General features: G+C 40.2%; 1 protein-coding gene and 1 pseudogene across 3 annotated transcripts; both read left to right on the top strand.

Annotated features, from left to right (window-relative positions):
- Nucleotides 1–28,301: 28,301 nt before the first annotated feature.
- Nucleotides 28,302–38,383, top strand: LOC133759327 (CLIP-associating protein 2-like; annotated as a pseudogene).
- A 12,132-nt stretch (nucleotides 38,384–50,515) lies between these two features.
- On the top strand, nucleotides 50,516–86,739 carry LOC133760472 (zinc finger protein 665-like). 3 transcript variants are annotated; one of them, XM_062193021.1, is made up of 5 exons: nucleotides 50,516–50,788; nucleotides 74,241–74,344; nucleotides 80,609–80,735; nucleotides 80,984–81,073; nucleotides 83,448–86,739. In XM_062193021.1, exons 2-5 carry the CDS (start codon nucleotides 74,342–74,344, stop codon nucleotides 85,943–85,945), a joined length of 2,718 nt encoding a protein of 905 aa, XP_062049005.1. In that variant the 5' UTR covers nucleotides 50,516–50,788; nucleotides 74,241–74,341; the 3' UTR covers nucleotides 85,946–86,739. The 3 variants fall into 3 exon arrangements, with proteins under 3 accessions (XP_062049005.1, XP_062049006.1, XP_062049007.1); XM_062193022.1 differs by lacking the exon at nucleotides 74,241–74,344 and having other exon boundaries at nucleotides 50,516–50,784; XM_062193023.1 differs by lacking the exon at nucleotides 74,241–74,344.
- Nucleotides 86,740–123,292: the final 36,553 nt, after the last annotated feature.

Here is a 123,292-nt window from a genome sequence, read left to right as displayed (position 1 = left end):
TTTTCTAGATCCTTGAGACAACTTGAAAGCTCATCTATTTGGTGCCTCTCCAATTTCTTGATGTAGGCACCTATTGATATAAACTTTCCTCTTAACACTGCTTTTGTTGTATCCCATAGGTTTTGGTATGTTGTGCTTTTATCCTCATTTACTTCCAGATAATTTTTAATTTCTCTTTTAATTTCTTCTATGACCCATTGTTCATTCAGGAGCATGTTGTTCAATCTCCATGTGTTTGCACGTGCTCTAGGGATTCCCGAGTTGCTAATTTCCAATTTCATTCCTTTGTGGTCTGAGAAGCTGCATGGTATGATTCTAATTCTTTTGAATTTGCTGAGACTTGCTTTATGGCCTAGTATGTGGTCAATCCTAGAGAAGGTTCCATGTACTGCTGAGAAGAATGTAAAGTCTTTAGATGTAGGATGAAATGTTCTGTAGATATCTGTTAGATCCATTTGGGCTATAGTGTCATTTAAATCTACTGTCTCCTTGTTGATCTTCTGTCCTGTTGATCTGTCTATCTCTGCGAGTGGAGTATTGAAGTCCCCCAGAACTATTGTATTGGTGTCTAAGTCTCCCTTTAAGTCCCTTAACAAGTCTGTTAAATAAACTGGTGCCCTGTAATTAGGTGCATATACATTGATAATCGTTATATCTTCCTGTTGAATGGATCCCTTAATCATTAAATAGTGCCCCTCTTTGTCTCTCCTAACAGTTTTTGTGGTAAAGTTTATGTTGTCCGATATTAAGATGGCTACGCCTGCTCTTTTTTCATTTCTGTTGGCATGGTATATATTTTTCCAGCCTTTCACTTTCAGTCTGTATGCATCATTGTTGGAAAGATGAGTTTCTTGTAAGCAGCAAAAAGATGGGTTTTATTCCTAAATCCAATCAGGCATTCGGTGTCTTTTAACTGGACAGTTCAGGCCATTAACATTCAATGTGACTATTGAGATGGAGTAACTTTGCCCTGTCATTTGCCAAATATATTTTCTAATATATGGTTTGAGATTCCTGTGATCTTTTGCTGTGAGGTTTCCTTCCTTTACCTTCTTTCATATTGGTGACCGTGTTTCTGTATGTAACACATCTTTAAGCATCTTTTGCAGGGCTGGACAAATGGCGACAAATTCTTTCAATTTCTGTTTGCTGTGAAAGGTCTTTATTTCACCTTCATTCACAAATGAGAGCTTTGCAGGATATAATATTCTGGGCTGGCAGTTTTTCTCTCTTAGTACCTGGGCTATGTCTCGCCATTCTCTCCTAGCTTGTAGGGTTTCTGATGAGAAGTCAGCTGTGAGTCTAATTGGAGATCCTCTGAGAGTAATCTGGCGTTTCTCTCTTGCACATTTTAGGATCTTTTCTTTATGTTTCACTGTGGTGAGTTTGATTACGACGTGTCGTGGTGAGGATCTCTTTTGGTCATGTCTATTAGGGGTTCTATGAGCTTCCTGTATTAGGATGTCTCTGTGCTTCTCCAAACCTGGGAAATTTTCTGCTAGTATCTCACTAAAAAGGCCTTCTAATCCTTTCTCCCTCTCCATGCCTTCAGGAACTCCTAGAACCTGAATGTTGGGTTTTTTAAGAGTATCCTGTAGATTCCTGACAGTATTTTTTAGATTTCTGATTTCTTCTTCTTTTCTTTGATTTGACTGTTTCCTTTCCTGTTCTCTGTCTTCTAATTCCGATATTCTCTCTTCTGCTTCACCCATTCTGTTTTTAAGGCTGTCTAATGTGTTTGTCATTTGATCTATTGAGTTCTTCATTTCATTATGGTTTCTTGTCACTATCAGAGTTTCATGTTCTACTAGTTGTTTCATTTCATTTTGATTCCTCCTTAATATTTCATTTTCACGAGAGAGATTTTCTATCTTGTCCATTAAGGATTTCTGTAGTTCAAGAATTTGTTTTTGAGAACTTCTTAATGTTCTTATCAATTTTTTGAGATCCGCTTCTTGCATTTCCTCTATCTCTTCATCTTCATAATCTTGCATTGGGGTGTCTTGTTCATTTGGGGGCATCATAGTGTCTTCCTTGCTCTTGTTACCTCGGCTTCTACGTTTGTTGTTTGGCATGTTGGAGATAATTTATGTTTTTTTTTTTTTGCTGTGGTGTTTTTTTTCTCATTATACTATGCCTCTAAATGGGCTGTCTGCTTTGATGGATCCTTAGAGGCTGTGATGGGTGTGGCCAGAGAGCTATGCTTGATTCTTCAGGTTTAAGGCTGTGCAAAAAGTGACTCACCCAGATTGTTCTCTCCCTTGCTCTTTGCTGGTTCTCTCTCTCTCTCTCTCTCTCTCTCTTTTTTGACTCAGTCGGGAAGTAATTCCTCACAGCCGATTGGAATTGAGGGTAGTTGAAATCTGGCCTCTGTGAGTATTTGTTTGATTTACCCCTGGGACCACACAAAGAGTTTATGCGCCCTCAATGTGTTCTCAAGTTTCACCAAAGTTACTGAGTTTGTGCACTCCTTGGTGCTTTACATATGTAAAATTGCACCTGCTCTTTGTTTTGCTCAGTTTTGTTAGGTGAGTGGAGAGATAGGCCTATGCCTTTCCCTACCAATGTCTCGGGTTTCTGAGGTTTTTGTCTTACCTCCAGTTCCCGCGCTGGTGAGATTCTGTGGCTCGGCTCCCGCGGCTGGGCTTCCATATAGTGGGTTCCCTGTAGGTCCTCTATGTCACATCCACTAGATCTGGAAGCGTTTCCTCTGCAGTTTTTTTCTTGAATCTTTCCCTGAGGCTACAGTAATTCCACTTTTATGAAACTTTATTTTCCCAGACTATCGGTGCACGTCCTCACTATCTGCCATCTTGGCTCCGCCCCTCAATTCTGCCAAACTTTTTATAAAGCCAGCATCACTTCAATATCAAAATTGAACAGACATGACACAAAGAGAAAAATATTAAAATGATCTAGAGAGAGGGTTCATAGAGTTAAAGATAGATGTATGTGTATATGCAGGTGCACATACCACACACATACACACAGGCATAATTTTAGATAGGCTTTGGGAAACCTGGCTGATGCCTTTAGGAGGGGATGAGCTTCCTCTAGGCATCAGTTCCGGAGACTCCCCCTCTGAGTGTTTTCATTCAAGATTTTAAGTTGCCAGGGGTGGCGTTCTTTTTTTTTTAAGATTTATTTATTTGAAAGTCAGAGTTACACAGAGAGAGAGGAGAGGCAGAGAGAGAGAGCTCTTCCATCCGATGGTTCACTCCCCCATTGACTGCAATGGCCAGAGCTGTGCTGTTCTGAAGCCAGGAGCCAGGAGCCTCCTCTGTGTCTCCCATGTGGGTGTAGGGACCCAAGGACTTGGGCCTGCTTTCCCAGGCCATAGCAGAGAGCTGGATAGGAAGTGCAGCAGCTAGGACTAGAACCGGTGCCCAAATGGGATGCCAGCACTTCATGCCAGGGCATTAACCCACTGTACCACCCCAGGGGTGACATTCTGATTGGCCCACTGAGCCTTGGAGCCATCACACATAGCCAGGGCACATAGAAAACAAGGCATGTGTCAGATCAGAGGTTGGCCCAACCTCCTGGTCATATGGCTGTTTGCATAAATGGTTATCAGCTGACTCCATGGTGTCAGCCTTGGGTGGAGTCCCAATATGGGTGCTGGTTCTAGTCCTGGATGCTCTTCTTCCAATCCACCTTTCTGCTATGGCCTTGAAAAGTGGTGGAAGATGGCCCAAATGCTTGGGCCCCTGCATCCACATGGGAGACCCAGAAGAAACTCCTGGATCCTGGCTTTGGAGAGGCACAATTCTAGCTGTTGCAGCCATCTGGGAGGTGAACCAGCAGTTGGAAGACCTCTCATCTCTCTGTCTCCCCCCTCATGGTCTGTAACTATACCTTCAAATAAATAAATAAAATCTTTAAAGAAATTAATGGAGTAACTGGATGGTTGTTTTATATTAGCACAGCGGGAAAACACTAGCTAAGGACATGACTTTTAGGAGCCATTTCTGCAAACTGACTGAAATGTTGCCATTTATGCAGAATGGTAGAAATGTAAGCTATATAGTGCCCAAAAGCGCTGAACATGGGGAAGTTCTTCCTACCGCCTAGTCCTTTTACAGTGTAAGTTCGATTGTAATGTACTGCTCAAATGTTGAGTCCCATTTCTGGCCATCATTTGTTGTCCTTTGATGAACCTTGCAGCCAGGCTATGCTACAGAGAAAGATCATCTTCTAGGTCAATGGGAAGTATCCAAAGGCCTTCAAATGCTGGGAGATGCAGCCCAGTATACTCTTCCAGCAAGAGGTTAGCCCTTCCCATTCTAGACTTCTTTATCAGAGATACTTCTTAATATCTCAAGGGTGACATCTTAAAAGATTTACTTTTTTATTTGATAGGCAGAGTGAGAGGGAGAAAGAGAGAAAGGAGAGAAATCTTCTATCTGCTGATAGACTCCCTAAGTGGCCACAGCCTCAGTGGCTGGGTCATGTAGAAGCCAGAAACCTGGAACTTCATCTGATTCTAACATATGCATGGCAGAAACAAAATCATCTGAGGTATTTCCCACTGCTTCCTGGGCACATTGACTGGGACTTGTATTGTAGCCAGGACTTGATTGACACTGTAATATGAAATGCATGTGTCTCAAGTAGCACTTTAATCTGCTGCATCATGATGATTGTCCTCTGGGGCAACTTTTTTTAAAGATTTATTTATTTGAGAGGCAGAGTTATGGGGGAGGGAGAGTCTTCCATCCACTAATTCACTCCCCAGATGGCCACAATGGCTTGAGCTGTGCCAATCTGAAGCCAGGAGCCAGGAGTTTCTTCTGGGTCTCCCAACAGGTGCAGAGACACAAGTACTTGGAGTCACCTACTTTCCCAGGCCATAGCAGAGAGATGGTTCAGAAGTGGAGCAGAGGGGTCTCAAACCAGTGCCCATAAGGGATGCTGGCACTGTAGGTGATGGCTTTATCCACTACAACACAGCACTGGCCCCTGGGGTAACTTTTAATAGGTACCCAAATATGGGAAAATTTTTCCTAAATAAAACTATAGGCCAGCACTCCCAGGCATATTAGAAGTGAGCTGGAGGCCGGTGCCATGGCTCAATAGGCTAATCCTCCGCCTTGTAACACTGGCACACTGGGTTCTAGTCCCAGTCGGGGCACTGGATTCTGTCCCAGTTGCCCCTCTTCCAGGCCAGCTCTCTGCTATGGCCCAGGAGTGCAGTGGAGGATGACCCAAGTACTTGGGCCCTGCACCCCATGGGAAACCAAGAGAAGCACCTGGCTCCTGCCTTCGGATCAGCGCGGTGCACCGGCCGCAGTGCGCTGGTGGTGGCGGCCATTGGAGGGTGAACCAACGGCAAAGGAAGACCTTTCTTTCTGTCTCTCTCTCTCACTGTCCACTCTGCCTGTCAAGAAGAAGAAGAAGAAGAAGAAGAAGAAGAAGAAGAAGAAGAAGAAGAAGAAGAAGAAGAAGAAGAAGAAGAAGAAGAAGAAGAAGAAGAAGAAGAAGTGAGCTGGAGGGGCTGGCGCTGTGGCTCAGTAGGTTAATCCTCTGCCTGCGGCACTGGCATCCCATATGGGCACTGGGTTCTAGTCCTGGTTGCTCCTCTTCCAGTCCAGCTCTCTGCTGTGGCCCGGGAGAGCAGTGGAGGACTGCCCAAGTGCTTAGGTCCCTGTACCCGCATGGGAGACCAGGAAGAAGCACCTGGCACCTGGCTTCGGATCGGCGCATTGCAGGCCATCACTGCCATTTGGGGAGTGAACCAACAGAAGGAAAACCTTTCTCTCTGTCTCTCTCTCTCTCTCACTGTCTATAGCTCTATCTGTCAAATAAAAAAATAAAACTATAATCCTTGCTGTCTTGATACCAGGTCCACCTGAATATGGATACTGATCTGACCTTTCATACAGAACTGGTCATTCCAGGTACTGAAATTTAAAAATAAGGGGCCTCTTGACCCAAATGTCAGCAATCAGCTCTGGTATGGAACAACTCAGGTCAACAGTTTCCTTTTGATTTTGCCTTAATGAAGAGAGGAGGCAGAACATTGCTAATTCCTCATGGGGTTTAGGAGAAAGGTGTCCCTCTGAGAACTTTTCTTCTGAATCCACATTTCAGAAAAACAACAAACCAGGTACACAAAATGCAATCACAAAATTGGGCAAGTTAATTAAAGACACAGAAAAATGGTGGAGGGCAAAGGTTTAGAGCCAGATTATGAGAAAGTGAAAGTTTATCATGGCCCATTAGGTTGTACTGGGAAAGAAATACAGGCAAAGTATTTGTACAGGCAAAGTATTTGACCTTGCCTTAGTGCCGGCCTGATCAAATGAAAAAAGAGAAGAAAAAAGTACCAGGCATCCCTGACAATTTCCTAAATCACAGATGGTAGCAAGGATTTTAGTGCCTTTGGAGAGATTCAAGCCCTTGCTTTGTTATGGGCATAACCTACCAAGAGGACTCTAACCTGTTTGTGTAGCCCACATCAGATTGAGTAGTCAAACCTTAAGCTAGAGCATTGCTTTATCTATTGGTGGGGTTCTTCAGAAGCTAGCATTGCATGGACATCTCTAGACCACTGTGAGACATAACTAATAGCCATACCATAAGGGTCCGTGGCACTTACCTCTGCTGAGACTTCTTGGAAGCAAAACTTATCGATGTAGCCCCTGGGTAGCTTGAGGGACGGGGATGGTTGACCAGTGGCAACAGCACCAAGGCAGGAGCACATCAGTGAGGCCTGAACTCCAACTCTCACTAGAATGAACGAGATAAGCTAGGCTCTCTGCCATTGTCCTCTGTCCTGATCATGAGAAACTGGGGAGTTAGAAGACAAGGACCTCTGAGGGGTGAGTTCCATTTGGCCCACCAAATATTACGCAGTGAAAATTTTCGTCCCAATTTGCAATGTATTGTAAGGACTGCACCAAAAGTTGTGATGCAAAATAATGTGTTGTGGGGTGTTTCAAATGAAGAGATGAAACACGGGAACCTCCATTAGAAAGGGCATGCCACCAGATGTCTCTTGGCCAGCACTTTTTGTTAGCATATACAGGAAATTCCACAAGCTAGCAAGCATGTAGGCACAGCAATACATTAACCAAAGCCCACCACATGAACAGGAAAAACCAAACCCTATGCTCCAGGATGAAGGACAGCAAACTGATCCCTATCACACAGTATAAGGATCCAGAATCTTATTCACAATCTTGAACTCCCAAAACCAGTATTCACCATCAGTTATCAATTACCCACCCTGCTGCCTTCCGCTGCCACATTCTGTTGGGAGGGTGTGCTCTCACCCAGACTGCATAGGCAGAGACAGAATTGCAGCCCCGTCCTACTACAGGAGAGTGTGCTCCCATGAGAACATTTAATAAAACATCCATGGTAAATAATTTCTGAAGCCATTATTCAAACAGCAGGATATACTGAAATCTTTTAGGGTGAAATGAATATGTAAGAATGGACATTTTCATCACAGTTACGAGTGTGTGTAAGTGCAGTTCAGCAACATGCCCCAGCACAGACAGCATGTTAGAACAAGAAGGCAGAAACTCTTCCTGGAATGCAGATCTGTTTTAACATGAAATAAAAGGAGTTTTGAATACTTTTTGACCCATCTGCTCAGAATTTTCTTTTTCAGTAGGATATGAACCATTCCAGGGTAGATGCTGATTTCATGTCTTCCTGAAATACGACTGAAAAGCTGAAGACAAGTTTGGCGATCAGGTGCCTGTAAGATCTAAATATTGAAAGGAGTCAGAATAAAAACTTTTGATCTTCCCAGAGCAGTATCCAGTGAAAGTGCCCTGATGCCATCTGCCCTCCTTCTATATTTCAAGCTTACAGGGGAATCTGAAATCTCAGAATTAGTGAAAAGTATATTGGATAGAACTTGACCCAAGGTATTGCAAGGTAAAATCTCAAATTCTATTTGATGTTCAGTAGATGGATTCTTAGGCTGGTGAAAATAAACATAAATAAGCAAATGGCTAATTAAGAATGTTGTACTTTTGGCTGGACCTGATCAAATGGTCAGGCTCTAGAGGTTTCTGGAAGAAGGAGGAAGCAGGAAATGGTATCTCTGGAATATTTTTGCCCTGCTGGCTGCCAGTTAAGCCATCAACTGCAATGCCCAAACCCCATACTGGCACTGGTTCACATCATTTCGGATTCACCTGCCTGCTAATGTGCCAGAGAAAGCAGAAGTTGACATAAACACTTAGGCCTCTGCACTCATGTGGGACTTACAAAGAAGCTACTGGATCCTGGCTTCAGCCTGACCCAGTCCCAGCTGTTGCAGCCATTTGTGGAGTGAACAAGCAGATGGAAGATATTTGTTTTACTTTCTTTTTTTCCCCTCTCTCTCTGTAACTCTTCCTTTCAAATACATAAAAGTAAATATTTTTAAAATAGGGAGTGGGACACACACACAGAGAGAAAGACATACACACATGGAGAGAGAGAGAGAGAGAGAGAGAGAGAGAGAGAGAGAGAGAGAGAAATATCCTCCATCAATTGTTTCACTCCCCAAATGGCTGCAATGGTTGGAGTTTGGTCAGGCCAAACTCAGGAGCCAGGAGCTTTCACTGGGTCTGCCATATGGGTCCAGGGGCCCAAGCACTTGTGCCATCCTCTGCTGCTTTTCCAGGTGCATTAGCAGTGAGCTGGATTAGACGTGGACCAGCCTATGAATAGCAATGACACGATGAGCTGACACTTCCTTGGACTCTGCTTGTACAGAGCAGCATCCTTTGGGTCTGGCCCAGAGGGGAGACAATTGCAAGGGAGATGGCCTGGCTGCTCCTGGCTCCTTCCTCCAGGAATGTGGGGAAAATGGCCAAGTTCACCTAGCTACTTCTCAGGGGAACAGATGTGAATGCACTCACTCAGGGCAGGGTGCTGCTGGTTCTTGGAGATGAGGTGGGAAGAGTGGTGGGAGGAGACAGAGACAAGGATGCTTGTGCCTCTAGCCCCTGCTCCTGGGGCCTCCTGAGGGGGATAACCCCCAGTGCCCTGCCACAGCCTGCCTTGTATAAACATCTATATTTTTTCATAACATTTTGAACAGGTTTATATTGACTCAAGTTTAAAAACAAATAGTGTGATTGAAAAATTTTTACAGCGTCTAGTGCACCAGTGCTGATGTGAGAGGCTGCATGTGTGAGTGAAAATGTGTATCCTTGTGGTCTGAAGCTTTACTGGACAAGGGTGTGTCAAAGTGCAGAGATTTATTTAGTGAGGCAGTGTAGAGAAGCAAAAGAAGTAAAAATTCCAAATGTACATTTTTGTATTTTTTTTCCTTACCCCAGAAATGGTCATATCCTATTACTCTATGAAATCTTGTTTTTAGGAACTCTAAGCCATGCCAGAGCACTGCCCTGGCCTCAACCATGCCATGCAGCCCACCTAACAGTGTTTGGTGTCCTCACCTCCACCTTTCCTCTCGTGGGGCTCACACTCATCCTTCAACAGATGCCTCCTGCTCATTTGGCTTCACAGTGGTTTTAGGGTTTCTGGCCTCTAGACACAAAGACCACAGAGAAGTAATTGAGCTGGTTGATCTCATGCTGAGCAGTTTGGATGATTTCACCAGAGGCCCAGATGCATGTGGTCAACACCTTTGTCTTCCCCAGCCCTTGAGACAGGGTATATGGATGTACGCATGTGGATATTTATATATGCACCTGCACTTGTGAATGTATGAATTGGAGGAAGTTCCTGCAGTGGAGGGGTTCTCAGTAATAAGGTCTACCTAGCATGGAGTAGTTAACATCCACCCTTGAAAGTATACATTTTTATGAAATGAGAAGCATAATAAATGTTTTGAATATTTAAAAGATTCATTTTTAGTTATCTTTATATACAGAAGATCAACTCTATACTGAGTAGAGATTTCAACAGTTTGCACCCACACAGACAATAATTGTTATCTCAGTGATTTTATCTTCTTTTTTCTACTTTTGTGTATGTCATTTTAAGATGAACATGCTATTTTTAAACCATAAAACTCTTAAAATAAATATCTCTTTATGGTATATTTTAAGTGATAAAAAAAAGAATGAACCTACAGAGGAAAAGTAATGGAGAAAGCTATTCACCTTGTACTTTCCTCCCAATTGCTGCTGGTTGTACCCATCTATAGTTCAGCTCTTGCCATGGGACACTCATTAATTAAGTTTTGTTTTTCTTTCTCCTCCACCCCCAGAAACAAGCCTGTTGAGTCCCTCCCTTCTCTAGTGACTGTGCGGTGAATCCTTTCTCATGTGATCAGATTGGGATAGACATGTGAGAGTGTTTACTTCATATGGTGTAAGCATTGTGACTGCCAATAAGCTTCAATGGTTTCTACTGGAAAAAAAGAAGAAGTGGACCAGCCAGGACTCGATCCAGCATCCATATGGAATGCTGGCATTGCAAGCAGATGCTTAAGCCATTATACTATCATGATGACCCCAATAAAAATTTATAATAAAAGAACAAGAGCCTCCAGCAATGTCTTTCATGAATGAATGAATGTGTGAATTACAGACTTTGTGAGTTTCTTCAGGCAATGCTTACATTGTATATTTATTGTGTGAGTGTACATGGATTTAATATAGTCGCATATCTTCATAAATTGTGAAAAATCATGTGTATGTGTAATGTAGAGTCTTGTACCTATAGAAGTAAAATTCCTGATTCTGAGGTGATTCACCATAGAGAATAAAGAAAGAGCATGTATACAGATTTGTATTTAGACCTACATAATTTAGATTTACATAAACATATATTCCTTTGAAATAAATTATATGCACATAAAGAAGTTAATGTATCCTCTAAATGTAAGAAGAGAAAGAAAATATACAGTGAAGTCTACAAAATGTGCAACTACTATACAATAAAGAATACAACAAAAACCTAGCATAAATAAACAAAATATGAAACATGTTTGGTCATTTTGGAGAGGGGCCAGTGAGCCCCTTTTGTCTTCTACTCCTGGCTCTTTTGCCAGAGAACATCCAGGGAGCCTTTGCTGCCTATTGAAGCTGACTTCTGACTAACAGAAACAACTAGGGCTTGGCCTTTTAACAAGGCCTACTAAAGATACAACATTTCCAGTGAGATATTGGCTTCCTCTGTATAGGGATGCACCAGGATAAGTGCCTATTTTTAGAATAAGTAATAAGATGTTGAATGTGACCTGGCAATGCTGAGCCCCCCCACTCAGGCTCTACCCAGAGGTGAAATGTAATTCATTGTGAGTTCTCAGGCATCCCTGGACACAGTGGAAAAATATAGGAGGGAAGAGAGCTTTAGGATGAGGGGAAATCTTGCCAGGGTTTAAAGCACCTATGGAGGCCAGTGCTGTGGCATAGCAGGTAAAACTACTGTTTGCAGTGCCAGCATCCCATATGGGCACTTGTTCAAGTCCTGGCTGTTCCTCTTCCCATCCAGATCTCTGCTATGGCCTGGGAAAGCAGTAGAAGATGGCCCAAGTGCTTGGGCTCCTTCACCCATGTGGGAAGACCTGGAGGAAGCTCCTAGCTTCTGATTTCGGATCTCTCTCTGCCTCTCCTTGCCTCTGTGTGTAACTCTGATTTTCAAATAAATAAATAAATCTTTAAAAAAAAAAAGCACCTATGGCCTTTTGGAAATATCCTAGAGCCAGACTAAGTGATCCTACCTCTGGAGACTTCATATTCTTGGTCTGATAATTTCTATCCATGTCCATAAGGATGTAGATATTTCTCTCTGGATGGTAATTGGCTTGCTTATTATCTGGACTCCACAAAGCTGGGAGTCAAAGGGCCTTAAGGGCTCCTTTTTTTCAGGTGCCCTGCAGTTGGAGGATAGATCATATTTGTTTGTGTTTATCAAGACTGTGATGGAGCAACATCAGTGGGTCAAAATCAGAGTGTTACCACCCCCATTCCAAGGTAGATGGATGAAGAGTATATTTAATGAGGCTCCCACATTTCTGGCCATGAGTTTCATTCCCTTGTTTGAGGTGTGGTGTGGGGATGTTGCTGTGTATACTAAAGCAAAGGACATGCTGCTGGGTATGCTTAAGGCAGAGAGCTCAAGCCCATCAGAGGGCCTTGGGCTCTTAGCCCTAGGAGAGTTTCAGACAACATTCAGGACCTCAGTGGTAGTCAGCAATATTTATGTGGTCTTCTTAGGTAAATAAACCCACACATAATAAATTGTAAATAAAGAAGTAACAAAGACACAAATATGTGCTTATTTGTTAATATGTATGAATGGAGATAACAAATACACATGTTACAATGAAAATATCTAGAGAATCAATGAAATACTTGTTTATTCAAACACATATTTCTCAGTGGATGATTCATCATACCATGTAAGACACTCAGAAGTTCACTTCATTATACATAGTTACATTTACACATATAATTTATCTTACTTTCAAATGAATTATATGGATATACCTAACTTTTAAATTTCCCAAAGAAGAGAATACAAATAAATGTATATACAGCTATACAGTATACATATGTAAGCATTACTGATAGAGATGCAACACCTGGCACAAACTTGGTGGTTCAAACAGGGTCCACTGAGTTCTAATGGAAACCTGGCCCTCTTCTGAAAACTGTCAGTGGGAAAATAACCAGATAGTTTCACTGCTGTCTGTTTCTGTCTTTAGGAACTAACAGGAGGCTCAGGTCCTAGCACATGTACCAGGCACAAAGTAACACCTTTCCAAAGTTGGCCCCCAGAATCAAAAACAAATAGTTTTATGCTTAAACTGTTTTATGTTTATTTATTTTTCATCTACTTGAAAAGGAGAGAGAGAGAGAGAGAGAGAGAGAGAATCTTCCATCAGCTAGTTCACTCTAGAAAACTTGCAACATCTGGGATAGACAAGGCAAAAATCAGAAGCCAGAGACTCATTTGGGTCTCCCAGGTGGGCAGCAGGGACCCAACCAGTCACTTGGTCCATTTTCTGGTGTCCTCCCAGGCGTATTAGTAGGAAGTTGGATCAGAAGCAGGGTGGCTGGGACTCAAACTGGCACTCAAATATGGGATGCTGGCATCCCAACTTCTGCTCGTTTTGTTTTGTTTGTTTGTTAAGCTGGCAGAGCATGATGAAGCAGTGTCCAGCATTCTGCAGGTTAAATTGTCTAAATACAACAGGAGTATCAGTGGGTGCAGCTTCCCTCATCTCTACACTAGCCATGTGTTCACTGTAAAAGACAAGGTACAATTCAGAAGATAGGTCTGGATCCCTAAGACTACTGTGGAAAATGATGGTTCTAAACCGACTTTCTGTGTTCTCTCCAGGTAAGGCCTCCTATTCTCTGCTCTCAGGCCTCGAAATATCAGTTATCATTATTTCTTTTGTATTTTAATGTATCTACCTGCTAAGTGGATAGAAGAAAGCTCAATTTAATGTGACTTCACTAGTCATTCAAAAATTGTCAAATTACCCCAACTTTTATTTTGCTATGCACTTACTAACTGCATGGCCAAAAGTAAAGAAATGATATTTTCCATATACTTCATGTATTTAAAAAAATTTGATAAAAAGCATCCATTTAGCTTAGCAGTTATGATACTTCAGTCCCAATCAGAGTGTCTGGGCTTGATATCTGCCTCCAGCTCCTGATTTCAGTTTCCTGTTAATACAGACCCTGGGAGGCAGTCATTATGGATTAAGTATTTTGATTCTGGGCACCAATTTGAGTTCCTGGCTCTCAGTTTTGGTATTGGCTCAGTCTTAGTGATTGCAGACCTTTGGGGATTGACCTAGCAAATGAGAGCTCTCTTCCTCTCTGTGTCACTTTCTCTCTCTGTCTCTCAAATAAGTTAAAACTATATTATAATTGCAAATAACACCAATTAACAAGAGGGAAACTGGTTTGTTGGAAACAAAGAAGGAACTCTGAATGAATACTTTTAAGAATTTATGAGAATGTTCCATAAAATTCCAAGTAAAATTTTTATACACTTAAAACTTTTGAACACAAACACATGATTCCTTCTTGTTGCCTACATTAACCCTATGTTTCCTCCTCCATCAATACTATATGGGCCTCTTCCAGCACCTTTTACTGCTGTGTTAATTGAACTCACTGAAGAAGACACTGACTCATCAGAGCACTGTGAATTTCTTTCACTCAGCTATGTTTCCTGTGCTCCCCACACACTTAAGCCCACTGCAGTCACTGCCATGGTTAATGAGGCGATGATCTCCTCACCAAGGCCATGGGATAGAGAAGAAGAATGCCAGTCTCTCTTGTTCCTTCTCTGAAACAGCATCCTTAATGGAACATGAAGGCCAGTGAAAATGTGGGGAAGGCTTTACATTCTTGGTTATTTTCTGCATGCTATAAACATCTGCCAGAGACATAATGAAGTAAAATTGGAACTAATTTTCCTGGGTACACGTAGAAATCCTGGGCCAGGAAAAGGAAGCTGCCCATTTACTGACAAATGGAGGTACCATTCATAAGACAGAGCAAATTCCTATTGCACTGCAGTTGCATTGTCATGAACTCAGCAGAGACCTCTGGGGCTTCCTGTATTCTCATGTGAAGCCATTCTGATAACTACACAGACAAGATTGGGGGAAGAGAAAAGAAACATATATTTGCAATGTTTCTCAATATTTCTGGACACACAAGTCATGGACTGCCAAACATCCACCTGGAAGTGACCTGATAACAGCTATGCTCACATGCAATCTCAGTGTGACTTAAAACCACAGGCAGAGACATTTTTAGGGTAAGGTAGAAGAGGATTTAGATACAGCATCTCACAAGCAAAATAACCCCCCCAATTTATAATTATGACAAAAGCACATACTAACTTTACCATCTTTAACATCCACATGTACAGTTCAGTAGTGATACACACACAAACACATTGTTGTGTAATGGATCGCCAGTACTTCTTCATCTCATTAAAGAGTAAACCCTTCTTGCCATCCAGAACCATATTTCTACTTTCTAGCATTTTGAGTGCTTTAAAGACTTTTTTTTGACAGGCAGAGTGGATAGTGAGAGAGAGAGACAGACAGACAGAAAGGTCTTCCTTTTGCCATTGGTTCACCCTCCAATGGCCGCTGTGGCCGGCGCGCTGCGGCCGGCGCACTGCGCTGATCCAAAGACAGGAGCCAGGTGCTTCTCCTGGTCTCCCATGGGGTGCAGGTCCCAAGCACTTGGGCCATCCTCCACTGCACTCCCGGGCCATAGCAGAGAGCTGGCCCGGAAAAGGGGCAACCGGGACAGAATCCGGTGCCCCGACCGGGACTAGAACCCCGTGTGCCAGTGCCGCAAGGTGGAGGATTAGCCTATTGAGCCGCGGTGTCGGTCCACTTTAAAGACTTTAATTAGGTGGAATCTTATAGTATTTTTCTTTGCTTGGCTTGTTTTCTTATCATAATATCCTCAAATTTCATCCATGTCAAGGAATTTCTTCTTTCCAATGGCTGCATTAAATCCCACTGTGTGCATGGACTACAATTTCTTCACAAATTCATCTTTAGAGTGACATTTCTTCCAAATTTTGGCTGTAGTGAATTATGCTATGATGAATAATACTCAATGAAAATATTGACACATTAGAAGGAGAATCAGACAGCAACGGAATAAGTAGAAGGAAATGTCAAAACCTGATATCCAAGAAAAGATAGAACTACCAGAAATAAAATCAGTATGAAACAGCAGATGTGAACATCAATGCAGATCAACTTTTCTAACAATTATATGAGAAGCGTTCTACTTGGCAGCATCAGAACACAAGATTTTTAAAAATTTTTTTTATTTATCTAGTTATTTGAAAGGCAGAATTACAGAGAGAGAGGAAGAGACAGAGAGAGATTTTTCATCTTCTGGTTCACTCCCCCAAAAGACCACAACAGTTAGGGCTAGGCCAGGCCAAATCCAGAAGACTGGAGCTTCTTCTGAGTCTCTAATATGGGTTTAGGGGCTAAGCACGTGGCCATATTCTGCTGATTTCCCAAGTACATTAGCAGGAAGCTGGATCAGAATTGGCAGTGGCTTAACCCCTTACACCACAACACCAGTCGCAGAACACATATTCTTAACTATTCTTCAGCTGAGATCACCTGTTAGTTCAGAAAATGTTTCAACATTTCTCAAGTGAAATGTAATAAAAATATAAATCAACACCAGAAATAAAAAGTTGAAAAAAATCTCACATGTTATTTTCAGGGCTTTTTAAATTGTATATATTTTTTCTTTGAGAATCAGGGAGGTTGTCCATCTGCTGATTTCCTCCCCAGATATGCACAATATGGGCTGGCGCCATGGCTCACTTGGTTAATCCTCCACCTGTGGTGTCAGCATACCACATGGGCACTGGGTTCTAGTCCCAGTTGCTCCTCTTCCAGTCCAGCTCTCTGCTGTGGCCCGGGAAGGCAGTGGAGAATGGCCCAAGTGCTTGGGCCCTGCACCTGTATGGGAGACCAGGAGGAAGCACCTGGCTCCTGGCTTCAGATCACCACAGAGCCAGCTGTGGCAGCCATTTGGGGGGTGAACCAACGGGAGGAAGATCTTTCTCTCTGTCTCTCTCACTGTCTAACTCTTACCTGTCAAATAAAAAAAAATAAAAATATGCACAATAGCTGGGGCTAGGCCAGGCAAAATCTGGGAACAAGAAACTCAGAGAGAGAGAGAGAGAGAGAGAGAGAGAGATTGAGAGATAGCTCCCATCTTGCCCACTGATTCACTCTCTGACTGCCTGTAATGGGAAGAAGCCAGGGCCAGAAACTTAATCTTGGGCTCCCATATGTGTAGAAGAAATCTAATTAATTGTGTTATCATCAATGCTTTTCAGGGCTTGATTTTGGGTGAAATTGGTATCCAGAGGCATAGCCAGGTATCAAATCCTGGGTCTCCATTGTGGGGAGCAGATGTCTTAGTCATTTGGCAAAAAAATTAAAGCTACGAGATGCTTTAAAAATTCCAAATATAGGGACCAGCATTGTGGTATATAGGATAAAGCTGCCTGGAATGCCAGCATCCCAATATAGGCAATGGTTTGAGTCCCAGCTCCTCCACTTCTGATCCAGCTTTCTGCTAACACACCTGGAAAAGCAGCAGATAATGACCAAAATACTTGGGCCACTGCACTCACATGGGAGACCTGGAAAAACTCCTGGCTTTGAAGTCTCTGAATACTTTTTTATAATATATATTTTTCATAAACTTTTTGTAGAATTTTATTATGATATGCTTTTCCAAAGTGAATATATCAACCTTGTGAATTTTAAAATATGGTTATATCCCATGGGAAGTGGGATACACAGCAGACTCATAGGATGGCAGATGTCCTAGACAGCACTCCGGCCTCAGAATCAGCCCTCAAGGCATTCAGATCTGGCTGAAGAGCCCATGAGAGTATAGCAGGCATGGAAAGCCAAGATATCATGGAAAAAAAAAAAAGACCTAAATGAATGATCTCTGTGAGTGAGATCCCAGTGGAAAGAACGGGGCCTTCAAAGAAGGAGGTACCCTTCTCCGAAGGGAGGAGAGAACCTCCACTTTGACTATGACCCTATCGGAACAATATCAAAGTCAGTGAACTCTAAAGGCTTCCATAGCCCTGGCAACTCATGACTAGAGCCCAGGGAGATTACTGACGCCATGAACAGGAGTGTCAAATTGTTAAGTCAGCAACAGGAGTCACTGTGTACTTACACCCCATGCGGGATCTGTCCCTAATGTGTCGTCTAAAGCCAAATGATGCTATGACTGGTACTGAAACAGTATTTTTATACTTTGCGTTTCTGTGTGGGCGCAGACTGATGAGGTCTTTGCTAATTATATACTGAAGTGATCTTCTGTATATAAAGAGAATTGGAAATGAAAAAAAAAACCAACAAAACAACCTGGTGTTAAAATGGAAATGGCATAGAAAATTAATTATTTTGAAAAAAAAATTATGTAGGATCTCTGTCTTTAATGTGCTGTACATTGCTATTTAATGCTATAATTAGTAATCCAATGGTAGTTTTTTCACTTGATGTTGCTATATGGGCAAAATGTTGAAATCTTTACCTAGTATATACTAAACTGATCTTCTGTATACAAAGAGAATTGAAAATGAATCTTTACATGAATGGAAGGGGAGAGGGAGCGGGAGGGGGGAGGGTTGCGGGCGGGAGGGAAGTTATGGGAGGGGGGAAACCATTGTAACCCATAAGCTATACTTTGGAAATTTATATTCATTAAATAAAAGTTTAATAAAAAATAAAATAAAATATGGTTATATCCATAACTTTATATCATGGTAGTATTTTAAATGTTTTATTAATCTATAATGACATAGGCATTTTTAGTTTACATCTTAAAAAATTAAAGATTAACATTTAAATAGTTATTCCATTACATCTTGGATTGTTACTTTAATATTAAATGTTTTCATTAAAATGAAAAATGTACATCGTCATTAGCCCAGAAATAAATATTTGTACTGAAATGGAAGTATATTTTGTGGGGCTGGGGCTGTGGTACAGTGGGTTAAAGCCTGGTCTGAAACACCGGCATCTGATATGGGTGCCTGTTCTAGTCCCAGCTGCTCCTCTTCCAATCCAGCTCTCTGCTGTGGCCTGGGAAAGCAGTGGAAGATGGCCCAAGTGCTTGGGTCCCTGCACCATGTGGGAGACCTGAAAGAGACTCCTGGCTCCTGGCTATAGAACAGTTTAGCTCCAGCCATTGTGGCCCTCTGGGAAGTGAACCAACGGGTGGGAGATCTCTCTCTCTGTCTCTACCTCTCTCTGTAACTCTTTCAAATAAATAAAATAAATCTTAAAAAAAAGAAAATATATTTTGTGCCCTTAAAACAAATTTTTATATATGTAATTTCAAAATTGAAAGATATTTTTAATACATATGCATTTCCTGAGTGCATCTACTCATTATCCAAATCTATATTCTAGATGTGTCTTTGAATGTTCTGGTACATCACATCCTGAACACATGATCCTGTATCTTTATATTGTTGCTAAAATGGCCTTTTTAAAAATGATTCATTTTATTTATTTGAATGGCAGAGTTACAGAGAGAGAGGGGGGGAAAGAGAAGTAGAGGGAGGGGGGAGAGGGAGCGAGAGAGGTCTTTCATCTGCTATTTCACTCCCTAAATGTCTGCAATGGCCAATGGCCAATGGCCAAGGCTGGTCCAGGCAAAAGCCAGGTGCCAGGAGCTTCACCTGGGTCACCCATATGGGTATAGGGGCTCAAGTAGTTGGGCTGTCCTCCACTGATTTCCCAGACACATCAGGACACTGGATCACAAGTGGAGCAGCTGGGACTTGAACCAGCACCCAGATGAGATGCCAGCACAAAGAGCAAAGATATAATCTGCTACACCATAGCCTTTAATGTGGCCACTATAAAGTATACTTTTCATTTCATAACAACTGCTTATTGAGTTGATTGCAATTTAATGAAAGCAAAGGTTCACATCCTAGTATAACCCATGCCATTTGTGGATTGGCTCTGACTTTGCCATTTATCACTCTGCCTCTTTCCCATTAAATATGTTCTTATTTTATCAGATGATTTTGATACCCATCATTTGTCATACTGTCTTTTTTTAAGATTTTATTTATTTATTTGACAGGTAGAGTTACAGAAAGTGAGAGGGAGAGACAGAGAGAAAGGTCTTCCTTCTGTTGGTTCACTCCTCAAATGGCTGCCATAGCCAGAGCTGCGCCAATCTGAAGCCAGGAACCAGGCACTTCTTGCAGGTTTTCCACGTGGGTGCAGGGGCCCAAGGACTTGGGCCATCTTTTACTGCTTTCCCAGGCCATAGCAGAGAGCTGGATGGGAAGAGGAGCAGCCAGGACTAGAACCGGCACCCATATGGGATTCCGGCGCGGCAGGCGGAGGATTAATTTACTGCGCCACAGCACCAGCCCACCATGTTGTTTCATAGTTCATATTTTGCTCATGCTTCCCTGTCTAGAATAAGCTTCTCACAATTTCTTTGTGCTTGGTCCATTTGTCAAAATATGACATTACTTTTGTAGCATTTTCTGAGCATCCCAGACTTATATACAATTTCCTCCTCTATGCTCTTACTTTAAGTTATTCACTTCATTTGTAGAATTGGCAAATTATACTTTTCTGTTCTTACTTGTTAATATATATTATAATTATATATAAACTTAACTATAGGGCAGAATCCATCCTCTATTTATATCTTTGGCATTTCTTAAGATTGTGCCTATGGTATGGTAGACACAGTATCTGCCTTTACTGAGTGAGGGGCATACAAATAAAGCTTTTCTTTTTTTTTTCAAATTTGTTTATTTGAAAGGAAAAGTTAGAGAAACCAAAAGGTCTTCTTTTTTCTGGTTCACAGCTCAGTCTGGGCCAGGTTGAAGTCAGTAGTCTGGAACTCTATCTATCTCTCCCAATGGGTGGCCAGGGACCAAGTATTTGAGTCATTAATTGCCGATTTATCTGGTGTATTAGCAAGAAGTGAGTGTAATACTGGTGTATTATCAAGAAGCTGGATCAGAAGCAGAGCAGCTTAGATTTGATCACCACTTCTGTATGGAATGCTAGCTAGCATCAGAAGCTGCATGGTAAACACTGGACCACAACGCTGGCCCCTTCTGCCTCCATGTAAATTCATTGTTTGTCTTTACTAAAATGAAAAGGAAGTTATCATAATACTACTTGGAATATTTGCACCCCACAGGATAAATTTAACCTAGAAAATCCATCAATCACTAAAATAGTTTTCAATCTTTTTTTCAATAGGAAAATTTTGCCACATATTTGTGTCTCTAACTGTTGTAGACAGACATATAGGACAAGATTGATCAGGTTTGTGAGCTGGAAGACCACATCTTCACCATGTCCCCTCTGTGATCTCATGCCCCTACCTGGCTACAACTGTGTACCCATCTGCCAGACTAGTTAACCACTCCACTTTGGAAGTGGATTAAAGGCCTGAAATATGGTGGGCCCAGTCCTTTTGATATTTTGCCTTTTTCCCTTTTTCTTCTTCCTTACTGCCCTGAATCCCCTTGCTGCCCTGTGCCCCTGGGGTGCATGGCCTTTGGGCCACCTGATCCATAATTTCCCAGATGCATGCTCCTTCATGTGGCTGGCTTCTGGTGCTCGGTATGAATCCAGATTTCCCTTTCTCTTTTAGATAGGGTCCTTACTCTCCTATGCATTTCTCTCACTAAATAAAAAGCTTAAAACTTAACATACTGCCTGGCTCTTTTTGTGCTAGTATTCAGAATTCTCTGAATTCATGGCAAGAACCCACACATCAGAAAGAAGGGACCATCAAAGGAGGAGGCACCTTTCTTTGAAGGGAGGAGAGAACTTCCACTTTGATTATGGCTCTGTCTAAATGACGGAGTTTGTGGATTCAAAAGGCTTCCATAGCCTTGGCAACTTATGACAAGAGCCTTGGGTGATCATTGATGTCATAAGTAAGAGTGTCAATTGTTAAATCAACAACAGGAGTCACTGTGCACTTGCTCCCTATGTAGGACCTCTGTCCTTAATGAGTTGTACTATGAGAATTAATAGTAAAACTAGTCTACAAACAGTACTTTATACTTCGTGTGTCTGTGTGAGTGCAAACTGTTGAAATCTTTACTGAGTATAGAGCTGATCTTCTATATATAAATATAATTAAAAATGAATCTTTAGAATGGGATGGGAGAGGGAGTAGGAGGTGGGGTGGAAATGGGGGTATGTGGGGTAGAATCACTGTATTTCTATTTTTTTGACAGGCAGAGTGGATAGTGAGAGAGAGAGACAGAGAGAAAGGTCTTCCTTTGCCATTGGTTCACTGGCGCGCTGCGGCCAGTGCACTGCGCTGCTCCGATGGCAGGAGCCAGGTGCTTATCCTGGACTCCCATGGGGTGCAGGGCCCAAGCACTTGGGCCATTCTCTACTGCACTCCCGGGCCACAGCAGAGGGCTGGCCTGGAAGAGGGGCAACCGGGACAGAATCCGGTGCCCCGACCGGGACTAGAACCCAGTTGCCAGCGCTGCAAGGCAGAGGTAATCACTGTATTTCAAAAGCTGTACCTATGTAATTTATGTTTATTAAATAAAAGCTTTCTATAAAAAGAAAAAAAGAACCCACTTGGCTTATTAATCTTGAATTATTAATAAGTAAACCGGTGACATAATGATTTTTCTTCCTCTTCTGAACTTTTCCAGTTTCTACACTTCCTTTGCTGACCAGAGCTAACCAATGCACAGCCTCTAATGAAAATCTGACTGATAATGACTTCACAGAAGGGATGTCACCCTATCTGCGACTCACTTCTCCAATTCATCTTTTAAGCTTTCTCTGAATGCTATTATGGCCTCACTATCTGCAAACTCGAAAGACTGAAAAATGAGGTGAATCAAAGCTGCCACTGTCAGGTCTCAAACTATCCATCTCTTTCCTGAGATGATCTAATGAGAGTCAAACAGATTACTGACCTCAAAGTCATGTTCTCACCTTAGTTCAGAGCATTGTGGAGGCTTATTGAGGTCAAGATGCATTTCATTTTCACTGGTCCTAAATGTACTCAAACCCATCACTGTTACAGTAAGAAATTAAGTGGATCTGACAGAATTTCATCTTCCTTATGAATATGTGTAAGTTATTACTCAGTACTGCAGACTATTTGCTCATTGATTATCTGACAATCAGGCAAAAATCTTCTATGTAAGGCTGGCATTGTGGTACAGCAGGTAAAGCCACTGTCTGCAATGCTAGCATCCCATATGGTAGTGCCACTTTGAATCCTGTCCTGCTTTCAATATAGCTGAGTGTGAATGCATGTGGGAAAGCGTCACAATTTGGCCCAAGTACTAGGAACCCTGACACCCAAGTGGGAAACCCAAATCGAGTTCCTGCCTCATGGGTTTGGCCTGGTTCACTGGTTAACTCCCCACATGGCTACAATGGTCAGGGCTGGGCCAGGCAAAAGCCAGGAGCCAGGAGTGTCTTCATACTTGATGGCAGAGGTCCAAATACTTGGGCCTTCTTTAGCTGCCTTCACAGGTACATTTGCAGGGAACTGGATAGGAAGTAGAACAGCCAGTTCTCAAACTGGCACCCATATAGGATGCCAGTTTCACAGACAGTGGCTAAAACTTCTATGCCACAACACTAGCCTCTGAAGATAATCTTGAATCAGGCATAAATCATGGCTGGAATTGTGGTGTAGTGGGTGAAGCCAACACCTGAAGTGCTGGCATTCCATATGGGCACTGGTTCAATTCCTGGATGTTCCACTTTTGATCCATTTCTCTGCTATGGCCTGAGAAAGCAGTAGAAGATGGCCTGAATGCTTGGTCCCCTGCACCCGCATGGATCTAGAAGAAGCTCCTGGCTCCTGGCTTCAGATTGGCCCTGCTACAGCCATTGAGGTCATTCAGTAAACGAACCAGTGGATGGAAGATCTTCTCTCCCCCCCCTGTCTCTGCCTCTATGTAACTTTTCCTTTCAAATAAATAAATAAATAGGGAAAAAATCAGGTGCACCCTGGTAAACTGCATGAACTAACTTGGCCTAGGTCTGGAAGGCCTTGGTGCCTAAATCTAGAAAGGAAATTGGTGATACAGGTCTTTAAAATATGGACTACATTATGTCATAAGCATTTAAATAAATAAGCAAATAAATATTCTTGAGAGAAAGATGTAAAATGGCCATGGTGGACCAAGATGAGGCACAGATAAGACTTTATCTTCAGCAACATGAATGGGACCCTCTTCAAGAAAAGAGAACAAAGCTCCATAATTATCTGAGTTTATAATCCACTTCAAGCCTACATACACACATATATAAGGAGGTGCTGTGAAGCAGATGACAGTAAATTTCATAATGGAAGTACCAAGTGATTATGAGATTTCAAGTGGGCATGCAATAAATATGTGTGTAATTGTAGTCTCATTTCCTACTAAAGTTTACTTGGTCACTGTAAGAGAAATAATACGGTGTTTAAGAGAAATAATATGGTGTTTGAAAAAGTAGAGATGACTCTATAGCACAGGAAGGAGGAAGAAGCAGAAAAAATATGGCATGGGCAACTCCCAAATGGTATTCCCTTTCACCCATAGTTTCCTCCTTCGGGACTTCTCCTTGTACATAGCGTGTCTTCTGAGGCCTCAGGAGCCCTGATTCCAGTGCCCAAATGGCAAACCATTTCTTCAATGGAGAATAGGAAAGAGAAGAAGGGAAAAGTAAAGTGTTTGTGGTGTCTGCTAAAGGTAAAATATGCCACTTTTACTTTTTTTGTGTCCATTGATGTGGAACTGATCCTTTTATGTCAACTGAACTCTCTCTGGTATATATTTTCTGTTAACTATTTTGTTTTCATTTAAAAACATTTAGACATAGGGAGAGAGAGAGAGCACGCGCATCTTCCATCCACTGGTTCACTTCCTAGATGGCTGCAATGGCCAGAGCTTGGCTGGACTGAAGCCAGGAGCCTCTTCTTGGTCTCTTACAGGATTTCAGGGTCCCAAGTGCTTGGGCTACCCCAGGAACATAAGCAGAGAGCTGGACGGGAAGTGGAGCAGAAAGATCATGAACTGGGTCCCATATGGGATGTTGATTCCACATGTGGTGGCTTTACCTGCTATACCACAGAGCTATCTGACAATATTCTACATTTCTAAAGAAAGAACCTAGAAAAATCAACCAAAAGAAATGAGCCCAGTGTCTGACATTGAGCCTCTAGGTTGAGACACAGCCCACAGTGCCAGCATTTCATATGGGTACTAGTTCATATCCTGATTACTCTACTTCTGATCTAGCTCCCTGATAATGTACTTAGGAAGGCAGTGGAGAATGGTCCAAATTTTTGAGGTCCTGCCATCCAGTGGGAGACCTGGATGGAGTGACTGGATCCTCACTTTGACATGGCCCAATTCCAGCTATTGTGGCCTTTTGGGGAGTTAACCAGTGGATGAAAGATATCTCTCTCTCTCACTCTCACTCTCTCTCCCTTCCTCTCTCTCCCTCCCTTCCTCCTGCTCTCTTTATAACTGTCTTTTCAACAAATAAATAGAAATAAAAAAAGAAAGCTTTAAAAAATACGAACCCCTTTTTCTTTGAAAGGGTCCTATTCCTCCTGTCTCCCAAGTGCCCAATGTTGAGGTTCTCTTCTTCCCCTCCTGCTTACCATAGAAGCAGCTCCCACAGCAACAGGTTTATGCAGCCCAATGGTGTAGGCCTGCAAGACAGTCATAGTCCTAAAGCCAGGAACATCCAAGGCATCCAATATGGTAACTGCTGAAGCTGCCCTCAAAGTACACACCAGGCACTTCAGGATCATAATGTACGTGCCTCCCTGCTGCCACTGAAGGCGTCTAGAACAACTGAATGAGGTTAAAAAAAAGCCTTTGAGCACTGTTAGTTAAAAAAGAAAATAAGCAAGCCAAGAAATTTTCTTTTCCAACAATCAAAATGTACTTATATAGGCTATCTAATGTTGCTCTCAAGAAATTATCCCAACTCTGGCTTTAAAAATCATTAGATCATTAATCATTATTATTCACAGATCCTGTGAGTTGAGAATGTGGAAAGTGTGATGCAGCTATGTGATGCAGGGTCTTTGCTGGAGCTGAAGTCAGACATCCACTGGAGCTGCTGTCATCTGAGTGCTTCACTGAGGCTGATGGACTCACTTAAAGCTCGTTCACATGATTGACAAGCCATCACTGAATTTTGGCTATATCCCAACTTCTACATACCTGTGCCTGTACACAGGGTTTCCTGGGTGTCCTTGCAGCATGAGAATTTCCCTCAGAGGAAATGATCCAAGGCAGATTGGAATGGTCTTTGCAACAGCCTCAAAAGTCACATGTCATCATTCCATGACATACTACCATTTCTACAGGGCTTTCTCAGATTCAGTGAGTGTGCAAAGGGTGTGAATGCTGGTAAGGATCATTGGGGATCATCTTGGAGATTGGCTGCAACAGCACTTAAAAGAACAAGAAACTTATCAGAAAGTAGATGGAGGGAAAGAGAGAGAGGGTGGAAGAGAAGGATATGTTTCAATTCATAAGAGCTGAAAGCAGAGAGAAAAAATGCACCCAGTTATTCTTTGAGACCTCTGAGGCCCACTGTGATGTCTATTCACCCTAGCATGCCTGAAGCAGGTCCAGCTTCTAAAGTAGACTTCATGTAGGTCAGAAAAAGCCAGGATGCTATGAGAAAGCTCCTCTGGGTCTCAGGAATCACAACCATCCCCAGCCCCCTTTCCTACCTCAACTTTATAGAAGCTATGATGTGACAGCTACCTGAGGATGAATTTGTGGCTTGACACACATGGTCTCAAAATCTAAAAAGTGGTGATGCCTCTGAGGAGCTAATGATGCTATTGTCACCATGGATGCATCAATGCAATGGCCATCAACATTATAGTGAATATGGAGCACAAATTTTGAACAGAACAGGGAGAAAATAAATGGGAACTTATCCTCTTCATTGCTCTTGAAAGTACATACAAGGAAAGGGAGTTGCTATATTCTGAAAAGATGGTGGAATTTAAAACAGAGATGCATCTAAAACTTCGGGGAGGAAAGTAAATTATGAGGAAGCCTAGCTACTCCTCCAGTACTGTGTCCACTGTGGCCCTGTCCTAACTAGTCTTCAGTTGTGCCCTTGCAACACTTCCGTCTCCCATGTCTCTGCCTCCCTCTTCTAAGTCACAGTACTTATTACTGGAAACTCAAAACCTTCATTCCAATACCTGATGTATTATTACAGCTCTGAGTCTCCCAAATCATTTTCAAAACAGCATGCAACACTGGCTTTCAGCTGTAGATGGAGTGCTGAAGCTCAAAAGAGAGAAGGTTGAAAAGTCTGTGAACACTGAGTGGCCATCGTTCACATTAAAGCTCAGGGGAACAGACCAAGGCTCTCTGCTCAGCCTCATTACTGATCACTCGCCCCTGGCTTTCCTGTCTCAGTTTGGACATCTCTGCACAGCCTCTTCCCTTCTCCCAGTGTGAAAACAATGTCCACCACAGGGGAGTTTGCTCAGGACATTCTGGCAATTTCCCATCCCCCTACACTAGGATCTGGCACGCTGGGGGATTGAAAAAGGCCTGGAGAGCACAGGTGACTACAGCCTTAGGCTTTTCCATTTGCTGCATTCAGTCAGACTCACTCTCCCCAGAGGCCCTGAATAACTACAGGACTATTTAAATATAGAAAAAAAGAAAACACAAATTCAGTAGTAACGGGAGCATTGCTGAAATTCTCAATTTTTCTAAATATGTGAAAAAATTATTTTCTCTTGACACTTTTTCTTTGAAATTTGCAAGATGCCTAACCCTCAGAAGCCTAATTAAATATAAAAATCAGGGGCCAGTGCTGTGATACAGTGGGTTAAAGCCCTGGCCTGTAGTGCCAGCATCCCATGTGGGCACTGGTTCTAGTCTCAGCTGCTCCTCTTCAGATCCAGCTCTCTGCTATGGCCTGGGATAGCAGTAGAAGATGGTTCAAGGACCCCTGCAACTGTCTGGGAGACATGGAAGAAGCTTGTGGCTCCTGGCTTCAAATTGGAGCATCTCAGGCCATTGTGGCCATCTGGGGAGTAAACCAGAGGATGGAAGACCTCTCTCTCTGTCTCTACCTCTCTCTGTAACTCTGTCTTTAAGGCTTGGGCTGGAGCCATGGCACAGTAGGTTAATCCTCCACCTGCGGCATCAGCATTTCATATAGGTATTGGTTCTAGTCTCGGCTGCCCCTCTTCCCTTCCAGCTATCTGCTATTGCGTGGGAAAGCAGATGACCCAAGTACTTGGGCTCCTGTGACCACATGGGAAACCAGGAAGAAGTACCTGGCTCCTGGGTTCAGATCAGCACAGCTCCAGCCATTGTGGCCATTTGGAGAGTGAACCAATGGGAGGAAGACCTTTCCCTCTGTCTCTCCCTCTCACTGTCTATAATTCTACCTCTCAAATAAATAAATAAATAAATAAAATCTTTTAAAATCTTTTTAAAAAATCAAGGCTTAAAATTTACTTATAAATAACTTGAGTTTCAAAAAATAGAAACAATAAAGGCAGCAATTTTGTGCCTTTCCTCTTTTTAAACCAAACACCTACAGTTCTCACTATCTCAATCTTCAAACAATAAATTTCACTTCCTAGCACAGAAATGGCCATGGAAGCAGGCTGGAGCCCAGGGGGTGCCAATTTTGACTAGTTTGGGGGCCACTGGACACCTGGCACTGCTCTCACTGCCAGCCTAGCCCTGGGAGCCGCACCTCTGGTGGGCAAGGCACTTCCTGTGGGTTCCTGGCACCAACCTGCACTGGAGGCTGGGTGAAAGTTGGCCCCTCACTGGCTGCAGCCATGGAATCCTGCAGCATGGAGTACTTCAGTGCCCAGGTGTTGTAGTAGGTCATCGGCGGCAGGCTGCAGGTCGTCCAGGAGCTCCTTCTGTATCTCAGTACCACCAGTGCCATCTCAGACCTGGAAGAGGACCAGAGCCACCAAGCCAAAATCGTTGATGTGCTCACTGGCTGGATGAGGTCGAGCAACTATCAGGTATCATTAATGGGATTGGCAATTTTAAGTGCCTTTTTCATAAATTTTCAACATAATTTAAATCTTAGGTAGCAATGATTATTGAAACTTTAATGGAATGGAAAATGCCAAAAATAAGGTTTGAGATGAATCTTAGTGATATTGAAGTTAAGTGAAGTACCACCACCTATGTATGTATAAGGGACTGTTGGCTTCAAGAATTTTTAATTATAAGAAAGTATGTAGGCCGGCACCGTGGCTTAACAGGCTAATCCTCCGCCTTGCGGCGCCAGCACACCGGGTTCTAGTCCCGGTTGGGGTGCCGGATTCTATCCCAGTTGCCCCTCTTCCAGGCCAGCTCTCTGCTATGGCCTGGGAAGGCAGTGGAGGATGGCCCAAGTCCTTGGGCCCTGCACCCGCATGGGAGACCAGGAAAAAGCACCTGGCTCCTGGCTTCGGATCAGCGGGATGCGCCGGCCGCAGCGGCCATTGGAGGGTGAACCAGCGGCAAAAAGGAAGACCTTTCTCTTTGTCTCTCTCTCTCTCACTATCCACTCCTCCTGTCAAAAACAAAACAAAACAAAACAAAACAAAAAAACCAAAGTCTGTGTCTTATTGAAACATTAAACACCTTTGGGACTTAGCCATTAGTCCTCAGCAAGTTGGTACCACATTTGTGTGTCCTATTTGGGGATTCTAATAGTCAAGTGAGAGAAGCTGCAATATTGGCTATAGTGCAGATTTTATAGACATGTGGGAGAGAAAGTGTGAGTAGATCTTTAACAAGAGGAATTCGGCTGGTGCCGTGGCTTAACAGGCTAATCCCCCACCTTGCGGCGCCGGCACACCGGGTTCTAGTCCCGGTTGGGGTGCCAGATTCTATCCCGGTTGTCCCTCTTCCAGGCCAGCTCTCTGCTATGGCCCGGGAAGGCAGTGGAGGATGGCCCAAGTCTTTGGGCCCTGCACCTGCATGGGAGACCAGGAGAAGTACCTGGCTCCTGGCTTCGGATCAGCGGGATGCGCCGGCCGCAGCGGCCATTGGAGGGTGAACCAACGGCAAAAAGGAAGACCTTTCTCTCTGTCTCTCTCTTTCTCACTATCCACTCTGCCTGTCAAAAAAAAAAGAGGAATTCCTTCTGCTACATTAAAAATGATTGTTGCCAAATTTAATGAAGTGCAAAATTCAGATGGTATGATTTTGAATGTCTGCAATGATAAAAGCTTTGGTGATGAAAAAATCTTGAATGGGCGAGGCGGCAAGATGGCGGAATAGGCAGGAAGCACACTTAGTCCGGGGGGAGAGAAAGTTTAATATAAGTGGAGATACTGCAGGGTCAAGGAAGAGTAGCGGATGAAACAGCAGAGGAAACTCTTCCGGAACTAGTGATTCACAGTGGACCTGCGTGGAGAGCGTGGGAGCCCAAGTTCGGGACACCAGCGGCAGACTCAACGCACCAGCGCTGGAACGCGAGGTGAGCCAAACCTCCATAGCCCGAGATACCAGCAGGCAAGCGGAAAGAGGAGGCTAGAGGGAACGAGGCTTGAAACTCCGTGGGGAAAAGTTCACCAGGCTAACTAGAAGAGAGAGAAAAAAAATAAAAAAAGTGACTGATACGGACACAAGTTTCTCTCTCTCCGCTCACCTCTCACAGGCGAGCAAGACAGAGCAGGCGCCATTTTGGACATACGTCATAAGCAGGGCGACCTCAGGTCTGCACCAGCCCTGAGCCTAGCAGAAAAACCTGACTCTGTGGGGAGGGGTGAAATAACAGGAGATTAGCATCTAACTTGGCAACCCAGTGGGAGACTGCAGGAGAATTGGAGCCCACACTGAGGGCAAAAGAGATTCCCTGTGTGGCCCTTGGGAAAGAGCTTCCGATCTCTGGCTCCTGTGGGTATATCATTTGCCTGCTAACTACCTCCAATTACATTCAGCTGTGCGGAATTACTTCCCTTTTAAATCAAAAAAAAAAGAAAGAGAGATTTACCACACCTAACCTGGGAGTGTCATCCTTGACACACCCTCAACCCTGAGGAACCAAACACAGCTCTCAGTCCACACTCATCTCAAGCCTCTAAGGCTCCACTGAAAGCAGACAGTCCACTTAATATAGAGCCAAAGTGTAACAAGAAAAAACACCACAGTGAAGAAACCAAATATCTCCAACATGCCAAACAACAAACGCAAAAACCAAGCTAACAAGAACAAGGAAGAAACTATGACGCCCCCAAATGAAAAAGACACCCCAATTCAAGATTATGAAGATGATGAGATTGAAGAAATGCAAGAAGCGGATCTCAAAAAATTGATAAGAACATTAAGAAGTTCTCAAAAACAAATTCTTGAACTACAGAAATCCTTAATGGACAAGATAGAAAATCTCTCTCGTGAAAGTGAAATATTAAGGAGAAATCAAAATGAAATGAAACAACTACTGGAACAAGAAACTCTGATAGTGACTAGAAATCATAATGAAATGAAGAGTTCAATAGATCAAATGACAAACACATTAGAGAGCCTTAAAAACAGAATGGGCGAAGCAGAAGAGAGAATATCAGACTTAGAAGACAGAGAACAGGAAAGGAAACAGGCAAACCAAAGAAAAGAAGAAGAAATTAGAAATCTAAAAAATATTGTTGGGAATCTACAGGATACTATTAAAAAACCCAACATTCGGGTTCTAGGAGTTCCTGAAGGCATGGAGAGGGAGAAAGGATTAGAAGGCATTTTCAGTGAGATACTAGCAGAAAATTTCCCAGGTTTGGAGAAGGACAGAGGCATCTTAGTACAGGAAGCTTATAGAACCCCTAATAAACATGACCAAAAGAGATCATCACCACGACATGTTGTAATCAAACTCACCACAGTGAAACATAAAGAAAAGATCCTAAAAGGTGCAAGAGAGAAACGTCAGATCACTCTTAGAGGATCTCCAATTAGACTCACAGCAGACTTCTCATCAGAAACCCTACAAGCTAGAAGGGAATGGCGAGACATAGCCCAGGTACTAAGAGAGAAAAACTGCCAGCCCAGAATACTATATCCTGCAAAGCTCTCATTTGTGAATGAAGGTGAAATTAAAACTTTTCATAGCAAACAGAAACTGAAAGAATTTGTTGCCACTCATCCTGCCCTGCAAAAGATGCTTAAAGATGTCTTACACACAGAAACACAGAAACATGGTCACCAATATGAAAGAAGGTAAAGGAAGGAAACCTCACAGCAAAAGATCACAGGAAGCTCAATTTCTCTTTGACATAGAATTAAACTCTGATGCTCTGTTAAAGCAATGTATTAAAGTAATCTATTATGTTCTCTTGATGTCTGTTAAATTCTAATTGTTCAAAAACAGCTGAATTTTTATTAAGAGCTATGGGTTAATTAAATATGTGCTTTTTTCAAAAATTTGAATAATCACCTTGTAACAATGACCAAATTTGGTCTGTGTTATGTCATGATTTTAAGAAATCTTATTTCAACCAGATATTTTGGATTTTGAGCCTTCTTGGCATTCTTGACAGGCATTCAAAAAATCAAAGTTTCAAACAATCTGGTCTCTAAAATTTCCAGTAAATCCTGGACTTTGGTTTTTCCAGTTTGGGCCCAACTGAAAAAATCGAAGGACCTATGTCTCTCATCTTATAGAGACACCAACTAATCAGTCTATTTGGAGTATATTAGAAGTACTGTCAAGATGTGATGTGGTACCAGACTTTAAGTTTCTATAATGGAAAATGCTATTAATACAAATGTTTGAGAATTAAAAAGTCTAATGATCTTGTGTTACTAGACATGATAGTTATCTTAATGAGAAAGCCCCAGAGGCTTAAAGCGTTAAATACTTGTAAAATCCTACAGGTGCTTTCAAAAATACTGTGAAGTAAGCAAGTGCCTCTTGTTGGTTGATGAGTTTATAATTTTAAACATGGCGACTTAAAGTCTTTTGTCATCCACAGTTATATATGATCTGCTGCTCATAAAACTAAAGCGTTGTTGGTTCTGTGTTTAGCTGTCCTCCTATAGGTTCCTATGGACTTTTTCCAGCCACTTTTATTGTATTCAGTACTTTGGGATGGCTCTATAAACAGATGAAGCCAATAATGTATTAATAGTACCAACTGAGAGAAAGTATGGTTAACTGAGGTTACTAAAAACAAAAAGCAATTCAAATCAATTGGCAATCTACAAAAAGAGTTAAAGATTTTAATAGCTATTATTAAAATTGATATATTGGTCTATTATGCTATATTATATGTGTGTACATATTGTATATCCACATGGGAAAATTTTATTAAGAGTTTTATTTTAAATGGCTTATAGATAAGATTGTCCATAAATTTAAGCTGCTAAAATCAATCAAAGATACATTTTAATTTGTGGGACCTGAATCTGTGTATCATATGTTTTAGACTTGTTGGTAGAAAGAAACTAAAAACATTTTAGATGGTTGTGCTTAAGTTTACTGGCTAAACAAACTACACCATGTTAGATATTTAAGAGGTGTTTTCAAATACATGATTCTTAAAATTTATAGAAGGCATTGGACCTTCTGGTAAATGTTTTCTTAAGTTGTTATCTAATGGTTGAAACGGTTTGCTAAGTATTCATGTGATATTGCTATTGTCAGCAAGCGATCTAGGACTTGCTCCCTCATTTCTCTATTCTAAGCCCAACTTGTTCTTTCATTTCTCTATTCTCTTCAAGGTAGGAAACTAATTCTATTATGAAGGAATCTGTAGGATGCACAATTTAATCTTTAGACCTTATAAAAGAGATGGCTAACATTTTTCTGTAATAGCATAGCCAAAATAAGAACTCAAATAATAATCTCATAGCTAGATTCACTTCGCCATCAGCGAAGTATACAGTAAGTAGAAAAAACCTCCCTTTCAGACCAAAGGGAAAGAAAGTTTTTAAGTGAGAATATAATTTTCCTCATGGACATTGTCTACCTTAGAAAAACTACTACAGAACATGCCTGTGACTATACACTTGTAGTTCAGGCCACCGAAGATTAGAGATGGGAAACGGGCACTCCCTTGACTTGCATCCTCTGGTCTGCTTTAACACAAACCAGGAGGAAAGGAAAGCTAGGCATCAGAAGCAATGGGTGGCAGGCCTATTAATGGCTGATCTGTACAGTGATCTGCCCTCAAGGAGACCCAACAGGCCAGTCCACTGCAGTGGCTTTCAATGTGGTAAGCCTGGGCTTCAGCAGAAGTCAGCTTGTGAAGAGCCCTGGCAGCTCTGCCAAGAGTTGGATCACTGGAAATGGACCTGCCCTGGAGTCGAAGGATGCCCAGGTCAGAGCCACAGATCTTATTGGCTCTAAGCTGAAAAGCCCTTCACTCAGCCCAACTTCCAAAGGGACCACTGCAGCTGAGGGTATGGTCAAGTAGGGTCAGCAACATTGCATGCAGAACTGTAAATTTCTTGTTAGAGATGCCACCTGCCTTTACCTGGCCAGCTCTCCTCCCAGGCCAGCCAAGTAATGAAAGTCAACAGAGTGCCTTCCCCTAGGAGGTTCACACCTCCCTTAGGATATACCCCATGTGAAGAGATAGATAGGTCTGGGCCTCTGAATTTACAAGGCCTAAAGCCCACCAGATTATTATCAAGCCCCTTCTGTCAGGTTCTATTTGCCTCTCAATCAGAAAACTTAATTGTAGCTTAGACAGCACCTTTCTTAGCTCCTCTAATAATGACTCTGTCCTTTGTTCTAGGCCCTGTCTAGTGCACTTGGGCCTCATTCCTTTGTAATCATAACCTCTACTCTACCACCAATGGCTCTACTCCCAACCTGTGTGTACTGATGGTCCTCTTCCCCACTTAATGCTGTATAATTGTTCAAACCTGGTAAATGCCACTCTTAGGATCATTGGTTATTATCCTCACTCTGTCTTTTATGACCTTGTCTAAATATGATCAGAGTCGGCAAACTTGGAAGGCTTCCATAGCCTTGGCAACTCATGACGACAGCCTAGGGTGGTTACTGGCGCCATAAACTAGAGTGTCAATTTGTTGGGTCAACAACAGGAGCCACTGTGCACTTGCTCCTCATGTGGGATCTCTGTCCTTAATGTGCTGTACATTTTGATTTAATGCTATAACTAGTACTCAAACAGTATGTTTCACTTTGTGTTTCTATGTGGGTGCAAACTGTTGAAATCTTTATACTAAATTGATCTTCTGTATATAAAGAGAATTGAAAATGAATCTTGATGCAAATGGAAGGGGAGAGGGAGCGGGAGAGGGGAGGGTTGCGGGTGGGAGGGAAGTTATGGGGGGGGGAAGCCATTGTAATCCATAAGCTGTACACTGGAAATTTATATTCATTAAATAAAAGTTAAAAAAAATATTATTAATCAAAAAAAAATAAAAAATAAAAAAAAAAGAAAAAATCTTGAATGGAAATAGGCCATCATCAGCTGCTTCAGCCTTCAAGGTTCCTGAACCTAAAACATCCAGAAATCCTGTCAACAGTGCAAGGAAACCTGGTTCAGCAGGTGACCCTAAGGTTGGAGGTGCTTCTAAAGGAGGTTCTGGAGCAGCTGACGAAGAAGATTTTATAAAAGCTTTTACAGATGTCCCTTCTCCTCAGATCTATTCTAGTCAAGAACTTGAAGAAACTTTAAATAAAATCAGGGAAATTTTGTCAGATGACAAACATGACTGGGATCAGCATGCCTGTCACTGCTGGTTGCTGGAGCTGCACAATATGATTGCTTTTTCCAACATTTACACTTGTTGGATGGGTCACTTAAACTTTTAGCTAAGGATTTTACATCTCAAGTGGTTCAGGAAGCTTGCATTCCATAGCTGGAACAGTCATGGCAACTTCTGGATGTGCAACAATCATGTTCATCATTCAGAATACTCATGTGTCCAGACTTATACCTTTAATAACAAGCAATTGCACATCAAAATCAGTCTGTGAGGAGGCGTTCATTTGAAATTTTAGATTTGCTGTTGCAAGAGTGGCAGACTCATTCTTTATAAAGACATGTCCTGGTCAAAACTATTAAGAAGGCAATTCATATTGCTGATGCTGATGCTGAGGCAAGAGTAGAAACAAGAAACACATATATGGGTCTTGGAATCTATTTCCTGGTGAAGCTGAGACACTGTATAATCCCCTTGAACCATCTTATCAAAAGTCTTCAAGCCTACTTAAAGAGTTCCAGCAGTGCAGCATGTCTTCTACAATCAGACAGGTCCTCATCTAGCTCACAAGAAAGTCTCAATTGCCCTTTTTCTTCCAAATGGTCTACAGTAAATCTGTCAGCTGTGGCTGGAAGAGTATCAGCAGGTAGCAGCAAAGCCAGTTCCCTTCCAGGAAGTCTGCAGTGTTCACAAAGTGACATTGATGTGAATGCTGCTGCTGGTGCCAAGGCACATCACGCTTCTGGACAGTCTGTGCAAAGTAGGCAGTTGGGTGCAGGTGGGTGCAGGTGCCCTAAATCCAGGCTCCTATGCTTCCCTAGGCCAGGTGATAGCAGAGCTTTCAGCACCACATACTGGCATGGAAAATGCCAAGATGGGTTCTAGAGGATAAATCTGAATGAAAATGTTCTCCCAGTCACAACCTGGTAGCCAGTCAGGGTATCCTGAGCTCTGGTGTTCAAAGAGTCCTGGTCAATTTGTTCCCAGTGCAGAAAAGAAGCAAGATACCAAGCAGCCAAGGATATAGCAGAGAGGCTAGTCCATCAAGGCTCTCAGTTGCCCAGAGTAGTCATATTCTTCGACCAAGTGTGAGTCAGGTGTGTAGCCAGGAAGCAAGTCAGGAGAGCAGCTGGAATGCAAGTCTTGTTGGTTGTTTTCAGCCCCTGCATCTAGGGTATGAGATCAGCCAATCAAGCTGACTGCCATCTTCTGTCAGTGCTGTGCATGTCCTGAACACAGGTTCCAATGTGGAAGAGGCAGTAGCAGATGTCCTGAAAAACCTGCTCAAAGATATGAATCATATGGAATGTATTCAGATGATGATGCTGACAGCAATGTGTCTGATGCTTGTTTAGAAGGCTCATATAGTTCTTGAAATGGTAGTATTCCTACATAATCTGAGGCAGATGGAAGATGTTGCAAAAGTCCTTAATAGATGTGCTACTTCAAATTGGTCAGAAAGGAAGGAAGGACTCCTGGGTCTGCAGAACTTACTAAAAAAATCAGAGAACCTTAAGTTGAACTGAAAAGATTACGTGATGTATTCACAAGAATATTTGCTGAGCCTCACGGCAGGGTGTTCAACATGTTTTTGGAGAGTTTAGTGGATTTGATACAGGTCCACAAGGATTATCCTCAAGATTTGTCATTTGTGCTGCTGACATAGCTACTTATAAAATGGGTGCTGACTTGCTTGGATCTGTTCAGGCAAAAGTTCAGAAAACCCCTGATATCACAAGAGAATCTTTTCCAATTGATCTTCAGTTTAATATTCTAGTGAGATTTACAGTTGATCAGACCCAAGCACCAAGCTTGAAGGTGAAGGTTTCTATCCTTAATTACATAGAAACTAGCCAACCAGACGGATCCAGGAGATTTTATAAATTCCAGTGATGATGATGCCAGCCAGTTTCCTGATTATCTTTCTCTAGACCATTATGACCTAGTTGCAGAATTATTGAAGGAGCTGCCTAATCACAATGAACATGTGGAAGAAAAGTCACCCTCTATGAACTCATGAAACTGGCATAGGAAAAATCTTTCAGTGTTTGGGATGAACATTTCCAAACAATATTGCTTTTATTGCTTGAAATCCTTGGGGATAAAGAGCCAACAATCAGGACTTTGGAATTAAAGGTTTTTAAAGAAATCCTAAGGCATCAACCAGCAAGACTTAAAAACTATGCAGAGGGGCTGGCACCATGGCTCACTTGGTTAATCCTCTACCTGCAGCGCCAGTGTCTCATATGGGCACCGGGTTCTAGTCCTGGTTGCTCCTCTTCCAGTCCAGCTCTCTGCTATGGCCTGGGGGGACAGTGGAGGATTGTCAAAGTGTTTGAGCCCCTGCACCTGCATGGGAGACCAGAAAGAAGTACCTGGCTCCTGGTTTCGGATCAGCACAGCACCGGCCATGATAGCCATTTGGGGAGTGAACCAACAGTAGGAAGACCTTTCTCTGTGTCTCTCTTTCTCACAGTCTGTAACTCTACCTGTCAAATAAATAAATAAATAAATAAAAACTATGCAGAATGAAAATATTGAAAGCACATAAAGATCCTCATAAGGAGGTGATGAGATCTACTGAGGATGCTGCAGCAGTATTAGCTACTTCCATTAGTCCAGAGCAATGTATCAAAGTGCTTGGTGCTATCATCCAAACTACAGATTACCCAACTAACCTGGCTGCAATCAAAATGCAAACAAAAGTGATAGCAAGAAAGTCCAAGGTAGGCCAGCACCGTGGCTCAATAGGCTAATCCTCTGCCTTGTGGCGCCGGCACACCGGGTTCTAGTCTCGGTCAGGGCGCCTCTTCCAGGCCTGCTTTCTGCTGTGGCCAGGGAGTGCAGTGGAGGATGGCTCCTGGATTTGGATCAGCGCAGTGCGCCAGCCACAGTGCGCCAGCCACGGCGGCCATTGGAGGGTGAACCAATGGCAAAGGAAGACCTTTCTGTCTCTCTCTCTCACTGTCCATTCTGTCAAAAAAAAAAAGTCCAAGGAAACCCTTAACCTACTTTTGCCAGAAATTATGCTAGGCCTAATACAGGATTATGATAACTCAGAGAGCAGTGTTCAGGAAGCTGGTGTCTTCTGTCTGGTGGCTATTCATGCAGTGATTGGGAATGAACTAAAACCACATCTCAGTCAACTCACCAGCAATAAAATGTTTGTCATCTTTACATCAAAAGTGCACAGACAGGTTCTGGAGGAATTGATCCCACTACTGATGTTCCTGGACAAAGTTAATGAAGGTTATCAAAGTGAACCAGGTCTCTACCAAAAAAGGAAACACTACCCTCATTAGTGAAAAGGAATCTCAAAAATATCTTCTGGAGTTCAACCATTGTTTCCTAGTTTTAGATTTTTGTTTTGTTTCATTTTCTACTTTCTGTAACAGGACTGCCCTCAATCTGCATGTAACTTTTATGATAGTTATTGAAGATTCATGAAGAAGCAGTATTTTTTTAAGATTTGTTTTATTATTTGAAAGACAGAGTTATAGAGAGAGGCAGAGACAGAGAGAGAGGTCTTCCATCTGCTGGTTCACTCCCCAGAGCTGCACCAATCTGAAGCCATGAGCCAGGAGCTTCTTCCAGGTCTCCCACGTGGATGTATGGGCCCAAGCACTTGGGCCATCCTCTGCTTTCTCAGGCCATAGGAGGATTAACCTACTACACCACAGCACCAACCCCAAGAAGCAGTATAAACATCAGTCAGTACAAAGTAACTTTTAACCTAATTCATCGTTTCACATATTTGTACTTCTTTGTCTTCCCATTAACTTTTGCCGGTTTTATGATTATATAATTTTTTTAAATGCTGGTTAAACAGGAATGCTTAAAGCTTTAAAAGTTAACACTCTTAAACATTTTTTGCCTTTATTCCACTGCAGAATAATATTTTTATTCCTACTTTGAGTTTTGTTCTGTATCATGTCCTATGCTAGAAATACTTAAATGATGTGAAACAATGCAGGACTAAGTTGAACTTCAGCTGGCCTTTGTTTGTGATGGTGATACATGTCATTAGTTGCCACTTCTTCAGGGTGATCTATAGTTTGAAAACTAAGAACCCAAAGAGAAATGTTACAGAATCATCTAGTTCTGTAAAACTGATATTGTTTGTTGGTTATTGACCTAGCCTTTTTTGTTTAAAACAATGCCCTTTCTATAATCCCTTAAGAAAGCTGCACCAAGTCATTTCCCTGTTGTTTGCTTGATACCTATGAAAATAGAAGGTTTTATTGCAGGGGTTTTGGCTTGTATCTTTGTTATGAATGATGCCTTTTTATATTTATTAATATAAAATTCACTTATGAATAAACTTGATAATGGAAACAGACAAAAATAAATCAAGTGCCTGTGTGTCCTTGACCATGTTCTGTTTCTTATGTAATAGGCTAATTATTGAGACATGGGAGTTGACCAGTACCTTTTTGTTCAGTTATGGAACCTGGTTTCCTACTACCATGAAATTGTCTTACTTGAAAATGTTGATCCTGATGAGAGAGAAGATGGTGCCAAAACTGTCTTCAGATGATATGCTCAAATTTTCTACCTCTTCAGAACTGATATTTCTAACTGGACTGTTGGCTATAGTGTCTTTTGGAAAGCTCCTTCAAGGATGATTTTCTGTTAATTTTTTAACAAATTTTTAAATCATGTTCTGCTATACCTCTTCTTTTCATGTGCAGCAAAACTTCAAAAATTACCAGTTTTGGTGAAAGGACAAATTGGATAATTTGGAACCAGAATGATAATGTTTTTTCATCTTGACCTTTATTATTTTTTTAAATCCTAATAAAGTGAATTTCACTGGCAAGGCAAGTAGCTATTAGGGAAGCAACTTGATATATTTTTTTTTGACAGGCAGAGTGGATAGTGAGAGAGAGAGAGAGACATAGAGAAAGGTCTTCCTTTGCCTTTGGTTCACCCTCCAATGGCTGCCGCGGCTGGAGTGCTCTGGCCAGTGCACCGCACCGATCTGAAGGCAGGAGCCAGGTGCTTATCCTGGTCTCCCATGGGGCAACTTGATATTTTTAAAGAATTATCTGTACTTTGTTTATTTGAAAAAATGTAGAAATATATGTAAAAAAATTAAGACAAGCATACTGAATGGATAACATCCTAGGCTTTTCCCTCCCTTTGTTTCTCTTTTAGCAGCAGGAAAATAGTTTCTCTATGCCCTTTCCCCATTACCTGTAACAGTTTTATTCTCTAATGTTAATTACATTATATATTTATAGTTCTAAGCTTACTGTTGAGCATATATTGGGAATAAAACTGTACATAACATTACTTGAAAAATTAATAATGTGTATCAGCTGTTTTTTCTGTCTTACTGTGTAATATTTTTAGAAGAAGGTCTTGTAGCAATGGTGCTCCCATGAATTTTGTATGTGCATCTGGGGAGAAAAGATTCACCAGGAGCACAACTGCGATCCAGTGTATAAGAGATGCCTATATACACATGCACATATTACACCTTATCTTTAAGAAGAAAAGGCATTTTAAACATTGAAACATTATAAACATGTAAACTCAAAATTGCTTTATGCACCATGATCTCTGGTGTATTTTACATTCATTTTAAATCAAAATATTGGTTTAATGTTAACCTCTGCTTTAGAATTCTTCTTTAAATACTGTTGATAGTTCAGTAGAGTGACTCAAGCTGGATGATAATTCTGCCACTGGATCAAGCACCTGGCATTGAATAGTAGACAATCAAGAAGTGGGTGAACTATGTAATAGAAAAGTATGGTTTAAAGTGTCTAAGTGAAAGCTAATTTATATAAGCATTAAAAAAATAATCCTAGGCTAATCCTCCGCCTGCAGCGCCGCACACCAGGTTCTAGTCCCAGTCAGGGCGCCAGATTCTGTCCCGGTTGCCCCTCTTCCAGGCCAGCTCTCTGATGTGGCCAAGGAGTGCCATGAAGGATGGCCCAAGTGCTTGGGCTCTGCACCCCATGGGAGACCAGGGTAAGCACCTGGCTCCTGCCTTCGGTTCAGTGCAGTGTGCCGGCCACGGCGGCCGTTGGAGGGTGAACCAACGGCAAAGGAAGACCTTTCTCTCTGTCTCTCTCTTCACTGTTCACTTGACCTGCCAAAAAAACAAAAAAACAAACAAACAATGTTTGAAGTTCTCTATTTTCAGTTGATAAGGCTATGATAGAGTTATTGCTTATTCAGTTCACCATGTGCAGTGTACCCTTACCTTGTTCATTCTAGAAACATACTTCCATGTCAGCTATCAAAGAATTACTGCAAAAAAACTGCTGTTTAAATTTTTTCTTCTTTTTCTCAGCCAACCTAATTCAATGTCATTCATTTACTGCACTGCTCAAAACTAATTAAAAGCATGTCATTCCAGGCTGCTTTGTGTTTCACTATGGGATCTCCAGGAGAGGCAAAAGTCCAACATCCCTTTGAAAGGCATAATGAAAAATAACTATTCATCACCCACTCCTGAAAGTTGGCTGATATGGGAGACACCAGGATTCTTAGATTTCTCATTCAAGGTGGGAGAAAAGTCCCTTGGGCCTCAAATTCTTCTCTAGCTCTATCGAGTTCAGTCATGTATGACTTTTGAAAGTCTTAACCTTCTCCACTGTGCAGAGACTATGCAGAGTATGTACAGTCAGCCAGACTCTGACACGTCCAACTAAAATTAAACATCATCATTAAGGAATCCTTCCAGGTTTGAATGTTGATTTTTCCACTTCTTACCAATAGCATCTTGGGCAATCTCTGTTCTTCTTCACCTGTAAAATTATGATAATAATAATACCTACCATTTAAGCAAGAATGAAATAGGGCAACACATTTAAAATGCTAAGAACCATATCTGGCATGTAGTTACTCAGTACTAGCTTGCCTTTATTACTACTATTGTCCCATCAGGCTAAGTCCAATGGGCCACACTTGAGTTTCCATACTCTGAGCCTATAAGTACAATCAACACATGATGCAGTCTCAGACATAATAATGTCCCCTTGTCCCATCCTGTGGGATGTCAACTAGGGCCAAGTACCTAGAATGGGGAATGAAAGGGACAGGAGACACAAAGACGGCAGCAAGACAAGTTCTGATTAAGCTGCGATTTTTATTTTTCAACCACACACTTATATATCATAAAGGCAGGGTGTCGGGTGGGAGAAGGAGGGGCATTTAGGAGGGCAGGTCGTCGGGCAAGGGAAGGAGGGGGAGCTTATCTTGTAGCTGCAATGCTTGTGAAAGTAAGGGAAAGGTTACAAGGTCTTAAGGCACAAGGTCACACAATGTTGCGTTATCAGTACTCTCGGCCTGGGCTGTTTAGCCCTGCCTAGTAGTTTTCCACTAAGAGGCCACATGCTGTGTGGTCCCTGACATCCCCTGTATCCCCAGAGTGCTCTAGACCTCACATAGTGCAAACTATACCCAAAAGGATTGTAAAAAGTTCACAGGAGAAATGGAGTTAAAAGGTAAGTTAATGTTGGTATAATTTTTAAAAATCAGTATCTAGTTTTTCCCTTATACACATTTTTTAATGGAATTCTTGCAGACTCCTCATGCACCCTAGTCTCTATTATGGACAATATGTTGATGCCCAGAGTCCTCTTGCTTGCACATTACCCTTTCTAATCTGATTTCACTCACATAAAAAAGCTGTATGAAATCATGGGGTAGCCATTAGGAGGTCAGGCCTCCCAACAGTCCCTGGGTTCCACACTCCCTTTTCTTAACACAACTACTAAGTAAAGGAAAAAAGCATAGCTCTTTGTCTTCTCTTCCTGAAAACTTCACTTTCAAAACATTAAGTGAAGTCCTCTTTAGAAATTTCAGGTTGAATAAAGAACACAGCCAAGGTCTATGACCTAGATAGCTGATTATTTTCAGCATCTTTGGGTAGGAATTGTTAATGATATTTTAATCTGAAGAGCTTAAATACCAAAGTGTTAAAAGCTTTAGCGAAGCATCACAGAATTCATCAAGGAAATCTCATCAATCTCTTCCCAGCAACTCCCTTCCTGACACCCACCTCCCAATAAAAGTAGCCAAGAGGGTTTCTTAGATCACAGAAACACATTAGTAGAGTTACACTCCAAGTCCTTGTTTACAAATTTGCTTTTAAATTGTAGGAGATTGAGGTAGTATACTTAAATCTCCAAACACAAGCCCACAAAACAAGACATGCTGTGAGTTAGGAAAGAGGAGAAAGCATGAAGCCACAGTCAGACAAGTTTTATTTGGAAGAATAAAACCTGGGACAGGCTCCCTCTCAGGTGAATTAATGAAAGAGAGTTGCCAATGAACACATAGCAAAAAAAGACCCTCCCTTACAGACTAGTGGTTTATATAATACAAAGGGGCTGGAAGAGACTTGGAGGTTTGAGCTAAAGCTGGACTGCTGAGACAGAGGAAGAGTTTGGGCTAGTTTTAAAGGTCCTTTGAGATAACAGTGTGAGATGGGAGGAGTTTAGACTGAGGCTCAACTGTGAGGCTGTTATGACAAGGGGGAGACAGCTTGGGAGGAGATGGAGAGCTCTTAGACTTCTATGAAGAGTCTTCAAATAGTGTTGTGTCCAATAGGCCAGGAAGGGCAGGAATAATCAATGCAGGATGGGGTTGTATTAGCAAGGCAGAGGAACAAGGGACTGCTTGTTATGTAAGTGAGAGGTTAACATGGATTTAAGGCTTTTTGTCCTTGCTCCATCACTGTGCATGAAAAAGTCAGAATAAAGCAGACTTTGATGAAGGCAAGTTCTGGTAGAAACTTTGTAATGAAAACTTGGCCAATTACAATCTATTGCAGTTCAGATAGATTTTAATCTTTAGCTACAGAGATCCATGTTTGGTGCCTTTGAGCTGGGGACCTTTTACTAACAAAAGTAAATGCAATAGGAGTGGCCAGAGACTCTAATAGAGACAGTTTTGTGCTCCACCAGAGGCAAAATCCAGCCCTAATGATGAAACTCCAAACCCCAGTGAGTAGCCACACATATAACATGTTTCAAGTCTGCAAGGAGTACTTACATTTTGCAAAGAACTCTCAGTAAAGCCTCACACATGCCTATTTTTGTTGTAAGGAAATATTATTTGCAGAGCCTTTTTCAGGAAAGACAGGCAGAACGTTAGCCACATTAGTCCCTTCTTCACAACTTCAAACATCACTACTACCACCAATTCAGATTTAAGAAGAGGTCAACTGCTAACCTTGAGGAGGGGGCAAATGGGATGCACTATCTGCTATCTCTTTACTCTGTTTCTAGCCTGCAAACCTCTCCTCCCCTTCTCTAGTAGTCTCAGGAAAGAAGTCAGCCTGTTCACTTGCTCACCAGACTGTCTTGCAAACCCTATGCCCTACTCGCCCTGTGTCAGATCTTCATTCAGATCATGCATGTGGGTTACTACATTGACCAACACCCAATGTTGCACATACTCTTTGCACTGTGACTCACAACCTGCATACATTAACCAGAATCTCCTCTGGTGGCCTCTCAGCATCATCCACCCAGGTTGTTGGGCTCAACCCAGGCTCAGCTAAGCTTAGAGGTGAAGAAAGACATAGGATCAGGAGACCAGCCCACCTTCCCAGGGCCCCTGTCACATCACCCCTGAAGATATTGTTGCTATGGCAACTCTCCAACCTTGCAGCACTGCTTTCTCCTTCCTCTGACTGTAGGTCTCCATGTATCTGTTGGCTTCAGCAGGCACTCCAGATGCAGGCTCTGTCCATGCATGCTACGGTGCTGGCCAGACAGAGGCAGGGATAGTTTAGACTGCTGCCTACCACTCAATCTTAGTGTATCAGTAGCTGCAGTCAGTATCACAAGGCCACAACTCACAATACATCTTCATGCCCTCTGTGTCTTGCCTCCCCTGTGGGCAAATGTGTGACGAGGCCAGCCTCTGAGGCTTCTGCTGGATCCTTTGAAAAATGGGTTCTAGTGGGGTCGGGTTTTGTCTCTCCATATGCTTTCTGGGGTGTCAAGATGGTGCCTGCCCCTACTTCTAGTTTTAGGGGATATATCATTTTCCAGGAGCATATACTCAGCTGGGCATTTCTGAGCTATGCAAGATATTTTTTCTTTCTTTTCTTTTTCTTTTTTTTTTTCTTTTTTTTTTTTTTTTTGCTTTTTAAGGAGGACTCTAAACTTGAGCATGACCAAAATCCCCTGCCTCAGTCTTCTCACCTTGCAGTACACCCATAAGGTGTTTTGACTCTTAAGATGAGTCTTCTATTTAGATGCACCTCAATATTCTGTGCACTCAACAAGTCATTATCATCTGCCCTCTGATGTGGGCCTGTGGGAGATCTGGTGGCAAGACAGGTTCATGCTAAGAATAAAATGCTAGAAAAGAGCCTTCTCATGAAAGAGAAAACCTCTGGGTAAAAAGATTCGGGCCTCAAATGTGGGGAGTTCCCACAGTCCCTCTAGTCAGCCGAAGACAGAGATGAGTTTCTCTTTCTTGGTAATGCCTTTCTGCAAAGATCTGGGCACCAGGATAGAGGTTGGGAGAGCTCAGACTTGTCCAGGTTAATGATGGGCTTGACAGCCTCCCAGTTAGGACCCATGGTCTGGCCCCAGCCTAAGTTACCATGTTAGGTAGGAAGTCAGATATGAGCTTATGTGTGTGTGACAAAGTCCTAAAGAGAAGACATCTATGTCCAGCATCTGCATCTCAAAGTCATCCAGATAACGTTTCAGGGGCAGCCCAGTGTTTGCATCCTGCCCTGCTCCCTTCTACCTGATAACCTGCCAGGTGGGGGTCCCCGCCCCTTTTGCCTGATAATCTTCCAGATGCAGCCCAGTATCTACATTTCAAATATCCTGCTCAGATCCTGATCCTCCAGGGGGTCTTGCTTGCCCTTCCTCTAACCAGGGTGGCACCAGCCAGGCTTCCTCCTGTCTGATAACTTCAGGGAGAAAACTCAGATAGGAGTTTTTCTATTTACATCCAAAAAGTCCTTTGTTCCAAGAGGAGCAGAGGTGGGGAGGCAAGACCCATCCCCTTAAAAACCCCAGGCCTAAAAAAAAAAAAAGGCTTGCACCACAGCTCACTTGGCTAATCCTCCATGTGCGACGCTGGCACCCAGGGTTCTAGACCCAGTTGGGGCGCTGGATTCTGTCCCGGTTGCTCCTCTTCCAGTCCATTTCTCTGCTGTGGCCCAGGAAGGCAGTGGAGGATGGCCCAAGTGCTTGGGTCCTGCACCCACATGGGAGACCAGGAGGAGGCACCTGGCTCCTGGCTTCAGATCCGTGCAGCACACCAGCCATAGCAGCCATTTGGGGAGTGAACCAATGGAAGGAAGACCTTTCTCTCTGTCTCCCTCTCTCACTGTCCAACTCTGCCTGTCAAAAAACAAAAAAACAAAAAACCCAGCCTCAATTGGACTGTGAGCTCAGCCCTCTGCCTCACTGCAGAGCCACCCGCCTGGCCTGCCCAGGTGTACTCTCCACTCAGCCATGTAACCCCACTCTCCTCAGTCTGAGTGACTGGGCACTCTCTCAGGTCCTGTCTGGAGAGGTGCCCATCCATTCTTACGGATGTCCCTTCCCTAATAAACCTTGCTATTTTACTTTCCACCTCTCTCTGTCTCACACCTAAATTCTTTCTTGTGGGAAGACAAGAACCCTGCCATTCACCAGTAACAACCATACCTCTATCTATCATCTGTCTATCTTCATTTCAGACAAAAGCATCATTTCTGGACTCTGCCACCTCTGAAATCTGACCTTAACCCAATGTTTCCTGCCTGTCATGGGGATAGTATCCACAAATGATGTAGGTGATTCTACTGTGCATCTACAGCATTTTTCACATTCTTTTGTAATTGTTTATATCTTTGTTATCTGTCCCCCAGGAATGTAAGTGCCTTTATGGTAAGCATTCTATACACATCATTCATGTTGTACCAATTATACCCAGGGAAGTACCAGGCATAATGCAGAAAAGTCACCCCTGTCTTCCTCCCTCCTCAGCTCCTCATTCCCACAGTGCTATGGGCTCTTGCTCATCTCTTCCTCTGCCACTCCTCCTTCTGCACAGCTATCACCACCATGAGACACCCACACACAATGCTCCTGGCACCTCGTGCTCTCCTGCTCCAATGGCTCCAAACAGGATGATAGAATAATACAGCAAGTGAGTGAGGCTTGCTGGTATCCATGAAGCTAAGCTACTGTGCTCCATTCTCACTAAGTGAATTATGGATGCTGGCCCTGAATGCTCTGATTGTGCTCAGTTCTTTTGGTTCCATGGCAAGTGAGAGCATGGCAGCCTCCTAGAAATAAAAAAAAAAGCCTGCCTGAATATTACATTAGTTAGGGCCCACAGAGCTCTGCAGCACTGTTGTTGCAGCCCTTTTCATTTCCTGTTCACATTTATTGCTTTATTCTGCTCTTTTTGCCCATCCACTCCCACTAGAGTAGCCAAAACACAGTGAGTTTATTTAAGAGCCATGATACTGACCCAATGTCATGACACCTCACTTGGACTTTATAATGCATATTGTGTCTATTCTGGAAAAATTCTTACTTATTTTCTGCTTCATTGCACATTGAGTACTTGAGGTTGGTGGGTACATGAACTATATGCCAAATTCAGCTTTGAATGACATAATTTTACTGGTTTTTAATTTAACTTTTTTTATTTAGGTTGTTCTTATAGAAACTGATTATGTCTTCTAGTTTCTAAGTAACTGCATCATAATAAGGACTATTGTATATGGTAGCAGTTAAAAATGTTTGGTTTGATGATTGACATATGGCTTATAGATAGCATCAATCTATGAGATTGTGTCCTGGTTTTATGGGAAATCTATAAGTTGATTGGAGGTAGACATTTATTATTGATGCACATTATGCACTGAGAACACCTTGTACTTTAAATAATTAAATCCAATTTAAGATTTACACAGGAGTTTCCTTCTGCCTTCATCTACCATATTCAAGCATTGAAATACTGTCGATTCTACCTTTTAGATCTCACTGTAATGTGTTGCCTCTTCTTCATTCACACTTGGTGCAGGTCCTACTAAATTAGCTGTAAAAGACTCTTTTTTTTTTTTTGACAGGCAGAGTGGATAGTGAGAGAGAGAGAGACAGAGAGAAAGGTCTTCCTTTTTGCTGTTGGTTCACCCTCCAATGGCCACTGTGGCTGGCGCATCGCGCTGATCCGAAGCCAGGAGCCAGGTGCTTCTCCTGGTCTCCCATGCGGGTGCAGGGCCCAAGCACTTGGGCCATCCTCCACTGCCTTCCCGGGCCATAGCAGAGAGCTGGCCTGGAAGAGGGGCAACCGGGATAGAATCCGGCGCCCCAACCGGGACTAGAACCCGGTGTGCCGGCGCCGCAAGGTGGAGGATTAACCTGTTAAGCCACGGCGCCGGCCCTGTAAAAGACTCTTTAACTGACTTCCCTGCTTTTTGCCTTTTTACTTTTGTGTCCAAAACCTTTCATGATTCAGCCCACTCTCTGCCTATATCTGGTTGCTCAGTATATCTTACTCCAATTGCTAAGGAAATCAAGTGGCTGGTAGTTCTATCAACACACCACAGAAAAGATTGCTCAATAAATGCTTATTAAATAAATAAATGGAATGTCTTACATAGCTAGGGTGAACATTTAACCTGTGTGGCCCTGGATGATCTCTGTTTATACATTTCAACCCTGGGTAGTGATTTATATGCCCCTTTTATGATCAAATTTGTATCAGAACAACAAATTATATATCCATCTAATTGTGGCAGTCATCAAATAGACTTGAATCCTCTACTAGACAGTTTTTGGAAGTCAGAAATCTTATTTTTTATTTTTTTATATTTTCAATTATTCATTCAATTTAGAGACTGACTGTCAAGATGCTGAGTTACAATATCAATGCAAACACATTTCTTGTCCTCATGAAATTTTCAATTTGGTAAGAAAGAGGAATTTACTGAAAGAATATTGCCTAACATAGTAAATACTAGTGTGAAGTAAATGGATAAAAATTTAAACATTCCTAATCCAGCAACAGCCTAACCCCATAGACTATAATGGACAGAAGTAATCATAAACATAGAACCCCATGTCATCCAGTTATCCAGTTACATTTTTACTTAAAAACTTAAAAAAAACCCACACATATTCTCAAGAATACTTATATATGCTTTCTTGATATTAAACCTAAGAAAAAATGACCATGGAATAATAGCAACTTTGAATCTCCTTCCTTTTTTAGACAAGTTATAAGTTATAATTGTTGGTGGTTCTCTATAGTGTAGATTACAGATTCTCACTGTTTTTCCAGATGAGAAATCTGAGGTTTTAGAAACAGAGCCCCAAGACAAAAGAAAGATTTCATAAACCAGTATTAGATTTTGGTTGACCTTGAACCCAGATCTTTTAGTGACATCACCATGGGTAAATGCTAAACTCTTTGCACCTCAATTTCTTCTTTGTAAACTCCTGATGATATTGTCTCCAGAATTAATCTAAGGTATAAATGATATGATGTAAGGCATTTAGTCCCTTAACCTGGCTCCTATAAGACACACAACAATGTTAGTTCTGTATCCAGTTCCCTTGTTTGTTTCTGTGCTTGGTGAATTAAAAGATGGTGAAAAATAATTTGAAAAGAACTATAGGGGCTGGCACTGTGGTGTAGCATGTAAAGCCACTGTCTGCAGTGCTGGCATACCATATGGATACTGGTTCGAGTCCAGGCTGCTCCACTTCCTATCAATTTCTCTGCTATGGCCTGGCAAAGCAGAGGAAGATGGTCCAAATACTTGGGCCCCTGCATCCACATGGGAGACCTGGAAGATACTCCTGGCTTCAGATAGGCTGAGCTCCAGCCATTGCAGTCATTTGAATGAGTGAATCAGTGCATGGAAGACCTCTCTCTCTCTCTCTCTCTCTCTCTCTCCCTCTCTCTCTCTCTGCCTCTGCCTCTCTGTAACTCTGCCTTTCAAGTACATAAAATTCTGTACAAACTAATTATAAACATCAATAAAACACAAGTAAAAATTGTATTCTCTAATTTGGATGTTAAACTATGCTTTCTACACCTCTGCTAAAAGTTATATTGTATTTGTAGTCATTTATTATTTAAGAGAAATTTCCAGGGCCAAAGCAGCAAATACGACTTTTCCAGAAGAATGCATTTTATGAAGGCACAAATGGGTGTCGCTCTTTAAGATTTTTGTTTAGGAAAGAATCCCAACTGATCCTTGAGATTTTCAGGTGAGAAAGAAGAGAAGAGGGATGTAAACAAAAGCAAATGCCCTCTGAAGCCCTTGGGGAGAGCCAGATGCCGCAGCCTGGACTCCATTTCCCAGAGCCCTCAGGTGTCCCGACGCATTCCGTGTTAGGACAGAATCTGCGCGTGCGCATTCCTGCCCGTGAGCCTCTGCGTTCGGAACGGAGGAAGCTCGCGCAGTACCGAGGGACTGCTCGGACTGCTCTGGCTGCTCGGACCCTTCCCACACTTTCACTGCCTCTCGCCCCGCACTGCGATTCCAGGCAGTTTGCGAGCACACACCCAGGGCCCGCCTCCCGCTGCGGCTGCGCCTCTTCGTTTGCTGCCTGTGGGTCCCACGCGCTGGGGCCTTCTCTGCCCAGCACTCTGCTTTGCTCCTCGTGTGCCCTGAAGAAGGAGGACGTGCTGCCCGGACTTTCCACGGCAAGTATGGAGAACAGGAGGGTGCCGGGATGCGTGTGTGGGGGAGGGGTGGGTGCTAGGGCGGCTGGCGGCTCCCAGGTGTGGCTCACTTGCTTCTCCGTGATCCTGGCAGCTGTTCCGTGCAAAGTCAGGGCTGGAATCCGGGCTGTCCTGCCTCCCACCGCTGCTTGCAGCCTCCCAGTGCACGAACAGTGGTGGCATGCTGCCTCGCCCAAACTTTCCTTAACGTGCTTTATTTAGTGGTTACAAGGGGAAGGTTATCGGATGGGGGAGCTGCACAAGCAGGACAGGTAAGAAAGCACAGCGAAGATCAGCGAGACTCCTGTTCTCTAAATATTTAAATATATTGATGTAAATATTAATAAGGCCGGTTCTCAGCTTTGAGTGGGTCAGAGAATGCCATCTGGTCGGGCCTCCTGCATCCAGAGGCCATTCCTACGGGGCGGGTCTTGATGGCCTTCAGCGGGGAGCCCGAGGGGGCAGGGGGTTGGAGAAGGAGAATCAGACTAGAATCTGCTCCACGGCCTCCATCCTGCACCTCGCTGGCCCGGTGGGGTCCCTGTGGATACAGCTGGCAGCTGGTACCCTAAGTGTTCAATTGATTTTTCCAAGTGGGAGCAGCATGAAGGATGTGGTGTAACTTTGGATTTATTTCTCTTCCATGTTTAGTGGACAGATTTTTTTTTTTTTTTCAGTCTTGAATTTGAGGCCATGGAATTATGGCTGTTATTTCGCTGCTTTTTGATGTCTGTCTTCAGCCCTTCCTTCTTCTGTTAGTAAGGATGTCAACAGTTATTACTGTTAGGAAAAGAGTTGCCAGTTAGTGCCTCCTCACACAGGGCACCACAATGTTAGGAAAAGAGGTGCAGAATAGAGAGCAGGCAGTGTGTGGATTTACAGCCAGACCGAATTTATTCAGAGAAAATAAATTCGTAGAGGTGTGTGACCAACTGCATAAAAGTGCATTGATGGAATGTGTGGCAGGATGCCTGGACCCCCAGGGGCTGTAACTTTTATATTCTAGGAGGGATAGGGATGGGAGTGGGGATAGGGAGCCTGCAGGTAGAGGGAAATTCCTGAAACTGGGTGGGGCTTTGGGAACCTGGAAAAGAATGCAGGGTGGGGTATGAAGGGTGTGAGACTCAATTGAGATCCAAGGGCAAGGAATACATTTCAATGTTTATCCAACTTTTTTTTTTTTTTAAGATTTATTTATTTGAAAGAGTTATACAGAGAGAGGAGAGGCAGAGAGAGAGAGAGAGAGAGAGAGAGAGAGAGAGAGATTTTTCTTCTGATGGTTCACTCCCCAATTGGCTGAAATGGCTGGAGCTGTGTCGATCCGAAGCCAGGAGCCCAGAGCTTCCTCTGGGTCTCCCACATGGGTGCAGGGGCCCAGGAACTTGGGCCATCTTCTACTGCTTTCCCAGGCCATAGCAGAGAGCTGGATTGGAAGTAGAGCAGCTGGGTCTCAAACCGGTGCCCACTTGGGATGCTGGTTGCTTCAGGCCAGGGTGTTAACCCACTGCGCCACAGTGCCGGCCCCGTGTTTATCTATCTTTTGGGCAATGAGCAAGAATGGCTAAAGCTTATATCCTTGTTCCATCAATTACCTGCCACTGATCCCTTTGCAAAGTGAGCTGAAATTAACACAATCTATCTACTGTGTGGGTCAACTGGAGCTATTTTAATCTGGATCTGCATAAAGTGGAGGACCATAGAAGCATAAATAGAGAAAAGTAACACTTTTTCTCTGCCCAGTTCTTTACAGTCACCCAATGATCCACCAAGCTGATTATCTTAATAGTCCATATGGTTTTAATTAAGAGGGCCCATTGTTTGTCATATTTTGGGTTCTGTGTTTAAACCTATGACATTTTTGACATGGGAGGATATTAGTTCTGTATTTTCATAATTTTTCCAGTCTGTGGAAGCATCTATACAAATTGTTAATGAGAGGAAGGGTAAGAAAGATGAGACAAGACAAAAAAGTGCCTCGCTCCCTACACAGAGATGCCCACTTAGTGCTGTAGAAGATGTGGACTTGAAAACTATTTCTGTCAGTATAACGAAGCTTTCACATGCATAACTGTCTTTCAGTGATTCATGTGTTGTGGTGTTATCACAGATTATTAATTGTTGGGCATAATGAGGCCATCTAGGAAGTAAAAATAGAAAGTGAGTCCTGGATAGTGTCCTTAGCTCAGTTGGAAAGTGAATCCTGGATAGAGCCTGGAACACCTTTTGGGATCCTATGTGGGTGGCAGGGACCCAAGTTGTTAGGTTTGGAATAGTTCTGACCTTTCATACCCCCAGAAGGAGAGATAGGAAAAGGAGACAGAGACTGGCCTCAACAGAGACAGTTTGCTTTATTGGAAGCAAAGGGGGGCTGCAGCCCATTCTCAGGAGAGGGCTGTCAGCAGATGAGTCAGGACAACAGGCTTTATCTGGTTAAGAGGGAATTTTTCACTGAGGTGTGGGGAGGTGTAGAAAGCAATTGGGGAAAAATGGATGTCTAGCTTTTCTGTTTCACAAGATGTTCTGTGCCACTTACCAGCTTTGCTATTTGCATTGCAAGGAGACATGAAGGGTTGGTTTGGCACCTAGGGTCTCACAAAATTGAGGAAGTGGGATAGGGAGTGAAGGAGGAAGAAAAAGGGGAGGAAAGGAAAGATGGGACAAGTCCTTTACAACTTTTGGGACATCTGCTGCCTTTCCCAGGCCTGTTCATAGAGAACTGAATTGGAAGTGGAGCAGCTGAGACTTGAACTGGTGCTCATATAGAAAATTTGCATTACAGGAGGTAGCTTAAACCAGTGTGCCACAAAACTAGGCCATCAATAGACAATTTGAAGTGGGAGCGGTGGCTATGAAAATGCACTCTAAAGTTACAAGGGAAATGGAAGAAAGTTTCTTCTAACTCCAGTAGGTTCTAGGGGACTTTAGTGGACATTCGCTCTGACTTGGCCAATAAGCAAAGTAAAAGAAGTCAGAACTTTTGCTAACATTTTACTCTAAATCAGAGGTGGGAAACAGTCCATGAAATCATCTGTTCTGGCCCTGCCAAGGCAACTGCATGTGGCACTGGATACTCAATCTACAGCATATAAATTTTTAATTTGGTAATCTTGTGTGATACATGAAAGATGTCATAAATATAGAAATGATCTTGGCAAAAAAAAATCCCCACCCCTGTCAAATGTTAATGGCAAATCCAAGGCAGTTCACAAATCTGGTTAAGAGTTAATGAATGGCTACAATTAACAATTCTGTGGAAGAGAGACACTTTTAGACAATACATTCCAAAGACATCAATTATGTTTTTACATACTGTCAAATATGTCAATCATGTGGTTGGAATGGCTTTATTACTTCTCAGAAAGAGAAATGGGAATCCTGTGTGATGAGAGGTGTGTGCATCAAAAATAATGTTGCTACTGTTGGCTCAGAGAACTTGTTTCTGTGAACAGTCTTAAATGGCATGTAGAGATGCATGTTTATGGCCAGTGTGCATGAGGTATCCATGTGCACAGTTTGTACAACTCATGTGTACAGATGTTCTTTTCTAGATGTGTATGATGTGGAGATTCTTCAGTGTGTGGTCTTTCTTGGGGGAGATGAAGAGAGGATGCATATATGAGGGAATTGTAAAACTAAAAACTGGTCTCTGAATATCAGGCCTATCATGAATGGCACATCTTTAAAATATAGATTCCCCCATCTACTCTGTTGGGTGACTTGGCTTTGCAAAATTCATTTCCCATGGAATACTGTATTTGAAAGTTTTTGTAAGTCTTTTTCTTAACTTGATTCAGGTGCATTTCACTTGGATTGTGTACAGACCAAAATCAGCTATGTATAGACAACAGGAAGCTGTCTGTTTACTTTTCTGAGTGATCATGATGTGCTGCTGCCTCCCAGTGGCTCCTAAAGCCTGTGGTGGCTCTTGTCTGAGCATCTGTAAGCCAGAAAGATGGAGTCTGCACAAATTGAGGTTTCCATTATTTTCTTCCCTAACATTCTTCTCCACTTTTTCTTTTTGCTGTTTCTGCTGGTCTGCAATGGGGATGATGGCCCTGCAATAGTCACTGCCTTGATCCAAATTGCTACTTGGCCTCTCCCTGGGAAGACTGCTTCTTGGGTGACGCTGGCCATTGAAAAAGACTGATGGATTCACATTGGGCACCTTCAAGTAGACAACTTGTCTTACCTTCCAATGTTTTGGCAGTGGAGTGAATGCCACTATGTTAACAAGTGTAGGTTCCTAGGGAATTTGATGGAGGAAAAGGGCAGAGGAAACTTATCCATCCCTCATTTCATTGCTTTTCTCATTATGTTTCTCTGGTCTTGACGTTATTTTCTAGCTTTTCCATTGATTCACATCTGGTAGACTACCTGTAATTCTATTTTCATAACTGTCAGCCCTTGTTTTTCAGAGAAGGACAAAGGTGTTATTAGTTACCATAAAGCATTCCAAGTAGCTGTGTTTTCCTTGTGACTGCAAGGCTAAAAAGCTGACTTCTCTTGGGACCCAACAAGTTTGCTGGGTGATAATTCTGGGGCTCACATTGAGCACTAGACATAGATGTCTTGTTGTGACTGATTCATAATTCATGTTTTGTCGGAGGCCACCTGACAAACCACATGGAGACACGTAGCACTCAGTCAATTTATCACCATGTTTATTGCCTCATCGCGTTCCAAGCCAAAGTAGGGGGCCCGGCGATGAGGGACTGGAGGCAGTCTCCCTAAGGAAACCCTTCAGTCTCCAGCCCCGAGCACACAGAAAGACAAGGATATATACCCCAGACCCCATACAGATAACATTTATTGTGTGCAATTATGCATAGCACAGGAATAGAGCAAGTTTACAAAGTAGCAATGATCAGGGTACAAGCTCTGCAGATAGAGCAAAGAACATCATAAACCTTCATCAGAAGTCACATCCTGCCTGCAGGAATATGGGACGAAAAGTCTTGGAAACAGGATTAGATAAGGGACAGCCTCAGCCTGCTGTATCTTATGTCGGGCCAGGGCCACTGGCCCCGACATCTCCCCCTTCTTGTTTGTACAAGAATGGCCTGGTGTTTATGGTAAACGGTGTCTACACTGTCCAGAGGGCCACAAGTCCCTCGCGTTAAACGCTGAATGGCGTGGACTCGTGCCTGTCTTAGGTGCCCCGCAGCACTTACTCTGCTTACCCGTCATCAAGGATATAGGAAGCATGTCCTGCCCTCTGTCTTAGGTTGCTAGAGAAGCCTGCGAGTGTTTACCCGTAATTATTACAGGCATGTTTAAAATTTGGCTTGACTGTGTGTTCCCCTGGGATGAAGCAGCAGTAGAGGCTTGTTCTGGCTCCCTCTCAAAGCCCCCAAGGACACGGGTGGCTCATTGCCAAGATTTTATTCAAGCAGTGTGTCCTGTCCCGGATCTTGGCCAGAGAGCCAAGACACGAAGCATGCCCACCTGTTTATTAGAAACATTTTTTTATTCTCCTCCCCGGGAACTGGCCAGGCTCCCAAGGAGCAGGAGAAGGTCATTTGGCAACAAAGTTACTTGTCCACCAGAGCTGAACCTAGATACAAGCCTTTTTATTTTAAAAATTTGTCCTTACATTTGGCCCTAGGGCTGCATTGAGAGGTAGACGTAATTAACACATTATAAGAATACAATACAAATTTTTTATACAAGCATACATTTAGTAATCAAACACAATAATACTCAATGTGTTTTAAGGTTAAATTGAAACATAACTGAGGGAGAATTAGCTTCTTGGGCACCCATGTCAGGGACATAAAAAACAGTACCATTTCAATACAACAACTCAAGCTGTTGCAGACAGCCTGAGAACTGGCTAGACAATCCCATGGCATGGAGATCTGAGGCATTGATACTTGTTAAACAGACATGTTGAGGTGTACATCCAATTAACAAATGTGCTAACATTTTGTATTACTCTGAAATTAGTGATTTGGGTTTTATGAAATATTTTTAACATCTCCTTTTGATAAAACAACAAATTTTTTAGCGGATGGAACACAGTGGGTAACCATTTAGCCATAATGATAGTAGCCTCTTACTATCTGTAATTGTTACATTTTTGTAGGTTTGTGTAATCTTAACTATTTGTGGCATATTTTGATTTACATTTTTTTTAAAGCCAACCACGCATAATCTGCCCAAGCATTCCTATCAATAATAAGGGTAGAGTTAGTACATAATACAAAAATAGAATGGGTAGTCCAGACACTTTGACACAGCTTGCTTTGTTTCTTTAAATGCGCATTTTCCATAGTTATGGCTTAGAGGGGCTCCTGCGAAATTTTTTGTCTTTTAAGTCCTACATGTGCCAATTGCTCCCTCCTTTCTCCTGCAACCGGCGTCCCAGGCGCTTTTTAACAAGGCCTTTATATCCTTGTCACATTTAGATGTGACTGTATATTCCCCATGGGCAATAGGAGAGGCTCCCCGAGCAAGCCCTAGTCTGCCATGCCCTACTCGTGCTTATGTGCCTCCCTTGTAATCCCTACGGCCTGCTACCGCCGCAGCCTTCCCTCTTACAGAGGCTTACCTGTGGATGAGATGAATCCGAGTCACGGCACCAGCTGTCGGAGGCCACCCGACAAACCACATGGAGACACGCAGCACTCAGTCAATTTATCACCACGTTTATTGCCTCATCGCATTCCAAGCCAAAGTAGGGGGCCCGGCGATGAGGGACTGGAGGCAGTCTCCCTAAGGAAACCCTTCAGTCTCCAGCCCCAAGCACACAGAAAGACAAGGATATATACCCCAGACCCCATACAGATAACATTTATTGTGTGCAATTATGCATAGCACAGGAATAGAGCAAGTTTACAAAGTAGCAATGATCAGGGTACAAGCTCTGCAGATAGAGCAAAGAACATCATAAACCTTCATCAGAAGTCACATCCTGCCTGCAGGAATATGGGACGAAAAGTCTTAAAAACAGGATTAGATAAGGGACAGCCTCAGCCTGCTGCATCTTATGTCGGGCCAGGGCCACTGGCCCCGACAATGTTTCATCTTGGAAAAGCCTATTGGTCTGTTCACTCAGTCTAAATTGGAGTTGGCTAGTTTATGCACCCATTCCAGCATTAAGGGGGCCCAGAATTGCCCATGACTGGCTCCTCCTTCTTGCTCACTCAGGAGATGGACTCTGCTCACAGGTCCCAAGTGGCTTTGCTTGGCCCTCTTTCCTTGGTTTCCCTAGTGAGCAGGCTGATTCTCAGGTAGGCAGGAAACCTGTTGGCTCACAGCAGCCTTTGGGTTAATGTTTTGCTCTCATCTGTGATGCAGTTAAAGTTTTCTCTTAGATCCCAAGCTTCAGTTGGAGGTGTTATTTTATACTGAGATGTGTCTTTATAAAGGCAGATATCACTGAGAACTCTGTCCTTGGGATCAGCTCACCCAGGTCTGAATGGAGTTCCAGGATTCTGGCTTCAGGCTGGCACATTCTCAGCTGTTGTGGGCATTTGGGGAGCAAATGGAAGAAATCTCTGTCCTCCCTCTTCCCCTGCCTTTCAAAAGAAATGAAAAATAGTTTAAAAATTGAAAAAAAAATATTTTGCCTTATGTCCTATGGGGAAAAAAATTACTGTTGTTGTATGTAGAACTCATTGTACACTTTGCAAATACTCATAAATCTCAACTTAAAGGCTTGTTGATCACTTCTGGCTGGGCTGCCTGCATTAGCTCTCATTCTGTGATCCATCCCTTTCCATCATCTGCAGTTCACTGTGAATGCTCATGAATCACCAAACTGCCTCCCAACTTTATATCCTTGTGTTCTTTATATACAGCTTGGCCATAATCTCACTTGATTCAGCAGCATGCTTATTTCCAAGATGCTTCATAGGCAAAGAGATTGTGAGGTCATTGATTTTCTCTGAGCTTTCTCCTAAGTGGTTTATTTTATGAAGCTGATTCTGGCTGATTGGTCATAAGTCAGGGTGCAGAGGTTGCTGTTAGAGGAATAAGGCTGTCACTGCCCTTTCCACTCTGTCCCAACCCTTCAACCCATGCTTGCCTTTGAATTCTGCTTTTAGAGCACTGGAGTGAGGCACTGGAGTGATTCAATAAAAGAAGAAAAAGGTTTTAATATTTAAACATTTATATCTATTAATATAAAGAGAACAGATTCCATGTATTTAATGGATACAATTTTCAGAACATAACCATACTTCTTTGCCTATTTCCTCCTCCTTTATTCATTTCTGTTTTTAACAATTTAAGAAGTTGGCTTTATTTCTTAACCTTTTTTTATTCCCTCTTCTCCAGTCTTCCTGTCCAATCTGGTACTTTTAGGTTTTTATTTTTTCCTTTTCTTTCTCATCCACTTTTTTGTCTATTCCCATCCCAGTTCCAAAGAAGGAATAATGAATAAAAATCATGAGCTATTGATTCAAAGACAGGAATTCTATGTAGCATGGAATATTAAAAAAAAACAAAGATTCCATTGTTTTTAAAGTTACCTATATATTTTTTTTCTTTTTATAATGTTTATTTATTTACTTGAAAGGCAGAGTTACAGAGAGGGAGAAACAAAGGCAGAGAGAGAGAGAGAGATCTTCTGTATGATGGTTCATTCCCCAAATGACAATGGCCAAGGTGGGGCTGGACTGAAGCCAGGAGGTAGGAGCTTCATTCAGGTCTCCCACATGGGAGCAGGGGCCCTAGCACCTGGGTCATCATCTGCTGCTTTCTTAGGCTCATTAGCATGGAGCTGGATCAGAAATGGAGTAGCCAGGAATCAAACTGGCACCCTTATGGGATGCCCGCCCTACAAGCGGGAATTTTTACTATGGCTATGCCACAGCACCAGCCCCATTTTTCTAGATGGCTTTTCCCTGTGGCTACACCATTAGGAATTTATTTCTTCTTATAATGTGACCCAGACTAATTATTTCCGTGTTTCCTGATTAACATTCTCTGTTGGTTCAGGAGGCTAGCAGGTTCAAAGGCCAGGGAAAGAGAACCTGATTTCTGTTCAGTTGTGCTGAGCTCCATGGAAGCTATACAGGAAAAGTGAGCTTGGATGCATGAGAGAAGGTAATGAAGAAAGTGAGTATAGAGGAAATAAGTGCAGAACTATATTCACAGAGAAGTTTTGTAAGAAAATTAAGTGTAATCAGAGAGTGAGAAAGGAGAAAAGAAAGCTTGAAGATAGAGATCAAAAGAGATGGTAAACTGGAAGCATCTGAGGGAATTCTGACTCTGATCACACATACACTTATTGAAGGTGTGAGGAAACAGGTTCTTGCACTCATTGGTGTGAGTGTAATGCAGTAGAGTCTCTTTGGAGGAAAAATTTGACAGATCTCTCTGTGAAATACTTTAAATGCAAATGTTCTTTGGTATGGTTCAACTACAGGAATTTATCTTACATATATTTGGTCAAATACATAAAGCCATGTAAATTCTTTGTAATATTGTTCATTATGGAAATAAAACAGAAACAAATGTATATTGATAGAGAATTAATAAAATACATTATGGTATTATGGCATATCTGTACAATGAAATAATAAATATATAATGATCTGAAAAATGATTTAAGGGCAGAGTGCTTTTAAGTAAAACAAGGTACAGAAAAAATGTCACTTTGCAAAGAAAAAAAGGACATGTGTATATATTTTTTAAAAATTTTATTTACTTATTTTCATTTTATTCATAAGCTAGAGAGACAGGAAAGGAGGAATTTTTCATCTGCTGATTCATTCCCCAAATGGCTGCAATGGCTGTGACTAGGCCAGGCTAAAGGCAGGAGCTCCAATTGGGTCTCCCACATGGGTGCCAAAGCCAAGGACTTTGACCATCTTTTGCTGCTTTCCCAGGCACATTCACAGAGAGTTTGATCAAAAGTGGAGCAGCCAGGACACACACGAGTGCCCATAAGGGATGCCAGCATCAAAGACAGTGGCTTCACCATTACACCACAATGCTGGCCCCATGCACATATATCTTTATGAAGGCCCTTCAAAAGCTTCATGGAAAATGGAGTTAAAAGCTGGCATTACTCTGCAAAAATTGAAATTCATTAATTTTTTTTCATAATATACCCAAATGGTTTTGAAACTTTGTATGCATGGGCTTAAAAACTTATTATAGTAAAACAGACAATAATTTAATTCCATTTTTATGATGTTTTAAAGTACCCTTCTATACATGCATGTGGAAGTCTCAGAATGGAATGTAAGAATCTTTCAAGAGTAGTTTGTTCTGGGAAGTATGACTAGTACTCCCTAGAAAGAAAGGAATAATGCTTATATTTTTACGTTCTTCTGCAATGTTTAATAGCTAATATTTACATTATTGCTAAAGATGTATTTTTTAAAGATAGAGACTGAGAAAGTGAGAGGGAGAGAGAGAGATATCTTCCACTACTGGTTCACTCCCCAAATGGGTATAATAAGTAGGGTAGGCCAGGCTGAAGCCAAGGACCAGGAACCCCCTCTGGATCTCCCACATAGTTGATAGGGATTCAAGCACTTGGACCATCTTCCTCTGCCTTCCTAAGTGCATTACCAGGAAGCTGGGTTACCAGAAAGCTGAAACAGCAGCCAGGACTCATTTCAGGCTATTATGGGATGCTGGCATTCCAAGCAACAACAGCTTAACCTGCAGAATCACAATACTGCTCCATGTATTATTTTTATAATTAAAAGATCTAGATTCTGATTTTCAAATAATAATTTGGAGTTATTGGAACAGAAAAAGTATATTATGTAATATGAAAGGAAATGAAAATATAGACTTTAGTTAATGGTATGTCAATATCAGGTCAGTGTTGTGGCACAGTGGGTTAAACCATCAACTACATTGCAAGCAATCGCACCTCAGTGTTCATTGAAGTCTCAGCTGTTCCACTTCCAATGCATCTCAATGCTAATGCACCTGGGAAAGTAACAGAATATGGCCCAAGTGCCTGGGACCACTACCGCACATGTGGGAATGCAGATGGAGTTCTGGGATCTTTTTGGCTTTGGCCAATGATGGGAAAAGGACATAAGCCTCAGGACTGGCCCTGTGGTGTAGCAGGTAAAGCTGTGCCTGCAGTGCCAGCATTCCATATGGGTGCCGATTCGAGACCCCGCTGCTCTACTTCCAATCTAGCTCTCTACTAAGGCCTGGGAAAGCAGTGGAAGATGGCCCAAGTTCTTGGACCGCTGCACCCACATGGGAGACCCAGAAGAAGCTCTTGGCTGCTGGCTTTGGACTGATGCAGCTCCGGCTGTTGTGGCCATCTGGGGAGTGAACCATCAGATGGAAGACCTCTCTCTCTGCTTCTCTCTCTCTCTCTCTCTGTATCTCCTCTCTCTGTGTAACTGTGACTTTCAAGTAAAATAAATAATTTTTTTTTTTTTTTACAAAAAAAAGGACATAAGCTTCAGTCATTTTAGGTTCTTTTTACCCCTGCCTTCTTTAAAGAGGCAGTCTCACATCCTGTATCATTTCTCATCCCAACCTTACATTCTTCTTCAGGTTTGAAAGCTCATAGAAAACTTAAAAAACCTGTATGGAGAAGCTCATATCTACCTACTGCCCCCTACCCCCACCCCAGACCACTTAAGATATAAAAAATTCCCAGACAGCTGGGATCTGGGCCCTCTGCCACATGTTCAGTCTGTGTGCACATTGGCAGCTGGTCAATCTGAATAAAGAAAGCAGAAATGTTTGGAGATAGTCTTAATCTCTATTTTGAAATATTACAGCACCCCTTTTTAATATTTCTTTGCTTAATTTGTGACTGTCAATTTTCTAAACAGCTTCAATAAGTGCTCTTCAATAAGCTTCTCTTCTCTTTCCTATTTCTGACTCTTAAAATTATTTCAAGTTATGAGATAATTCCATGTGCTAATGATGACAGACCAAAGGGACATTAATTTTGTATTCTATTATGGTAATCTTTGTATTCTCTGTCTCTTTAAGTTCTGATTGTTTAAAAACAACTGAATTTTTTTTATTAAAAGACTTATGGCATGTTTTAATATATACTCATTCTAAAGCATTTGAGTGATCACTTGGCAGCAATGATCAAGTCTTGTCTATATTAAATATATCATGATATTGAGGGCTCCTATTTTTACCAGATATCTTAAGCCTTCTTGGCATCTTTGACAGGCATTCAAAATCAAAGTTCCAAATTCTTTGGACTTTGATATTTCCAGTTGGGCTCCTGGAAATGTCAAAGGATATATCTCTCATCTTGTAAAGACATCAACTAATTATGTTATTTGGATTATATTAAAGGTGCTGTTGTGAAATGTTGCTAAAGTAATGATACTATAAAATGCTACCAATACAAATGTCCAAAAGTTACAAAAGTTTAATGATCTTCTGTTGTTATCATTCATGATGGTTATCTTAATGAAAAAAGCTCAAAGGCCTAAGAGGGATAAATGTTTTACAAAATCTTACAGGTGCTTACTTTTTTTATTTTTTATTTTTTATTTTGACAAGTATTGTTATTGACAGTAAGAGAGACAGAGAAAAGTCTTCCTTTCATTGGTTCACTCCCCAAATGGCCACCACGGCCAGTGCTGCACTCAGGTGCTTTCTAAAGTATTGTATAGAGTGTGCAAGTGCCTGTTCTTCTTGGTTATAGTTTTAACTAAGGCTATTTAAAGTCTTTTGTTATCCACAGTTTTGTATTCTCTTCCAAGAACTAGAATTCAGATTTACAGCTTATGGGAATTAAAACATTGTGGGTTTTGTGTTTAAAATATGTCCTCTTCAAGGTATGGCAATACTTTCCCCCTGAGTTTTATTGTGTTCAATTCTTTGAGACAGTTATGTAAGTAGATAAAGCCAGTAATGGACTATAGGTTCCACCTAGAAAAGTCTAGTTAATTCAGGTTACTAAGAGTAGGAAGTAATTCTAATCAACTGGTGGTAATTTTTAAAAAGGCAGTTAAAGATTTTAAAAAGCTATTACTGGGGGCCGGTGCTGAGGTGCAGCGGGTTAAAGACCTGGCCTAAAGCACTGACATCCCATATGGGTACCGGTTCTAATTCTGGCTCCTCTTCCAATCCAGCTCTCTGCTATGGCCTGGGAATGCAGTAGAAGATGGTCCAATTGCTTGGGCCCCTGCACCCAAGTTGGAGACCAGGAAGAAACTCCTGGCTCCTGGCTCTGGATCGGCATAGCTCCAGCCATTGGGGCCAATTAGGGTGTGAATCAGTGGATGGAAGACCTCTCTCTCTCTACCTCTCTCTGTAACTCTTTCAAATAAATAAAATAAATCTTAAAAAAAAAAAAAGCTATTACTGAAATTCTTTTGTTGTTCTCTTTTGTAGTGTATGTTATGTATTATACTTGTGTACATATTGTATGTCTACATGGAAAATTTTTGAAGAGCTCTGTTCTAATTGGCTTACACTTGTGTTAGATATTCAAGAAATATTTCCAACTACATGTACTTTTTTTTTTTTTAATTTGAAAAACAAAGTTACAGAGAGAGAGGAGGGGCAGAGAGAGGTCTTCCATCTGATGATTCACTCCCCAGTTGGTCGCAATGGTTGGAGCTGTGCAGATCCAAAGCTGGGAGCCAGGAGATTCTTCCAGGTCTCCCACATAGGTTCAGGAGCCCAAGTACTTGGGCCATCTTCTACTGCTTTCTCAGGCCATAGCAGAGAGCTGGATCAAAAGAGGAGCAGCTGGGACTAGAATCAGTGCCCATATGAGATGCCAGTGCTTCAGGCCTGGATTAGAAGAGTAGCAGCTGGGACTAGAACCGGCACCCATATGGGATGTCAGCACCGCAGGTGGAGGATTAACCTACTGCACCACAGTGCCAGCCCCAATGAATAAGTTATTTAAAAAATTAAATGATGGTTACTTAAACCTCATAATCCAGAAATCACAGACTCATTGCAAGCTACATGGTGAAAAGAGTTTAAAAATGAAAGCCTTAGGGTTGGTATTATGTTGCAGTGAATTAAGCTTCCACTTGGGATATCTTCATTCTATGATGGAGTACATGGAATCTTGTCTTGTCACCACTCCAGTCTAGCTTCTTGTTAATGCTGAAGAATGAGAAACAACATATGATGGTCCAAGTCCTTAGATTCTATTCTGTCCAGCATTATGAGAGAACCTGGCTCCTGAGTCAGCATGGCCCAGTTTCATTTGGGAAGAAAACCAACAGATGGAAGATTGTCTTTCTTTTTGTGCATTTCCCCTCTTTTGTTCACTCTTTCAAGTGAATCAATGAGTGAATAATTTTTTTTTTTTAATGAGGAGACTTGATCAAATGCTTGCTGTTTTCTTTAAGTAAACAAAATGGAATGGACAGAAAGCAGATGTGATTTGTCAATATAAATTCCATTTAGCCAGCTCTGGGAGTGGTGATTTCTATGAGGACTTTTTTCTTCAAGATGGCATGATAGGAGCCAGGTCATGACATCTCATTCCTAGTCATCTTCCAAATTAGATCCCTTTGCTCTTCATGCAACATCATAGGTGATTGTAGCCATTGTCTGAGTTCTTTGCAGGATTAGGATTGAAGTACAGAGGCTTACCGTTGACTCAATATGATATGTGCTCATCTCTCTTCTCGCCTTTGGTTCAGACCAAATATAAGAATTGCCCCCTTTGAATCAATTTGTATTCTCACCAGAGAAAGGTTTCTTGGTATTACCTTTCTATGTAGTAGAGGAAGAATCTCTGGACCCTGTTACCAGTTGTTGGCACCTAGTTTAAGAATCGGTACCCTTGGTAGTATAGCATACAGACACTCTGGTATATTTTAATGCCATTGTCTAGTTCTTCAGGATTCAAACACAGGTACTACTATACGTGATGAGTAACCTGTTACCCACTCTTCCAATTACACATATCTCATTTTGATAGGATTTCATTTTGTCTTCTCTATTATGCTATATCGAGGATCAGCTTTTGCTAAAATTTTCTTTTGATGATTTTCTTAGAAATTATAATATACATTTATAACTGAAACTCACTTGCAATTAGCAGTTCACTATTTATTGGGCACTCAAATCACATTTCTATAAATTTTTTAAAAGATTTATTTATTTTACTTGAAAATCAAGGTTACACAGAGAGAGAAGGAGAGGCAGAGAGAGAGAGATCTTCCATCTACTGGTTCACAATGGTCGCAATGGCCGGAGCTGTGCCAATCTGAAGCCAGGATCCATGAGATTCTTCTGGGCCTCCCATGAGGGTACAAGAGCCTAAGGGCTTGGACCATCTTCCGCTGCTTTCCCAAGTCACAGCAGAGAGCTGGATAGGAAATGGAGCAGCCGGGACATGAACTGGTGCCTTTATGGGATGCCAGTTCTGCAGGTGGTGGCTTTACCCACTATGCCACAGTGCCTGCCCCTTCTATAATTTTTTTTTTTACTTTTTATTTGAAAGAGTTACAGAGATAGGTATCTTCTATCTGCTGGTTCACTCCCTATTTGGCTACAAAAGTTGAGGATGCAATAGGCTGAAGTCAGATTTATGTGGGTCTCCCATGGGAGTGACAGGGGCCCAATCAGGCCACTTTTGTTGCTTTTCTCAGGTTATTAGGGACCTGGATTGGAAGTGAAACAGTTGGGGCACAAATCAGCACCCGTATGGGATACTGCCATTGCATAAGGTGACACCATGATGCCCACTCTTCTATAACTTCTTTTAACTATGAGAAGCTACAACTACCCAGTTCATTTTTAATATTATCATTTTGAATAAACGTTTACCTATTAGATCAGATGGAAATAAATATTTCATTATACTTTCATTTAACACTTATCACAGTCCTTTTTGTGACCTGGAATCTAAATCTATCTCTTTTTCTTTGATGGATTACTTTCTTATTTAATTTAAAAGACTTTGAGACAGAGGATTCCTGTTTGCTAATTTATTAAATAAATGTACACAAATGCCATGGTAATGATCATGGCAAAAGCTGGTTGCTAAGAACTGAACACTGGTTTTCCATGTAAGTTTCATGAACCCAATCATTTGAGTCATCAGCACTGCTTCTCAGGGTCTGCACTAAGAAGATGTTGGAGTCAGGAGCTATATCCATATCTAGGAATTGAACTCAGGTACTCCAATAAAGGACAGGAGCTATTTAACTATTGGGCTAAATATCTACCCATGGTCTATATTTTGAGTGTGAAACAAATAAAAGTTTAATGACCCTCTGTATTTTGATAGCAATATTTGAATAGATCAGTATAAGAATTCTCCCATTTGAGTTCAAGTTTAGTTTCCCAATACTAACATTTTCAGAATACCAGTTTATCTGGTTGCAAATTATATAAGGCTGATCAGAAAGTTATAGTGAAAAGGCCATCTTGATCTGCTGATTTTGGAGCAATAATCAGTGACAGGGATGGAGTGTATTGTCTCCTAACTGTATTTTATGCTGTTATACATGGAAATGTTTTCTTAATTTCATTTTCAAATAGTTCATTGTTAGTATATACAAATACCTTTGATTTTTAAAATTTAATTGAAACAGTTTTGATTAATGTGTGCTATTCATTATTATAGGGGATAGTGCAATATTTAAACACATATATACCATAGAAACTGATCAAGCTAGACAACTAGTGTTTCCATTTCCTCTTCATGTTTTGAGCCTACCAGCTCCTGTCCTTGAGTTCTTTATACAGTATTTTATATGTACACTATTGTCATCTAGCTATACTATGGAACAGCAGAAGTTACTCCTGCCTCACTGTACTTTGCTACCTGTTATCCATTCCCCCTCTCTCCCTAGCCTCCACACTTCTCAGTCTTTAATAATCACAATTCTGTGTTCACATCCACTTTTTTCACTTCCATATATGACAAGGAAACTGAGAATTTATGTTTCTGTGTCTGGTTCATTTCAATTAATTTAATTATCTCTTTTTATACATTTTGCGAGATGTAACAATGTATTTTTTTGTGTCTAAATGATGTTCCCTTGTCCACTTTTTCATTGATAGACAGCTAGATTGGTTATAGTTCATGGGTGCTGTGAACTGTGTTATAGTCACTATAGTAGAATTGCTGTCTCTTTGATATGAAAGTTTCATTTCCTTCTGACATATAGCTAGGAGTATGATAAGTATGTCATAAAATAGATCAATTTTTATCTTTTTTGAAGAATGGCCATACTGTTCTCCATAACACCTGAACTAATTTGCAATTTCACCCACAGTGTCTGAGAGTTATCTTTTCCCACATCATCACAAGCAGTTATTCTTTTTTATCTTTTTGGGATAAAATGACATAATATTGTGGCTTTTTTGCTTCTTATCAGTTTATTAACTTATTTATTAAAAAATATATTTGTTTATTTGAATGGCAGAGAGAAGAAAATACAGAGATGTTTCATCTACTGGCTCACACCCTGAAGAGTCACAACAGCTGGGGCATGGCCAGACTGAAGTCAGGGGCTTCATCTAGGTCATGCACATGACAGGCAGGGGTCCAAGATCTTGGGCCATCTTCTGCTGCTTTCTCAAGGGCATTAGCAGGGAGATCAGTTAGAAGTGGAGTAGCCTAGACACAAACTGATACTCACATAGGATGCTGGCATGTGGCAGCTTAACTCACCGTACCACAATTCCAGCCCTTCTCTTTATCAATTAAAATTTCTCAAAAAAGTCATTAATATTGGCATCTAAGTCATTTTCTTTTCAATGTTATTCAATTTAATGAAGTCTTGTTTGTATTTCAATTATTCCTCTCAAATTGCTCTTCCCAAGGTCATTAGGGATTACTATATTGGTTAAATGCAGTTTATCTTTATTTCTCATTTACTGAGTGTATAGACCAATGAATGGAGGACCTCTGTCTGTCTCCCTGCCTGTCTCTGTCTCTGCCTCCCTGTCAATCTACCTTTCAAATAAATGAGTGGATCCTTAAAATAAAGCAAAATACAATTTTAAAAAATTAAATACTGCTTTTGGTAGCACAGACATTTTGGTGATATTAATTCTTTCAATTTATTAATAGGGAATATTTTTCCTTTTGTGCACTTTCTTCTATTTAAGTCATGAGATTTTTGTGTGTTGATTTTATATCTTGCAACTTTACTAAACTTTCTTATGAGTTCCAATAGTCTTTTGGTTTCCTTATATATAAGATTATGTAATCTGCAGGAAGGGATAATTGGACTTTCTCCTTTCTAATTTGTATCCCTTTCAATTATTTTTCTTGGATTATTGCTCTGTTTAAAACTTTTAGAACTGTTTTGAATAGCATAGCAAGAATGAGTAACTTTGGTTCCACATGTTATTGAAAATGCTTCCAATGTCTTTTCATTCAGTATGATGCTCATTGAAGATTTATCATATATTGCCTTGAATGTGTTAAGAAATGTTCTTTCTATACCCAATTTGTTTAAGGCTTTTTTTTTTTACTTTTATTTAATGAATATAAATTTCCAAAGTACAGCTTATGGATTACAATGGATCCCCCCCCCCATAACTTCCCTCCCCTCTCCCGCACCCTCTCCCCTTCCATTCACATCAAGATTCATTTTCAATTCTCTTTATATACAGAAGATCAGTTTAGTATATATTAAGTAAAGATTTCAACAGTTTGCACCCACACAGAAACACAAAGTGAAAAATACTATGAGTACTAGTTATAGCATTAAATCACAATGTACAGCACATTAAGGAGAGAGATCCTACATGAGGAGTAAGTGCACAGTGACTTCTGTTATTGACTTAACAAATTAACACTCTTGTTTATGGCGTCAGTAATCACCCTAGGCTCTTGTCATGAGTTGCCAAGGCTATGGAAGCCTTTTGAGTTCACCGTCTCTGATTATCTTTAGACAAGGTCATAGTCAAAGTGGAAGTTCTTTCCTCCCTCTCTTATTCCCACTCTTATATTTAACAAGGATCACTTTTCAGTTATGTTTCGATACTTAAGAATAACTGTGTATTAATTACAGAATTCAACCAATAGTATTAAGTAGAATAACCAAAAAAAAAAAATACTAAGGGATAAAGTATTAAGTTGTTCATCAACAGTCAGGGCAAGGGCTGATCAAGTCACCGTTTCTCATAGATTCCATTTCACTTTAACACGTTTCCTTTTTGGTGCTTGGTTAGTTGTCACCAATCAGGGAAAACATATGATATTTGTCCCTTTGGGACTGGATCATTTCACTCAGCATGATGTTTTCCAGATTCCTCCATTTTGTTGCAAAGGACGGGATTTCATTGTTTTTTACTGCTCTATAGTATTCTATAGAGTACATATCTCATAATTTCTTTATCCAGTCTACTGTTGATGGGCATTTAGGTTGATTCCATGTCTTAGCTATTGAAATCCATTTCTTGCATTTCTTCTATCTCATCATCTTCATAATCTTGTATTGGGGTGTCTTGTTCATTTGGGGGCATCATAGTATCTTCCTTGTTCTTATTTCCTTGGTTTCTGTGTTTGTTGTTTGGCATTGTGGAGATATTCTTTGGTTTCTTCACTGTAGTGTTTTTTCTTGTTATACTATGACTCTAGGTTAAGTGGACTGTCTGCTTTTGACTTTGATGGGTGTGGCCAGAGAGCTCTGTTTGGTTCTTCAGGGTTAAGGGTGTGCCATAGGTGACTCACCCAGGTTGTTCTCTCTCTTGCTAGCTCGTTGGTTTTTTTTTTTTTTTTTTTTTTTTTTTTTGACTCAGAAGGGAAGTAATTCCTCACAGCTGAGTGGAATTGAGGGTAGTCGATGTATGAAATCTAGCCCTTGTGGGTATTCATCTGCTCTACCCCAAGGACCACACAAAGGGTCTATGCAGCCCTCAGTGTGGTCTCAAATTTCTCTACAGTCTTCCACTGGGTTGCCAAGGTTACTGAGTTTGTGTACTCTGTGAGTTTTCTCACCCACCCTCAGATTTTCACAGCCTCAGTTCATTAGCTGCACACCTTCACTAGGTCCTAACCTGCTGTTATTTCTCCACACCAGTCAGGTTTTTCTGCTTGGCTGATGGCGGGTGCCACTTTACATATGTCCAAAATGGCACCTGCTCTTTGTCTTGCTTGGTTTTGTAAGGTGAGTGGAGGGAGAGGCTCGTGTCCATGCTGGTTCCCCTTATTTATTCATTTTTTTCTCTCCTCCAGTCAGCCTGGTGAACTTTCCCAGTGTTGCTTCAAGCCTCGTTCCCTCTAGACTCTTTCTGCTGTTCCCCCACCAATGTCTCGAGCTACTGAGGTTTTTGTCTCACCTCCACTTCCAGCGCTGGTGCACAGACTCCGCAGCTGGGCTTCCGAGCCATGGGTGTCTTTGCTCTCCCCTTAGGTCCTCCATGTCACATCCACTATATCTGGAAGAGTTTCCTCTGCAATTTTTTTCCCAAGCCTTTCCCTGAGATACAGTAACTCCACTTTTATTAAACTACCTTTCCCCAGACTATCAGTGTGTGCCCTCACTATTCTGCCATTTTGGCTCTGCCCCCTGCTTAAGGTTTTTATAATAAAAGCATATTGTATTTTATCAAGTACTTTTCTGCATCAATTGAGATCATCATGTGGTTTTTATTCAGTTTAAAATGTGACATATCACATTTATTGATTTGCTTATGTTGAATCATTTTTGCATACCAGGGATACATCACTCTTGGTCCATGTGAACAATTTTTCTAATGTATTGTTAAATTCCATTAACTAGTCTTTTGATGAGAATTTTTGCACATATATTCATCAGTGGTATTCTATAATTCTCTTTCTTTGTATATATTTTTTCTGGTTTATGAATTAAAGTGATGCTGGCCTAATAGAAAGTTTGAGAAGATTCCCTCCCTTTCAACAATTTTGAATAGCTGAAGAAGAATTGGAATTAGTTCTTTAAAAGTCTGGTAGAATTCAACAGTGAAGCTGTCAGGTCCTGGGCTTTTCATTGTTGGGGAGGTATTTATTACTGATTCAGTCTCTGTTTTGTATTTTAGTTTGTTTAGGTTTTCTATGTGTCTTCATAATTCAAACTGATATGTATCCAGGGATCTTGATTTATTTTAAGTTTTCCATTTTGTTAGCCATCTCATCAGATGCTTAGTCTATATTGCAATGGTAATCTGAGTTTTGGGTACTCCACTTCCAAACCAGTTTCATGCTAATATCCCTGGGAAACAGTGGATGATGTCTCACATTTCTTAGTCCCTGTCACCTAATTGTTCTGTCGTCTAAGTGGAGGACTTGAGAGCCTGGACCAGCCACAGCTGTTGTAGACATTCAGAGAGTGAACCAGCAGTTGGAAGATCTCTCTGCCTCTCTCTCTCTCTCCCTTTCTTTTTCTCTTTGTGTGTGTGTGTTGCTACCTTTTTTAAAAATCATTTTAAAAATATTTACTTATTTATTTGGAAGTGAAGAGTTACAGAGAGAAGGAGAGACCAAGCAAGATCTTCCATCAACTGATTCTCTCCTGAGATGGCTTCAATGGCCAATGTGTGGCCAGGTTGAAGCCAGGAGATTGTTCTGGGTCTCCCATGTGGGTAGCAGGAACCCCAGTACTTAGGCCATCTTCTTTCTCAGCCCATTGGCAAGGAACTGGTTCAAAAGTGGAGTAGCTGGGACTTGAACTGGCACCTGTACAGGTTGCTAACATAATGAGTGGCAGCCTTGCCCATTGTGCCACCACACCAGTTCCCTTCTGCCTTTCAAATAAGTAAATCTTTAAAAAAGAATTTAAAAATACCTAAAGTAGTAAAAGTCTTCATGATTGAGCATCAGGGAATCTATTGAAATGATCTACTTTTTTTTTTTTAACTTTTATTTAATAAATATAAATTTCCAAAGTACAGCTTTTGGATTACAGTGGCTTTTTCCTCCCCATAACTTCCCTCCCACCCACAACCCTCCCATCTCCCACTCCCTCTCCCATTCCATTCACATCAAGATTCATTTTCAATTCTCTTTATATACAGAAGATCAATTTAGTGTATATTATGTAAAGATTTCATCAGTTTGCACCCACACAGAAACACAAAGTGAAAAATACTATTTGAGTACTAGTTATAGCATTAAATCACAATGTACAGCATATTAAGGAGAGAGATCCTACATGAGGAGTAAGTGCACAATGACTTCTGTTAACAAATTGACACTCTTGTTTATGGCGTCAGTAATCACCCTAGGCTCTTGTCATGAGATGCCAAGGCTATGGAAGCCTTTTGAGTTTTCCAACTCTGATCTTATTTAGACAAGGTCATAGTCAAAGTGGAAGTTCTCTCCTCCCTTCAGAGAAAGGTACCTCCTTCTTTGATGGCCCCATTCTTTCCACTGGGATCTCACTCACAGAGATCTTTCATTTAGGTCTTTTTTTTTTTTTTTTCTCCTAGAGTGTCTTGGTTTTCCATGCCTAAAATACTCTCATGGGCTCTTCAGTCAGATCTGAATGCCTTAAGTTAAGGGCTGATTCTGAGGCCAGAGTGTTGTTTAGGACATCTGCCATTCTATGAGTCTGCTGTGTATCCTGCTTCCCATGTTGGATCGTTCTCGCCTTTTTAATTCTATATATAGTATTAGCAGACACTAGTCTTGTTTATGTGATTTCCTTTGACTTTTAATGTTTTCGTTATGATCAATTGTGGACTGAAACTAATCACTTTGACTAGTGAGATGGCTTTGGTACATGCCACCTTGATGGGATTGAATTGGAATTCCCTGGCACGTTTCTAACTCTACCATTTGGGGCAAGTCTGATTGAGTATGTGCCAAACTGTACATCTTTTCCCTCTCTTATTCCCAGTCTTATATTTAACAGGGATCACTTTTCAGTTAAGTTTAAACACCTAAGAATAATTGTGTGTTAATTAAAGAGTTCAACCAATAGTATTAAGTAGAACAAAAAAATACTAAAAGGGATAAAGTATTAAATTGTTCATTGACAGTTATGATAAGGGCTGAGAAATGATCTACTTTTTAAAAGATTAATTTATGCATTTGAAAGTGTCATAGAGTGGGAGAGGGAGAGATTGATCTTTCTTCTGATTTGTTCATTCCACAAATGGCTGCAATGATTGTGGCTAGACTAGGCTGATATCAAAAGCCTGGAGCTTATTCCACATCTCTCACATGAGTGCAGGGGCCCAAGCATTTGAAACATCCTATGTTGCTTTCACAGACACATTAGCAGAGAACTGGATCAGTTTGGAGCATTAATTTCTGTGATACTCTCCTTGCAGTTCAAGTATGCAAAACCCACCTGCCACAATGTCCCATTTATGGGTAGGCTGAGTATAACAGTTTCCAACTCTCCAAGGTTTGGGCTAGAGGAGTTCTGAGCAATTGTGTTAAAATAGACATTATGCCAGAACTCTTGGTTCATGCTTTGTTAGCATAGCTTCATGTTTGCCAGTGATAATGTCTCTGACAACTTTAGGTCTCTGTATTGCAACCAATGAACGCATACAGACCAACAGTAACTATATCAACAGTCAGAAGAATGGTGTCCAGCTGAACTTAAATAGCTTTTCTTGTTTGTTAGAGAGGTGATTTCCTGCTGTAACCTGACATCTGGACATAGACAGTAGACATTGGAGGCCATCCCCTCTGCCACATGGAGTATGCCAAGTTTGGATCCATTCTATGGTAAAGAGGTCTCAGTAGACATGCTAGGTTTTATTGTTCTATATCCATGGCCAGGGTCCTAGTAGACAATATCCATTACACAAAAACCCAAGGACTATAAGATATTAGCCTTGTTTGTTCTTCACAATGTGTCAAATAGTGTCATTCAAGGAGGATGTTATCAATGTGATTTATTCCCATTGAAAAAACTGTGTTTGCTGGTAAAATCAATGAGGTGCCCATGTATATCCTAGAAGTGTCCTTTCAAAGTGAAGGCAGAGATTGAGGAGCTTTTGGAAAAGCTCTGAATAAAATAGTCTCCATACTTGTAATAGTTGAGACACATCATTTATCTGATGAAAGATATCAGATATTAGATATAAGGTACAGTGGACATATGGGTGGCACATAGCATTAAGATTTTAGTAATCTAACATGAGGTGCTATTTATTTTTTCCAGATTTAATAGATAAAATTGGGCTGCCAAATAGGGAATAGTTGAAATAATTGCCTTTTTGATAATTAAGTCTAAGGTAATAAATTTCAATACTTGAAGACTTTGAACTTTTTTTATAGGGCCACCTTAATTATTTTAGTTTGTGATCTATGAATTCTTACTTTCTCTAGCCAAATAACTTACAAACTTTATTACTCAAAATGCTAGACCATTTCTGCCACCTGCTGGATTTTTTGAGTACTTCTATTGAAAATTTAGGCAATACTATAGTTATAGTGAGATGCACTAAGTAAATTATTTATTTTTCTTCTGATACATGTTTATAAACTTTGAAAAAATTTCCGTTGGATACCCTGCTTAAATTTAGTGGGATCTCTGGATAGGACTGTTATTTGAGCCTCACTACTGATTGCACCTATGAAACTTCATGAATAAGTGCACAATGAAACCTGTGAAAGTTGATGTATATCTTATGGTGTAGGGATACAAGAATCAATTTTTTTTTTTTTTTTTTTGGACAGGCAGAGTGGACAGTCAGAGAGAGAGACAAAGAGAAAGGTCTTCCTTTGCCATTGGTTCACCTTCCAATGGCCGCCGCGGCTGGCGCGCGGCGGCTGGCGCACCACGCTGATCTAATGGCAGGAGCTAGGTGCTTATCCTGGTCTCCCATGGGGTCCAGGGCCCAACCACCTGGGCCATCCTCCACTGCACTCCCTGGCCACAGCAGAGAGCTGGCCTGGAAGAGGGGCAACCGGGACAGAATCCGGCGCCCCGACTGGGACTAGAACCCGGTGTGCCGGTGCCGCAAGGCAGAGGATTAGCCTAGTGAGCCACCGCGCCAGCTGAATCAATATCTTTTAAAAATAAATTTTAAATTTTAATTTGGATCAAGTTATGTACTTTTCAGAATGTATTCATATAAACAACCATAATTTATACATCTTACATTTTCCTTTAAATTTTAAAGAAATATTTATTTAGGCTTGTGCTGTGGTCTAGCAAATAAAGACTCCACCTGCAGTGCCAGAATCCCATATGGGCACTGGTTCATATCCCAGTTGCTCCACTTACAATCCAGCTCCCTGTTAATGTGCTTGGGGAAACACCAAATGATGGCCCAAGTCTTTGGGCACCTGCATCCATGTGGGAGACCCAGAAGAAGCTTTTGGATTCTGTCTTCTGATTGACATACCTTTGCCATTGCTACTATTTGGGGAGTGGAGTAGCAGATGGATGATCTCTATGTGTTCTTCTCTGAAACTCTGCCTTTCAAATAAATAAATAAATCTTTAAAATTATTTATTAATTTGGCAGGCATAGTTACACAGAGATCTTCCATTCATTGGTTCATTGATCAAAATGACTGATATGGCCAAGAGTGGTCCAGGCTGAAGCCAGGAGGTTCATCTGGGTCTCCCATGTGGGTGGCAGAGGCCCACACACTTGGGTCATCTTGTGCTGCTTTCCCAGGTCCAATATCAGGTAACTGGATCACAAGTAGAGTAACTAGGACACAAACTGGCACATGTACGATATCCCAGAATTGTAGATAGAGCTTAATCCACTGTGCTACAGTGCTAGCCTCATCTACATTTTTCTTTTATGTTTCCTTTAATCTTTTGCTTTTTTTTTTTCTCTTTCTCTGGTTTAGGTCTTTAGATACTAAAGCCATGGTTTACTTCTTTTTTTTTTTTAAAGATTTATTTTTTGAAAGGCAGAGTTACACAGAGAGAGGGAGAGGCAGAGAAAGACAAAAATGTCTTCCATCTGCTGGTTCACTTCCCAGAGGGCTATAAATGCCAGAACTGGGCCAGTATGAAGCCAGGAATCAGGACCTTCATTTGGATATTCTTGTAGATTCAGGACCTCAAGTACTTGGGCTATCCTCTACTGCTTCCCTTTGTGCACCAGCAGGAACCTGGATGAAAAATGGAGCAGTCAGGACTTGAACTAGTACCCATATGGATGCCAGCCTCACAGACAGTAGCTTAACTGGCTACACCGCAATGCTAGCCCCATCAATTTGTAATTTTTGTATTTCTCTGAAAACTTGTGTGGATCATGTAGGTGGCAGCAGATAATACAGGCAGAGGTAGACTTTGTTTAGTTTGCCAAAGTCACCATAACAAATTACTGAACATTGGATTGTTTAAATAAAGACATTTATTTTCACATAGTTCTGTAAGTTGGAAGTCCAAGATCAAAGTTTTGGTATGTTTGCTTTCTCCTGACTACTCCCTGGCTTCCAGTCAGATATCATCTTGCTGTGTCATCTCATATTTCCTTTGTTCATGTCCATCTCTTATTTCTCTTATAAGGTCATCAGCTGGGTTAGGGTCTCACACATTTGATTTTTACTTTAATTGTGCCATTAAAGGCACCATCTCCACATAAAGTCACACTGCAGGTTAGAGATTGAAGATAGAAACTTTGGAGAGACACAATTTAGTGCATCACAATGGGAAGCACCCAGATGTCTGCCTCACGGGCAGCCAATTCTAAGTAGGACTTACTGTGTAAAGTGAGTCTTAGGATTCCTTTTGTTATTATTTTAATACTATCTTACCAACCTGGGTGCATTCATGTACCCAACAAATTATCTGTGTGCACCTACACAGACTAGAATATAGATTATTGATTGTAGTGTACATGTAAAATCAATACAGCTGTCCATAAGATAGAATATTTTGAAACTAAAACTGATGAGTAGAAAAATAACAAAGTCTGAGCTCCATTACAATATATATGATATCCACTATTCATATTTTTTAAAATAAATCACTATGAGGAATATAACAAAAACATTCACACCTTACAGATCCATCTACACGCAGGTTGCAGGTTAATCAGATAGTATTGAAATTATGACAAAAGGAATCTTAAGACTAACTTTACACAGTAAGTGTAATAATCCAAATTAATTTCCACATACAATGTGACTTTTCTGCATGATACATTCTATACTTATTTGTACATATGGCTATTAATTTATAAGAAAATGTGTGAGTGTGTCTACTGACCTAATATAGTTAATTCAGGAAACAGACCTTTTGTGCATGTGGGGAAAGATGCCATTCAATCTGTTTTTACAAAATATGTTAATGAATCAAATTATTATAAAATAAAACATGATGAGACAATGCAGGTTGGCACATTACTGTGTATTTCCATTAGTGATGAGTAGCTCAAGATTGACCTCAAATTTTAGTCCTTGAGGGATCCTTAATTAGTTTCTCTGTGGTCACCACTCTGTATCACAGGGACTATCTTTTTCATTCTTCAGTAAGTACTAATCAAGTATTAGAGCTCTTCTGACTCAGTGCTTGAAATTATAAATGCCAGTCACTACCCAGAAGATAGAACTAAGACCCAGGGAGAGGAAGTGAGTTGTAAAAGACCAATCAACAACAACTTTGAGTAGCCTTCCCACTTTTCTCTCTTCTCAGAAATTCCCACAGTATCTTTATCTCCAATTCCAAAAATGAGCAACTCCTGCCGGCAGAGGCATGTGGCTACCACTATAGAGAGCAAAAACTTCTGGAAAGGACAAGGGAATCTACTATACCACTGTAGTTCTTTTATGCCTGCAACTTGATTTTCTGTTTAAATTGTATGATGCTGGGAACTAAGAAATAATTTGCTTCTATGTCTGAGGTGAAATTACTTAAGATGGAAGCTCAAGACTGAGGTCCTGGCACTGGCACTGTGACATAATAGATTAAGAATCTGCTTGCAGTGCCAGCATTCCACATGGGCACTGGTTCATGTCCCAGTGCTCCTCTTCTGATCCAGCTCTCTAGTATGGCCTGGGAAAGTGGTAGAAGATGGCCCAAGTGCTTGAGCCCATTCACCAGTATGGGAGACCCAGAGGAAACTCCTGGTTCCTGGCTTCAGATCAGCCCAGCTCTGGCCATTGTGGCCATTTGGAGAGTGAAGCAGTAGTTGGAAAACCTCTCTGTCTCCGCCTCTCTCTTTCTGTAACTCTGCCTCTTAAGTAAATAAATAAATCTTTAAATAAATCTTTAAAAAAATATTTTAAAAAAAGACTGACCTCCTTCAATTTGTAGAATAAAATCACTGAAAGGCAATTACCAGATTAAAGATGATACAGGAATTTGAACAGCACAATTAATACATTATACATAGAAAACTGATCAACCACAAATTAACTGAAACCACAAATTAAGTGCAGTTCTTAAAAAATAAAGTTTTGTTACAGATGACTGGATGAAGTGATGAATAGATCAATTTCAGTAACTTTTCATTTTAGAAGAATTATAATATTAATTAAAATGGGAAAATAAACATAAAATTTATTCTCAGAGAATTGTACACAAACAAGATGAATAATGAATTTGCCATGATTATGAAATATTACAATCATCTAAGATATGACTACTTGGCCTCTAGTCTTTCTGTTGCCTTAGCAAAATATACATTTGTTACATGTTTTAAGTTGAAACTTTGCATACAATATGCTAATTTTTTGGGGTCATGATGTCTGAAACAACAAAGATGATGTAGTGAGCAGTATTTTTGTGCTACCCTGGAAATAAACACTTAGCATTCTGCAAGGGTAAGAGTTACCTAGTACTAAAAAACACAAATCAGTTAAGCTTGTTTTTGAATTGTTAAAGTAATGCAGTCCTTAATAGTTTTGAGAAGCTGAATTTGATTCAGGGATAGGATCAGGAATGTGTGGGGAAAAGAATCTACTGCAGGTTCTTTTATTTTTTAAGATTTACTTATTTATTTGAAAGAGCTACAGAGATTGAGAGAGATGGGCAGAGAGAAAGAGACACCTTCAATCTACTGGTTCATTCCTCAAATGACCACAATGGCTGGGATTAAGTCAGACCAAAGACAAGTGCCTGGAATTCCATCTAAGTCTCCGGATTTGCTGAAGGGGCCCAAATACTTAAGCAATCTTTCACTGCTCTTTCAGGAAATTTAGCAGAGAGGTAGATTGGAATGGAGTACCCTGGACTCAAATAATCTTCACATGAAATGCCAGCATTGCAGTTGGAAGCTTAACTGGCTGTACCGCAATGCTGGCATCTACTGTGAGTTTTTAAACAAACCCCTATGCATTTCTCTCAGTCACAAATGCAGATTGTACTGTAGACTTTCCCAAGTTCTGTTTTTGGGCAATTAATTCCATTGTTTTCAGTTTAATTTGGTATATATATTTTTAAATTTATTTGACAAGTACAAGACAGTGAAAAGAGACAGAGAGAAAGGTCTTCCCTTCATTGGTTCACTCCCCAAATGGCTGCTATGGCTGGTGGCACTGTGCCGATCTGAAGCCAGGAGCCAGGTGCTTTTTCCTGGTCTCCCATGCAGGTGCAGGGGCCCAAGCCCCTGGGCCATCCTCCACTGCCCCCTGGGCCACAGCAGAGAGCCGGTCTAGAATAGGATCTGTCAGGACTAGAACCCAGTGCCCATATGGGGTGCTGGCACCACAGGCAGAGGATTAACCAAGTGAGCCATGGTGCCGGCCCCTATTTTGTATAATGATATCTCAGTTCTTCAAATGTATGTTACTAGAAAAGAATAGTCAAAGTCAAAAGCTATTTTCTATTCTTTGTCTTACTTGAATCTTCTCTCTTATTTAAAAATATTTATGAGCTTGATTGAGAAAGAAGTTGATGGATCAAGAGAGAAATAAAAAGAGAGCTCCTATTCACTTATTCACTCCATAAATAACCATACCAAGCAAAGGTTGGGCAAAACTGAAGCCAGAAGTCAGGAATAGAGTCTAAGATAAACACTGTCAGTGTTTGTTTTGTAACAGTGTTAATATGTTGACCAGAAGTGTTCTATTACAGGTGATGCTAACATTTGAAGACCTGGCTATTTACTTTACCTGGGAGGAATGGCAGAACATGAACAAAGCTCAGAAAATTCTGTACAGGGATGTGATGTTGGAGACCTACAGCAGCCTGGTCTTCTTGGGTGAGTGACACCCATCACATATCCAATGATAGCATTTTCTTGCTATTTGAAAAATAAGTGAACACTTTATAAAGTTTAATGATGGGCAGGTATAGGATTTGAGTCCATGAATAATCTGAATGTCTACCATCTGGGAAAGGATTCAAATTGGAACATTTGTTGCATAGTTCCTAGAATAAGCTGTAGTCCTTTATTTAAATAACCCAAGATAATGATTTCACAAAATCTTATATTGTTTCTATTAATAGGGCACTGCATTACCAAACCTGATTTGATCTTTAAGTTGGAGCAAGGAGCAGAGCCATGGATGAATGAATGCCTAAATCAGAGCCTTCCAGGTCAGTATGTACATAATGAGGGAGGCCAAGGCAGAAACAGTGCAGCAGATCTTGACTGAAGGTCTTTCGATGAATTTTTCCCAAGTGTCATTCCTGATGACAGCTGGGGTTTTTTTGCATTAGACAAGAGATTCTAGAGTTTCTAGGGATGCCATTATATCTCTAACTTTTGTTCTTGATGAAGATGTTCTTTGAATTAAAAAAAAAATATTCCAATCCTTTTTCTGATATAACTAAGGCTTTTTTTCTAGATTAGATACATTCCCCAAATTCTCAATTGTCCTTCTCTATAATTAATACATTTTCCTTCATGCATTTATTCTTTTCTTCAGTTCTTGTTAATTGGGGAAGTAATAGAAACTTGTTTCAGATTGAGTCCCCACTCATGGCTTTGGCCAGGCACAGAACTTACTATTTTAAGGATTTCATGATTGAACCAATAAATGTGAACTCTCTTTCTCTCCCTTTTCTCTTTCTCAGTGCCTTTCAAATAAAATAAGAAAAAATGGGTGGCTAGAAACATTGGAGGAGAAAGCCTGTGGCTGGCAATCTTCTGTTTCATTCTCCCTTCTATCGAATTCTGTCTGACTCTCAAGCATATAAATAAATAAATAAATGCTAAGAGATGGTCATAAGTCAGTCTCTGTGCAGTGACATCAGAAATCCTGAAGCTAAGCATGAACTTGTATAGAAACATGAAAATAAGTGATCCTAAACTCACCAAGAAAGTCTTGAGATTCTGAATCCCAAGGTCAGATAAGCTCATGGTTTCATGTTGAATGTTGAAGATTTGTTTGGGAGTGGAGTTTGAAGTATGAATTCTGACTCAAACAAAAAAGATAAGAAAGGCATAGGAAATGAAGATTTCCTTGAAAATAAGAGACAGCTGATCAAAAGCCTCCAGAAACTCAAATTATCACATATGAGTGTTTATAGAAAAAACTGAGGGGAGATACCCAGGCTGGTGATTTCAGAATGAGCTAGAAAACACTTTTCTTTTCTGTTTTTTGTTTTGTTTTTTTTTTTGTTTTTGTTTTTGACAGGCAGAGTTAGACAGTGAGAGAAGAGAGAGAAAGGTCTTCCTTCTGTTGGTTCACCCCCAAATGGCCGCTATGGCTGGCGTGCTGCACTGATCTGAAGCCAGGAGCCAGGTACTTCTCCTGGTCTCCCATATGGGTGCAGGACCCAAGGACTTGGGCCATCCTCCACTGCCTTCCTGGGCCACAGCAGAGAGCTAGACTGGAAGAGAAGCAACTGGGATAGAATCCAGGGTACTGGCATTACAGGCAGAGGATTAACATAGTGAGCCATGGCACCAGACTATAAAACACTTTTCAAAGAAGGTAGACACACACTGGGTTGCTGAAACAAATTCTTTAAACTCTTAGGGAGTGTATTCCCAAGGTGGTATATTGCAATGTTTCTATACCTGTTGTAGTTCTGAGAAGCTGAAGATGTTAAATTTCCTTAGGAATATGGGGAAGCTGTCATAGAGTGCAGATAAATGCAGAGTTTCTCATTTGAATATTCCTGCAAGTGCTGTTTACCTGGGAAGGCTAAGCATGAGACAACCATAGATTCAAATCTTGTCCCTTAAATGTGATCCTGTTTGGAGTACAGACACATTTCACTGTGCTTCATGTGCAAGTAATTGATCCAGAAAAACATTTCCCATATTTATGGTTGAAATACCAGAGAGGCACAAAACAAAATTTTAATAAAAATTAACTAAAGAAGAAGGACAGGGAAAAAACTGGTTGCTAGGCAATGGGGGAATATATTGACTAAATATTTGTCCATTCTTTAAAATATTATAATAGTGTCATCATTGTTAAAGACAGAGTGACAATGAGAGAAGAAAGGGAGAGAAAGAGATCATTTATTAGCTCACGCCCCCAATGCCTACAACAGTTAGGTCTGACTAGTCTGAAGCCAAAAGGCTGGAATTTCATCTAGTCTTCCCTGATGTATCACAGGCTCCCATGGGCATGAACCATTATTTGCTGCCTTCTGATTTACATACACTAGAGCTTGGTTGGAATCACTGTAACCAGAGCTCAAACTGGCCCTATTTTGGGATGCAGGCACCTGAAGCAGTGAATTAACATATATAACCAGGAAAGCGATTCTGCCATACTTGAATAAAATTCAAGTAGTAAACAGGATCATGACTGAACATTGGGAAATCTATTGGTACAACCTAATATATCAATGTGTTAAGAAAAAAAAAATATACTGGGTATAAATAAGTGTCCTTTACTGATTATGTTAAAATCTTATGCCACTTAATTAACAAGCAACTTCATTCCCTTTATATCAGTATTCCAGGAGAAATCATTTATATGTGATTCAGTAATTTTTTTTCTCATTTCAGTTGCCATGAAAAGTGATGACATAATTAGGACCAACCAAAAAAGTCAAGAAAAAAAATTTAATCAGGATGTTATGACAAATAATAAGACATCAACTCCCAAGAGAGTTGAATTAATAAAAAGACTTAAATTAAGTTCAAGTCATATTTCAGAACTGATTATCAAAAAGGGGAATTATTCAGCAATGAAACTTGAGGAATGCAATGTATGTCATAATGTGGATCCCCATGGTGGGCCTGATGAGCTGCAAGCTGGAGAGAAACTTGATTCTGCTAACATACCTGGGAACTCTGTCCAGTGCTGTGAGCCTCTAAGTGAGTATCACAAGATTCAGACTGTGAAGCCTTCATTTGAACATAGTGGACAGGGGAAAGACTTCAAAAGGAAGAAGATATTCTTTAGATTTGGCACCGTCCATATGGGAGACACCTGTAATGAGCCAACTTTCACTGTTGGAAGGACAACTCAAATAGAAAAAACTCTTCATAAAAATACTAACTTCAGTAAGCATCAACAAATCAACACAGGAGAGAAACTTTATGAAGATATGGGGTATGTGGAACCTCTCATTTACAATTCAGATCTTGCAATAGATAAGAGACAACATATGGGGAAAAAATCCTATGCATGTAAGCTATGTGGGAACTCACATGTGTGTAATGAATGTGGAGAAACCACATACCAGAAGTTAGATCTCATTAAACATCAGAAAATTCACACAAAGCAGATAACTCATGAATGTAATGAGTGCAGAAATCCCGTTTTCCAGAAATCATACCTAATAACACATCAGAAAATTAACAAAGAAGACAAATCTTATGAATGTAAAGACTGTGGAAAAGCTTTTGTCAAGAAATCACATCTCATAATGCATCAGAGAATTCACACAGGAGAGAAACCTTATGAATGTAATGACTGTGGAAAAGCCTTTGGCAATAAGACACATCTTGTAAGGCATCAAAGAATTCACACAGGAGAGAAACCTTATGAATGTAATGACTGTGGAAAATCCTTTGGCAAGAAGTCACATCTTGTAGTGCATCAGAGAATTCACACGGGAGAGAAACCTTATGAATGTAATGACTGTGGGAAAGCTTTTGTCTATAAGTCACAACTCATACTGCATCAGGAAATTCACACAGGAGAGAAGCCTTATGAATGTAATGACTGTGGAAAAGCTTTTGTCTGTAAGTCACAACTCATAAATCATCAGAAAATTCACACAGGGGAGAAACCTTATGAATGTAATGACTGTGGAAAAGCTTTTGTCTGTAAGTCAAATCTTGTAATACATCAGAGAATTCACACAGGAGAGAAACCTTATGAATGTAATGACTGTGGAAAATCCTTTGGCCATAAAACACAGCTTGTAATACATCAGAGAATTCACACAGGAGAGAAACCTTATGAATGTAATGACTGTGGAAAAGCTTTTGGCAATAAGACGCATCTTGTAATACATCAGAGAATTCACACAGGAGAGAAACCTTATGAATGTAATGACTGTGGAAAATCCTTTGGCCATAAGACACATCTTGTAATACATCAAAGAATTCACACAGGGGAGAAACCTTATGAATGTAATGACTGTGGAAAATCCTTTGGCAAGAAGTCAAATCTTGTAATACATCAAAGAATTCAAACAGGAGAGAAACCTTATGAATGTAATGACTGTGGAAAAGCCTTTGGCAAGAAGTCAAATCTTGTAATACATCAGAGAATTCACACAGGAGAGAAACCTTATGAATGTAACGACTGTGGAAAAGCTTTTGGCAATAAGACACATCTTGTAATACATCAAAGGATTCACACAGGGGAGAAACCTTATGAATGCAACGACTGTGGAAAAGCTTTTGGCAATAAGACACATCTTGTAATACATCAGAGAATTCACACAGGAGAGAAACCTTATGAATGTAATGACTGTGGAAAATCCTTTGGCTGTAAGTCAAATCTTGTAATACATGAAAGAATTCACACAGGAGAGAAACCTTATGAATGTAATGACTGTGGAAAATCCTTTGGCTATAAGTCAAATCTTGTAATACATCAAAGGATTCACACAGGGGAGAAGCCTTATGAATGTAATGACTGTGGAAAAGCTTTTGGCAGTAAGACACATCTTGTAAGGCATCAAAGAATCCACACAGGGGAGAAACCTTATAAATGTAATGACTGTGGAAAATGCTTTGGCAAGAAGTCAAAGCTTGTAATACATCAGAGAATTCACACAGGAGAGAAACCTTATGAATGTAACAACTGTGGAAAAGCTTTTGGCAATAAGACACATCTTGTAATACATCAGAGGATTCACACAGGAGAGAAACCTTATGAATGTAATGACTGTGGAAAAGCCTTTGGCAATAAGTCAAATCTTGTAATACATCAGAGAATTCACACGGGAGAGAAACCTTATGAATGTAATGACTGTGGGAAAGCTTTTGTCTATAAGTCACAACTCATAAAACATCAGAGAATTCACCCAGGAGAAAACTTATGAATAACTGGAAAAGTCTTTGGCAAGAAATCTCATCTTGTAAGGCATCAAAGCATTCGCACAAGGGAGAAACGTTATGAATGTAATGACTGTGGAAAAGCTTTGGCAGGTGCAGAGCCAAGATGGCAGATAGTGAGGACATGCACCGATAGTCTGGGAAAATTTAGTTTCATAAAAGTGGGATTATTGTAGCCTCAGGAAAAGACGCAAGAAAAAAAACTGCAGAGGAAATGCTTCCGGATCTAGTGGATGTGACACAGAGGACCTACAGGGAGCCCACCGTGTGGAAGCCCAGCCACGGGAGCTGAGCTGCAGAATCTCGCCAGCGTGGGAACTGGAGGTAAGACAAAAACCTCAGAAACCCGAGACATTGGTGGGGAAAGGCAGAGGCCTCTCTTTCCACTCACCTAAAAAAGTCGAGCAAAACAAAGAGCAGGAACCATTTTACATATGTAAAGTGCCAACAAGTACACAAACTCAGTAACACCTTCTCAGTAGTCACATTGAATGTTAATGGCCTGAACTGTCCAGTTAAAAGACACCGATTGGCTGATTGGGTTAAGGAACAAAACCCATCTTTTTGCTGCTTACAAGAAACTCATCTTTCCAACAATGATGCATACAGACTAAAAGTGAAAGGCTGGAAAAATATATACCATGTCAACAGAAATGAAAAAAGAGCAGGCGTAGCCATCTTAATATCGGACAACATACACTTTACCACAAAAACTGTTAGGAGAGACAAAGAGGGGCACTATATAATGATTAAGGGATCCATTCAACAGGAAGATATAATGATTATCAATGTATATGCACCTAATTACAGGGCACCAGTTTATTTAAAAGACTTGTTAAGGGACTTAAAGGGAGACTTAGACACCAATACAATAGTTCTGGGGGACTTCAATACTCCACTCTCAGAGATAGACAGATCAACAGGACAGAAGATCAATAAGGAGACAGTAGATTTAAATGACACTATAGCCCAAATGGATCTAACAGATATCTACAGAACATTTCATCCTACATCTAAGGACTTTACATTCTTCTCAGTAGTACATGGAACCTATTCTAGGATTGACCACATACTAGGCCTTAAAGCAAGTCTCAGCAAATTCAAAAGAATTAGAATCATACCATGCAGCTTCTCAGACCACAAAGGAATGAAATTGGAAATTAGCAACTCGGGAATCCCTAGAGCACGTGCAAACACATGGAGATTGAACAACATGCTCCTGAATGAACAATGGCTCATGGAAGAAATTAAAAGAGAAATCAAAAATTTTCTGGAAGTAAATGAGGATAAAAGCACAACATACCAAAACCTATGGGATACAACAAAAGCAGTGTTAAGAGGAAAGTTTATATCAATAGGTGCCTACATCAAGAAATTGGAAAGGCACCAAATAGATGAGCTTTCAATTCATCTCAAGGATCTAGAAAATCAGCAGCAAACCAAACCCAAACCCAGTAGGAGAAGAGAAATAATTAAAATCACAGAAGAAATCAACAGGATTGAATCCAAAAAAACATTACAAAAAAGCAGCCAAACGAGGAGCTGGTTTTTTGAAAAAATAAACAAAATTGACACCCCATTGGCCCAACTAACTAAAAAAAGAAAAGACCCAAATCAATAGGATCAGAGATGAAAAGGGAAACGTAACAACAGACACCACAGAAATAAAAAGAATCATCAGAAATTACTACAAGGACTTGTATGCCAGCAAACAGGGAAATCTATCAGAAATGGACAGATTCTTGGACACATACAACCTACCTAAATTGAGCCAGGAAGACATAGAAAACCTAAACAGACCCAAAACTGAGACAGAAATTGAAACAGTAATAAAGGCCCTCCCAACAAAGAAAAGCGCAGGACCAGATGGATTCACTGCTGAGTTCTACCAGACATTTAGAGAAAAACTAACTCCAATTCTTCTCAAACTATTCAAAACAATCGAAAAAGAGGGAATCCTCCCAAATTCTTTCTATGAAGCCAGAATCACCTTAATTCCTCAGCCGGAAAAAAGATGCAGTATTGAAAGAGAATTACAGACCAATATCCTTGATGAACATAGATGCAAAAATCCTCAATAAAATTCTGGCCAATAGCATGTAACAACACATCAGAAAGATCATCCACCCAGACCAAGTGGGATTTATCCCTGGCATGCAGGGATGGTTCAGTGTTCCCAAAACAATCAATGTAATACACCACATTAACAGACTGCAGAAGAAAAACCATATGATTCTCTCAATAGACGCAGAGAAAACATTTGACAAAATACAACACCCTTTCATGATGAAAACTCTAAGCAAACTGGGTATGGAAGGAACATTCCTCAATACAATCAAAGCAATATATGAAAAACCCACGGCCAACATCCTACTGAATGGGGAAAAGTTGGAAGCATTTCCGCTGAGATCTGGTACCAGACAGGGATGCCCACTCTCACCACTGCTATTCAATATAGTTCTGGAAGTTTTAGCCAGAGCTATTAGGCAAGAAAAAGAAATTAAAGGGATACAAATTGGGAGGGAAGAAGTCAAACTATCCCTCTTTGCAGATGATATGATTCTTTATTTAGGGGACCCAAAGAACTCTACTAAGAGACAATTGGAACTCACCGAAGAGTTTGGCAAAGTAGCAGGATATCAAATCAATGCACAAAAATCAACAGCCTTTATATACACAGGCAATGCCACGGCTGAGGAAGAACTTCTAAGATCAGTCCCATTCACAATAGCTACAAAAACAATCACATACCTTGGAATAAACTTAACCAAGGATGTTAAAGATCTCTACGATGAAAACTACAAAACCTTAAAGAAAGAAATAGAAGAGGATACCAAAAAAATGGAGAAATCTTCCATGCTCATGGATTGGAAAATCAATATCATCAAAATGTCTATTCTCCCAAAAGCAATTTATACATTCAATGCAATACCAATCAAGATACCAAAGACCTTCTTCTCAGATCTGGGAAAAATGATGCTGAAATTCATATGGAGACACAGGAGACCTCGAATAGCAAAAACAATCTTGTACAACAAAAACAAAGCCGGAGGCATCACAATACCAGATTTCAGGTCATACTACAGGGCAGTTGTTATCAAAACAGCATGGTACTGGTACAGAAACAGAAGGATAGACCAATGGAACAGAATAGAAACACCAGAAAAAATCGAAACATCTATAGCCAACTTATATTTGATCAAAGATCCAAAACTAATCCCTGGAATAAGGACAGTCTATTCAATAAATGGTGTTGGGAACATTGGATTTCCACGTGCAGAAGCTTGAAGCAAGACCCATACCTTTCACCTTACACAAAAATTCACTCAACATGGATTAAAGACTTAAATCTATGACCCGAAACCATCAAATTATTCGAGAGCATTGGAGAAACCCTGCAAGATATAGGTACAGGCAAAGACTTCTTGGAAAAGACCCCAGGAGCACAGGCAGTCGAAACCAAAATTAACATTTGGGATTGCATCAAATTGAGAAGTTTCTGTACTTCAAAAGAAACAGTCAGGAAAGTGAAGAGGCAACCGACAGAATGGGAAAAAATATTTGCAAACTATACTACAGATAAAGGGTTGATAACCAGAATCTACAAAGAAATCAAGAAAATCCACAACAACAGAACAAACAACCCACTTAAGAGATGGGCCAAGGACCTCAATAGACATTTTTCGAAAGAGGAAATCCAAAGGGCCAACAGACACATGAAAAAATGTTCAGGATCACTAGCAACCACAGAAATGCAAATCAAAACCACAATGAGGTTTCACCTCACCCCGGTGAGAATGGCTCACATTCAGAAATCTACCAACAACAGATGCTGGAGAGGATGTGGGGAAAAAGGGACACTAACCCACTGTTGGTGGGAATGCAAACTGGTTCAGCCACTATGGAAGTCAGTCTGGAGATTCCTCAGAAACCTGAACATAACCCTACCATACAACCCAGCCATCCCACTCCTTGGAATTTACCCAAAGGAAATTAATTTGGCAAATAAAAAAGCAACTCAATTCGCAATAGCTAAGACCTGGAACCAACCCAAAGGCCCATCAACAGTAGACTGGATAAAGAAATTATGGGACATGTACTCCATAGAATACTATACAGCAGTAAGAAACAATGAAACCTGGTCATTTGCAACAAGATGGAGGAATCTGGAAAACATCATGCTGAGTGAATTAAGTCAGTCCCAAAGAGACAAATTTCATTTGTTTTCCCTGATCGGTGACAACTGAGCGCCAAAGGGGAAACCTGTTGAAGTGGAATGGGCACTCTAAGAAACAATGACCTGATCAGCTCTTGTCCTGACTCTAGATGCACAATGTAACACTTTATCCTTTTTAGTATTTGTTGTTGTTGTTGTTCTAGTACTAGTGGTTGAACTCTGTAATTAACACACAATTATTCCTAGGTGTTTAAATTTTAACTGAAAAGTGATCCCTGTTAAATATGAGCGGGAATAAGAGAGGGAGGAGATGTACAATTTGGGACATGCTCAATCGGACTTGCTGCAAATGGTGGAGTTAGAAATGTGCCACTGGATTCCAATACAATCCCATCAAGGTGGCATGTACCAATGCCATCTCAAGTGATCAATTTCAGCTCACAATTGATGGCTCTGATAGGTCTAAGAATCAAAGCGATCACACAAACAAGATTAGTGTCTGCTAATACTAACTGATAGAATCAAAAAGGGAGAGAAGGATCCAACATGGGAAGCAGGATAAACAGCAGATTCATAGAATGGCAGATGTCCTAAACAACACTCTGGCCTCAGAATCAGCCCCTAAGGCATTCGGGTCTGGCTGAAGAGCCCATGAGAGTATTGTAGGCATGGAAAGCCAAGGCACCATGGAAAAAAAAAGAAGACGACCTAAATGAAAGATCTCTGTGAGTGAGATCCCAGTGGAAAGAATGGGGCCATCAAAGAAGGAGGTACCTTTCTCTGAAGGGAGGAGAGAACTTCCACTTTGACTATGACCCTAGCAGAATAAGACCAAAGTCAGCGAACTCTAAAGGCTTCCATAGCCCTGGCTACTCATGACTAGAACCTAGGGAGATTACTGACGGCATGAACAGGAGTGTCAAATTGTTAAGTCAGCAACAGGAGTCACTGTGTACTTACATCCCATGTGGGATCTGTCCTTAATGTGTTGTCTAATGTGCAGTGATGCTGTAACTAGTACTGAAACAGTATTTTTACACTTTGTGTTTCTGTGTGGGTACAAACTGATCAGATCTTTACTAATTATATACTGAATCAATCTTCTGCATATAAAGATAATTGGAAATGAAAAAAACTGGTGTTAAATTGGAAATGGCATAGAAAATTAATTTTTAAAAAAATATTATGTAGTATCTCTGTCTTTAATGTGCTGTACACTGTTATTTAGTGCTATGACTTGTACTCCAACAGTATTTTTTTCACTTTGTGTTGCTATATGGGGGCAAACTGTTGAAATCTTTACCTAATATATACTAAACTAATCTGTATATAAAGAGAATTGAAAATGAATCTTGAAGTGAATGGAAGGGGAGAGGGAGCAGGAAAGGGGAGGGTTGCGGGTGAGAGGGAAGTTATGGGAGGGGGGAAGCCATTGTAACCTATAAGCTGTACTTTGGAAATTTATATTCATTAAATAAAAGTTTAATAAATGAAAAAAAAAAATAAAAACCTCTGTAGCCTGAGACACTGGCAGGGAAGTGGCAGGAAGAGCCTAGAGGGAATGACGCTTGAATCCCCGTGGGGGAAAGTTCACCAGGCTAACTAGAGGATAGAAAAAAAGAAATAAAAGGACTGGTACGGACATGATTATCTCACCCACTCACTTTACAAAGGCGATCAAGACAAAGAGCAGGCACCCTTTTGGAAATATGTAACTGCTGCGCCACTCAGGGCTGTGCCTGCCCTCAGCCAAGCAGAAAAACTGGACTTTGGTGGGGAGAAATAACAGTAAGTTAAGACCTAATGAATGTGTGGAGTTTATGAACTGAGACTGCAAAAAAAAAAACCTGAGAGTGTGTGAGAGAAATGGAGTGCCTGAGACTTGAGTACACTCAGGAGGCACCACAAACTTAGTAACCTTGGCAACCCAGTGCGAGATTGCAGGGGAATCTGAGCTTATGTTGAGGACTGCACAGATCCTTTGTGTGGTCCTTGTGACAGAGCAGATGAATATTATACCCACAGGGGCCAGAGCTCAGACACTGACCGCCTTCAATTCCACTCAGCTGTGAGGAATTACTTCTTTTCTGAATAAAGAGAGAAAGAGAGAGAGATTTACCATGCCTAACCTAGGTGTGTCACCTTTGGCACACCCTTTACCCTGAAGAACCAAATGGAGATCTCTGGCCACACCCATCTGAAGCCTCTAAGGATCCATCAAAAGCAGACAGTCCATTTAACCTAGAGTCATAGTATAATGAGAAAAGCCACCACAGTGAGGAAAAACAAAAGAAGAAGAAACCAAAGAATATCTCCAAAATGCCAAGCAGAACACAAAAACCAAGGAAACAAGAACAAGGAAGACATTATGATGCCCCTAAATGAACAAAATACTGTAATTAAAGATTATGAAGATGTTGAGATAGAAGAAATGCAAGATACCGATTTCAAAAAATTTATTATAAGAACATTTAGAAGTTCTCAAAAACAAATTCTTGACCACAGAAATCCTTACAAGGGTGTTGAAACAACGGAAGGAAGACATTTCTCTCTCACTAACTCTGTCAAAAAAAAAAAAAAAAAAAGAAAGAAAGAAAGAAAAACCCTTACTGAACAGGGTAGAAAATCTCATGAAAATGAAATCTTAAGGAGGAATCAAAATGAAATGAAGAAACTAGTAGAACATGAAATTGTGATATTGAAGAGAAATGAAAATGAAATTCAGAATTCAATAGATCAAATGACAAATGAATTTGGGAGCCTAAAAAACAATCAATGAAGCAAAAGATAGAATATCAGACTTAGAAAACAGAGCACAGGAAAGTATACAATCCAACCAAAAGAAGAGGAAATTAGAAATCTAAAAAATATTGTCAGGAATCTACAGGGTACTATTAAAAAACCCAACATTCAGATTCTAGGAGTTCCTGAAGTCATGGAGAGGGAGAAAGGATTAGAAGGCCTTTTTAGTGAGATACTTGCAGAGAACTTCCCAGATTTGGAGAAGGACAGAGACAACCTAGTACAGAAAGCTCATAGAACCCCTAATAAACATAACCAAAAGAGATCCTCACCACGACACATTGTAATTAAAGTCACCACAGTGAAACATAAAAAAAGATCCTAAAATATGCAAGATAGAAACATCAGATTACTCTCAGAGGATCTCCAATTAGATTCACAGAAGACTTCTCATCACAAACCCTATAGGCTAGAAGAGAATGGTGAAATATAGCCCAAGTACTAAGAGAGAAAAACTGCCAGCCCAGAATATTGTATCCGGCAAAGCTCTCATTTGTGAATGAAGGTGAAATAAAGACCTTTCATAGCAAACAGAAATTGAAAGAATTTGTTGCCACTAATCCAGCCCTGCAAAAGATGCTTAAAGATATGTTACACACAGAAACACAGAAACATGGTTATCAATATGAAAGAAGGTAAAAAAAGAAAACGTACCAGTAAAAGATCATAGGAAGTTCCAAGCATATATTAGAAATATCTTTGGCAAATGGCAGGGCAAAGTTATTACTTATCAATAGTCACATTGAACGTTAATGGCCTCAACTGTCCTGTTAAAAGGAACAGACTGGCTGATTGGGTTAAGGAACAAAACCCATCTATTTGCTGCTTACAAGAAACACATCTTTCCAACAAAGATGCATACAGACTGAAAGTGAAAGGCTGGAAAAAGATATTCCATGACAACAGAAATGAAAAAAGAACAGGTGTAGCCATCTTAATATCAGAGAAAATAAACTTCAACGCAAAAACTGTTAAGAGAGACAAAGAAGGGAACTATATAATGATTAAGGGATCAATTCAACAGGAAGATATAATGATTATCAATGTATATGCACCTAATTACAGGGCACTGGTTTATTTAAAAGACTTGTTAAGGGACTTAAAGGGAGACTTAGACACCAATACAATAGTACTTAGAGATTTCAATACTCCACTCTCAGAAATAGATCAACAGGACAGAAGAACAACAAGGATACAGTAGATTTAAATGACACTATAGCCCAAATGCATGTAAAAGATCTACAAAACTTTTCATCCTACACGTAAAGAATTTACGTTCTTCTCAGCAGTACATGGAACCTACTCTAGGATTGACCACATACTAGGCCATAAACCAAGTCTCAGCAAATTCAAAAGAATTAGAATCACACAATGCAGCTTCTCAGACCATAGGGGAAAGAAGTTGGAAATTAGCAACTCAGGAATCCCTAGAGCATATGCAAACACATGCAGATTAAACAACATGCTACTGAATTAACAATGGGTCATAGAAGAAATCAGAAGAGAATTAGAAAACTTTCTGGAAGTAAATGAGGATAACAGCACAACATACAAAAACTTATGGGATACTGCAAAAGCAATGTTAAGAGGAAAATTTATACCAATAGGTGCCTACATCAAGAAATTGGAAAGGCACCAAATAAATGAGGTTTCAATGCATCTCAAGGATCTAGAAAAAATGCAGCAAACCAAACCCAAACCCAGTAGGAGAAGAGAAATAATTAAAATCAGAGAAGAAATCAATAGGATTGAAGCAAAAAAAAAAAAAAAAAAAACATTACAAAAAATCAGCCAAACAAGGACCTTTTTTTTTTCAAAAAATAAACAAAATTGACACCCCATTGGCCCAACTAAAAAAAGAAAAGACCCAAATCAATAAAATCAGAAAAAAAAAAGAAATGTAACAACAGACACCACAGAAATAAAAAGAATCATCAGAAATTACTACAAGGACTTGTATGCCAGCAAACAAGGAAATTATCAGAAATGGATAGATTCTTGGACACATACAACCTACCTAAATTGAGCCAGGAAGACATAGAAAACCTAAACAGACCAATAACTGACACAGAAATTGAAACAGTAATAAAGGCCCTCCCAACTACATGGATTCACTGCTGAATATTACTAGACATTTAAAGAGGAAATTGGAAGCATTTCCACTGAGATCTGGTACCAGACAGGGATGCCCACTCTCACCACTGCTATTCAATATAGTTCTGGAAGTTTTAGCCAGAGCTATTAGGCAAGAAAAAGAAATTAAAGGGATACAAATTGGGAGGGAAGAAGTCAAACTATCCCTCTTTGCAGATGATATGATTCTTTATTTAGGGGACCCAAAGAACTCTACTAAGAGACAATTGGAACTCACCGAAGAGTTTGGCAAAGTAGCAGGATATCAAATCAATGCACAAAAATCAACAGCCTTTATATACACAGGCAATGCCACGGCTGAGGAAGAACTTCTAAGATCAGTCCCATTCACAATAGCTACAAAAACAATCACATACCTTGGAATAAACTTAACCAAGGATGTTAAAGATCTCTACGATGAAAACTACAAAACCTTAAAGAAAGAAATAGAAGAGGATACCAAAAAAATGGAGAAATCTTCCATGCTCATGGATTGGAAAATCAATATCATCAAAATGTCTATTCTCCCAAAAGCAATTTATACATTCAATGCAATACCAATCAAGATACCAAAGACCTTCTTCTCAGATCTGGGAAAAATGATGCTGAAATTCATATGGAGACACAGGAGACCTCGAATAGCAAAAACAATCTTGTACAACAAAAACAAAGCCGGAGGCATCACAATACCAGATTTCAGGTCATACTACAGGGCAGTTGTTATCAAAACAGCATGGTACTGGTACAGAAACAGAAGGATAGACCAATGGAACAGAATAGAAACACCAGAAAAAATCGAAACATCTATAGCCAACTTATATTTGATCAAAGATCCAAAACTAATCCCTGGAATAAGGACAGTCTATTCAATAAATGGTGTTGGGAACATTGGATTTCCACGTGCAGAAGCTTGAAGCAAGACCCATACCTTTCACCTTACACAAAAATTCACTCAACATGGATTAAAGACTTAAATCTATGACCCGAAACCATCAAATTATTCGAGAGCATTGGAGAAACCCTGCAAGATATAGGTACAGGCAAAGACTTCTTGGAAAAGACCCCAGGAGCACAGGCAGTCGAAACCAAAATTAACATTTGGGATTGCATCAAATTGAGAAGTTTCTGTACTTCAAAAGAAACAGTCAGGAAAGTGAAGAGGCAACCGACAGAATGGGAAAAAATATTTGCAAACTATACTACAGATAAAGGGTTGATAACCAGAATCTACAAAGAAATCAAGAAAATCCACAACAACAGAACAAACAACCCACTTAAGAGATGGGCCAAGGACCTCAATAGACATTTTTCGAAAGAGGAAATCCAAAGGGCCAACAGACACATGAAAAAATGTTCAGGATCACTAGCAACCACAGAAATGCAAATCAAAACCACAATGAGGTTTCACCTCACCCCGGTGAGAATGGCTCACATTCAGAAATCTACCAACAACAGATGCTGGAGAGGATGTGGGGAAAAAGGGACACTAACCCACTGTTGGTGGGAATGCAAACTGGTTCAGCCACTATGGAAGTCAGTCTGGAGATTCCTCAGAAACCTGAACATAACCCTACCATACAACCCAGCCATCCCACTCCTTGGAATTTACCCAAAGGAAATTAATTTGGCAAATAAAAAAGCAACTCAATTCGCAATAGCTAAGACCTGGAACCAACCCAAAGGCCCATCAACAGTAGACTGGATAAAGAAATTATGGGACATGTACTCCATAGAATACTATACAGCAGTAAGAAACAATGAAACCTGGTCATTTGCAACAAGATGGAGGAATCTGGAAAACATCATGCTGAGTGAATTAAGTCAGTCCCAAAGAGACAAATTTCATTTGTTTTCCCTGATCGGTGACAACTGAGCGCCAAAGGGGAAACCTGTTGAAGTGGAATGGGCACTCTAAGAAACAATGACCTGATCAGCTCTTGTCCTGACTCTAGATGCACAATGTAACACTTTATCCTTTTTAGTATTTGTTGTTGTTGTTGTTCTAGTACTAGTGGTTGAACTCTGTAATTAACACACAATTATTCCTAGGTGTTTAAATTTTAACTGAAAAGTGATCCCTGTTAAATATGAGCGGGAATAAGAGAGGGAGGAGATGTACAATTTGGGACATGCTCAATCGGACTTGCTGCAAATGGTGGAGTTAGAAATGTGCCACTGGATTCCAATACAATCCCATCAAGGTGGCATGTACCAATGCCATCTCAAGTGATCAATTTCAGCTCACAATTGATGGCTCTGATAGGTCTAAGAATCAAAGCGATCACACAAACAAGATTAGTGTCTGCTAATACTAACTGATAGAATCAAAAAGGGAGAGAAGGATCCAACATGGGAAGCAGGATAAACAGCAGATTCATAGAATGGCAGATGTCCTAAACAACACTCTGGCCTCAGAATCAGCCCCTAAGGCATTCGGGTCTGGCTGAAGAGCCCATGAGAGTATTGTAGGCATGGAAAGCCAAGGCACCATGGAAAAAAAAAGAAGACGACCTAAATGAAAGATCTCTGTGAGTGAGATCCCAGTGGAAAGAATGGGGCCATCAAAGAAGGAGGTACCTTTCTCTGAAGGGAGGAGAGAACTTCCACTTTGACTATGACCCTAGCAGAATAAGACCAAAGTCAGCGAACTCTAAAGGCTTCCATAGCCCTGGCTACTCATGACTAGAACCTAGGGAGATTACTGACGGCATGAACAGGAGTGTCAAATTGTTAAGTCAGCAACAGGAGTCACTGTGTACTTACATCCCATGTGGGATCTGTCCTTAATGTGTTGTCTAATGTGCAGTGATGCTGTAACTAGTACTGAAACAGTATTTTTACACTTTGTGTTTCTGTGTGGGTACAAACTGATCAGATCTTTACTAATTATATACTGAATCAATCTTCTGCATATAAAGATAATTGGAAATGAAAAAAACTGGTGTTAAATTGGAAATGGCATAGAAAATTAATTTTTAAAAAAATATTATGTAGTATCTCTGTCTTTAATGTGCTGTACACTGTTATTTAGTGCTATGACTTGTACTCCAACAGTATTTTTTTCACTTTGTGTTGCTATATGGGGGCAAACTGTTGAAATCTTTACCTAATATATACTAAACTAATCTGTATATAAAGAGAATTGAAAATGAATCTTGAAGTGAATGGAAGGGGAGAGGGAGCAGGAAAGGGGAGGGTTGCGGGTGAGAGGGAAGTTATGGGAGGGGGGAAGCCATTGTAACCTATAAGCTGTACTTTGGAAATTTATATTCATTAAATAAAAGTTTAATAAATAAAAAAAAAAATAAAAACCTCTGTAGCCTGAGACACTGGCAGGGAAGTGGCAGGAAGAGCCTAGAGGGAATGACGCTTGAATCCCCGTGGGGGAAAGTTCACCAGGCTAACTAGAGGATAGAAAAAAAGAAATAAAAGGACTGGTACGGACATGATTATCTCACCCACTCACTTTACAAAGGCGATCAAGACAAAGAGCAGGCACCCTTTTGGAAATATGTAACTGCTGCGCCACTCAGGGCTGTGCCTGCCCTCAGCCAAGCAGAAAAACTGGACTTTGGTGGGGAGAAATAACAGTAAGTTAAGACCTAATGAATGTGTGGAGTTTATGAACTGAGACTGCAAAAAAAAAAACCTGAGAGTGTGTGAGAGAAATGGAGTGCCTGAGACTTGAGTACACTCAGGAGGCACCACAAACTTAGTAACCTTGGCAACCCAGTGCGAGATTGCAGGGGAATCTGAGCTTATGTTGAGGACTGCACAGATCCTTTGTGTGGTCCTTGTGACAGAGCAGATGAATATTATACCCACAGGGGCCAGAGCTCAGACACTGACCGCCTTCAATTCCACTCAGCTGTGAGGAATTACTTCTTTTCTGAATAAAGAGAGAAAGAGAGAGAGATTTACCATGCCTAACCTAGGTGTGTCACCTTTGGCACACCCTTTACCCTGAAGAACCAAATGGAGATCTCTGGCCACACCCATCTGAAGCCTCTAAGGATCCATCAAAAGCAGACAGTCCATTTAACCTAGAGTCATAGTATAATGAGAAAAGCCACCACAGTGAGGAAAAACAAAAGAAGAAGAAACCAAAGAATATCTCCAAAATGCCAAGCAGAACACAAAAACCAAGGAAACAAGAACAAGGAAGACATTATGATGCCCCTAAATGAACAAAATACTGTAATTAAAGATTATGAAGATGTTGAGATAGAAGAAATGCAAGATACCGATTTCAAAAAATTTATTATAAGAACATTTAGAAGTTCTCAAAAACAAATTCTTGACCACAGAAATCCTTACAAGGGTGTTGAAACAACGGAAGGAAGACATTTCTCTCTCACTAACTCTGTCAAAAAAAAAAAAAAAGAAAGAAAGAAAGAAAGAAAAACCCTTACTGAACAGGGTAGAAAATCTCATGAAAATGAAATCTTAAGGAGGAATCAAAATGAAATGAAGAAACTAGTAGAACATGAAATTGTGATATTGAAGAGAAATGAAAATGAAATTCAGAATTCAATAGATCAAATGACAAATGAATTTGGGAGCCTAAAAAACAATCAATGAAGCAAAAGATAGAATATCAGACTTAGAAAACAGAGCACAGGAAAGTATACAATCCAACCAAAAGAAGAGGAAATTAGAAATCTAAAAAATATTGTCAGGAATCTACAGGGTACTATTAAAAAACCCAACATTCAGATTCTAGGAGTTCCTGAAGTCATGGAGAGGGAGAAAGGATTAGAAGGCCTTTTTAGTGAGATACTTGCAGAGAACTTCCCAGATTTGGAGAAGGACAGAGACAGCCTAGTACAGAAAGCTCATAGAACCCCTAATAAACATAACCAAAAGAGATCCTCACCACGACACATTGTAATTAAAGTCACCACAGTGAAACATAAAAAAAGATCCTAAAATATGCAAGATAGAAACATCAGATTACTCTCAGAGGATCTCCAATTAGATTCACAGAAGACTTCTCATCACAAACCCTATAGGCTAGAAGAGAATGGTGAAATATAGCCCAAGTACTAAGAGAGAAAAACTGCCAGCCCAGAATATTGTATCCGGCAAAGCTCTCATTTGTGAATGAAGGTGAAATAAAGACCTTTCATAGCAAACAGAAATTGAAAGAATTTGTTGCCACTAATCCAGCCCTGCAAAAGATGCTTAAAGATATGTTACACACAGAAACACAGAAACATGGTTATCAATATGAAAGAAGGTAAAAAAAGAAAACGTACCAGTAAAAGATCATAGGAAGTTCCAAGCATATATTAGAAATATCTTTGGCAAATGGCAGGGCAAAGTTATTACTTATCAATAGTCACATTGAACGTTAATGGCCTCAACTGTCCTGTTAAAAGGAACAGACTGGCTGATTGGGTTAAGGAACAAAACCCATCTATTTGCTGCTTACAAGAAACACATCTTTCCAACAAAGATGCATACAGACTGAAAGTGAAAGGCTGGAAAAAGATATTCCATGACAACAGAAATGAAAAAAGAACAGGTGTAGCCATCTTAATATCAGAGAAAATAAACTTCAACGCAAAAACTGTTAAGAGAGACAAAGAAGGGAACTATATAATGATTAAGGGATCAATTCAACAGGAAGATATAATGATTATCAATGTATATGCACCTAATTACAGGGCACTGGTTTATTTAAAAGACTTGTTAAGGGACTTAAAGGGAGACTTAGACACCAATACAATAGTACTTAGAGATTTCAATACTCCACTCTCAGAAATAGATCAACAGGACAGAAGAACAACAAGGATACAGTAGATTTAAATGACACTATAGCCCAAATGCATGTAAAAGATCTACAAAACTTTTCATCCTACACGTAAAGAATTTACGTTCTTCTCAGCAGTACATGGAACCTACTCTAGGATTGACCACATACTAGGCCATAAACCAAGTCTCAGCAAATTCAAAAGAATTAGAATCACACAATGCAGCTTCTCAGACCATAGGGGAAAGAAGTTGGAAATTAGCAACTCAGGAATCCCTAGAGCATATGCAAACACATGCAGATTAAACAACATGCTACTGAATTAACAATGGGTCATAGAAGAAATCAGAAGAGAATTAGAAAACTTTCTGGAAGTAAATGAGGATAACAGCACAACATACAAAAACTTATGGGATACTGCAAAAGCAATGTTAAGAGGAAAATTTATACCAATAGGTGCCTACATCAAGAAATTGGAAAGGCACCAAATAAATGAGGTTTCAATGCATCTCAAGGATCTAGAAAAAATGCAGCAAACCAAACCCAAACCCAGTAGGAGAAGAGAAATAATTAAAATCAGAGAAGAAATCAATAGGATTGAAGCAAAAAAAAAAAAAAAAACATTACAAAAAATCAGCCAAACAAGGACCTTTTTTTTTTCAAAAAATAAACAAAATTGACACCCCATTGGCCCAACTAAAAAAAGAAAAGACCCAAATCAATAAAATCAGAAAAAAAAAAAAAAGAAATGTAACAACAGACACCACAGAAATAAAAAGAATCATCAGAAATTACTACAAGGACTTGTATGCCAGCAAACAAGGAAATTATCAGAAATGGATAGATTCTTGGACACATACAACCTACCTAAATTGAGCCAGGAAGACATAGAAAACCTAAACAGACCAATAACTGACACAGAAATTGAAACAGTAATAAAGGCCCTCCCAACTACATGGATTCACTGCTGAATATTACTAGACATTTAAAGAGGAAATTGGAAGCATTTCCACTGAGATCTGGTACCAGACAGGGATGCCCACTCTCACCACTGCTATTCAATATAGTTCTGGAAGTTTTAGCCAGAGCTATTAGGCAAGAAAAAGAAATTAAAGGGATACAAATTGGGAGGGAAGAAGTCAAACTATCCCTCTTTGCAGATGATATGATTCTTTATTTAGGGGACCCAAAGAACTCTACTAAGAGACAATTGGAACTCACCGAAGAGTTTGGCAAAGTAGCAGGATATAAAATCAATGCACAAAAATCAACAGCCTTTATATACACAGGCAATGCCATGGCTGAGGAAGAACTTCTAAGATCAATCCCATTCACAATAGCTACAAAAACAATCACATACCTTGGAATAAACTTAACCAAGGACGTTAAAGATCTCTACAATGAAATTTACAAAACTTTAAAGAAAGAAATAGAAGAGGACACCAAAAAATGGAAAAATCTTCCATGCTCATGGATTGGAAGAATCAATATCATCAAAATGTCTATTCTCCCAAAAGCAATTTATACATTCAATGCAATACCAATCAAGATACCAAAGACCTTCTTCTCAGATCTGGGAAAAATGATGCTGAAATTCATATGGAGACACAGGAGACCTTGAATAGCAAAAACAATCTTGTACAACAAAAACAAAGCCGAAGGCATCACAATACCAGATTTCAGGTCATACTACAGGGCAGTTGTTATGAAAACAGCATGGTACTGGTACAGAAACAGATGGATAGACCAATGGAACAGAGTAGAAACACCAGAAATCAACCCAAACATCTATAGCCAACTTATATTTGATCAAAGATCAAAAACCAATTCCTGGAGCAAGGACAGTCTATTCTACAAATTGTGCTGGGAAAACAAGATTTCCACGTGCAGAAGCATGAAGAAAGACCCCTACTTTATACCTTACACAAAAATACATTCAACATGGATTAAAGATCTAAATCTATGACCTGACACCATCAAAGTATTAGAGAACATTGGAAAAACCCTGGAAGATATAGGCACCAGCAAAGACTTCTTGGAAGAACCCCAGAGGTACAGGCAGTCAAAGCCAAAATTAACTATTGCGATTGCATCAAATTGAGAAGATTCTGTACTACAGAAGAAGCAGTCAGGAAAGTGATGAGGCTACTGACAGAATGGAAAAAAAATATTTGCAAACTATGCAACTGATAAAGGGTTAATAATCAGAATCTACAAAGAGATCAAGAAACTCCACAACAACAAAACAAACAACCCACTTAAGAGATGGGCCAAGGACCTCTATAGACATTTTTTCTTTTTCTTTTTTTTTTTTTGACAGGCAGAGTGGATAGTAAGAGAGAGAGACAGACAGAAGGGTCTTCCTTTTTGCTGGTGGTTCACCCTCCAATAGCCGCTGCGGCCGGCGCATCGTGCTGATCCAAAGCCAGGAGCCAGGTGCTTCCTCCTGGTCTCTCATGCAGGTGCAGGTCCCAAGGACTTGGGCCATCCTCCACTGCCTTCCCAAGCCATAGCAGAGAGCTGGCCTGGAAGAGGGGCAACCAGAATAGCATCCAGTGCCCCAACCGGGACTAGAACCCTGTGTGCCGGCACTGCAAGGCAGAGGATTAGCCTGTTAAACCACGGCGCTGGCCTCTATAGACATTTTTCAAAAGAGGAAATCCAAATGGCCAACACACACATGAAAAAATGTTCAGGATCACTAGCAACCACAGAAATGCAAATCAAAACCACAATGAGGTTTCACCTCACCCTGGTTAGAATGGCTCACATACAGATATCTTCCAACAACAGATGCTGGAGAGGATGTGGGGAAAAGGGGACACTAACCCACTGTTTGTGGGAATGCAAACTGGTAAAGCCACTATGGAAATCAGTCTGGAGATTCCTCAGAAACCTGAATATAACCCTCCCATACAACCTGCCATCCCACTCCTTGGAATTTACCCAAAGGAAATTAAATTGGCAAATATAAAAGTTGTCTGCACCTTAATGTTTATTGCAGCTCAATTCACAATAGCTAAGATATGGAATCAACCTTATTGCCCATCAACAGTAGGCTGGATAAAGAAATTATGGGATATGTACTCTATAGAATACAGCAGTAAAAAAAAAATGAAATCCAGTCATTTGCAACAAAATGGAGGAACCTGGAAAACATTATGCTGAGTGAAATAAGCCAGTCCCAAAGGGACAAATATCATATGTTCTCCCTGATCAGTGACAACCTACCACCAAAAAGGAAACCTGTGGAAGTGAAATGGACACTATGAGAAACAGTGACTTGATTAGCCCCTGTCCTGACTGTTCTTGAACAACTTAATACTTTATCCCTTTTAGTATTTTTTTTGTTATACTGAATACTATTGGTTGAATTCTGTAATTAACACACAATTATTCTTATGTGTTGAAATTTAATTGAAAAATTATCCCTGTTAAATATAAGACTGGGAATATTAGAGGGAGGAGATGTATAATTTGGGACATGTTCAATCGGACTTGCCTCAAATCACAGAGTTAGAAATGTGCCAGGGGATTTCAATTCAATCCCATCAAGGTGGCATGTACCAAAGCCATCTACTAGTCCAAGTGATCAGTTTCAGTTCACAATTGATCACACTGATAGGTCTAAGAGTCAAAGGGATCACATAAACAAGACTAGTTTCTGCTAATACTAACTGATAGAATAAAAAAGGAGAGAACCTTGCAACATGGGAAGCAGGACTCACAGAATGACAGATGTCCTAAACAGCACTTTGGCCTCAGAATCAGCCCTTAAGGCATTCGGATCTGGCTGAAGATCCCATGAGAGTATTTTAGGCATGGAAAGCCAAGACACTCTGGCAAAAAAAAAAAATACCCTAAGTGAAAGATCTCTTTGAGTGAGATCCCAGTGGAAAGAACAGGCTATCAAAGAAGAGGTACCTTTCTCTGAAGGGAGGAGAGAAATTCCACTTTGACTATGAATTTGTCTAAATAAGATCAGAGTTGGTGCACTCAAATGGCTTCCAAAGCCTTGGCAATGCATGACAAGAGCCTAGGGCAATTACTGATGCCATAAACAAGAGTGTTAATTTGTTAAGTCAACAATAGGGGCTCTCTCTTCCCTCCTGTTTTCTCTCCTCTCCTCACTAGTTCCTCTCCTCTCTTGTCTTTTACACTCTCCTTATCCCTTTTTTTCCCTTCTTACCCCACCCTTCTGGTCTGCTGGGTTTTAGGTCAAGTGCCTAATCCCCACATGGCCAGCTGAATATGACATCATGGACCTAAGGTATTCTTAGGAAAAAGGCAACTGTAACTGTAAAAAGATTCTGAGTTTGAAGGAATTTCTCTTTGAATCTAGGAAGATCACTACCTTTGAATATATCACTTCGTAACTTGCTGAACTTATTTTGTAATTTATTTTAACAGGTTTCCTGGTAATCAGTACTCCATGAAGCAACAATGGGTAATTAGTACTTGTTTTAGATGAATGCAATTTTAATTTTAATTGAATTCAGATAGCGATATTTAATATCAGCATCTTAAGTCATTTAGGTGTAACTGCTAATTTATTGTAAACTCTTGTATTCTCAGCATGTTAAATTTGTGTTAAAATGTTATGGAAATGGCATTTGGTAAGGAAGGATTAAAAGGAAAGAGTTATTTTGAATAAAGAAAGGACACGGTTTGTAAGATTGACTTCATCCTAGTGGCTAGTTTACTCTAGACTGGAATGGAAATGATGGAATGTTTCAAGTAAGTTGAAGAGGGTGTGTGGAAGTCACAGAAGGTTATAAAAGAAATCTTGGATTTTAATGAGAAAGCCACAGAGGCCTAAAGAGTTAAATGTTCTGTAAAATCCTACAGATGCTTTCAAAAATGTTATATGAAGTAAGCAAGTGCCTCTTGTTGAGTTTACAATAAGTTTATAATTTTAAATGAGGCAACTTAGTCTTCTGTCATCCGCAGTTTTACATATCAGATTCGATGCTCATAAAACTAAAATGTTGTTGGTTCTGTGTTTAGCTGTCCTCCTATAGGTTCTGATGGACTTTTTCCAGTCACATCGATTGTATTCAGTACTTTGGGATGGCACTTTAAACAGATGAAGCCAATAATGTATTATAGGTACCAACTGAAAGCATGCTTAGCTGAGGTTACTAAGAGCAGAAAGTAATTCAAATCAATTGGTAAATTAAAAAACAGTTTAAAAAGCTAGTATTGAAACTGCTTTCTATGTTTTCATTTGATATTGCTATTGTTAGTAAGTGATCTGGGACTGGCACCCCCATTTCTCTATTTTAAGTCCAACTTGTTCTCTCATTTCTCTATTATCTTCGAGGTAGGAAAGTAATTCTATTCTGAAGGACTCTCCAAGGTGCACAATTTGGTTTTTAGATTAGAGATGGGACTTGAGCATCCCCTTGACTTGCATCCTCTAGTCTGCTTTAACAAAAACCAGGAGGAAGAGAAAGCCAGGCATCAGAAATGCAAAGATAGGTGGCAGGCCTATTAATGGCTGTTCTGTACAGTGTTCTGCCCTCAAGGAGACCCAACAGGCCAGTCTACTGCAGTGGCTTGCAATATGGTAAGCCTGGGCTTCAGCAGAAGTCAGCTTGTGAAGAGCCCTGGCAGCTCTGCCAGCTAAGAGTTGGCAGCTATGCCAAGAGTTGGATCACTGGAAATGGAACTGCCCTGGAGTTGAAGGATACCCAGGTCAGAGCCACAGATCTTATTGGCTCTAAGCTGAAAAGCCCTTCACTCAGCCCAGCTTCCAAAGTGATCACCTCAGCTGAGGGTATGGTCAAGTAGGGTCAGCAACATTGCAGGCAGAACTGGAAATTTCCTGTTAGAGATGCCACCTGCCTTTACCTGGCCAGCTCTCCTCCCAGACCAGCTAGGTAATGGAAGTCAACAGGGTGCCTTCCCAAGGAGGTTCACACCTCCCTTGGGATGTACCCTATGTGAAGAGATAGATAGGTCTGGGCCTCTTAACTTACAAGGCCTAAAGCCCTTCAGATTATTATCAGGCCCCTTCTGCCAGTTTCTAATTGGCTGAGACAGCACCTTTCTTGGGTCCTCTAATAATGACTCTGTCCTTTGTTCTAGACCCTGTCTAGCCCACTTGGGTCTTATTCCTTTGTAATTATAACCTCTACTCTAACATCAGTGGCTCTGCTCCCAACCTGTGTGTACTGATGGTCCTCTCCTTCACTTAATGTCATATGATTATTCAGAATTTCTCTACAAATCCCTCTACCAGCAAAAGTTGAGTGGCCTTTCTCCTGGTCTTGGCTGGGATCAGATTTAAACCACGTCCATCAAACAATCCTCACAAGGGTCCAGAGACCCCCCCCCCTCATTTCCTCTCCTCTATGAAATCCTTTCATTACCTGGTTAATGCCACTCTTAGGATCATTGGTTGCTATTCTCACCCTGACTTGTATACTACAGTGTCTGTTTAATTGTTTACAGCAGGTGATAATGGAATGAACTGAGGCCTTCAGCAACCAGGCAGTCAACCAGATACTTCTCCATCCATACATGCCTGTCCCTGCAGAGCCCCAAGATACCCCCAGTGGGCCCTTGTAGATGACATCCCCAGTCAGCAGGAAGTAGCCAGAGAGACTCATCGTCACTCCCTTTCCTATCATCAAAAGGTCAGGATGGTAGCTTTGGGATCCGCATGGAAGGAAGACCTATACTTCTGGGAATGGAGAAGTCCCTACCTGTACTTCCTGGGAAGAAAAGTCCTTGTCAAGGTCCCCGCGGGGGCCTAACGGTCAACCAATGAGTATCAGACCCACCTCAACCTTTAACCCCCATGCCCTGAATCTATAAAAGGAGCCCTCCCAATCTCTGATGCGTGACTTCCCCAGCCCCCAGCTCTGTTGGGACCGGGGAACCTCTCCTGGGAGCGGAATCCCAAGAAAAGCCTGTGAATTAATTAAAAAAAAAAGCAATAGGAGTCACTGTGCAATTACTCCTCATGTACAATCTCTGTCCTTAATGTGTTATACAATCTGAATTAATGCTATAACTAGTACTCAAACATTATTTTACACTTGTGTTTCAGTGTGGGTGCAAACTGTTGAAATCTTTAATATATACTAAATTGATCTTCTGTATATAAAGATAATTGAAAATGAATCTTGATGTGAATGGAATGGGAGAGGGAGCAGGAGATGGGAGGGTTGTGGGTGGGAGGGAAGTAATGGGGGGGGGGAAGCCACTGTAATCCAAAAGCTGTACTTTGGAAATTTATATTTATTAAATAAAAGTTTAAAAAATCCATCTAAGGGGACGTCTCATGGCTCCCTTGGCTAATCCTCCGCCTGTGGCACTGGAATCCCATACGGGCCCCGGGTTCTAGTCCCGGTTGCTCCTCTTCCAGTCCAGCTCTCTGCTGTGGCCCAGGAGGGCAGTGGAGGATGGCCCAAGTGCTTGAGCACCAGCACCCTCGTAGGAGACCAGGAAGAAACGCCTGGATCCTGGCTTCGGATTGGCCTAGCTCCAGCCATAGCGGCCATTTGGGGGTGAACCAATGGAAGGAAGACCTTTCTCTTTCTTTCTCCCTCTCACTGTCTAACTCTACCTGTCAAATAAATAAATAAAAAATCTTTAAAAAAGAAAGCCATCTAAAAATTTTCAATAAGTTGTAAAATTGTAATACATATAGATTAAATTGGTCAAAAAAAACAATGTAGATTAGTGTAATTTATAATCTTTAAGGGAAATATAAAGGAAAAATTTAGGAACAAATTTAACTCATAGAGAGTACAAGTGCTTCTGGAAAATATGGTTTAATCTGCTGTCATTGATTAATCCTCCAGCATTATCACTCCTGCGTTCTAGATAAGGTGGTATGAACTTCCACACAAAAACTTTTTAGGAGCCAGTGCTGTGGCATAGTGGGTAAAGCCACCACCTGCAGTGATGACATTCTATATGGGCATCAGTTCAAGTCCCAGATGCTCCATTTCTGATCCAGTTCTCTGCTATGACCTGGGAAAGCAGAAGATTGTCCAAGACCTTAGGCCCCTGCAACCATGTGGGAGACCTGGAAGAAACTCATGGCTCCTGGCTTCAGATCAGCACTGTTCTGGACTTCCTGATCACCTGGGTGAGTGAATCAGCAGATGGAAGACCTCTCTCTCTCTCCGCCTTTCCTTCTCTCTCTGTGTAACTCTTTCAAATAAGTAAATTAATTAATTAATGAAATAACCTATTTTTTAGACAAACTAGACTTTTAAAAATAAAAGATGTATTTGAATGACTGAGTTACTGAGAAAGATGGAGAGATAGAGATGTATTTTTTATCTGCTGGTTTGCTCTTCAAGGACTGCAATGACCAGGGGTTGGGACTTCCTGCAGAAGGACCCAGAGCTTCATCCAAGTTTCCCACATGAGTGTTAGCAGCCCAAGTCCTTAGTTCATCTTTCATTGCTTTTCCTGGCACATAAGCAAGGATTTTGATTGGAAATTCAAAGTAGTGCTCATAAGGCACTGTGGTTGGTGGCTTAACTCACTGTAATAGAACACTAGACTATTTTCAAGAAATGCTAGAGGAAAAACACTTAGATTTTTCCTATGATGTTCCCATCCTTGTCGATTAATGCTAATGTTATATATTGTCAAGTACAAATGAAAGAGACGAATTTCTGTTTACCAGACATGGGTTACAAATGTAAAGTTTATTATTCAAAGGCTGAATGTGCAGTTTTGACTGACTGAATCAGTCCCTTTATTCCATGAAAATTGTTGGCTGCAAAGTTCATGGGCAAATTAAACCTAAGTATGTTTTAACTGGATCTATAAAACATCTTTTGAAGAGTGTGTATTCTCTATTAGTTTTCTAACCAATAAAGTACAGATAGTAATAGCTTCAGTTGAATGAAGTTATGAATATTCTTATCCAAATTTATATAGGATACATCAACCTCATATGGTTTAAACAAGTTTTAATAATATGACTAATGATTTTAATGGATTTAATTTTAACTATGAAAATGAAAAATACAGAAAAGATAAAGAACATAATCACTCTTCAAATTCCTTTAATTCAAGATAAAGCACATTTGAAAATCTTGGCACATTTGCCTTGAATTTCATCACTGTATATTTATAAATAAAAGTGCCATATGCTTGTTATACAAATTTCAAAAATATGCAAGAGTATAGAATATGTTATTTTATGTTATTATTTTTGACCTTGTCTCAAGACATCTTTTAAGGTGGCTAGGAACACATAAAACCCAGAAGGCCAATTTTTCATTAAAGAACTTATAAAGCTTTTTTAAAAAAATCTTGGATGATAAATTTTAAGTACAAAAAAGAAAAGCCTAAGAGTGTGAGTGCATGTGTATATGTGTGTAGGCTGAGTTGACTTCTCTCCACTTATTTGAGACATGTTTCTCTAACAATCAGAATTATAAACAAAAAAGGCACTCTAGTAGCCCTCTAGAATAAAATGATCACATTGTGTTGGTCATTTGATGGTTTCAGTGAACCAAAGCATTTTGGTAATTTTTTTTTCAGTTTTTTACATAACAGGCATATACTGCTTTTATTATTTATCAAAGTCAATATCATTCCAACATTTAGAAAGTAAGCATAATTTTCCCTTCATAATGTCATTACTTTGAGCTTTCTTCCCTGGGTATAATGTTACAAAGTAATATGATAATGCTTGCTTTAAATCTTTTTTAGAATCCCAGAAAGCTTGGGCCTGGCACTGTGGCTCACTTGGCTAATCCTCCACCTGCGGTACCGGCATCCCATATGGGCACCAGATTCTGTCCCGGTTGGTCCTCTTCCAGTCCAGCTCTCTGCTGTGGCTCGGGAGGGCAGTGGAGGATGGCCCAAGTGCCTGGGCTCCTGCACCCGCAGGGAGACCAGGAGGAAGCACCTGGCTCCTGGCTTCTGATCGGCATAGCACAATGGCCATAACAACCATTTGGGGGAGTGAACCAATGGAAGGAAGACCTTTCTTTCTGTCTCTCTAACTCTGCCTGTCAAATAAATAAATTTAAAAAAAAAAATAGAATCTCAGAAAGCTAACTTTGTCATGTTCTTGTGAGAGCTCACAATTTCCTTATTTGTTTATTGGAAGAAATATCTGAAGTGCATTAACTCAAAATGTGAGTATTTTGAAATATATAGTATTTTCAGGTAAATCCATGATGACTTTGTTCACTTCATGATGTTATTATGGTAAAATACACCATTATTTTTTGCAATACAAAAAATGAAAAAACATTTCAGTTCTGACATCCTGTCATTTGTAAGCACATCCTAATCTCAGAAATATGTGATAATATATATCCCATCTTAGATGGGAAATATAATTAGCTTCAAAGTGCCATAAAACCTTGAATAATGATATTGATATCAAATTTATGGGAATTTCGAATGAGTGTGTGAAAGTAGAATTTTGTTACCTTTACCCTGATCTTGGACATAACTCTGGTTTTCACTCCTCATTTCCTAGAGCTTGCTAGAGTTTATGTGTAATTATTTCATTAAAATATTTTAACAAATCATGTTTTCCCCTCTCAGACTTTTCTCTTTTGTTTCAGCGAATTGCATGCTGTTCTTTTACACTCAAATTCTTTCAGCTGTCAAAACTGATGCTACTTAACTCCGATGGTTGTATTTACCCCATCTTTCATTATGTCACTATGCCAGTTGTGCTCATGATTTTCCATTCTCTCTGTGTTTTGTTCCAGTAGCCTTTAAAGTTCTTTCTTCTTGTTTCTAAAAAAAAAAAAAAGTAATTATGTATTCCTCCAGTTTGGATATTTTAAATTGTTTATTCTAGAGCAGGTTAAATTTCCTTAACCTAACATGAATTTTTTTCTTTTTCTAATTTTATATTTGTTCTTCACTGCTATGTCATGAGGAGTAGAGGAAGTGCATATAAAAATTTTTAAACTTGTATTTGTTGGTATGTTGTATTAGCTCTGGTGTCTAATTTACTCAATTTTATTGAGCATTATGAATATCCTCTTTTAGTTATACTAAGAAAGAGCAATAGCCCTTATCTCTTTTTAAGCAAGAAAGACATAGTGAAGGACAAAGCAACCAGGATACATATTGGTGATATTTTTCCACTTGTTCAACTGACTTTTCTGACATCCCTTGGATATCCTTGGTCTTTGCTGTAAACTGTTTATACTCATTAGGAATTTCTTCTTCTCTTCAAAATCCCAAAAATAAGTGATTCCACAGACATATTCCTGTATTGGCTGTGACTCAGGGTAAGTAGGAAGAAAATTGGAATATTTCAGGAAATTAAATTTACATACTGCATAGGTTAAAATATTCTGAGTGTAGCAAAGCAGATAATCTCATATATAAAATGAATTGAAATTGTAAATAAATCCAGAATCTTGTGCACAGTATCAGATTCTGTACTATTATGACCTTTTTTATAAAATTTAAATGTTTTTATTTTCTGTGTGTCTGTGCATCCAAATACATTCTTTCAGTTTTAAGAAATTCTTTTTTCAGTTTCATAGATGGAATAACTACTTTGCTCTGTAATGAAAAGAAAATTCATTCATCAATTAAAGTTAAAAATAATCAGAAAGTGTTTGGTGGAATACCATCAATTATTATGTGTTTAGATGACATAGATTCACTTTCTATACTTTGTTTTGCTAAAAATTTTTGCATGTGTGAACCTATTTCTTCCTTATAATCCCAAATCCATTGGTGCATTGGAATGGAAAATGAGTTCTATACTGGCCACAATATGAGTTATTCTGACAATCGAATACTTAGCTTTCCTTTTCTAAATATTCAGGTCTTACAACTTTAGAAGTATATTTGTTTATGGTATAAATGCCTTTCCTATCATTTTTGCATATCTTTATCTTCCTTTATAATTATTCTTAAACTACTGTTATGATACTGGCATTTACAGTTGTGTATAATACTGAACAATTAAAACTGCATTATTTACTGGGTAGGGCAGCTTTACTGGAAGTAAAGTAGGTAATTATATATATATATATATATATATATATATATATATATATACTATGATTCTTGGAAAAGCATATATCTACATATAAAAGCATATGTGTCCCGGTTGCCCCTCTTCCAGGCCAGCTCTCTGCTGTGGCCAGGGAGTTCAGTGGAGGATGACCCAAGTCCTTGGGCCCTGCACCCCATGGGAGACCAGGAGAAGCACCTGGCTCCTGCCATCGGATCAGCGCGGTGCGCTGGCCGCAGCGCGCCAACCGTGGCGGCCATTGGAGGGTGAACCAACGGCAAAAAAGGAAGACCTTTCTCTCTGTCTCTCTGTCTCACTGTCCACTCTGCCTGTCAAAAAAAAAAAAAAGCATATGTGTTAGTCATTTGAAAGTGACTTATGATGCTTAACCAGATGTAAAGAATTAAATGCTAATTATTTAAGAATCAGATATTTAGAATTAGAAGGATCTTAGAAAGTTTTCAATACAGCTGACTTTTATGAAAAAATATTAAGTTTTAACATATTGTAAAATATTCAGAATAAAGTCAGTTTTGAGATAAATGAGACTATTATAGTGAACAGAGAAGTTTGAGATTATATGTCTTGGTATTAATTTACAGCTTAGTGCTTATTTCCTAGTTTATTTCTGTATTTCATTTTAATACTAATAATACCTTGTACTTAGTGGGCAAATATGTGCTAGGCAATGTTCTAAAATAATATATGGATATATGGGTTATACAATTGTACTGCAGATGATCAAATTTTTTGTAAGAAATTAAGGAAATTTTTATGAACATGGTAATAAAGTAATAACAGTTTTTTAAAATAACTTTCAAAGTCACAGTGATATTCCATTAAACTAATTATAAAACATGATTGAAATAAAGTGCTCTATTTTGGAGGTGAATCACTAATATATCCTTTTTTAAAAATTTATTTTATTTATTTGAAAATCTGAATGACAGGCAGGGAGATACAGAAAGACACATGCATATACACACAGAGAAGAGAAAGAGAGAAAGAGAGAGAAAGAGAGAGAGAGAAATCTTCTATCTACTGGTTCACACTTCAAATGGCTGCAATAGCCAGAGCTGGATCTGTATGAAGCCAGATGCCAGGAACTCAGTTTGTGTCTCCCACACAGGTGGCAAGTGCTCAAGTACTTGGGCCATCGTCTGCCTTTGCAGGTGAATTAGCAGGAAGTCTGATCAGAATTAGAGTAACCAGCATTCAAACTGTCACTGTGATATGAGATGTTAAAATGGCAAGCAGTGGCTTAACTAGCTGCACCATAATGCGAATTTTACCAGCATATCCTTTTTAAAAAGATTCACTCTATTTGAAAAGCAGAATGACAGGGATGGAGGGGGAAGGAGGAAGAGAGATTAACCTGCCATCCATTGGTTCACTCCCAAATGGCTTCAACAGCCGGTGTTGGGCTAGGCTGAAGCCATTAGTGAGGAACTCAATGATCTGGATAACCACAGGGTGACAGTGGCCCACGTACTTGAGTCATCTTCTACTGCTTTTCCAGGCATCTTAGAAGGGAACTTGAATAAAAGTGGGCCAGCATTCAGGCATAGAAGGTAAAACTGCCAGCTGCAAGTCCTAAGAGAAAAAAACTGTCAAGCCAGAATACTGTACCCTAAAAAAACTGTCATTTATGAATGAAGGAGAAATAAGGATTTTCCACAACAAACAAAAATTGAAAGAATTTTTATCTTCTCACCCAGCCCTATAACACTGTCTCAAGGATGTGCTACACACAGAAACACAAAAGCAAGAACTTCACTACAAAAGAAGATGAACATAGAAAATGACCCAGCACAAGTAAAAACAAAATCCAAAATACATAAACAGGACTATTTAAGGAAACATGGCAAGGAAAAGACAGTATTTAGCAATAGTCTCACTGAATATAAATGGTCTCAACTCCCCAATACAAAGATACAGACTGGGTGAATAGTTTAAAAAAGGAAACCCATCTATCTGCTACCTATGAGAAACACACCTTACCAACAAAGACACACCCAAACTGAAAGTGGAAGGATGTAAAAAGTTATTCCATGCTGAGAGAAACCAAAAAAAGAGCTGGTATGGCCATACTATTATCAGACAAAATAGACTTCAAACAAAATCTATCAAAGAAACAAAGGATAGTTTATAACGATTAAAAGATAAATTCAGCAGGAAAATGTGACTATTGTAAATGTATATGCACCTAATTACAGGGCACCTGGCTATTTAATAGTTATTAAGCGATTAAAAGCAAGATACAGACTCAAATACAATAGTAACAACAGACTTCAATACCCCACTTTCAGCCATGGACAGATCAAAAAAATCAGACAGAAAATTAGCAGGAAAAAAATAGAGTTAATTGATACTATATACCAAATGGACCTAGCAAATATCTACAGAGCCTTCCACCCTACAGCTGTAGAGTACACATTTTTTCCCTAGTGTATGGAATTTTTTCTAGGATTGACCAGATGATAGGCCATAAAGTCAGTCTCAGCAAATTCCAAAAACAAAAAGAAATCATATCATGCATCTTCTCAGACCACAATGCAATGAAGCTGGAAATCAACAACTCAAGAATCTCTACATCATATGGAAACACATGGAGGATGAGCCACATGTTTCTGAAAGAAAAATGGCTCACAGAAGAAATCAAAAGTGAAATGAAAAAATTTCTGGAAACAAATGAGGATGGCAATACAACATACCAAAATTTGTGGGATACAGCAAAAGCAATGTTAAGAGGAAATTTTATGCAATTGATGCCTACATCAAGAAATGGGAAAGGCACCAAATAAATGAACTACTTATGCACCTCAAGGATCTAGTAAAGCAGCAGCAAACCAAACCCAAAACCAGAAGCAAATAAATAATTAAAATTAGAGAAGAAATCCACAGAATTGAAACAAAAAATACAAAAGATCAGCAAAACGAAGAGTTGGTTTTTTGGGAAAAAAATAAAGAAAATTGACACACCACTGGCACAACTAATCAAAAAAATGTGAAGACCCAAATCAATAAAATTAGAGATGGAAAAGGGAATGTAACAACAGACACCACAGAAATAAAAAAGCATCTTCAGAAACCATTACAAAGAGCTGTATGCCAACAAACTGGGAAACCTAGAAGAAATGGACAGATTCCTGTACAAAACAACCTAGCTAAATTGAGCCAACAAGACATATAAAACCTAAACAAACCCATAACCAAGACATAAATTGAATCAGTAATAAAGGCCCTCCCAACCAAGAAGAGACCATGCATGACCAGATGGATTCACTGATGAATTTCACCAGATATTTAAAGAAGAACTAACTCCAATTCTTCTTAAATTACTCAAAACAATTGAAAAGGAGGAATCCTCCCAAGTTTTTTCTATGAAGCCAACATCACCTTAATTCCTAAACCCTGGAAAGATGTAACAGAGAAGGAAAATTATAGACCAAGATCCCTGAAGAACATAGATGCAAAAATTCTCAATAAAATCCTAACCAATCAAATGCAACTACACACCAGAAAGGTAATTCACCTGGTCCAAGTGGGGTTTATCCTTGTTATGCAGGAATGGTTCAACATTTGCAAATAAATCATGTGATACACCACATTAACAATTTGAAGAACAAAACCCATATGATTATCACAATAGATACAGATAAAGCATTTGACAAACTACAACACCTTTTCATGATGAAAACTCTAAGCAAATTGGCTGTAGAAGGAACATTCCTTGACACAATCAAGGCAATTCATGACAAACCTATGGCCAGCATCATATTGGAGAAAAATTGAGGGCATTTCCACTGAGATCTGGTACCAGACAGGGATGCCCACTCTCACCATTGCTATTTAATATAGTACTGGAAGTTTTAGTCAGAGCCATTAGGCAAGAAAAAGAAATCAAAGAGAGAGAAATTGGGAAAGAAGAAGTCAAACTATTCCTATTTGCAGATGACATGATTCTATATATAAGGGATCCAAATACTTCACTAAGAGACTATTAGAACTTATAGAAGTTGGTAAACTAGCAGGATATAAAGTCAATACACAAAAATCAACAGCCTTTGTATGCATAGACAATGCCATGGCTGAGAAAGAACTTCTAAGATCAATCCCATTCACAATAGCTAGAAAAAATAAAATACCATGGAATAAATTTAACGAAGGTTGTCAATGATCTCTACGATGAGTATTACAAAACATTAAAGAAATAGAAGAAGATACCAAAAATGGAAAAATCTTCCATGCTCATGGATTGGAAGAATCAACATCATCAAAATGTCCATTCTCCCAAAAGAAATTTATAGATTCAGTTGATACCAATCAAGATGCCAAAGACATTCTTTGCAGATCTGGGAAAAATGATGCTGAAATTCATTTGGAGGCACAGGACACTTGAATACCTAAAGCAATCTTGCACAACAAAAACAAAGCTGGAGGCATCACAATACCAGATTTCAGGGCGTACTACAGGGCAGTTAGAATCAAAACAGCATGGTACTGGTACAGAAACAGATGGATAGACAAAAGGAGCAGAATAGAAACACTAGAAATCAATCCAAACATCTATAGCCAACTTATATTTGATCAAGGATCCAAAACCAATTCCTGGAGCAAGGACAGTCTATTCAACAAATGGTGCTGGGAACCTGGATGTCCACATGCAGAAGTATGAAGCAAGACCCCTACCTTACACCTTACACAAAAATTCACTCAACATGGATTAAAAATCTAAATCTATGACATAACTTAGAACATTGGGGAAACCCTGCAAGATGGGCAAAGAATTCCTGGAAATAACCCCAGTGGCACAGGCAGTCAAAGCCAAAATTAACAACTGGCATTACCTCAAATTGAGAAGCTTCTGTATAGCAAAAGAAACAGTCAGGAAACTGAAGAGGCAACTGACAGAATGAGAGAAATTATTTTCAAACTATGAAACTGAAAAGGATTAATAACCAGAATCTGCAGAGATCAAGAAACTCCATAACAACCAAACAACCCACTTAAGAAATGGGCCAAGGAGTTAGACATTTTTCAAAAGAGGAAATGCGAATGGCCAACAGAAACATGAAAAAAATTTCAGGATCACTAGCAGTCAAGAAAATGCAAATCAAAACCACAATGAGTTTTCACTTCACCCCAGTTTAGAATGGCTTTTATAGAGAAATCAACAAACAACAAATGCTGGTGAGTATGTGGCCAATAGGCACACTAATCCACTTTTAGTAGGAATGCAAACTGGTAAAGCCACTATGAAAGACATTATGGAGATACCTCAAAAATCTGAATATTGACCTACCATATGATCCAGCAATCTCACTCCTGGGAATTCAACCATAGGAAATGAAATCAGTAAACAAAAGAGATATCTGCACCTCCATGTTTATTGCAGCTCAATTCAGAATAGCTAAGACATGGAATCAACCTAAATGTCCATCAATTGAAGACTGCATAAAGAAATTATGGGATATGTGCACTATGGAATACTACAAAAGCAATAAAAAATTAAATCAGTCACTTGCAACAAAATGGATCAATCTGGAAAACTTCATACTTGAAAAAACTTCATACTTGAAACAAGCCAGTTCCAAATGGACAAATACCATGTATTCTCCCTGATATGTCAGAATTAACAGTGCTCCTAAAATGAAGGCTGTAGAAATGAAATTGCCACTTTTAGAAAAAATGACTTGAATAACCCTTGTCCTGACTATCGAGGAACAGTTTTTAATTTGTGTTTAATTCTTTTTTTTTCTTCTTCAAACTATATGTTGAGCTCTTTAATTAACATAGAGTTTATTATATGTATATAAATTCAATTGAAAATAGACCCCAGTTAAAAATAAGAGAAGGGGGGTGGCACAACGGTGTGGTGGATAAAGCCACCACCTGCAGTACTGGCACCCCAAAAGGGTGTTGGTTCAAGTCCTGGCTGCTCTACTTTCGATCCAGCCCTCTGCTGTGGCCTGAGAAAGCTGTAGAAGATGGCCCAAAGCCATGGGCTCCTGCACCCATGTGGGAGACCCAGAAGAATGTCCTGGCTCCTGGCTTCGGATCGGCACAGCTCTGATTGTTGCGGCCATTTCTTTCTCTCTGCCTCTCCTCTCTGTGTGTAACTCTGACTTTCAAATAAATAACTGGAAAATATTTTTTTAAAAATAAGAGGGGGAATAAGTGAGGGAGGAGGTAGTTTATAACTGTAAAGCTGTATAGGTCTTCATACAGTCCCACTGACTTACTTCTAAGGGTACAGTTTTAAAACTTATCATGGGACTCCAATTCCATTAAAATCGTTGGTAAAAATGCCATCTTAATTGTTAAAGTGACCATAGTAGGTGTTAAAGTGAACATATAGATAGGAATAAGTATAAAAGACATCATATAAATAACACTAAGTGCCTGGTAATAACCATAGACAGAATTTAAAGGGAGGTAATGTCCGATATGGGAAGCAGTCCACACTGCAGAGTCCTAGAGTGACATTCGCTGTAACACTCTGACCTCAGAATCAACGTTTAAGTCTTCCTGGTCTGGCTGAAAGGCCTGTGAGAGCATTTCAGGCATGAAAAGCCAAGATTCTGTGGCAAAAAATATCCTACACGAAGGTTATCTGTGTGTGAGACCCCATTGGAAAGAAGGGCCATCAAAGAAGGATGTATTTTTCTCTGAAGGGAGAACTTCCACTTTGCTTATGTCCTTGTCCAAATACTGAAGATGTCTGTGGTCACAAAAGGCTTTCATAGCCTTGGCAGCTCATGGCAAGAGCCTCAAGTGATCACTGACATCATAAATAAGAATGTTAATTGTTAAGTGAACAAAAGAAGTCGCTGTGCACTTAATCCCCATGTAGGACCTCTGTCCTTAATGAGTTTTGTACTATGAGAATTAACAGCAAAACTTGTTCTCAAACTGTACTTTATGTGTGTTGTGTGTGTGTGGGGGGGGGTGCAAACTGTTGAAATGTTTACTTATCATAGAGTTGAACCTCTATACATAAAGTTAAACTAAAAATGAACCATAATGAAGAACGGGATGGGAGAGGGATTGGGAGGTGGGACAGGAGTTGGGGTATGAAGGCAGTTGTGGGGAAAAGAGCCACTATATTCCTAAAGTTGTACCTATGAAAAATGCATTCATTAAATAAAAGCTTTAAAAATCTATACACATATTGAAATTTTTTCTAAATAATCTTTTAATTCCATTCTACATGAAACTTTTGAAGTGCCATGGTAATATTGCTTTGAAATATGTATGTATTGTGGAATGGTTTAATAAACTGAATCAACATATATATCATTCTGCACTTTTAAATCTATTTTCTCAACACTTTTGGAAAATAAATTATCATTAATTATACTTACCATGTTTCACTTTTTTTTCATCTTTCAGCTTAATCATCTTTTTTTTAAAGATGTATTTATTTATTTGAAAGTCACAGTTTACACTGAGGAGAGGAGAGGAGAGAGAGGTCTTCCAACCAATGATTCACTCCCCAATTGACCGCAACAGCCAGAGCTGCGCCAATCCAAAGCCAGGAGACAGGAGCTCCTTTCAGGTCTCCCATGCAGGTACAGGGGACCAAGGACTTGGGCCATCTTCTACTGTTGTCCCAGACCATAGCAGAGAGCTGGATCAGAAGTGGAGCTGCCGGGTCTCGAACCAGCAACCATATGGGATGCCAGAGCTTCAACCAGGATGTTAACCCCTGCGCCACAGTACCAGCCCCTTAATCATCTTCTAACCTTTGATTATATACTGATATTTTCTTCTCTTCATTATGACCTTCAAATTTGTTGTTTGCTTCTTCAGCTTAAATATTTTCTTCTGTGCTTCTTTATTGAAAGATACTTTGTTATTATACCTTAAGATAAAATATTATCCATTATTTAGGCCTTTCATACTACTCTAGCTATGGTAATCTTTGCTCCAGTGCTAAGACCTATCCATTATTTTATTTTTTTCTCTTTGGAGTCAAAATCCACCATATTTTGAAAATAACACTTCCAAAACACAAATATAACAAAATAGGAAAACACCTATATACACCAAGTAAGTTGAATCACATTTTGAAAACTTTAAATATCCAACCAAGAAAAAAGTCACACAATCAAAACTTTAGGTCCAGAGTTACTGAATACTCCAAAATTTTACAGAAGGATAAATGAAGCTATATTTCAAAGACCTAGCCAAAGCAGAAATAAGCATATTGGTTTTAGTTTCTTTGAGAAAACTAGCATTACAGTGAGGATGATGCAAGTGGACCAGGACTTGAAATAAAAAGATAAGTTTTTTTTTAATTAAACTTTTATTTAATGAATATAAATTTCCAAAGTACAGCTTATGGGTTACAATGGCTTCCCCCTCCCAAAACTTCCCTCCCACCCGCAACCCTCCCCTTTCCCGCTCCCTCTCCCCTTCCAATCACATGATGATTCATTTTCAATTCTCTTTATATACAGAAGATCAGTTTAGTATATATTAGGTAACGATTTCAACAGTTTGCTGCCATATAGCAACACATAGTGAAAAAAAAAATACTGTTGGAGTACTAGTTATAGCATTAAATAAGAGTGTACAGCACAAAAAAAACACAGATCCTACATAATATTTTTTTAAAAAATTAATTAATTTTCTATGCCATTTCCAATTTAACACCAGGTTTTTTTTTTTCATTTCCAATTATCTTTATATACAGAAGATCGATTCAGTATATAATTAGTAAAGATCACATCAGTTTGTACCCACGCAGAAACACAAAGTGTAAAAATACTGTTTCAGTACTAGTTATAGCATCACTGCACATTAGACAACACATTAAGGACAGATCCACATGGGATGTAAGTACACAGTGACTCCTGTTGCTGACTTAACAATTTGACACTCCTGTTCATGGCGTCAGTAATCTCCCTAGGCTCTAGTCATGAGTTGCCAGGGCTATGGAAGCCTTTAGAGTTCGCTGACTTTGATCTTATTCCGATAGGGTCATAGACAAAGTGGAAGTTCTCTCCTCCCTTCAGAGAAAGGTACCTCCTTCTTTGATGGCCCCGTTCTTTCCACTGGGATCTCACTCGCAGAGATCTTTCATTTAGGTCTTCTTTTTTTTTTCTTTTCCATGGTATCTGGCTTTCCATGCCTACAATACTCTCATGGGCTCTTCCACCAGATCCGAATGCCTTAAGGGCTGATTCTGAGGCCAGAGTGTTGTTTAGGACGCCTGCCATTCTATGAGTCTGCTGTGTATCCCGCTTCCCATGTTGGATCCTTCTCTCTCTTTTTGATTCTATCAGTTAGTATTAGCAGCCACTTGTCTTGTTTGTGTGATCCCTTTGATTCTTAGACCTATCAGAGCCATCGGTTGTGAACTGAAATTAATCACTTGGACTAGTGAGATCACATTGGTACATGCCACCTTGATGGGATTGTATTAGAATTCCCTAGTACATTTCTAACTCCATCATTTGCGGCAAGCCAGATTGTGCATGTCCCAAATTGTACATCTCCTCCCTCTCTTATTCCCACTCATATTTAACAGGGATCACTTTTCAGTTAAAATTTAAACACCTAAGAAGAATTGTGTGTTAATTACAGAGTTCAACCACTAGTACTACAACAACAACAACAAGAACAACAAATACTAAAAAGGATAAAGTATTACATTGTACATCTAGAGTCAGGACAAGAGCTGATCAGGTCATTGTTTCTTATAGTGTCCATTTCACTTCCACAGGTTTCCCCTTTGCTGCTCAGTTGTCACCGATCAGGGAAAACAAATGAAATTTGTCTCTTTGGGACTGACTTAATTCACTCAGCATGATGTTTTCCAGGTTCCTCCATCTTGTTGCAAATGACTGGGTTTCATTGTTTCTTACTGCTGTATAGTATTCTATGGAGTACATGTCCCATAATTTCTTTATCCAGTCTACTGTTGATGGGAATTTGGGTTGGTTCCAGGTCTTAGCTAAATGAATTGAGCAGCAATAAACATTAATGTGCAGATGGCTTTTTTATTTGCCAAATTAATTTCCTTTGGGTAAATTCCAAGGAGTGGGATGGCTGGGTTGTATGGTAGGGTTATGTTCAGGTTTCTGAGGAATCTCCAGACTGACTTCCATAGTGGCTGAACCAGTTTGCATTCCCACCAATAGTGGGTTAGTGTCCCTTTTTCCCCACATCCTCTCCAGCATCTGTTGTTGGTAGATTTCTGAATGTGAGCCATTCTCACCGGGGTGAGGTGAAACCTCATTGTGGTTTTGATTTGCATTTCTCTGATGGCTAGTGATCTTGAACATTTTTTCATGTGTCTGTTGGCCCTTTGGATTTCCTCTTTCGAAAAATGTCTATTGAGGTCCTTGGCCCATCTCTTAAGTGGGTTGTTTGTTCTGTTGTTGTGGATTTTCTTGATTTCTTTGTAGATTCTGGTTATCAACCCTTTATCTGTAGTATAGTTTGCAAATATTTTTTCCCATTCTGTCGGTTGCCTC

Source organism: Lepus europaeus, chromosome 5 (genome assembly GCF_033115175.1).
Source record: "Lepus europaeus isolate LE1 chromosome 5, mLepTim1.pri, whole genome shotgun sequence".
Lineage (NCBI taxonomy): Eukaryota > Metazoa > Chordata > Mammalia > Lagomorpha > Leporidae > Lepus > Lepus europaeus.
This window is presented reverse-complemented; position numbering and strand designations above follow the sequence as displayed.

Coding starts and splice junctions, on each gene's coding strand:
- LOC133760472 (XM_062193021.1), top strand. Junction 80,736..80,983: donor CAGCAGCCTGGTCTTCTTGG/GTGAGTGACACC, acceptor TTCTATTAATAG/GGCACTGCATTACCAAACCT. Junction 81,074..83,447: donor CCTAAATCAGAGCCTTCCAG/GTCAGTATGTAC, acceptor TTCTCATTTCAG/TTGCCATGAAAAGTGATGAC.